Source organism: Argopecten irradians, chromosome 2 (assembly GCF_041381155.1).
Source record: "Argopecten irradians isolate NY chromosome 2, Ai_NY, whole genome shotgun sequence".
Taxonomy (NCBI): domain Eukaryota; kingdom Metazoa; phylum Mollusca; class Bivalvia; order Pectinida; family Pectinidae; genus Argopecten; species Argopecten irradians.
The window spans coordinates 1,325,070-1,469,248 of NC_091135.1; the positions used below are offsets into that span (position 1 = coordinate 1,325,070).

The 144,179-nt window shown below is 36.3% G+C and overlaps 2 protein-coding genes across 2 annotated transcripts; both read left to right on the plus strand.

Annotated features, from left to right (window-relative positions):
• The first annotated feature begins 37,920 nt into the window (after positions 1-37,920).
• On the plus strand, positions 37,921-100,718 carry LOC138314047 (heparan sulfate glucosamine 3-O-sulfotransferase 1-like). The gene is made up of 2 exons (XM_069254248.1): positions 37,921-40,506; positions 98,280-100,718. Exons 1-2 carry the CDS (start codon positions 40,504-40,506, stop codon positions 99,279-99,281), a joined length of 1,005 nt encoding a protein of 334 aa, XP_069110349.1. The 5' UTR covers positions 37,921-40,503; the 3' UTR covers positions 99,282-100,718.
• A 22,941-nt stretch (positions 100,719-123,659) lies between these two features.
• On the plus strand, positions 123,660-126,253 carry LOC138314055 (uncharacterized). Its single transcript, XM_069254254.1, has one exon. It carries the CDS (start codon positions 123,660-123,662, stop codon positions 126,117-126,119), a length of 2,460 nt encoding a protein of 819 aa, XP_069110355.1. The 3' UTR covers positions 126,120-126,253.
• Positions 126,254-144,179: the final 17,926 nt, after the last annotated feature.

Sequence of the window (144,179 nt, forward strand, 5' to 3'; positions counted from 1 at the left end):
AAAAAACTGCCAGAGTGGTACATGGGAACCTATTTCTCCTCCCCCACTATAGTGCTGAGCAAACGGGGAGTGAGACGACTGGTTCGCCCGTTGTAAGTATAATGTGACCGGGTGGGGTGTGTTGCTTGGTGTCTTCAGCGGCATGCTTCAGTGATATAGTACTATAAAAAGGGCAACAGTTCCACTATACAAGAAGACACAACACGAACATACACTACACACCGCATACATGGGAGGCCGTCCTTTCACGACCCTGGCTGTTAATAGGACGTTAAAATAATCAAACAAACAAACAAACTAATATAGTGCTTATATATGTCTTTGTTTCGTTCTGTATCCGAACATGGGCCTCTTGTTCTAAATAATACTAATTTGCATCCACTTTTTTCATTAGTTTTCATTTCAAGTTACATGCGATCAAGCTCAAACTTATCAAGCCTATACGGGATTCCTGGAAAACTTATGTTTATTAGTTTAAATATGTGACACAGATCTAGGAGGACGTTTATGTCTGACATGACATAAAGATGAAATAAAAGGAAAAATGTTTTTGTCCCGTATACGTATTGCCATTTTACTTCACAATGCATTTTAAGCTTTGGAATTCCATGCGTATACTTATACAGAAGAATTTACAACATACATTTCAAAATTGAATGAATTCACAGAAAATAACCTTTCGTGAAATTGATTTTTTAAACAATTGTACACGTCAAGCAATATTGACAAAAAATATTGAATTCAAATACAGAGAAATATATCCGGTTTTATGATAATTCAAAGGCATGGATTTTTCATTTGATTCTTATTTTTCCCCCACAAAACTGTGAAGCAGAAAATTGATTTTAAGATATCATGTTCCAAAAATATATACACATATATATGCGTGTATAACACATTGCATCCAGATTAATCTAATCGGTATATTTCAGAGAATCTATCAACCACGATTATGTTGCAGGACTCACGATGTTTACTAACAAATTTGTCGAGGAATACACTAGCAAAGGGTATTTACGTCACATGGGGAGGAAAATACCGTAACAATTCTCTTAAGTGTTTGTGGCCGGAGTAATTTGAATAATCTACTACACATGGAAATTCGTGTTGAGGCTTTCTCTTTACTCTGACAAGAAGCGGACGGCTTCAGTGCAGTGACTTATGTAGAAATCTATAATAATTGTGGCTGTTGACAGAACGCCGTCTATCTTGTGTACCTTTTTCCATTTTCTATTTAGAATTTGTATACAGAGTAGTGCGTGTGTAATACGTTTATTTCACTGATGAACTATTTGTACTTTCAATGAACAGGCATTGTGCATTTGCATCTTACAGAATTGTTCCCATGCAGTTATTTATTCAGTCATTTTTGTCATCGTGACGTCATAATTGTAAGAGAAAACGACGTTATTTTCGCTCGTAAGCTAATGACGTAACACTTGAAACCTACCAGTTCGAGTAGATAGTCCTGCAATAGGTAAGGACGGGAACAATGTTATTTTGCGGTAGAAGAACTTGCAGCAGTGATTCTGTACAACCTGGCTCACAAATAGAGTTTATGTATATGAACGTAACCAGGACGGACAACCGAGAATGTCAGGAAAGTCAAGATAGAACCGACATCACAGAAATGCTGGATACTAAGACTTGTTCTAACACTACATGTATGAAGAGGAACACTCTCCATTATATCAGAGACAAATTTCAACGGCTTCGAAGGATGTGGCTTTGGATAAAATGTGTACTAATCACTCATAGTTTAATCATTCGTATGATTCACAGAAAAGGAAGGAATAGAGAGTTTTGTTCCAAGTCAAGAGAACAGACAGAAAACTTAATGTTACCAAGTATATTTATGTTTTGTCGAGTCACCTAAAGATAAAACGTTCGAGTATTCTAGTAGAATGCTACCACAAATATAACTTATTGATTAATTAAAATGTAAGTCATTATTGCTCACCATGCTCATTTTTTATGCTAGACCTTTACCATGTTTTGTCACCATAACACCTGAGTGTAGGTGAACTGTGTAAATGTGGCCCAGCGGAAACAATGTAATATTTATAAATATAAACTTAATTTATTTTACATCGATTGAGAAACAAGTTATACAACAAATATAAATCGCTCTCGATGGCCCGGATGTAAGCGCGCGAGTGGTCTTAGTGTGGGAAGAAACCGGAGTATCCGGAGAAAACCCACGTGATCGGGCAGGTGACCCCTGCCCTTTTCACGTCCGTGCCGGGGATCGAACCATGTTATAAATGTTATATTTAATTGTACAGCAATGACAATCCACCAAATAATACTTAATATAATAATAAGTCCACTCCTTAAGCTTCGGTGTCCATCGTATGACGTATGTCTAGAGTTGTTTTAGGTATATTTTGGGTTGGTTTCTAAATGATAAATGTTCCAACTATTTTGATAATCTTTCACGCTTTGCGAAGACTGAATTCACCCATCGATATTGGTAACACATTTTGATATGACGGGCTGGATTGTTTTCGTTATAATGAAGATAAAACTGAATGATTTGGAAATTGATGTGAGAGTCCTTCTGTGAAAGGAAAATATTTTTATTTACATGCCTTTTGAATAAAATTGGGGTTTTGTTTGTTTGTTGTTTTAAGAAAAAAACCTGAAACGTTCATAAGATCAGTCAATCCACACTTGTCAAATACCATACCCATCCTAGCGATCACATATATCGAACTTGAATAATGGGCAGTATTCATTATCAACATATTTTGACATTTATTTTCAGCAACACCACGAAGCTGAACTGTATGCCGCTGTAGTATCATTAGTTCCTTCCAAATGTTTTTTATGTTTATTTCCCATTTTTATAAGAAAAAAAAAAAAAAAAAAAAAAAAAAAAAAACGCCACGTTCTTATTGATTCGTATATTACAGTTAGGTTTAAGAGACAGATGTGACCTGTGGACGTTAATATTAGTTATTACCGAATTATTCTAGGAAGAATAATACAAAGCATGACGGTCGACATCGTTAATTCATCAGAATTTGTATTCCGTTACGATAGGAAGTCAAAAGTGTTGACTGCGTCTCATACATCAAACTATCTTATTAGTTGCACTATACTAGAATACTTGACTTCCATTGATACGGTTCTATCGTTCTATCCTTGAACATGTTCATGGTACGTGTTATCATTTGTTCACTTGTTCTCCCAAGTATAGCCCAAACCGTGACTCAATGAAATTAGTTGATGGCCAATAAGTGCTTGGTTTGAAAAACCGTTACCAGACACGAAAAGGGTCATTTCCATGGCGGTGGTGAACACTAGATAGCGGCTAAAAGTCTCCGCAACACTGGGATATATACCAAAAGGAAACGGATACCGTTAACTCACACCATTTATTGAAATATCTTTCCTAATAGATGAACACAGCCATAACAAATCAGAAATCAACTACATATCACGTTCATATTCTGAAACTTATTTGATACCAAACAAGATGCTATATTTATATGATTTCTTTGCTCTGATAGGACATCGATCGGTTCCGGGTTACAGTATCGCCTTTATACTTCTTCAGTTTCTATTTCGTAATTAACTGACCCCTTACACATCTAATGGCATGTTAACATGAAACCCAACTCCGCGGAACAGAGCAGGTGATCCGAAATGTTTCCGTTGTTGTATAAAATATTAGCTGCAGAGTTAGAGTCCCGCCGAGACATAAGCGTGGTATACCAAGGCCTAGCAATACAGACTTAGACGACGGCAGTTTATGTCTGCTGTAAAACAAGTATGTAGTGCCTAAACATCCTCTTTATTCACTGCTACAATATCAATTTACATAGTTGGTCCCAATTGTTGATCTTCAGAGATAAGCATGGATATTAACAAACAAACTTTTCGCAAATAACTTTTTTGTATATCAAGATTCACTTTATATACATTGATAAACGTATATATATATTTTCTCATACTCATACAAACGAACAAGAGAAGACTGCTCGTTGTACATGGACTGCATTCTGTGTTCAGTTCTGTGTACCCGCGTGTTTCTGAAGTAATGATAACAACTATGAAGCATACACTTGGCTCCAACAATCCTCCTTGTTTAATAATTTGATTGGTGCCGAACTTTCTTACTGTTGATACCGCCAATAATGCATTAAGACGTCACACTTTTGGAACTATTGGTACTGTTCTGTTGTGATTGTTTATGGTTCTCAATAGGTCATTCTACTGGAGATTATATCATAAATTAGTTTTAACCAAACGACGTTGAATGTTAAAACGACAAAATCCATTATCTAATCTCCAATATGTCTTCATTCTAAAAATAGTTTTAAAAATAGGTACTGTTGCATACATATCGGATTTGCCCTCAAAAGTATCCTCTTGCTTCCTTTTTAGCCAATCAGATCGCTCCTTACATTTTGATGTCGTAGAAGCTCTGTCCACTTTCAGTTTTCACCAAATGACTGTAGAGCTGTTTTGTGATATTTTGTGTAACATGTGCAGTATCGTTTCGACGATTGGCCTAGAATTCAAGCATGAGACGTGCGATGTATACGAATGAATTTTGTTTGGTTTGGTTAAAGAGACGTCTTGTGCCTGGTGCGTGTTTTGGGAGACTACGGTATATTCGTGCTGTGTTTTCTTATATAGTGGACCTCTTGCCCTTAGTATAGTGCTATAACACTGAAACATGCCACCGAAGACCAACCAAGTCACCCCACCCGATCACATTATACTGACAACGGGCAAATCAGCCGTCTTACTCCCTGTATGCTGAGCGCAAAGCACCTTTATAGACTTTGGTGTGTCTCGTGCAGGGGACAGAACCTATCTTTAAGGGCATTTCTTGATATACACGATAACAAATAAAAAGTTTATTATGTATAACCAAAAGATTACGTTGATCTAATGGTCAAACAAAATACTTTTTATCTTTAGACTATTAGAGAAAATATAGCGGCCAGACCGGGATCTAACCCTGGACCCTCCGAACACTAGCCGAGTGCTCTACTGACTGAGCTACCTGGTCACCGATGATCGACCCAGTCCAATTCCGCTACATAGGTATTAAAATCTAAATATGGCTTTTTATCACATAATCTGCCTGATATCCAGTAATTTCGACCGTGTAATATTTTTATGTATGTCACTAATGTAATATGACCTGGGGCGATTTTTATTGGGTAGAAATTCATTATGACGTCAGACAGAAACTATAAAGTGACGTCAGGATTAAGAGGACGGCCGGACAAAATGGTGGCCCCTGCAGGATTTTCGGAATACATTTTGACGTGAAATTCTTTGTTATGTAGGTATTTGTAGTTCATTTCATATGAGAATTGATGAAACTCGTCTCGAAGTTATAATATTTGCTTCCCAAGGCTTGCAATAGTAAAAACTTTTTAGACTCGTTTTATAAAATCTCATATGAAATGAACATTCATGTAAGATCCTATACATAAAGTTTATTCGATGCTCTCTTATATAAAATAACAAACAATAGGAACATGTCATACCCCCTTACCCTTACCATCAATAGATATTGGTTCATAGTTCTGTTAATATGTATAATCAGAAAACAAAACATTACATCCTACACTATAGCATTGGAAAACGCCGAAAAAAATAATAAAAAAACCAGCGAAAGACTTCATATAAACCACGCTATCCAGCCAGTTCTGGTGGTACGATCCATCTTTCATGTCGCACGCATTTATTTCAATATTCCTTTTGAACTCGTGCCTCATTATCATCTAACGTGTAAACAACTCGATACAATCCAATAATACGGCGTACGCTTGAGCTTAAAACTGTTCAAGTGAAGCGGTGTAAATGCAAAATGAAAATGATAATATATCCAAAAGTAGGTCGCTACAAAACAAAAAATTGTTGGTTGAATGATTAAGAAACAGGGACGATTGTTTAGAGACTGCCTCCCATCCTCTGTATTAGTCTGTTGAATGGGTTGTATTGTCTGTTGTAACACAGATACGTGTACTTTGCGCTTGCCACACTTTCTGTACATACTGAGCAGACGATTGGAATTAAACATATTCGGGTGTACTAAAACGTTTTTACCTCACAAAAATCACTTTTGTAGGCGGAAACATAATGATAGTGTTAAATGAACTCTCAGTCAAAATGTATTAAGCGTGTCAGCAATCCTTCATAGTATCATATTAAAAACCACATTTCACTTCCTTGATATTGATGTCGAGACTGCTTTTCTCGTTCTTTCGTATAAATGGTCCCGGTCTACATTTATTTTGACATTAAGTAAATACAACTCTGGCCTCTTTTTACGGAGCTTCCTGATTTACATGCCACACACTTATTGTACTTCGTTTTATCGAAACATTATTTCGTTTTTTCGAAATGCTATTCCGTTTTATCGCAGTACTATTTCGTTTTACTATTTCGTTTTAACGAAGTATTATTTCATTTTATCGAAATACCATTTCGTTTTAACGAAATACTACCCCTGTGAAACGATATTCATGACATCATCAATGTTGATGAACTTTCAAGAATATTAGCAGACTGTTGTTCATGAAGAAAAGTTCAGGAATATTTATCAAATGACTCTCATGAAGTCTTCATGAAGTTTTATGAGTCTATGAAACATTCACGATTGTTCTTGATCAATGTGTCAAGAATTATTCATAAAGTTTTATGCATAACTGAACATTTTTCGCAGGGGTTATGTTCTAGTTCATGAAGTTTCATGTTTATTTATAATTTGTTTGTGCAAACTGCTTCGAGTTGTAGTTAATGAATAACTCATGAATTATCACGAATACAAAATTATGATCATTTATGATGGTTTAATATTCATGAATAATATTAAAATATTCATGAACTTTTTTAATGAATTTTCATGAATGGTTTATTCATGAATGTTCATGATTTTATGTATAAAGGAGATTCATGAACTTTCATAAACTTTCTTCGTGAATAATTCATGAATTATGCATGAATGTTCATAAATTATTCATCAACGTCTCGCAGCGAATAACTGGAAAATTGATGAATATTCGTGAAATTAAGTCACGTCAGTGTTGTGTTCATGATTGTCAGGACTGAAATTTTCTATCAAACGAAAGGAAATTCTATTGGAATCAATTCAATTCTTGATGAAACAATATAAAGAAATTTCATTCAATAACATGATAATAGTTTAATATGAAATCACCAACAGTTTACTGTGTTCATTATGTTTTCATAGTGCCACAGATAAGTACAAAGAAAATTTGTGTCCTGGATTATGCATCAATCAATTTCATAATACATTCCACATAAATTAGTATTTGTTCAAATAAACCTATAGTTGTAAAGCATGATAGTTTATATGGATAATTTAATTCAATAACGTTTGACAAAATTTCACAAACCAATATCAATTTAGCAATATCAGTTTGCAACAATTTCACGTTGAAAAAGAACTGCAGATAAATCAAAACTTACTGAAAGTGTTCATCTGTGCTTAAAGAAATCCAGTAGTTGAATAATCTGTTCATTAATGTGCCAAAACTTCCATTTTAAGATGAAAAAATATTTCCCCTTCCACACGCCAGTAGATACAGCAGCCATTTTGGATGGTGACTGTTTTGGCGGGAAACATATATTAAAATCATGTGACTCATGTGGTCAGGTGACTTCCGTGAATATATTCATCAAAATTCATCAAAATAAATGAAATAGCCATCAAGAATAATTCATGAAGTTTTATGCACATTGATCATGAACAATCATAAATGTTTCATGAATTCATAAAACTTCATGAAGAGTTCATGAGAGTCATTTGATGAATATTTATGAACTTTTTTTCATGAACCACAATCTGCTAATATTCTTGAAAGTATATGTATCATTCATTATTATTCATGATGTCAAGACTACCATTTCGCAGGGGTTATGTTCAAGTTCATGAATTTTCATGAATATTCATGACTTGCCTGTGCATACTGCTAGTTCATGAATAACTCATGAATTATCACGAATAAACATTCAGGATCATTCATGATGGTTTTAATTCTTCAAATATTCATTTACGTTTTAGAATTTTCATGAATGAGTTGTTCATGAATGTTCCTGAATTCATATTATATGAATGAAAGTGATTCATGAATATTCATGATTTTTTCCCCTAAATTACTCATTAAGTTTTAAGTTCATGAAGTGCATGAAAATATGCATGAATAATTGAAGAATATGAATGAATATTTATGAATTATTCATAAAATATTCATGAATGTTCATGAATTTTAATACTTAGTTCGTTTTAACATAATTTTATTTTAGATTACCACATTACCATTTTGATGATTTATTTCTATAAGCCCAAATGTTTAGATTATACCCAGAGGGTTGAAGGGGCTCTAGACCCGTATTCATGAAAGTTGCCATGCTCAAACGCACAATATGATAAAGGGTGTCATGTCTAAATGGGCGTGTCTTTAACATTATACCGTGTTTTTGTCTCTTTTATTTCTATTGTATACTTGACTGAGTATGACCTGATAGTGTTTTATATTTATCACACACACAAATTACTTTTATTTGTTTGTGGTATACAAGCTCTCTGATCACTCCACGAGTTTTCATATAAGGCTTTTGACCCTCTTATTTATACCTGATCATACTAAAATGGTTAATTAATAATACTTTGCTATTATTTCTTTTAAACGAACTAAAATGTTTCGATAAAATGAAATATTATTTCACCAACACGAAATAACATTTCAATAAAACGAAATAACATTTCGATGAAACAAAATAATAAATACGTGTGTGGCATGTCAGACAGGGGGCTCCGTACCTTTGCCATTTAAAATTTAAACTTATGGGAGATAATCTAACTTATCGCTTTGATGTACTAGAATAAAGGAAATACTCAGTTTCATCAAATATAACTATAAGGTATACGTATTATGAAATATATCCGTAGGTACGATATGCTTGTATGCGGAATCTACATGTGAACATTATAAACATTTCATGATAACAAATATCTACCCAACGATCAACACTAACGTACTCAAATTTGCTGTCCTCCTCAGAGTAAAGTAAACACTGCATAGATACTTGTAATTGTTAAATGACCTTAGTTGTCGATGGGCCGTAAAACTCAAACAAAAGTTATCATCCTCAGAGTTAACTAAGCACAGCATGAACAATTGTAAATGCTATCACCATCAAAATGAACTAAGCACAGCATGAACAATTGTAAATGCTATCACCATCAAAATGAACTAATCACAGCATGAACAATTGTGAATGCTATCACCATCATAGTTAACTAAACACAGCATGAACAATTGTAAATGCTATTTCCATCAAAGTGAACTAAACACAGCATGAACAATTGTAAATGCTATCACCATCATCGTTAACTAAACACAGCATGAATCATTATAAATGCTATCACCATCATAGTTAACTAAACACAGCATAAACAATTGTAAATGCTTTCATCCTCAGAGTTAACGAAACACAGTATGAACAATTGTAAATGCTATCATCCTCAGAGTTAACGAAACACACTATGAACAATTGTAAATGCTATCATCCTCAGAGTTAACTAAACATAGATATATGTCCATAGAAATGAAATTATAAAAAATAAATTTTTGAATTTTACTGTGAATTTATTTTGTTTTTAACCATGTTGGTGAATGATAAAAGCAATCGCTGCTTTTAAAATCATTCAGAAATTGCTAATGCCTACCTCCTTTTTTCGTATTTCTTTCCGAAATCTGCAAACATGCTGTACAATGAACCTGCAGCATAATAATTATATAGGCCTTCTTCATACCGGTAAAGCAATAATAATTTGGGCATTCCTAGTGAACAGTGGGCCTACCTCAATACGACATCAGAATGGCGGTATATTGAAACATCACAAACAAATGTGACACAAACATCCATCCAACATTTAAAGCATTATCCCATTGATAATCTCTGCATTCTCGCTGGTATAATCATTTAAAGTAGAGTGAGTATTGTTCTATGGTACTAACTCCTCTATTTGTTAGTCAAGAAAACGCTATTATTGTAAAGTTTGACTTTCACCGCGTTATCAACTTTCAAACTGGCGTTGGGGAAGCAAATCGTATTTAAACAATGCATTTCACTTAATTTAAAGTATTAACACTATTAAAGTTAATATAACACGAAGATATACACTGTAGCTAACTAAACATTGCATGAACATGTCACTCACAAGTATAATAAAAGGAAAGGCATGTATTGGGGTTAATTTATACCGACATTGTACCCCGGAAAGTACATGTAACACGTAAATGACGTTAACATACATGACGCGATTGTATCAAGAAAGTACAGGTAGCTTATGACGCATGTGTTAACAGCTTCTATCTCTGTTATTTGTTTAATCAAATATGGACGAAAATCGATAACAACGAACTTAAAACCTTTTTTGTCACACACTGATAACTAGGCTCTAGCATTTTCTTCTCTCTCAGCATTATTACCTGTTCTGGAATTTAAAGTTTCGAAATTGAAAAATAATCTTATGTTGAAATTACATTGTATTTTCAAAAGTTTCTAATTCCGAACAGCAAATTTAATTTTGTAGTGTCGTCTTTTGCACGTTAGAGCTATTCGATTTCAACAATTCAATATTGCAACTGAGCATTGCAATAACTGCGGTTTTACATAGGTAGGCTAAATGTCATATCCTACCCTTAAATGTTAGGTCTGATTTGACTGATACATATTGCACTGTATAGCATAGTACACAAGACAGGCTCAATGTCTGATGTATAAAGACAATGTATACACAGTATAGCATAGTACACAAGACAGGGTCAATGTCTGATGTATAAAGACAATGCATACACAGTATAGCATAGTACACAAGACAGGATCAATGTCTGATGTATAAAGACAATGTATACACAGTATAGCATAGTACACAAGACAGGGTCAATGTCTGATGTATAAAGACAATGTATATACAGTATAGCATAGTACACGAGACAGGGTCAATGTCTGATGAATAAAGGCAATGTATACATGGTATAGCATAGTACATGAGACAGGATCTATGTCTGATGTATAAAGACAATGTATACACCATGTGGCATAGTAAACGAGACAGGACCAATGTCTGATGTATGAGGACAATGTATACACAGTATAGCATAGTACATACGACAGGGTCAATGTCTAATGTATAAAGACAATGTATACACAGTGTAGCATAGTACATTGACAGGGCCAATATCTGATGTATAAAGACAATGTATACACAGTATGGCATAGTACACAAGACAGGGTCAATGTCTGATGTATAAAGACAATGTATACACAGTATAGAATAGTAAACAGGACAGGGTCAATGTCTGATGTATAAAGACAATGTATACACAGTATAGCATAGTACACGAGACAGGTCAAGACAATGTATACACAGTATAGCATAGTACACGAGACAGGGTCAATGTCTGATGAATAAAGACAATGTATACACGGTATAGCATAGTACATGAAACAGGACAAATGTCTGATGTATGAAGACAATGTATACACAGTATAGCATAGTACATACGACAGGGTCAATGTCTGATGTATAAAGACAATGTATACACAGTGTAGCATAGTACACTGACAGGGCCAATATCTGATGTATAAAGACAATGTATACACAGTATGGCATAGTACACAAGACAGGGTCAATGTCTGATGTATAAGGACAATGTATACACGGTATAGCATAGTACACGAGACAGGGTCAATGTCTGATGTATGAAGACAATGTATACACAGTATAGCATAGTACATACGACAGGGTCAATGTCTGATGTATAAAGACAATGTATACACAGTATGGCTGGTACACAAGACAGGGACAATGTTAGATGAATAAAGACAATGCATACACGGTATAGCATAGTAAATGAGACAGGGTCAATGTCTGATGTATAAAGACAATGTATAAACAGTATAGCATAGTACACGAGACAGGGTCAATGTCTGATGTATAAAGACAATGTATACACGGTATAGCATAATACACAAGACAGGGTCAATGTCTGATGTATAGAGACAATGTATACACAGTATAGCATAGTACACGAAACAGGGCCAATGTCTGATGTATAAAGATAATGTATAAACAGTATAGCATGGTCCACAAGACAGGGACAATGTCTGATGTATAAAGACAATGTATACACAGTATAGCATAGTACACAAGACAGGGTCAATGTCTGATGTATAAAGACAATGTATACACAGTATAGAATAGTACACAAGACAGGGTCAATGTCTGATGTATAAAGACAATGTATATACAGTATAGCATAGTACACGAGACAGGGTCAATGTCTGATGAATAAAGGCAATGTATACACGGTATAGCATAGTACATGAGACAGGATCTATGTCTGATGTATAAAGACAATGTATACACCGTGTGGCATAGTAAACGAGACAGGACCAATGTCTGATGTATGAGGACAATGTATACAAAGTATAGCATAGTACATACGACAGGGTCAATGTCTGATGTATAAAGACAATGTATACACAGTGTAGCATAGTACACTGACAGGGCCAATATCTGATGTATAAAGACAATGTATACACAGTATGGCATAGTACACAAGACAGGGTCAATGTCTGATGTATAAAGACAATGTATACACAGTATAGAATAGTACACAAGACAGGGTCAATGTCTGATGTATAAAGACAATGTATACACAGTATAGCATAGTACACGAGACAGGTCAAGACAATGTATACACAGTATAGCATAGTACACGAGACAGGGTCAATGTCTGATGAATAAAGACAATGTATACACGGTATAGCATAGTACATGAGACAGGATCTATGTCTGATGTATAAAGACAATGTATACACCGTGTGGCATAGTAAACGAGACAGGACCAATGTCTGATGTATGAGGACAATGTATACACAGTATAGCATAGTACATACGACAGGGTCAATGTCTGATGTATAAAGACAATGTATACACAGTGTAGCATAGTACACTGACAGGGCCAATATCTGATGTATAAAGACAATGTATACACAGTATGGCATAGTACACAAGACAGGGTCAATGTCTGATGTATAAGGACAATGTATACACGGTATAGCATAGTACACGAGACAGGGTCAATGTCTGATGTATGAAGACAATGTATACACAGTATAGCATAGTACATACGACAGGGTCAATGTCTGATGTATAAAGACAATGTATACACAGTGTAGCATAGTACACTGACAGGGCCAATATCTGATGTATAAAGACAATGCATACACAGTATGGCATAGTACACAAGACAGGGACAATGTTAGATGAATAAAGACAATGCATACACGGTATAGCATAGTAAATGAGACAGGGTCAATGTCTGATGTATAAAGACAATGTATAAACAGTATAGCATAGTACACGAGACAGGGTCAATGTCTGATGTATAAAGATAATGTATAAACAGTATAGCATGGTCCACAAGACAAGGACAATGTCTGATGTATAAAGACAATGTATACACAGTCTAGCATAGTACACAAGACAGGGTCAATGTCTGATGTATAAAGACAATGTATACACCGTATGGCATAGTACACGAAACAGGGCCAATGTCTGATGTATAAAGATAATGTATAAACAGTATAGCATGGTCCACAAGACAGGACCAATGTCTGATGTATAAAGACTATGTATTCACAGTATGGCATAGTACACGAGACAAGGACAATGTCTGATGTATAAAGACAATGTATACACAGTCTAGCATAGTACACAAGACAGGGTCAATGTCTAATGTATAAAGACAATGTATACGCCGTATGGCATAGTACACAAGACAGGGTCAATGTCTGATGTATAAAGACAATGTATACACAGTATAGTATAGTACACAAGACAGCGCCAATGTCGGATGTATAAAGACAATGTATACACAGTGTAGCATAGTACACTGACAGGGCCAATATCTGATGTATGAAGACAATGTATACACAGTATAGCATAGTACATACGACAGGGTCAATGTCTGATGTATAAAGACAATGTATACACAGTGTAGCATAGTACACTGACAGGGCCAATATCTGATGTATAAAGACAATGTATACACAGTATGGCATAGTACACAAGACATGGTCAATGTCTGATGTATAAACACAATGTATACACAGTATGGCATAGTACACAAGACAAGGACAATGTCTGATGTATAAAGACAATGTATACACAGTCTAGCATAGTACACAAGCAAGGGTCAATGTCTGATGTATAAAGACAATGTATACACCGTATGGCATAGTACACGAGACAGGGTCAATGTCTGATGTATAAAGATAATGTATAAACAGTATAGCATAGTACACAAGACAGGGTCAATGTCTGATGTATAAAGACAATGTATACACAGTATGGCATAGTACACGAAACAGGGTCAATGTCTGATGTATAAAGACAATGTATACACAAGCGACATATCAGCTGTCAAAATTTCCTTGGAAATTTCGTAGAATTCAGATTGTTTGGCATGGTAACATTTGTATTTGTTTTTAAAGCTTTAATAAGTATGTTTAACCAAAATTACTAGTAAGATTTAAGAAACTGGTACATTTTTTTTCTAATTGTTAAATGGGAAAGCATTTCGAACGCTATAGAGTTCTTTGATGAAACATGTTTACTCTTTTCATTGCATAATCGCAAGAGGCGCTGCTATTTGGGATTGATATAATCTTTCATCCCCTTTGGGACGACGCAGGTGAATTTCAACCCAAGGTGTAAAGTTCTTTTAAAAGTTGGCATAAAGTGTTTGAAGCTTAAGAAACTTATCCCGAGGGTCGAAATATCCTGTCTCACCCCTTAGAGGGTTAATGTTTTTTCTTTTACTTCTGCACAACTTTGTGTCTCACATGCAAAGATCTCATGTAGCATATAGTTACCTTAGGGTGCGAAACACTCACAGCGGTAAGAGAAAGTGTTTTGCTCTTCTCCTTACATACCATACATGTACTTCTTCCAACCTCGCTAAATCACTTATTTCGGCTTGCAGGTGAGCTCTCGCTCCTGATAGAAAGGCTCTTCTCCTGATCTAGATGTACCTTTATCATGTTAATACCATGGCTAATTTTGTTGTTCATGTTATATTTTCAGTATTCCTTGATTTAAATAATGTTACAATTGTATTTTCTCAGAAGACTCCGGAACCCCAGCTTTTGTCAATGTAAAGTCCGGACACGTTCTAGCAGATTTGATTATTCGATTTGGGTACGTGCTGCCAGTGCCAAATATTCGGTCTCTACTGTCTGTCAGGTGAGGTAAGGAACAGACGGATGGGCATTGGTAACAAAATTACCACTACAGACAATTCGACTCTTCTTTGTAACATTTCCACCAGCTGCTCAATTATCGAACACTTGTAAAAAACAAGCAAAGTAAACATTTGTTCCTGAGGAACGTATACAAAACCAAATAGATATACGATCGATTAACTTCGGCCTTGTATGTTGTACAGCGATGAAAGTAATATATTGTATGTGTGTTATAATTATTGCTTGCTGATACACATGATTGCCTTGAAGTGAGTTAAGAATTAAAATGATGTAAAGAAAACAATATTTATCTAATATCTGATTGGCTAAAACTGTGCCATGAATTACCATTCACCAGGCTAATTTGGCGCGGAAACAAAATTGCCATGAATTTGTTTAGAATATCATTTCATTTATGCGTAAGAATTTTAACAATGTGTGTATGTTAGTACTGTATACAATGTCGGACATAGCATAACAGTTACAAATCGTTTAAGCTGCTTTATAAATACAAATGGTATACGTTATGGAGATAAGCCGAAAAAGGTACAATATGTGGGAGAGAGAACTGTATCGAGGCCCGTCAATGCCGAGATCTGTTCCCTCTCCCACCTTATTGTACAGTTTGAGGCTTATCTCTAACTTAAAACATAGCAAGTCTTTGTGTGCACTTTTTTTTAACTTATATAAGCCAGTTTTTGTCTTTGTCTATGAGCTCAGGTAACTCTACCAATATGCATTCAACCAGGACAAATCAAATGTAGACAATGGCAACATAGAATTTCTTTTGCCTGTGTTATATGTGGTGAATAGCATTCATGAACTAAATGCATGAAGCATGCTTTTGGGTTGGACAACTATCTGTAAATTCATTTTCACCTATTTCTTTCTGAATTTAAGCGACATAAAAAGGGCATGTCTTTCCGATGTCTGATGTGGTAAAGAAATAACATATGAAACTAGACTTGTAATTTGGGCATTTGGTTGGAAGTGTTTAGCTAAAGTAATCGCAGTGATTTCCAGGCCTTTTCGAAACAATCGGTGCAACTCAGAACGTTCATTGAATTCAGAGGATTTAAAAATCTCGACCTCTCTAAGGACAATCTTGCATTTATTGGGAAAATACTAAATCATTATGCCCACATGTATCTTCATACCATGTGCAATTTTATTCAACAAGCCAATGAGATTTAGGTGAAATTCTGAAATAGTGTTGAAACACTATCAAAATAAGTGTAAAACTACAGTGTAGATGATTTGGAAATTTAAAGTCAAAAGTGGTGTACAAAAAACAAGGTTTCAGAAAGCAGGTATTGGAGTTAATGTTGTAGATCAGTGTTGAATGGTGAATTCATCATAAGGAGGAAAACTTGATCTGGGATATATACAGAAATTCCAAGGATGTGTTTAATTCCGCATCAATAGAGGATTAAATTCACTTCATATTCATTGTGTGGGAATATTTCGTGTGTGTTATGTGTTCAACATAATTATGGGATTATGCCCGCAGACATACTCACCCGTATTGTGGCGTAACTCTCCAATAAGTTACCTTTTACTGTCTTATAAGTGACTGTCTTATTAAAACAGTAAAAGGTAACATATAGGACAATTACAGTAATCGTCCGATAATTGGGGAGTTAAAGTACAGACAACAATAGATGTCATCACAACTATGTTTTAACTATAGTGCACATCTTGTGAGAACCACTTTACGATCATCTTAGATATTCTTTTATGATCAAAGTTACTTTAAGATTATACGACTCTTTCATATGTATACATGGCGGATAGGTACCCGATCACATAGTACACGTATGTTTACAACCGCGAAAGATATAGAGACAATATCCAAAACGGAAATAACAAAGAGAAAGAATTTTTTTTTTTATTTTTTTATTTTTCAGAAGTTTTCAAAATGTAAAAGTTACATTAGATATCAGCACACAAATCATTCATAGTCACTCAATATATAACGTCATTCATTAATCAACATATCCCACAGTAGCAAATTATATTTGATTACCATTATCACACTCAGTAAAGTTACAGCTTTGGACACTAACATTATCACTCAGTTCGCATCATCATTACCATGATCATCATCATTGTCAAAATATCCTTACTACATGTATTTTAATAACATGGTCAATAAATTTAAATCTTATATTTTAATATTATAATCAAAGTTATTACATGTCCTCTTAATCTCAAACATAACATTATATATGATATCACCCACAAAGACATCATTAATAGAGAACGATAATTGTATGAGGTAATCACCGTACATTTTACATGTAAGCATCCAAATTGATCTGAATGAGTTTTATTTTTTAAAATATTTTTAATTGATTTGTGTACAAACAAACAGAACAAACACACCAAACCTAATTAGGAGAGAGAGAGAGAGAGAGAGAGAGAGAGAGAGAGAGAGAGAGAGAGAGAGAGAGAGAGAGAGAGAGAGAGAGAGAGAGAAACAAGCAGACAGAGACAGACACACAGACAATCAGACAGACAATCAGACAGACAGACAGACGGACAGACAGACAGAGAAAGAAAGGTGGGGTGTAACTATGAGACATCAAATATTCAACATTGCAAGAAAAGCAAAAGCAAAATTTGATTAATTGTGGCAATAATATTCAAGGTCGGGAAGATAAATAAACAAGAGAATTGAAAAAAAAAAAAAGAAATCTGGGCAAATAATGTATACCTTTTACAATGCTACCAGTTTTTCCCATTTCTTCCAATTCTTATCAAACCATTCTTTAGCAGAATCACCTTTACTTTTCAAAGAGAAAGAATTGATTTTATGCGTTACATGTATTTATCTAAAACATTCTTGACATTTTGAAAAAATGTAGCGGTAAATTTTACTGTTTTGTCACTACGTTCAAACTACTGTGTCATACTTGACGTCACGACTATTGTCGGCATTCCATTCATATATATTGGCGGTGAAAGCTACTCCGTGTCGCCCTCGATCACCATGATCAGACGATGTTTTGGTTCTGGAGCTTGTTTTGTTGTATTAACATATGTTTCACAATTGTTCATATGGGATTAAGCAATACAAGTGTCCGACCTTTGTTGTGATACAGGGTTGTATGTATTTAAACGTGATTCTTATTTAGAAGCGAATCGGCGGACTGTTCTCCCTCAGATGATAGGCTACCATACGTTAATTATTGATGTGGTTTCCATGTTCGACAGCACGTTTGAAATCATAAATTTGTGTTTATCATTCATAGTTATAATCATTCAGCGATTGTGTGTTGTTGTTTTCTTGTCAGTAGTACGGGACATGATTGTCGGTCACTTTTTAACTAACCGTAAACGTATTACGTTCAAAACAGACACAGGGCACACAAAATAGATGCTCCACCGCCGACAGAGCATAAATGATATTCATTATTTGAACAATAATTGGTGTTTAATCGTGTATATGTATGTCTAATTAACGTAAAAAGTAATATAAAATAATTTATTTTACCTTTGGTGCATGCGCAATCAGTACATCATTCCATATAGGATATAGTGCAACGGAATTTTTTCGGGATGCAATTAATTATTTTTTTATATTTTTAACTTTTAAATTTTTAAAATTACAAGCTCAAACTTTTAACGATGGTAATTGCGTAAAGTTAGTAACTTTTGTAACTGAAGAAAAATACTAAATCGTCTGCTGCTGTTTTTGATAGTGAATAAACATCATTTGTCAGCGGTGGAGCATCTTTAATGATTATGTATAATACACCTTGTCGATATACATGTACGTCATATCCTAATAGGATATGATTCACGGTACTGATACATGATAAATATATTATATTAACAGCATTTACATGCCCCTGTGTAACAGGTAGGCCTAGATGACATAATTAGGGATTTCCATTCAGGATGGAAATTCCTATTGTTTTTGTTCTATTTTTTTCTTCTTCTTCTTATTATTACAAGCTAACCGATGCTTACATTATATATAATTGGCGTCTTAGGTAAAATATGTGTTTTCGTTTAAATATCACATACAGTGTATATAACAATAATGACAATAAAAAAGCTAACCGAATTTTATAACATATATATAATATATATAATTCATTTTTCACAAAAAAATAATACGGGCAGCCACTTGAAACGTTATGATATATACACGTGCATATCAAAAGGTCTCCAATACTTTAAAATGACATACGTATCAAATTACTAGTAAACGTTTCTGTCATAATTTGCGTGCCCCGGTGTTTTGGCTGAGGTGATCAAGATTGCATTTTACGGCCTCGGAATAGCAGTTGAAACTGCTTGTTTTACACATGTTCATAGAAATTTAACTGTCGAAAACAGATATATCTAGATTTAATATCCCATGAAAAGTTACATAATATAAGACCACGATCGAGAGCATCGTGACTAGCGATAGGCCAAGTTCGTCTCCTTGCAGGCGGTGTATGGGATTCGCAAATTATTTAGTCTAGGTGAAATAAATGATTATTCTAATTACTGGTTTATGTAAATAATGAATGTACTTGCAATATTTCCAACGTTGGACATTTTCATTTTGGTATAATTAATATCGATGCTGCTATCGTTTTTGCGATGAGATGAGATGAGGAGGTTTTGCAGAGTTATCTCTGTTTTCCCTGTCGACACCAAAATAAAACTTGTATTGTAAGATAGTGACCGGGCATTCTGTTTATCCTGTAACCTTTTCCTTATACATACAGAAGATGGTATTCAAAACGAAAGCAAATTGTCTGTTATTTACACGATTTCGCTTAAAGCGGAATGCTTCTTTGATGATCAATAAAAGTTGCATTCACTAAACCGAATGAGTGTGTACTCCTTTTTACTACCGTGGGAAATATGTAAGCGACGTCATTCCGATGATTGTGACGTCACTGTTTGGCGGGACTGACTGCCGTTTCATTCACTCCTACTAAAAGTGACGTCACTGGAATGTTGGGGTTCAAGTCAACAAATTTAGAAATTGAATCAAACGAAAGAAATTAAACATTTATTTACTGACATCGTAATATTTTCCTATTTCAACTATTACAGGAAATTCTTATTATCCGATATCGGGTTTTGTGCCCGACTAATGTCGATATTACAGCTAAAATGCATTGTTTCTTGATATTATTCGCTCCTTTTGTGGATTTTAAATTCGTAAAATGAACTTAACCCGGGAAGGGCGTCAGAACGCTTGTTTTCAACGTGAATAAACACCGTAGTGATAAAGACCTTCCAAATGAAAATTTGCATCAGGGAAATTGGGACACAAAAAGACGATTTTCTCCAAAAGTAAGTAAGTTACACTACATTAATTTTGCTGGAACACTTAAAAAATCGTTCTGATTTCAGAACAATTGGAATTATGAAGATATCTCTTACAGTATTTTTTTATTATTATTATTATATATAATGTAAGTTAACAATCTAACCGATATTTACATTATATATATCATTGGCTTCTTAGGTAAAATCTGTGTTTTCGTTTAAATATCACATACAGTGTATATAACAATAAAGATAATAAAAAGGCTAACCGAATTTTATAACATATCTGTATAATTCATTTTTCACAAAAAATAATACGGGCAGCCACTTGAAACGTCATGATATACACGTGCATATCAAAAGGTCTCCAATACTTTTAAATGACATACGCATCAATTTACTAGTAAACGTTTCAGTCATAATTTGCGTGCACCTGTGTTTTGGCTGAGGTGACCAAGATTGCATTTTACGGTCTCGGAATAGCAGTTGAGAGTGCTTGTTTTACGCATGTTCATCGAAATTTAACTGTCGAAAACAGATATATCTAGATTTTATATCCGATGAAAAGTTACATAATATAAGACAACGATCCAGAGTATCGTGGGTAGCGATAGGCCAAGGACACCTCCTTGCAGGTGGTGTATGGGATTTGCAAATTATTTAGTCTAGATGAAATAAACGATTATTCTAATTACTGGTTTATTTCATAATAATGAATGTACTTGCAATATTTCCAATGTTGGACATTTTTATATTGCTATAATTAATATCGATGCTGCTTTCGTTTGTGCGATGAGATGAGATGAGGAGGTTTTGCTGAGTCATTTCGGTTTTCCCTGTCGACACAACAAGTGACCGTGTATTTTGTTTTTCCTGCAACTTTGTCATTATACATACAGAAGATGGTATTCAAAACGAAAGCAAATTGCCTGTTATTTACACGATTTCGCTCAAAGCGAAACGCTTCTTTGATGATCAAGAAAAGAATGCATTCACTAAACCGAATGAGTGTACACCTTTTTACTACCGTGGAAATATGTAAGCGACGTCATTCCGGTGATTGTGACGTCAATGTTTGGCGGGACTGACTGCCGTTCCATTCACTCCTACTAAAAGTGACGTCATTGGAATGTTCGGGATCAAGTCATCAAATTTAGAAATTGAATCAAACGAAAGAAATAAACAATTATTTTACTGACATTGTAATATTTTCCTATTGCAACTAGTATTGGAAATTATTATAGGCCAGTATCGAGTTCTGTGCCCGACTAATGTCGATATTAGTGTTGAAAATGCATTGTTTCTTGATATTGTTCCGCTTCCTTTGTTGACTCTAAATTCGTAAAATGAACTTAACCCAGGAAGGGCGTCAGACCTTCCAAGTATGGCAACAGTAAATATTTGCATCAGGGAAATAAGGACACAAAAAGTCGATTTTCTCCAAAAGTAAGTAATTTACACTACATTAATTTTGCTGGAACACTTAAAAATCGTTCTGATTTCAGAACAATTGGAATTATGAAGAAACCTCTTACAGTATTTTTATTATTATTATTATATATAATGTAAGTTAACAATCTAACCGATATTTACATAATATATAATTCTTTTTTCGCAACTTTCAGTCATGTGGACATGACATATATAGCAATTATTTTACATGATGAATAATTTGCGTGCCCCTGTGCTTGGGCTGAGGTGACCAATATTATATTTCACAGTCCCGGAATAACAGTTGAGATGGGTTGTTTTTATCTTGTACACACGTTCCTTCCACATATGCATAATTCTAAATATAACTGTCGAAGACAGATATATCCGGATCAAATTATCGATGAAAAGTTACATAATACATATACGTATAAGACCACGATCGAGTACATTGTGGGTAGCAATAGGCCTAGGACGTCTCCTTGCAGGCGGTGTATGGAATTTTCACATTATTATTTGCCTAGATGATATAAATAATTTGTTTTAATGTCCAGGAGACAGGAGTCATCTCGTCTTTCCGTGTCGACACCAAAATAAAACTAACAGACCTATTCAAGGATATGTCCTGGCCTACTGTAAGATACTCACCGTGTATCCGATGTAAATCCTCAGATATATAATTATATATTTTGTAGTAATAGCTACATGTACATGTAGCCCTCACCAGGTTTTGTGAATAGTTTTAATATGCATGTTTGCATGATACATTAAAAAAAGAAATGGTGAGAGAAAAAAGAAATGCCCGAGGGAAATATTACATCCGATGGTAAATAAACCTTCATATCACACTGCCACCGGTGCCATATATTGTTTATTATACCGATATTTCGCGGTTGTCTAATCTTGACTGAATATAACTGTATATTAAAGTTAAAAATGACGTTTTACGGTTCGTCCGTCATTTTTGTACAATAGGAAGGAGAGATAACTCCATGTGAAAGATGGGCTGTCACCACACGGACACGCGCTCCACGGAAATATGATGTTTTATTTCCCCCTAGGGAAATACGATGTTTTATTTCCCCGAGGGAAATACGATGTTTTATTTCCATGTCACTATGTGATATGACCTGGAGCGATTTTCATTGGCTGAAAATTCATTGTGACGTCAGGCAGAACAAATAAAATGACGTCAGGAAAAATGACATAACGTCAGGATTATGAGGACGGCGGGACAAAATGGCGGTCTCTGATGGATATTCGAAATAAACACATTTTTTATATGATTGAAACATGCTGAATACGATTAAATCATAACAATGACGTTATGTCTTGTCATTCTTATTACATCAATGAGGTTGGAAAAAGTGAGGGACCCCCTCCCCCCATAAAAAATATTTAAAAAAAATGGCCAAAATGACACATTCGTATAAACGCGCATAGATAGAGAACCAGACAACATACAGAGGCAAATACACACATTTTTAAATATGATTGAAACATGCTGAATACGATTAAATCATAATGATGACGTTATATCATGTCATTTTTGTGAAATGACGGGAAAACAATAAAATGTTCAGCTATTTTTCCCTAAAAAATCGATAAATGTTATAATTTTTATCACAAGTAAAACAATCGATGGACAAACCACCTTGTAACAGTCATTTCGAATTGCACTAACCCTTGTGTACTATAAAAAGATAGATCACATCAATGAGGTCGGAAAAAGAGAGGCACCCCCCCCCATAAAAATCTAAAAAAAAATGGCCAAAATGACACATTCGTATATACGCGCATAGATAGAGAACCAGACAACACACAGAGGCAAATAAACACATTTTTAAATATGATTGAATCATGCTGAATACGATTAAATCATAATAATGACGTTATATCTTGTCATTTTTGTGAAATGACGGGAAAACAATAAAATTTTCAGCTTTTTTCCCCTAAAAAATCGATAAATGTCATAATTTACAAGTAAAACAATTAATGGACAAATGACCTTTTAATAGTCATTTCGAATTGCACTAACCCTTGTGTAAACACATGTGTACTATAAAAAGATAGATCGCATGAGTGAGGTGGGAAAAATAGCGGGAACAGTCACAAACTGGGCCGCCACAACGGGATCCTAGGAAAACAGTCAATTAGAATGAGAGGACAGGGACCGTAGGTAAAAGTCATTGAAAGTAGTCTGACCACGCCAAAAGGCAGCAGACATGATGTCCTGGAACCAGGACCCATTATGGAGAGCCAAAGAAGCCGCAAGGGCTCTAACCTCATGGGTCATCTCCTTGCATTTCGCCCCAGATTGATAATTAGACTGCTCATAAACAATCCTGATCACCTGACATATCCATCTGGAGATGTACTGGGAGGAAAAATCCTGCTGACCCTGTTTAAAGGGCAAGAATAGTACATCGCCCCCTTGTTTTATCAAGGGAACACCTAAGCGTCCGACTGGGACAAAGCAGCCGATCATTCTCCTTCGACTCAATAGAGATTGTGAATCTTTACCAAAAAGGCAGAATCAGTGAGTAGGGTAACAGTGCTATATCTGGCCCAACGAAGCACGAAAAGTGAATAGATGGATATCACTACTCATACGGCCTGAGGCAAAAACAAGCAGGAAGTCAAAAGTTAAAACCTTAATGGAGACCGACACCAAAGGCTCTTAAGGAGCTCCTTTTAGTAACACAAGTGATAGATTCCACTGTGGAGCTAACTGCCATACTCTAGGCCTGTCCAGACTGAACCACCTAATCAAGGCAGGAAAGAGTTGGATCTAACTCTGATCTACCATGAGAATACAGTACACTGGAAATAGCCATGTGATAGCCTGCAATAGTACTAGAGGCAAGTTTGCGTTCCCTAAACAAATAGAGATGGGAATCCGCAATTAGCTGGGCCTTGACTTGATCAATCTTCTTGTCGATACACCAATCACAGACAATCTTCCATGAATGTTAGACGGCAGGTGAGGAAGACCTATTGATCGGGCGGTGCGAGCTGACACGTCTTAAGAAAATATTGACTGAGCGAGGCCTCCTGAGAAAGCTTCCACGCTCTTGAATGGATCTTCCGGGACTGAGGCTGGCGCAGGAGATTGGTTCTGAGTGGGAAAATCAGAGGAATATCCACCAACAGAAACGACAAGAGCTCCGGAAACCAGGATTGTCTCGGTCACAGGGGCGCTATCAGAAGGAGGGGAAAATGATGCTCCCGAAACTTCTATTAGAACCCTGCCTACCAGGTTGAATGGAGGGAATGCATAAGCATGTATCCCCTCCCAATCTAGAGATAGAGCGTCCACAGCCCAAGTCATTTGGTCTGGCTCCGGAGAGACAAAAGTGGACAATTAGTGGCGAAGTGGAGAAAATGTCTATATGAGGTCTGTTCCTCACCTAGCAAATGCCCTCGAAGATCGGGAGATTTAGCTGCTTCTCTGTCACAACCGGCTTGCGGCGCCTGGAAAGAGTATCCGCCAGAACATTCAACCTGTCTGGAAGATGCTTGACTAAGAGAGTCAACCGCATTTCCTGACAGAAGAGGAGAACACGAATGACGAGGGCACAAAGGACGTGGGACTTTGCCCCACCCTTTCTCTCTAGATACGCGACAACTGTAGAGTTGTATGTAGTTACACAAACCACCTTTCTAGTTGTAATTGGGGCCGCGATGGCCGATTGGTATGATGTCTCGACATATTACCTTCCACCTCTGGGTAGCTAGCTTGTTCGAATCTACAGGGTCTGTTGCCAAGTATTGACTGCTGGCGGTGTTTTTTCTCCAGGAACTCCGCCTTTCCTCCACCAATAAACCTGGCACATCCTAACATGACCCTGGCTGTTAAAAAATGTAGTTGTTGTTTGGAACTGTCTGAATCATAGATCAGGAAATATGTAATTTATGTAATAATAGTTATGAGATTTTTTCTCTATGAGTAGTGTTGGGAGGGGGGATGTCCACGATTCTTCTGCTAAAAAACATAAAATCCTTTTAGAATACACGTATGTTTACACAAGGGTAAGTGCAATTCGAAATGACTGGTACAAGGTGTTTTGTCCATCAATTGTTTTACTTGCGATGTAATTATGACATTTATCGATATTTTAGGGAAAAAAGCTGAAAATCTCATTGTTTTCCCGTCATTTCACAAAAATGAGAAGACGTAACGTCATTATTATGATTTAATCGTATTCAGCATGTTTCAATCATATTTAAAAATGTGTTTATTTGCCTCTGTGTGTTGACTGGTTCGCTATTTATGCGCGAATATACGAATGTGTCATTTTGACCATTTTTTGATAATTTTTTATGGGGGGAGGGGTTCCTCACTTTTTCCGACCTCATTGATGTGCTCTATCTTTTTTATAGTACACATGTGTTTACACTAGGGTTGGGTCAATTCCAAATGACTGTTACAAGGTGATTTGTCCATCATTTTTTTTACTTGTGATAAAAATTATGACATTTATCGATTTTTTTAGGGAAAAAAAGCTGAAAATTTTATTATTTTCCCGTCATTTCGTAAACATGACAAGACATAATTTCATTATTATGATTTAATCGTATTCAGCATGTTTCAATCATATCAAAAAATGTGTTTATTTGCCTCTGAATGTTGTCTGGTTCTTTATCTATGCGCATATAAGAGAATGTGTCATTATGGCCATTTTTGATACCTGAAATACAAGATGGCTGCCATATGACCCCCATGGGACATTAGTTGTCAATGGCAACAAGCATAAAATGAAACTAGACATCATACCGATCCTAAAAAACCATGTTTCGAAAAACTGGCAGAGGGGTACATGGGTACCTATTTCTTCTTCCCCACTACTATGCAGGAGCAGAAACTACCACTTTTATAGACTTTGGTGGGTCTCGGCCAGAGGACAGAACCCAAAGCCTTTCTCACAGGGGCGAACGCTCAACTCAAGGCCAAATATGAGGCGGTGCAAAGGGAGGCATTAGGAAACATTAAGTCAGTGAGGAAGAAGAGAAAATATAAGATCCTAAATTTAGTTGTCTTTTACGATCATGCAATAGGGGCAGCAGGTACAATTGTAACGCCCTACCTGCAGGGATAAGCACTATATATTTGCCCATCAGGCTCTTAAAGTCAGTAAGTGATGATATCAATTTAACCTTTTAATCTACATTTTGTATGAAGAGCATTTGATTCCATTACATATGTTATGTTTCCAATGACAATTTAGCAAACTATAGTAAATTTGATCCCCTCCCCAGGGGAAAATCTGAGACTCCAGAAATTCACAAATTTAGGAGAAGGGCTTAAAACCTTTCAATCTATGAAGAGTATTTGTTTCCATCAAAAATGTGAATTTAATAGATTTTTTTTTTGAAATTTTAGCCATTTTGACCTTTTCTGGCACCGTCCCTCTGGCCTATAGGAACCTATATGGATGTGATGTTAAGGTGCTATCTCAGACTGATAATTCTAACCATGTTTGATTCATTTCCTATGAGAAATGAGGAAATATTATTCATAAATGAGTTTCAATCCATGAAGAGTTTTTGATTCTACCACATCTGCGAGTGGAGAAGAGGGTTTTTGAAATTATAACCATTTTGAACCCTTTTGGCCCCTCCCACAGCCCCAATTTTGATTGGCCTTATGCCTTTGAAGTTTTGTGCAAAATGTCATTGAATTCGCTTCAGCAGGAGAAAGGTCAAGGTCACGTTCGACCTGGGTAGTCCATTGTGAAGAGATCCTGTGAAAAAAGTGACATTTTCATATGTTAACAAATTTGTGGAAAAATATTTTTTGAATGATAGTGTACATAAGTACACATATTTTTTTTTGAATTGGTGACGAAAATGTGTAGTTTGGATCATGAATGTTAGGACAATAATCTGGTACTCAACCAGTGACCACTGCTCACAGTACATGTACCGAATACCTGGATCTTTACATTGACTTGAATGAGTACGAGAACTTTAGTTTGTATAATATATTTCTGTGGAAATCTTTGATAATATAGCAAGCTCCAGGAAAAATAGCACTGGAGGCAATACTGGTGTTAGGACCAGGGGTAATATTGAGGAAAGACTTGATAAGATTTCGACTTTGTTAACATCACTTATTACAAAGTCTGACTTTGATAACAAGATGAAGAAGCTGAGTGACACTATTCGACAGGAGAGCAGAGAATTGGTAGTTCAGGGGCAGAGTCTTTGAATTAGAAACGGAAAACGAGAAACGCCGCAAGACCATCGGAAATTTGGAAAACTGACTTCTCGTACTCGTCTCAACGACCTAAAACAGCACGGACGAAATCATTTCCTTAGAATCCATGGACTTGAAGATATATCTGATTCTGAATAAGTGGATAAATGTGTAGACAAAATCGTGAAGTTTGTATCGTCAAAACTGGATGTACACATTTATAGTGGGGACATTGTTTTTTGATATAAGGCTAGACCAAGGAATGTAATCGTCAAGTTCATGAATCGCCGGAAAAAGACTGAGATTGCCAGAGTCCGCTTAAAGCTGAAGAAGACGAGATACACCTTATTTGAGGACGTGAAGAAGATCAGCCTGCAGATTTCAAAGGACGCGTACATACTTCAGTGTGTTAAGCATCGCTTTATCACGGACGGTAAACTTTATGCTGTTCTACATTATGGGAAGAAAAGACGATTGTATGTTGGCACACCTCTCACAGATGATTTTCTGATGAAGGACTCAAACTTTGTGTAAATGTGACTAATCGTGCTCTAAATCTCATGATCGGTAACGGACTAGGCACGTTGGTGCCACTAGGATTTATTTAACAATTAAAGGATTGTTAGATTGCATTTATTGGAGATATAAATGCAATCTGGGTGGCAGATAAATAGAATAGCGCCGGTGAGAGCGCTATGAATAATATCTGCCACCCAGATTTCATTTATATCTCAAATAAATGCAATCTAACAATCCTTTAATTGTTATATTTACATTTTATTTTCTAGTTCAAAGTAAAACATTATTCAGATGCGAGTGAACATTTGAATTTCCCGCTTCAGCCTTTTTACCCGAACAACCAAATTCAATGTGATAAAAATTAGACCATATAAAAGAAAATAAAAGATAACAAAATTGCAATGTTTTTCGATAGCTTTTCAGTTTACTTTCAATTATCCAGACATTTAAAAAAAATCACGAGTTTCATAACCAAAATGGTTCATTCAACTACAATGTCAATTTTCCCGCGCAGACTAACATGGTGTCAGTAAACAAGACTCACATCCATTTATATAGATATCGTTACACCAAGTCTAGGCTGCATTTATTGCCTCATAATGCAGATCAAGATAATTATTAGAGTAATGGGAGTCGTAGTGGCAAAATGTAAATATATCCTTGTATTAAAGATATTCAATTTCAAAGTTTGGACAATTTACATGAAACTGCTATTTTGTGGATTTTTTGTCAAACTCTTTTGAATAATATGTAATTGATTTGTGTGTATTGGGTGTGTGGGATTTATTTTTCTTAATTCTGGAAGTCAACTTTTATTATTATTAGCTCATACACATATCACTTGTTATACCGTTCTTATATGAAACAGTCAACAGGTAAAATGTTTTGAAGTTTAAAAAGCCAACAGACTAAGAATAAACATTGTGAAACTGAACAAATATAAGTATTATTTGTAATTTAGCGAACACGATTTTTTTTTAATTAATGTTAAAAACTCTGTAACATGATATTTCTTTCGTAGTAAAAAAATGAAGGTCATTCCATATATGGTAAATAGCCATATTTGGAGAGCGAGACCTTCTACTCAGAGACATCTTGATGACCAACTGAGGTGTGTCGGAGATGTGAGCCATTCTAATAGGCTTACAAACATAATTCAGACATGGAGGTAGGTAAATAAATAATCAGTTTATGTTAGAAGTGTTTGATATTGTTGAATTTACAAATTTACTTGACACACGCGAATTGTAACATTTTCACCGATGTATAACGTGTACTGTTTGCAGTAGAACCTAGTTATGACCATTACTATATCAATGTATTTTATGTTATCCTTTCTCATGTTCTTCATGTTTGTAATCTATCCCCGTTCTACTCTCTTCTCCTTTCTTTTTCTGGGATGGAACAAGTATGCTTTATTTATAGACGTAGTAATGACATCTTTACAGTTTCTATCTGCTAATAATCAAGGCCTAGGGGACAACGTTAAGCATAACAATGTTTATTTTTTTATCTCCAGTCCACTAATAGTAATGTGTTTTGCTTGCAAGATACACAAGATAATACCTTAATTCTTTCAGATCAAATACTAGAGGTGTAGCCATTCTTTTTAGGAACAATTTTGAATTTAAGGTTTACAAGGAAAAGAAAGACGATACTGGTAACTTTTTAGCCTTAGCTATTGAAATTGAGACTTTTGGAAATACACTTATTAACCTGCATGGCCCGAATAATGATGAATCTAATTTTTATGATAAAATTGTCGAAGCTATTGAAGAATTTAATAATCGATATACTATTATGTGTGGAGATTTTAACTAGGTTCTTAACCCTGATATAGACTATGATATACATTACAAAAATATCTATAACCCTAATGCAAGAGAATTTTAGAAATAATAGATAACTTTTCAGTAGTAGATAATTTTAGAGAACAGCACGTAGACATTAAAAGATGTTCGTGGATAAAACCTAATCCATTCAAGCAGACTCGTCTTGATTTTTTTTAATATCTGAAAACTTAATTTCCAGTGCTGATATTTGAAACAGGCTATCGTTCTGATCATTCAATCCTAACTATATGTTCGAAACTTAATGTATTTCTTCCAGGTAGAGGATTTTGGAAATTTGATAATAGTCCATTACAGGAACAAGAATATTTCGATATAGTAAAACATGTATTAGGGAGACGAAACTACAATATTTTCCTCTTGTCTATAACTTAGATAGTATAGATAACATTTTTGACTCTGAGATTGAGTTCATTATTGATGATCAATCATTTTTATAAACACTGCTTATGCAAATTACAGGTAAAACTATAGCATATTCATCGTTAGGAAAAAACAACACAATATAAGGGAAAAAATCTCACCAAAAAAACCTATTTAGGATATTGAAGAAAGAAATGATATAGACATGGTCAAGTTAGAATCCAAAAAGCAAGAACTACTACTTTTTCATAACAGATTGATCTAGCACAATTCATTCATTCACGCTCGTCCCACATAGATATCTATATAAAAAATCTCGTTTGATAACTAAAACGATAACCCATTTATGTCTATATAAATATGGTTACCTTGATATTACTTTTTAATTTGAATTTCTAATTTTGTGTTTAAATGATGTTATAAACATTACTTTTCAATGCTAACTGTACATTTTCATTAGAATATAGAATTGTATGGAGAACCCTGTAATATATGATGAAAACAAACCAGATTTCCCAGCATATCAAGCGTTTCTTCGTGTTATAGACGACCCCTTTGGTACAAACAAAGTGACATGACATACTGGGATAAACTGACTTTATCTAACGGAGGCTTACAGTCTTATGGTCTTTGCTAGCCGGAATGTTGGCAACGTGTGCAGTTTCAAACTGAACATGCAATATCATTATCTCCGAAACTAACAATATAGCACGCGCCTGACAATACAGCGCGTGTGTGTCACGGCAGATCCATGTATGTTAACATATGAGAATAAAAGTCATTCTTAAATACAATTGAATCAATATATACTCTTCAAAAATGGAAATAATCCCCAATTCTTCCAAATTTAATGGATCAATTTGAAAAGCGTTTTGAATAGATTCCAGATATATCAGTATTATATAAGATTCTTATTTGCCTTTCACATTTAACTCACAAACTTACACGAGATTTTTAAGGAACTCTAAACTGACGTGTATCGGTATATCTACAGCAATTTCTATTTCTGGTATTTACGATGGCCGATATTCTTTTTTTGGTACATATATATATATTCAGTGTTGTTACTGTATGCTGTCAATAACATTTTTTTCAAAAAGAATAAAGTTTTGTTTTAAATACGAAAAAAAGTCATGAGTAACGTTGTTTTTTTGTACATAAAGGAAAAAAAACTCGAGCTATATGTACATATTTACGTTCTTTCAAGGTCACTGTCAACAAGATCATTTAAAAATAAAAGATGTTGAGCTTTCCCTAGTTATCAGTAGATGGTCGTGCGGCCGCAATATGCTTTCATTCACTATCACGGATAAAAGGAAGCATGGTAACAAGTAAGTTGTTAATTTTCTATTCTTCAGAAATCACAAAGGATTACTATTATTTGCAGTTTTGCATACTAGTAATGATAATTGTTTTGAAGTAATTATGAAAAAGTTTCTTTTTTAAAAATCACTACTATATTTTATTTAAGAATCATAGTTTAATGGCAATACTGTAAATATCATTTTGTGATTTCTGAAGTATAGAAAATTAGTAACTTAGCTGTTACCCTGCTTTCTTCCATCCGTAATCCTAAATAAATCATATTGCGGCCACTCGACCTCTGCATTCCTTCGCGGGCTGATAACTGGGAAAGGTCAGCACCTTAAATCATATTTAAATGTACTTGTTAGTAACATGACCTTGAATGAAAGAAAATGTGTACATGTAACTTAAGTTTTTTCTTAATGTAGAAAGAAAACTGTTACTCATTGTTTTATTTGTGCTTAAAATACAGTTTTTCTAATTAATACAAGAAAGGGTTATTACCACCCTTTTTGCCGATTACACCACGCTGAGTATAGGTACAAAAAACAGATAGTTATTGCATTTTGTGTACATTCTGCTATCGGCCATCGCATGTTGTTATGCATGACACTAGATACATGTTGTTATTGGATAAGGGAGATAACTCCTATAGCAAAATTATCAATACATCCTACAAAGTTCATATAATTAATTTAGGTTATATAACTTTCTAGAATATTATCATGTATAAACAAATATGTTTGTAAACATGTTGATTAAAAGTAGGGGTCTAGAATGATCTATTTCCAGAAAGTTCTGTGTATTTATTTGTTTACTGTTTTTAGTTAGATATTTCTAGAAGTAGAAGGTTCTCCAATATTCGTGAATTAGGATTTAGCTATATATACTCCAGGTGCCCAAGGCTAATCAGAACTGTAATGAGACCTGTAATGAGACATATCAAGAATTGTACAGTGCCATATTAGATTCTATTGGGAGAGCTATTGTGACTTTATCTGTGGATTATTACAACACTTTGTGTGGATTTATTCATATTGCTTGGAACTTTACAAATCATCTGTGGACATTCATTTTCCTCCTGGATTTGTGATTATTGTTAATTTGAAACCTGGAAGGATCAAGGATTATACCAGGACATTCGCATACAGATAAGTAACACTTTAAATCATCGTATTACTCTTGTACCACCACCAATTACTTTAGATATTGTAAACCATCTCTGTATAATATTGTATATATAATTAAATTGTGTTTTGAATTTAGCTGCTGGTTTCTCATTTCTGTTATTCGTTCATGTAACAGGAATTGGGGGCTCGTCTGGGAAATCGATATTTAATTAGTGAAATCTAACTTTGAAAAATTAATTAAGAAATTTTCAAAATTTGTGTACAAACTTGGAGTTTACATTTAAAACCAACAGCTAGATAAACATGACTACTATGCAGGTAGAAAAGTTTGTTAAAGCGCCATCCCTAGATGTTCTTTTGCAAGTTAGTAAGAAGAATTTACTGTTATTGGGTAAACATTTAGGCATTACTATCAAAACTAATTTTAGGAAATCTGAAATTAGGAATGTAATTATAAGATATTTTGTTGACAATGGCAAATTTGACTCTAGTGCATTAGATAGTATAGAGGAAACAGTCAGTTCAGAAATTCAAATTAGACAAGTGGAACTTGAACATGAAATGAAACTAAGACAAATGGAAATAGACAAAGAATTAAAAGAAAAAGAGAAAGATCAGATGTTAGAGCTAGAGAAGCATAAAATTCAAGCTGAAACTGAACTTAAAATGAAAGAATTAGAGCTAGCTTCTCAAGACAGTTCAAGTAATCTAACTTTTAGGGGTTTACAAGGAAACAGAGGTTTAGATGTCAGTAGAAACATTAGGTTAGTTCCTCCTTTTCAAGAGAATGAAGTTGACAAGTATTTTCTGCATTTTGAGAAAATAGCTGACAGTATGAAATGGCCTGAAGAACTGTAATGAGATCTTCTTCAGAGTGTCTTGATTGGTAAGGCTAGAGACATTTATTCTTCTTTGTCTGTAGATGATATTTCAAATTACCACATAGTCAAGAAAGCTATTTTGAAAGCTTATGAGTTAGTTCTTGAGGCTTACCGCCAGAAATTTCGAAACTCGAGAAAGAAGAGATGAACAAACTCATGAAGAATTTGCCAGAGAAAAAGAACAATTGTTTAATAGGTGGTGTGATTCGAAAGACATTGATTAGGATTTCGGTAAATTGAGGCAATTATTGTTGATAAAGGAGTTTAAACGTTGTGTTCACACAAAAATAAAAACTCATTTAGATGAGAGAAAAGTTGAAACACTCAGTGAAGCAGCTACAATGGCTGATGATTACGCTCTCACCCACAAAGGCTCATTTGTTAAAAACAGTTCTCAAGACAGAAACAGTTCCACAGGTACTAGTAAATTTGGTCAGCCTATGAACCCAACCTTGAGTGGCCCTTCCAACGACAAACCTAAATTAGGTGATAAAACTAAGTCTACTTCTAAAACAGATGATAGGGCAGGTGTGGGGTCTCCTTCTGGTCCTGTTTGTAATTACTGCAAGAAAGTAGGACATGTTATGTCTGAATGTTATTCTCTCCAGCGTAAGGAGCAAAGGCGAAAACAGTCAGTTCCTTCTGTGTTAGCTATGTCAAAGTCTAGTCAGAAACTTGATATTGTGGAAGATTCTAAAGTGTCTGTTGAGATTAAGAGCTCAGAGTCTGATAGTGTCTTTGAGAAGTACTTTCCCTTCATTTCTGAAAGTTTTGTTTCACTTACTAGTGATATCACCAACTTGAAACCTGTGAAAATTTTGAGAGACACTGGGGCTTCTCATTCTTTGATATTAGATGGCGTAGTGCTTTTGTCTGAGGAGACCTCGTGTGGTAGTATTCTTTTGCTTCAAGGTGTAGAGTTAGGTTTTGTTAATGTGCCTCTCCATTCTGTTTATTTAAAGTCAGACTTGGTTACTGGGCCTGTCACCATTGGCGTTAGACCAGAACTTCCCATAGAGGGCGTGTCGCTCATTTTAGGCAATGACTTGGCTGGAGAGAAAGTTAGGGTAGATCCCTTAGTGTCCAGAATCCCTGATAAAACAGGTAATGCTGAGACTGTTCAACAGGAATTTCCTGACATTTTCAATTCTTGTGCTGTAACTCGTTCAATGAGTAAGAAGGTTTCTGATGTTGCAGTAGTTGAGGATCATTATAGTCCAGGGTAAGGTGACACTTTCTTGGCTCATGATATAGAGGATATCGGGGGCAAGTGTGATCTTTTGAGTAATTCTGTAGACTTTGATAGTGATAGAGTTATTCCTTACAAGGATACTTCTTTGGCTGACATGATGAGTAAATCATCTTTGTCTAGAGAGGAGCTTATAGTAGAACAGGAAAAAGATCCTGAAATCTCCTTATTGTGTAATCGGGCTTTGAGTGAGGAAGAGGCGGAGAAAGTCCCGGTTTGTTACTTCCGTAAGTCAGGTGTGTTGATGCGCAAGTGGCGCCCCCCCCCCCCTGATGTGTCTCCCAAAGAAGACTGGAAGGTTGTCAATCAAATAGTTGTCCCACCAAGGTATAGGCAAGATCTTCTGAGTTTGTCTCATAACGTACCTATGGTAGGACATTTAGGTGTGACCAAGACTTATAACAGAATCCTAGATCACTTCTTTTGGCCCAAGTTGAAACGGGATGTGGCTGATTTTTGTAGGTCTTGTCATACTTGTCAGGTGGTAGGGAAACCTAATTAGAAAATCCCTGTGGCACCTCTGCACCCCATTCCAGCATTTGAGGAACCATTTAGTAGAATCATTTTAAACTGTATAGGTCCCCTACCCACAACTAAGTCTGGGAATGAGTATCTTTTAACTATTATGTGTGCTTCCACACGCTTTCCTGAAGCCATTCGACTCAGAAATATTAAAGCCCCTAACATAGTCAAGGCTTTGGTTAAATTCTTTACACTGGTTGGTCTTCAAAAAGCTGTCCAATCGGACCAAGGTTCGAATTTCATGCCTGGTATTTTTCAACAAGTCATGTACCAGCTCCAGATCAAGCAGTATAAGTCTAGTGCTTATCATCCAGAGTCTCAGGGTGCTTTAGAACGTTTTCATCAGACATTGAAGAATATGATGAGATCTTATTGTTTTGAAAACAAAAGAGATTGGGACGAAGGCATACACATGTTGTTGTTTGGCGTTAGATAATCTGTACAAGAATCTCTTGGCTTCAGTCCCTTTGAACTTGTGTTTGGACACACTGTACGTGGTTCTTTGAAAATTTTGAAAGACAAAATTCTGGACGAAGATTCTAAAGTGAATCTCTTAGAGTATGTGTCTAACTTTCAGCAAAGGTTGACAAGGGCATGTGAACTGGCAAAAGAAAATTTGGCCGTTACTCAAACAAAAATGAAAACATGGTATGATAATAAAGATGCCCGTGGAAGAAGTTTTGATCCAGGTGACAAAATTTTGGCTCTATTACCAATACCGAGTCAGCCTTTGCAAGCTAGATATTTTGGACCTTATGTTGTTGAGAAAAAGGTCGATGATGTTAACTACATTGTACAAACTCCAGGGAGTCGCAAGTAAACTCAATTATGTCATGTTAATATGCTTAAGAAATATGTAGATAGAGAAGAGAGCAAGACCTTTCAACCTATCGCTACTTTGGCCTCTGTACCATCACAAAGTGAAAGTACAGCTGATATTTGTAAATTAGACTTAGATGGTGGTGTACAAGATGTAGGTTTAGACTGTGGTGTTAAGAACTCAGATGTGGTGTTAAGAACTCAGATGTGCTCGCGAACTTGGACAAGAAACTATGTCATCTATCAGAAAAGGAACGCAATGAACTGAAAGATTTGATACTTGAGTATAAACATTTGTTTCCGGATACACCAGGCAAAACAGATGCTATCTATCATGACGTAGATGTAGGCGATGCGCCACCTGTCAAGCAACATCCTTACCGTGTCAATCCTTTGAAAGAAGAACATTTAAAGAAAGAAATTCAATACATGTTGGACAATGATATTATTGAACCAAGCAAAAGTGAATGGAGCTCTCCATGTGTTTTGGTACCAAAGCCAGACAAGACGTACCGGTTCTGTACTGACTTCAGAAAAGTAAACTCTGTCAGCAAAACAGACTCTTATCCAATTCCAAGGATTGACTCATGTATTGACAAAGTTGGCAAAGCCAAGTACGTAAGCAAGTTTGACCTGTTGAAAGGATATTGGCAGGTGCCATTATCAGAACGAGCTAAAGAAGTGTCGGCATTTGTAACCTCATAAGGTTTGTACCAGTACAAAGTTATGCCATTTGGTATGAAGAATACCCCGGCAACATTTCAACGTCTTTTCAACAGCGTGATATCAGACCTGGAAGGCTGCGATGGATACATTGATGACGTCATCAACTACCACGACACGTGGGAAGACCATCTACGCGGGATTCGCGAATTCCTGAGAGACTCACTACCATGAAATTGACTGTAAACTTATTGAAATGTGAATTTTGTCATGCAACTGTTGAATTTTTAGGCCATATTGTAGGACAGGGGCAGGTTAAACCTGTTCAGGCCAAAGTAGAATCAATTATCGATTTTCCAACTCCTGGAAGCAAGAGAGAGCTGATGCGATTTCTTGGTATGGCTGGATACTACAGAAAATTTTGCCAAAATTTCTCTGTTATAGCAGCTCCACTTACTGCTTTGTTAAAAAAAATGTCAAATTTGTCTGGTCAGACGAATGTAAGTCTGCCTTTGAGAAATTGAATGCCATACTATCAAACTCACCAGTTCTGACTGCTCCAGATTTTAATAAACAGTTTAAACTGTTTGTTGACGCCAGCGATGTAGGTGCTGGTGCTGTTTTGATGCAAGAAGGTTCTGAATAGATTGACCATCCAATTTGTTATTTCTCGAAAAAGTTTGACAAACACCAGAGAAATTATTCCACCACTGAGAAAGAATGTTTAGCGTTGATTTTGGCCTTGAACCAATTTGATGTATATCTCTGCACTACAGTTGTGCCTGTGTTTGTCTTCATCGACCACAACCCTTTGACATTCATTGGGAAAATGAAAAACAAAAAGCAAAGAATTCTCAGGTGGAGTTTGACTTTGCAAGAGTACAATATTGAAATCAAACATATCAAAGGGAAAGACAATATTCTAGCTGATGCTTTATCAAGGATCTAAATATGACTTGATATGTCAAGAAAGTTTCCTTTTCAAGAAAATTTTCTTTTCTTTAAGGAGGGGTATGTTATGTATGACACTAGATACATGTTGTTATTGGATAAGGGAGATAACTCCTATAGCAAAATTATCAATACATCCTACAAAGTTCATATAATTAATTTAGGTTATAGAACTTTCTAGAATATTATCATGTATAAACAAATATGTTTGTAAACATGTTGATTAAAAGTAGGGATCTAGAATGATTTATTTCCAGAAAGTTCTGTCTGTTTATTTCTAGAAGTAGAAGGTTCTCCAATATTCTTGAATTAGGATTTAGCTATATATATTCCATGTGTCCAAGGCTAATCAGAACTGTAATGAGACCTGTAATGAGGCATATCAAGAATTGTACAGTGCCATATTAGATTCTATTGGGAGAGCTATTGTGACTTTATCTGTGGATTATTACAACACTTTGTGTGGATTTATTCATATTGCCTGGAACTTTACAAATCATCTGTAGACATTCATTTTCCTCCTGGATTTGTGATTATTGTTAATTTGAAACCTGGAAGGATCATACCAGGACATTCGCATACAGATAAGTAACACTTTAAATCATCGTATTACTCTTGTACCACCACCAATTACTTTAGATATTGTAAACCATCTCTGTATAATATTGTATATATAATTAAATTGTGTTTTGAATTTAGCTGGTGGTTTCTCATTTCTGTTATTCGTTCATGTAACAATGTTTACTTATCCACGATGTCTTTTCTTCAGACAAAAAGTTGATATTAAATACTAGTACTTGTCACCAATATAATGATGAAATACTGATATGTGTGTGCTTTGGTGAGAAATAATATACATGTTTTCCAAATTAAAGTTTTAAATGGATATTTTCTTTTCTACGTTACACATCTGGCTGATGACTTATAGTACACGATTGACCACACATTCCATCTGGTATAAATGTAGGTCATACGCCGGACACATGTATATATATACCTAATACACATACATACCAGTGATAGAGACCTCGTAAAAACAAGATGACATTATATGTCTAGTTGAATAAAATTACTCAGTCACCCCTGCGACTTCATGATAAACTGATCCAGTCTTAGGATAAGGTGAGTTCAAAGGTGTGATTGAATTAGGCATTTTTACGTTCGTCGGAATTAATTCATAACGTGCTTCAGGAATTTAGAAAATTGCCAGCTAGCTAACACGGAGATCCAACTGGGAACATCGACCAGGAAGACAACGCATCGTTGTATCGTTGTGCCTTCTAATCACACACAGTAACGGAAAATGTAGGAACACATTGAAGTGGGATGTTTATGGGAATAAAAAATATAACGATATGTGAAAGGCGTTTGGCTGTAATATCCAGACGCTAAAATCATTAACAAGTTTAAAATCATATTTGCTGGAGGTCATGCCGATTGGGGACATTATTGATAATATAGAGGAGATAAAGTCACTGACTAAAGTTGTTTACAGCCCGGCGCACACACTCATTCAGCGCTATGATACTACTACCAGTAGTTTGATAGCCAGATATTCAACCAGATGGCTCGACTCCATGTGGTGTGGATGTGCTTTAAGTAATGGTGGAGGATTCAGAAAAAAAAGTGTAGTGAAGAGGACAGTAGTGTTGTATAGCTGAGACTGAAGATCATGTAGCAGAACTACATCACTGACCGGCTCGGATGGTTACCATTATTAGCTAGCCACCAAACACACATGAACACCAGTACATGTTTAATAGTGCATTGTATGAGTACACCGGTGGCTTTAACAGTATATATAGTACGTATACATGATAATCGGACATAACGGTATCTTGAACGTTGAACAAATAGTTGAGGTAAATCGGGCATTCACTTGTCCTTGACATAAGCCTGCTGTGTTTACCAATATAAAAACTGCAGATCAAGCACACGCTGTTCGTTGTGTGTTTACCAATATTTACTTGGGTGTACACCGGAACTGAGGATCAACAGGATCACACGTTCTAGTGCTGAGGATGTGATGGTAAGTGTGTGTTACTATATTTACCACGTTATCGATCTATTTACTTAAAGGTTATACACAGGTCACTCCAATAGATGATCTACGTACCTGGACACGTACTGTTGAAATGTAATATAAACCTGCCTTTCGTCTTTCTTAGCGATGCTTATATTCCCATTCAGTACATCTAGTTTCACTTTCCTGATAAAAAGTATTATATAAATATTAACTTATTTCAAACAACATATCCTCACTATATAAGATTACCTCTATACTATGATAATACTAGTTTATTAATGATTATACGATCGTTAAGTTGTTCTGTGACACATATTGAATGTGTCACTAGCCATGGTATTTCGCAATACGTAAGATACTACGATGAGATGCAGTACGCCACTGGTGAGTACTACGTCACATATCTAGCACAGATCTTAGTGAAAGATGTATACAAACCAACGTTTTATCTAACACATCTACATTCTACCTTGAATCAATAACATCGTTTGTGGTAAAGTTCATCAGTTACGTGCCACTTTGACATCAGCATTATCAAAGGCCGACGTCTATGGAATCTTAACACCAAAGGAAGATGGGCTAGTCGTCAGATGTATCATACAATGGATAATTATTATCAAGGTTTTCAAAGTTCATATAACCGATATGTTTATGCTTTATAAGCTACAGAACGTGGTCTAATGCTACAGACAAATTAATCACTTCTATGAGACGAAACAATACTAATGCCTTAAAGCATACAAAACCATATATAATAATAATCCACACAAACTTTACGGTTAGTGCAGGACAATACAATATAATGATAAATAGCTCAGCTAACTCTAAATTATAATGTCGTCATACATAATGTAAAACAAATAAACAAATGTATGTAGAAAAAGACATTATGTTGATAAATGACATGGATGCTCCTGCTTGAGGAAAACGTCGTCAGTCCATAAATCAAAGTCAAATCTGATCACAGATGTATCACAACATCCTACTATGTGGTTCCATCACCCTTATTATATCGTTTGTCCGGTTCACCTGTATCGGTGGTTCATAGATAGAAATCCCAGTACGTACGCTGTTCTATTCCCGAAAGTATGGGGATGATGTCACCTTATGTATATATGCTCATTTAGAAACAGTTTGTTATAACATCATGTGTAAGTAGCTTTTCTTCCAAATTCTCTCACACACACACACACACACACACACACACACACACACACACACACACACACACACACACACACACACACACACACACACACACACACACACACACACACACACACACACACACACACACACACACACACATATATATATATGTATATATATATATATAATTTAAACACAGGTTGGTCATATTATGATTTAAAAGTATTTTAAAATATAAATATTGCACTGGGTTTCCATCAACCTCTGCAATTAAAAAAAGAAAGTTCATGACGTTAGAATATGCTTGCCTCGTTTTGTCAACGTACGCGTATAAAATTAAATAAAAAAAATAACATTAAAATGCAGTGCATATCCTCCACAGAAGTGACAACATTACGGTATGTGTTATCGTCAAAATATACAAGACATCTTCCTTCCACATTATTTCACCTTAGAGACAGTATTTCACTAATGAATTATTCAAGAGTTGTGCCGTACACACACTTGAGTAGGACACGTTGTTGGGGGCGACAGATAAAAATGTTGATTATAATTACTAAGGAAGAAGACGTAATTGGTATACGCCTGGTATGTACTGTCTTATTATCGCGTTAGAAAAATGAACCACTTCTAAATAATGACATTTTATGTGCGCATCATATCAATGGCCATAGCTACATTTAATTTGCATTGTATATTTCTTGTATCGTTCTCTAATTCATAACGTCATCATCAATATCGGTTACACTGCAATGTCATCCACACGACAATACACATATATAAAGTATTACAAAATGAGGATGGTCATGAAGATGATTATGATGATGAATGATGATGATGATAACGATTATAATGATGAATTATTATGATGATGTTGAATGATTATTATTATTATGATGATGATGATGATGATGATGATGAAAAGGATGATGATCATGATATTTCATGTTATTATTTTTTGGATTTTTTGTCACTTCTCATTGGTCAAAAACACGCCACGTGATCACCGATAAAAAAGTATATTGCACGATTTTTCCGGAAGTAGTTTATAGAAAAAGTATATTGCACGGTTATTTTTAGATAACGTTATCGTCTACGTTACCAAAACGCTTAGTGTTCTTGCCGCTTTGAAACAAACGCTTTGATGACCTGAGATTGAAGCGTAACCACAAAATGTGACAGACGACATTGATTGTTTCGGTTTCTATCAAAGATGTTGATGACTTCCAGCTGATGACTACAGTTTAAGCTTTTAAAGTTTCAATATAAACACGGTAGGAGAGTAGGAAATAATCGTATAATATTCATTAAGCTTCTGGAGCCATTGAATAGTGAATACGTTTGATATTTATTTTTAAAATTCCACCTAGGATACTTACAACATTAGGCCTAGGCTAATCCTACTGTATGTATACGATTTCTATTTTACGAAACGGAGTACTAAGCATAAGATAATGTATCCTAATGTCAATCTGTATCTGTTAATATATGTTTGACGTCGAAGTGTATTATTTTCAACGGAGAACAAACTGTACATTTAATTGACTGTGTCCTTAAGACATGGAGCTACATGTATAATGGAGTACATGTACATGTATGCAATTTACAAACACGCATGCACCGGGTCCATGTAATAAAAGCTTGAAGTGCATCAATTGATACCGTTTTCATATGTTGTTTTTGAATTATACATGTTACAAAATCATAGAATTGTAACTGTCATCACGTAGTAGAATTTACAATGCGATGCTCATTTAGTTTCACACTCATTTCAAAATGTAAAAAATCCAGAAAAATAATAAAACAATTATAGCATTTTGATTTCGGTCAATACATGGTTATATCGACCACAGAAAAAATATCGACCTCGGACAACGTCCTCGGTCAATATTTTTTCTTTAGTCGATATAATCATGTATCGAACTCATCAAAATGCTTTATTTGTATATTGTTGATGGTGATTATGACAACGATGATGATGATAATGATGATGATGAGTTTAATGATTATGATGTTGAAATTGATTACGATGATGATGATAAAGATGATGTGGATGATTAAGAGGATGACAATGATGATGTAATATAACATTATTATATGAACATATCTTTTTGAAAAATAAAAGATAATACAAAAAAGTATTACATTATGGAATATATATATATATTGAGTACCATTTTATGAAATATATCCTAGATACCCTACTATCAACATAAACGTGACCCTATCTGTAAATCATGAATGTCCGCATTCATTCGAGCAAGATTACTTTTATTTGCGAAATTATGTACTTTTAACTATTAACTGATGTTCTGATTGACATTATAAGACTTGAGATATGAAGTTTTTGTAGGGGTTCTAACAACCTTCAGCTTGAAGTATCCTGTGTTAACTGTTTATATCTGGGTGACAGGAGTAATTAATGAGATATATGTCTCCACATCATAGCCTCAGACCAATAACACATGTACTTATCAAAGTGAGTGCTGTAGCCTTGATGACCAGTCAATCTTATTAAACTGAAAGCTTTGACTACTGGGGAGAGATCAAGTGTTGTCGAGTGGAAGGATTAGCAAAAATGCATAACAATGTTTAAGACAAATATGGCGCTACGTGGGATGAAATTGTGATGTTTTAGATTAGTATCTGATGGCTTTAATATCACAAAGGAAATGATCATAATGAAATTGTTTTGATGTTTTGTTTGTTGAAACAACGATTTTCTCTGATCATACCCCGTTTCCCTTTTGTGACTTATGGTGGAATTATAGGCCAGTACCTTATATAGGTAATAGGTCTTAATGTTTCGTTTGAAATTGTGACTTTGGTGGGTTTGACTTGATGCCACAGAAAACACGTTCGATTCTGTAGCCCATCCTGTTTGGAGAAAGTTCGTCCTTTTATTAAGATTTTCATTGAATAAATACAATCTGTTTTGTGGTTTTACTACGACTATGATCACATTTACATGATCTTTGTGACTATACTTCTGTAGTTACTGTTATAGTTTCTTCATTCAACACTTCGTTTTACAATGTGACCTAAGTGTTTCTTGTTTGTAATTTTACATGTACTGTTTACATAGTGTAATGGAGATTTGACACAGGAAAATATATTTTTTTCCAAACTGATTAAAATACTGATATTTATTCTTTCTATGTCTCACAAAGCTTCCATTTCTTAATGGTTCACGCTATCATGGACATTTGGGTTAAAGCTAAAATTACAACACGAATCTAGGAAGTAAATGTAGCGGAACAAAATGAATTTTAATTTCAGTAAGAACATTCTGTGCTAATTTTACAAAAAAAATCAGTAATTTCGTTTTTGACAGTTTTCCATAAACCTTATATACGGGTATTACCTACTAAATACCTGTGTGATATACCTCAAAATGACTAAGAGGATGACAATTAGACAATACCATATGTTTTATATTAGACTGACGTACATAGTATCAAGGTCATCTTAAATGTCCTCAGAAGATGAACCCTATGGGCCTTTGTCATAGGGATCTGTATGTTTATAACATTTCTAGTTTCGTATTGTTTAAACGTCCTTACGTTGACGTAAATGTTAGATGGATTTCACCGGACCAGCTGCAAATTGGATTCCAGCTTTATTACAGTAGCGGCATTTTTTGTTAGAAAGTAAGATTGTTTTGTCTTACATAATACATCAGCCTATTATTCCATTAAGGACATGAAAGTAGAATCAGAGAGCTTGGTCGGGATTTAATTGTCCCAGCGGTGTAGACAAGATGTCAGTTTTATAATCTTACGGATACTGGAAGCAAATTGAAGCAAATTGAACTGGTTTATAGGCCTCCAATAACATTACACAGCACGAGCAATTTACCAAAGGAGAAATAATCAAATTTTCAGAATTCAATAAACATTCCTAATTTGTGAATATCTCTTATTACATAATACTATTACACAAGTCCATCTCTGCTGATATTTATATGGAGAAGTACAATTTTACCATGGATAGCTAGCGAGGCTCATATTTGTGCGATTTCGTGAAATAATTGTGGAAACATCATCAGTCAAAGTACGAGGAATGTTTCACTGATATAAGTAATTATAGTTTTATTGTTTGAAGTTAAAAACAAAACACAAATTTTTGTACCAGCGAGAGTAACCGACGCTATGCTAATTCATTTGGAACTTTCCGCTATATGACAAATATAAAACATAAGAATTGCTGTGAGACAAAGACAATTACAAGGTATATATGCAGACCCTATGAGCCTCGTGCTTTCGTCGTGTCTCTTTGTTACTTTCCACGTTTCCTTAATTTGCTTTTTGTTGTTGGTGGTTCTTCGATAGTCGCCTTCGAAAACGTATAACCCGACATTAGGTCAGTGTAATAACTGTAGGAAGGGAATCCAATTGTTTAAGAATTCTTTCAGGGCTAGCAACGAGTAAGTGATTATTGTTTTCATTTGATATCAAACATATACATACTACAGTATTTAAAGGGGAAATGCCTGTATTACTTTGATGGATGCTATTCAAACGAAATCATTATGGTTTATGTAACAATTTATTATTCGTTTTACGTCATAACGGTATCGATAATCACTTGTTATTGATATCATTGTAACCAAATAGTAGCTTCATGTGAAGTTTTAATAATGTATCATTTTATATGATAACGGCGACAACGGGCCTTACAATATTTCAAGGTTCAAAGAGATTTTAAACGCACGGAAACAACAAATGGAAGCTATCTATTGATATTAGCTGGTTGGTGTCAAAGGCCCGTGGGTAAATAACGTCATGTATCATGTTACAACACAATACACACACTGCGTAGTTTCTATAAAACATACAGTTCATCTTGTTTACTGTAGGCGGATGATAAAAAAGTTCGGATCAGAATGCTACATTCTTAAATCATTGTTAATAATGTCTTAGCCTGAATAAGTGTTTACTTATAAGTGTTTACTTATCCAGGCTAAGACAGTATTAACATGATGATTTGTACAAATAAATATATAATTTTGAGACTTGCTCAGCTAGGATCGACCTTGGTGTGATTTTAAAGACATTCATCAGTAACAGCCTTTCTTTCTCCACTCAACATGGATCATTTTTGTTTTACCTTCATGGCAAGTAAAATTAACTTCCTAGTCTAAAACGTTCAATTCCACAGATAGGGAATTTATAATTGATGTGAAGTGCTCTTTTCCTTTGACATGACAATTCATTTTGTTTCATGAAGTATTTCTTTGCATTAGATTTCTTACCCTTGACCTTAGTTACTACAAAGTCGTTAATCAACACATCAAATTAGTTTAAATTACTGCAGCAACCATAGTTTCAAGGACACTCAAGAAATGTTTTATTGGGAGAATCTATCCTTAGCTGTCATTACAATAGGCAGTCCTATCTGAAACCGAGAAAAAAACCTCATTTGTCAATGTTTTTATGAGCAATCTAACAATGCAAAACATACTGTTGATACGTAAGAAGATTTTGTGTTAATTGATGCAAAGACCTAATAATACGGCTGGTCAGGTATGACTTACTGTAAAATAACATAATGCTTAAAACGTTTTATATTTTTTTAAACGTTTTAAGTATACATCATCAAGAGAGTTCAAAACGACATCAAACTAGAAATTTAATTTACGCTTCATAAATCTTTTAACTGATGACATCTGCGGTGTTTCTTATGGAAATCACACAACCAAAACGTTATGTTGTAGTTATATCTCGTTTTCTTTGGCTCAATACATTCCGAACAAAATGCATGACTGAATTTCTGCCTTAAGTAGGCGAAATCATTTTAAAACACTGGCGTATATCGTAAGAATGCAGAAAGTCAATAATCTATTGGCCGCTACAGACGTTGCAGCTGAGAGAACCTAGATCTCAGATGTGGTCCTGTGTGGTTAGCGTGGATTCGTCTAATTAAAATAATGGGCATGTGGAGGCATGTTGCAGGTTCTATACGTAGTTAAGGTGTATATGTTGACTAACATTTTATACATGTTTTATACAAGAGATATTGAATTTTAGTTAATAAGAATAGAACGCCATGCCATCATAACAAAGATATTAAAAGTGGAAAATTCCAAGAGATAGGTCAGTTTTTCGTAAGTTCTTTCTTTTATCATAGATAAGAGAAATATGGATGCAACAATCATGATGGAAATACCGCATCTGCTAAGCTAGAATGCAAGCAATCTGTTCTCCCTCTGGAATCGGTTGCTCTTTAAACATGAAACATATTCTGTCTATTGTTAATCCAAGGTCGAATTAGGCCCGATATCAAAGGAATGGATCAGAATATATATCGTGTGTGTGGCCCATGCATCCGCCTGCATCGACTAAAATGGTGTGGAAAACCCTCATATACATATCTGAAATGGCGGTGTCGGCCTCTGACAAACACCTATAGAGAGGTGAAACGTCAATGTAAGATTCTTACATCTCCACCATTGATCAAATAAACCAATGATGTGATTTAACGATGAAATGAGAGATATAAGAAACGGTAACTCACATATTGATAAGAAAAAAAGTAAAAGTCAACATTACTTTATTGGTCGATAGGTTGATGTTTCATGGTGAAATACAATACAAATACTCTTTTTTCGTTACGAAGACCTATTTAATGTCTGTTGGCCAACTCGATTGTCACTGGAGCGTGTACAGTGACGTCAGGGACGCTCACTCTTCCGGACTATTAAACGCTATTCCACTAGTGTCTTTTAGGAATATTCTTTACTTGTCTACTGGAGTGATATATGATAATTGATGTCATATAGAATTAAACAAGGAAATAATAATCTAAAAAAATCAGCAGTCCCCAAGCCCAGAAGCCCAGAAGTCATTAACACCTTTCAAATGTTCATGATTTCTGGTATCAACATAAAGAATTATACATATGTTATTATTTTGGTTTATTAAATCAGTTATATAACCTCAGTCATGTGAACTAAGGTCAATTCTTGTGTCTGTATTAGTCATAATGCATTTGTTACAAGGCACTTCGTTTAACTAAACATTCCATACAATTAGTGTTTCCAATCAATCAACTAAACATTCTATACATTTAGTATTTCCTATCAATCAACTAAACATTCCATACATTTAGTGATGCCTATCAATCACTTTCTCGAGCGCCACATTCAAAATTGACCCAGTGATTGTGAAAACTGGGTATTCTGAAAGCTGTCAGTTAGTCATAGCAAGCATGGAGTACGTCTAGCCATGATAACTACGTGGACTGCATCGAGAATAATACAACAGATGGAATCATTTTAAAAGTCTTTGCGACGTTATCACGATAAAGATGGGACAAATCAGTACTTTTAAAAGAGACTGGACTGAATTGAAGTAACGTGTTCTAAATTGGACTCGGAGCTATGACGTAGCCTTATCGAAATCTCCTCCCCTTGATGATAAAACTTGACATTTCTGCGAGAGAGAAGATGATTGATTATCATTGAAATGATAAAATAATTTTCTATCTCCAACCTTAGAACGGCTTATCGGACTTACATGTTAAAGCTGTTTAAAGATCAATACATAGAGCTAGATGTCCCCCATCTTCTGTCTGACCGACATATGGATGTTTTAATAGTATCATTTAGTAGCAATTGTTTGATGTAATCTATACGAACAGCGGGTGTAGCCACGCTTGCGTCGCTAATGGCTTCTGCGAAATAATATACACTTATACCTATGCAAAATGAAATGATACAAAAACGTAGATGCATACTCTCTGTCTCTGCAGTTTAAGTGTGATGTCTGGTTCTCCATATGTTTGTTGATACCCCGATGTTTTTGAGGATGTGTTACCTAATGGCAGCACTATAATGTAGCATGATTTCCCGCTATTATTACGAGGTTACTGGTCGGTTGATTGACCATGCTAAGGTCAATTAATATAATATATATAGGTATATGATGCAATATTTTAATGCAAAACACACATGCCTGGATACGCATGCAGAGCACATTCAGCCGAGGCAGCCAGTGCATATTACTGGTTATCGGTAGGATGTCCAGAAACTAAAACTAAACCAAACTCTATCATATGTAACACATGTAGGTACCTGGTGTGTATTGGCTTTTGACACGGTCTTAATGTTGACCACTGTAATGAAGGTTCTAGGTTAAATCCTCTGAATCACGCCTTATTATACAATGTATACAACTGTTAAAAATTATTCTTAACATTCAGTATAAAGGAAGAGGATACTGTTGAGTGGCTGACAGTATTCATTAGTGAGATAGCAATGTCAATAGGATAACAGTTCTCCTATCAGATTGGCAACAGGTCCACTATCACATGGGTAATAGTTCCACTATTACATGGGTAACAATTCCGCTATCACATGGGTAACATGTCCACTATCAGATGGTTAACAGTTCTACTATCACATTGGTAACAGTTCCGCTATGAAGAAAAGCTGGAGTACCCGGAGAAAAACCACCGCCCAGCGGTCAGTACCTGGCAACTGTCCCACATGGGATTCGGACTCGCAACCCAGAGGTGGAGGGCTAGTGGTAATATGTCGAGACATCTTAACCACTTGGCCACCGCGGCCCTAAATTGGAAACAAGTCCACCATCACACGGGTAGCAGTTCCACTATCACATGGGTAATAATTCCACTATTACATTGGTAAAAGGTCTACTATCACATTGATAACAATTCCATTATAACATGGGAAACAGCTCTACTATCACATGGGTAACAGGTCCACTATAACATGGGTAACATTTCCACTATAACATGGGTAACAGGTCCACTATCACATGGGTAACAGTTCCAGAATACATAACAATAATATACATGTAATATAATTAAAAACAATAGACGCATGCATCACAGGTAGCTCAATATGGAGAGCACTCTGGCTACTGTTGGGAGGATCCTGGGTTCAAATCCCGACATGGCCGTGCATTTTCCGCTTTTACTAAATAACATCAATGGTTATTTTGACATGCGCTCTTTTGATGAATTTAAAAATATGTGATACTTAAGATATGAAAGCAAGTTTTGATGAACTTTCCACCAAGAGAAAGTACATATCATCAGACCTTTCCACCAAGAGAAAGTACATATCATCAGACATGGACCCGTCTCTAAAATCTTTCTTTTCATTGCTTTTCTTTATAAAATCAATTGAGGTTTCCCATTCGGTTAAGAAATATTGACAAAACTTGGCCTTTTATCTGAAACTGTTAATTTGAAAGACACCTTTTTATATCTATCAAAGAAAATTCATTAAGTGGAGAGAGCTGAATTGGTTCTCATTTCCGCACACGTAAGTCTACCCAAATATCTCGGGAGTTCGGCACATTTACATCTTTAATGTAAGTCTGATAAAGCATTCGGAGGTACATTTTCAATTTAAGTCTGCCCTAACATCATGGAGGCTATCTTTGTTATCAGACGGCCTTGATTAGATTAAAGAACATTGCTTGGGTAAGCAGTCTTTAATCCCTGGATTACGTTCTATGGCGTATAAATAGGATAACTGTATGTGTGCACGAGAGACGTGTACAGTACATGTTGTCTTGTAATTTCAGTCTCGTAATGACGATAAAGAGTTGTAAGTCTAGGATTTAACAATAACGCTACCACACCCAATAGTAAATCCGTTATTCACCACTCGTACAGTAATTTATTGCAATTCAGAAAAAAAATCACTTTATGTTCAAAACTTTACAAGGTTAATCATTTGTCCAAAGTAGATGCTAAAGTTGCCACATTCTTGTTTGCAAATATACTGAAAATATATACAGCTTCTAACAATAAAGGCCACATTTGATATCACCTAAAAGACTGAACTTCTATTTGGCCTGTTTGATTTTACCAATAGTAATATGTTCCGGATATTTTAACTATTGATGAAATGACGGTATACTGTTGTATAAATTTACGAACGAAATTCCTTATCTATATTGTATTATTTGTATTGAGTTGATCACTCGCCCCTGTGATCAAAGCTTTAGGGTCCTGAACGGTATGCGCCGTTATTAATTTGATAATAGTAGTTTTGATCGGTATTGGAGCGACTTGTCAGTACACTGTGTGGGGGTGGAATGTGCGTTTCGGTGTCCCTGACGGCATGCGTCAGTAAGAGTCCCTGACAGCATGCGTCAGTGAGAGTCCCTGACGGCATGCGTCAGTGAGAGTCCCTGACTGCATGTGTCAGTGAGAGTCCCTGACGGCATGCGTCAATGAGAGCCCCTGACGGCATGCGTCAGTGAGAGTCCCTGACGGCATGCGTCACTGAGACAGCACTATAGAAGAGTCCAACTATAACTTAGTACAAGGAGAGACAGCATGAATATGCCGTAGCCTCCAGAACTATTGAATGGGCGTTAGGCCTAATCACCCTAGCAGACGGCCAAACTACTCCAAGATCCTAATTATCATACATTAATTTACATGATACGATGTACCTTAGCATAACAGAAACACTTCATATAGTCGTGAGAATGTAAATTTTTTGTTTGTTTGTTTGATTGATTAACGTTATATTAACAGCTATTGTGCGGTGTTGTTGCGTGTTTGTTGTTCGAGGTGCGTGATTTGGGAGACTGTGGTATATTCATGTTGTCTTCTTGTATAGTGGAACTGTTGCCCATTTTATAGTGCTATATCACTGAAGCATGCCGCCGAAGACACCAAGCAACACACCCATCCCGGTCACATTATACTGACAACGGGTGTACCAGTCGTCCCACTCTCTGTATGCTGAGAACTAAGCAGGAGCAGAAACTACCAACCACTTTTATAGACTTTGGTGTGTCTCGGCCAGGGGACAGAACCCAGAGCCTTCCTCACAGTGGCAAACGCTCAACTCAAGGCCAAACGTGTGGCGTTAGGAAAGATATAGTTGGTTAGGAAGAAGAGAAAAAATAAGATCCTAAATTTAGTCGCCTTTTACGATCATGCAATAGGGGCAGCAGGTACAATTCTAACGCCCTACCTGCAGGGCCAGAATGTAAACAACTGGATCATTTACTGTAGTCATACTTTCTGTTACAACTTAGTTCGCGTCTATATGTTCGGTCGAGAAGTTTATTACGTAAACCAGACCATGTTATAATTGCCAGGGAGAGACATTATTATTACCGCACACGTGTTTTCATTTAGATGATGAATTTCATAAGGCCAGTGTGTTATTTATTGAAATGCGTTATACAAACACCATTTCCGACAACGATTCACTATTTATTCTCGTAAGGTCTAGGTGATTGTGTCTAGAATAAAAAAAACAGGTCAGAGAACATATTGCAGAGCTATTTTAGATGCTGAAATAGTGCCCAATACCAATCAATCATCGGATAAATCGTGCCAGAAAAGTTTAAATTAAATCTACCTTGGATGGTATAACAGGTATATTATCCGGATCATGGTGGTGGCATTAATCATCTGCTGCATGTGTTTTACCCGCTCCTATTACACATGAACATATGAATGAAGCATTAGAACACACAATCATGCCAAGAGTCGAGATAACAAATTATCGTGAAAGTATCAGCTTGTAATTAGCTATGGTTAATGTATATGGAATGGTTTTACAGATAGTGTCACTTATCACCTACATGTTTGTAGCATAGAAATAAGCATAACCCAGTCACAGTTATTATGTTTTATTGGTAGCTGGAAACGTCGGCCAAAGGATGGAAAGTCATAGCCAAATACAACCACATCAAAACGATTGTTGTTAATATCCGTGCAATAAGCTATGAATATAATAATAAGAATTGCTAACGGTTCATTTTGATTATTTCCGCCAGTCAATCATATGTGGTGTTCTCGTGCCCTACGTGGTCAGCGTTCTTGTTTTTTTTCTTTTAAAATATTGTTTCACTTATTTTACTCTTTTTTTCAATTAAGAAGGAAATGCAATGAACTCCAATCAGTCCTCGATTTTAAGGTCCATTCCTATGTAAAACATACCACATTCAGATAGAATGAAATGAATTCTTAATCAATTTAGCAATAGTCATGCAATAGAAATGATTGTGTTGTTGACACACAAGAAACATTACCAGAATAAAATATCGAGGTGTGTCTGAAGAGGAGTCATTAATTAAGCCTTCCGATATAACGGAAACACCCGCCAACACACATAATACTCAACATCTGTGAATGAGTGACGTTTTTCGAAAAGATACAGCCACGTAATTTACATAGAAATTAAATTCACGTAAAAATCAAACGCGGACACGATTCCATTTTGATTTTATGGTACTGTGATAGAAATAGAACTGTAGATTTGATGATGTATGGAACTAGATTTGTATTTAAGAAATCGCGAATTGTCATTTAGACATGTCTTTCACATGCATATTTAATGTAAGTTTTATGAAATGTCACATTAATATGCATGCGAGGGAATGAAAATGCAAACATGCGTTTAGAAAGTATAGTAAATTTTAAACTTTCATTATATTGCACATTTAAACTCCATTCTTCAGTTTCCATTTTCATTTGTAACGTTGAACAACATAGTGAGTGTTAACACAGCACTTGAGCGGTATTTAGACATGTAATATGATATCTACATAACGACAATAACGGCTAAAACTGTCGCCAGAGTAGCAGACTAATACCCCCGCTCGGGTTCTGTGTACCAAATTTTATCAAGATCTCTGAAATAGTTTAGGAAAACTTTGCCGGATAAAGTTGTATCTACATACAAACAGACGGACGGACGGACACCCCTCCCTTTACTTCGTTGCGGGGGAGAAAAGTGTAGAGGGAATGGCAATACATTTAACGTGTGCATTTTTTAATAACATTGAAATCCTTTGAATGAAAAAGAATCACAAGGGCATGTAAATAACATACGGCTGTATTAACACACCAGTCGTCAGCTATCATAGTTAAGTGTGGGAATATTTTGAAGGTATGTAAATCAGGGTTCAGACCATAACAGAATTATCTTCATTTACGTCGTCTTGAACTGCTGGCGAATAATGGAAACCAGCAGGATTGTCATGTGAAATAAAATTTCATTTAGCGTTACGGTAATAGTTTGTTTTGACGATACATAATTTTATACTGTCTAGGGTGATTACACTTACGACAGTTATCGCATTAAAGTTTTGACATTTCGTTCGATATATAGGGCCGCGATGACCAACTTAGTATCACTAGCCAGATTAGCCTTACTCATCTTCACAAAACATTAGCTTTCTTTAATGACTCTGGCTGTAATGAGGAGACGTACATGTACAAAATACACATCGTTCAATAAACTGTTATGAGGAGACGATGTACGTACAAAATACACATCATTCGATAAACTGTTTTACGTTATTTCAACTTTAAATGGAAACACCGCGAATGTATAGACAAAAGAGTTTTAATTCTACTAGTTTCCAGAAAGACGATGATATTTATCAGGTGTATACTGCAACTGTTGTATGATCTGATAACAATTATCTCCGTTGTTTGAGCAGAATCTTAAAACAGTAATTACTATAGTCTTGTTTAGGTCCGTAGGCAGAGCTCATATCCGCAAAATGCTTAAGATAACACGATTGCTAGATATACCTAGAACGAATGAGGCACTTGAACAAGAAGAAACACATTAAGTGCAGTTACCTTGGAATGTTAATGAAGGTATGCGTCCTACCAGCAGAGGAGAATCACATCGTGTAGTAATTTTAAAACTGCGGTGAATAGATAAAAATTACTCAAACCTTAATTATGTTAACAAGGGATATTAATAACACAATTCAGAATTATTGTAGGTTATTTCAATATCGCTTAATACAATAACACAAACTATATAAATACTAAATTTGAATTGTATTACATTGAGAGTGTCTGACAACCGGCTTTGATCTGCCCATGTGAGTAGCGCGGTACGTATCAATATTAATAATTGCCAAGATGTGGGGCGTTTTCCGAAATCTTTAATTCTACCTGATCTAATACCAGACATCACGTCGGAAACACTACCTCCATGTTCTGGATTTGATCAACAAACGTCTGTCTTTGGTGGTATAACAATGTAGACGAGCATTAAAAATTCTAAATAGTCTGTTTAAACAATTCATAAATGATTTTAACTGTTTTTGTACAAATACTTATACAGATATGTATGATGATATAATATTTACCAACATCTTGTCTCACAGTTCAAAATCAACATCGGGCTAGTTGGAGATAGATGTCGGGGATTAGTTTTAATCGTACACTGGTACATTCAGTTCGTATCAATTATCAACATAGGTTATTAGGAAATACTATTCTTGGCCATCAAACACATTTTGGTAATGTCATTCTAGATAATAGCTTTTAATCATGCATAGAGCATAACAAATAGTGTATTTATTCTTTCTACTTTGTCAATATACTTTCGTCGGCATGCTTCAGTGATATAACACTATAAAAAGGGAAACAGTTCCACTATACAAGAAGACACAACACGATAAAACCGCAGTCTCCAAAAACATACACCACACAATTCATACAAATATGACACCGCATACATGGGAGACCGCCCTAACATAGTTAACCAAACAAACAAATTATTGTTAAATGGGTATTCTCTACACCAACGATGATGCATCAATTATAAATTATTTATCATTTGACCAATGGAAATAGTAGGTATTTTTTTGAGAAGGCATACCATTATGGGATGGTAAACAATTTTTCCGTTCAACATTTCTGTGTCTTTGTACTTGACCAATAATGGTGATTTATACATATTTATCAGTATTGTCATCATACGTCTCTCGTGATGAATATCCATGCATATATTTATTCCGTTCTGATATCACTTACCCCAAAGAAAACATAAATATTGATTATCACATTGTAATATAAATGTGTCAACGGAAATACTAACGAAATGACGACTGTCACTTGAAACCGATTGTTGTCGGAGTACTCATGATAAATATATACGACAAAACAAGAACTACAAATAGTGAGTTATCATCGTTGTGACTACTGGTGGCTGTACATGTAGGTTTGTAAGAAAATTAAAAAAACGGTATGTGGATTATATTGCTTTGGATTTTGGTAGAAGATGGAATCGAGAAATAAAACGCTGATGTAGCCTCTATTACGCACACTGTGATAGTAACACGAATTGTAATTTCGTTCCATGTTTCATTCCTAATTCTGGTTTTACTTCCAATTTCGACACCTGCTTTTTCTCAATAACAAGTAATTAGTTTTTTTCCATATATCCTAATAGCTTTTGGAAGTTAGGAGATATTTGAAATTGATCTTGAGGCGGGTATAATGAGTTTATAGATTAAAGAAACGCGTTGTCCATACGTTTGCATGCCTGGCGAAGGACTAACATCGTATCGCCCCTTAGGGGTAATGACTATCCAAGGATTTTATTCATTTTATCGGTAAATAATAAAAACACTAATATTGAAAAGATAGTTTATTACAAGCGAGTTGCAATCTGTAGGATTTTTCCGACCATTCTTAAACACAATTTCCAACTTTGATTTGATCCATAATTTTCCGATAAATTCTGTCATACCATATTTAGGTTTGGAGAGTTCAATTTACTCCATCAATTTATGATATAAAAGGCATTAGCAGACGCAGTTCTAACACCACATTAATGTGTTCCATCGATCGGTGCGACCTTCCGGGAACGTAGTTTAATTAATTTTCTGACTTGGCTCCTAACCCATACACTAATTCTATAGAGGATCCTGGTGTCACTCTATGACGTTCTCACTACGATAATCAGCTACCATATCACGTGATCTCAAACAGGGTTCAACTTCCCACCATTCTAAAGTGTCTGCTGGAACCCAAAGAAGATAGCATTTCAATTTCCACCGTTTCCAACGACTGTGTAAACGCAAAAAGAAGATGTGATCTCCATTTACGATATTTCCGATGTTTTGCGATTCAATCGTTCTGTTACGTCCCCATGCCTTACACATGTTAGTAACGTTTTACAAATTTGAACTCAAGAAGATTTGGTATGAGAAGGACATTCGTATATTTTTATTACTTTTATGACATAAAAATTGATACATGTGCAATTGCCGTTCGGGACCATCATAACATATTTCGCCAATTCAGATTGGAGTTGTGAGACATTGACCTTGGTCGTATTTGTTACGCACGTACATGTATGATTATTTAGATGCATGCTTTACATGTATTTAGTCATTTGTGTAAGCTGGCATTTGTTTTAAGATTATTCAGGGGCACTTTGTGCACAAGCCTTCTATGTATGTACATATGTCTTTACGTGTACTTATAGCATTTACAAAAGTATCCTACCGAAACGTCCATAAATGGAGTGATGCTCTCTACTCAATAAATATCTGTAATTGATACATGGTTCGACATCTGTATAATTCTGAGGTTAAACAGAGGTTACGTGGGGGTATGCCTGAGCAATGCAGTTTTCGTTGTCTTAGTCGTAAAGATGTTCGCATTGTCTTCAGTGGTAATGATCTGAATGAGTCCGCATTGCCTTCAGTGTTAATGATCTGAATGAGTCCGCATTGCCTTCAGTGGAAATGATCTTATTAAATTTGCATTGCCGTCAGTGGTAATGATCTTAATAACCAGTTACATACATACTAATCTGAGATCGTTAAATTATTTGAACAGCAAAAATGACTTGCATAAATGAGTAAACTGTTTCCTCGTCAAAAGGCTGTGTAGTCGAAAATTTGAAGAAGAAATTCTTCCATCAGGACGGTCATATAAAAAAACAGCAGGCATTCCGACGAAAGAACTTATATTTGAAATTGCGAAGACACATCGAATCAATTGTTCCAAAAATATGACATTTATCAAGTAAAGGTTCTGGCTCCTTTTGTGAAAAGTATCATAAATTGATCTTCAACATAAAAAAGCATGGATAAGAAAATATGTACTTATTAAAAAAATATCCTGTTGGTTTTAAAAATAAAGAATGATGTATTGTTTTGAAGGTTAATACATCGTTCTTGCATTGTAATTCCAGAGCGGGTTAAGGTCGACGTCTGGGAATATTGAAACATAACACCAGCTCACCGTGTGTAGAATTTACTGCAATCCTAATGGTTAGGTTTATCTGTCAGATGGAACTATATATTACAGAAAACGGGATTTCACAGAAATTAGTGTTTCTCCGGATCAATTTTGACATGACATTTTACGAGAAAAGAATCTTTATTTGCCAGACAAGAATATATAGCTTTTTAGAGAAGGGGACATGTCAGGGAAGGCGGGAATCAGTGAGTGAACACACATGTACCCGTCATTCAGAATACCCTGAAGAGACAGCCATAGAACCACGTAATCAACACTCCTGGTCCAATCTTCAGGAGATTTTATTTCTAAATCTATATATGATGCCCACCTACATTTGTAAATGTAGGCAAATAAAAAAAGGTTTATGAGAAAGGGAAAATGGGAAGATTATCATATTGTACTTGAAAGTAAATTATCTTCGGCAAAAGATATTATAAAATACATTTATTTCAAGAGGTATTACCCATTACCATTTTAATGACTTTGCTTTATTAGGAAAATCTCTCATATGTACATATGAATGGATATTCTACCCGAGAGAAATAAAATGTAGTAAAACCCGGAACTTTCTGAAGGCTATACAACATTTTGTGATCCCGAAGGTAGAATATCTCTGTCCTTCATATCCACATTTGAAGAACTGTTTTTCTCTCACACGTTGACGTATTTATCAAAATTTTGTAACACGGGGGTAATCGTGTTACATCGGTTTTCAATTCCGTCAGAGTGGTACAATGGTATTTCAATTCCGTTAGAGCAAAATGTTGGCTACATATTCCGTCAGAGCTAGATGTGAGAGATAAGCGACTTTAATTACATATAGAAAGATTACTATTGTGTAATATGTTTCGATTCTTGAGGTATGTCACAACATCACTATTTCGAACACTTTATTAATTGATTTTTGGCGAGTGTGTATATATAACTTCAGATGAATGCATATTTGTATAAGAAATATGTCAATTAATTTAAATTAAGTTTTGGATATATAAAAATGTTCAGAAAAGTGTTTTGTTAACAAAACAATATAAGGATATTATCATTGATCATAATAACAGATCAAAGTCGGCGAAAAAGACAATTTTATGGCAGTTTGCTTTGATCGAATAAACTATTTGGAACAATGATATATTTTCCGTTCACTACTGATACAATTTCCGTTACCTACTGATTGAGACATGATACAATTTCCGTTCATCTTCAATTAAGAAATAAAAAATTTAAAGACCAAGAAAAGCGTTTTATTACTGTTGTAATCGGAAAAAATGTATATAATCTACGAGTGCGAAGCACAACAAGTGAAAAGAACACATTTAAGTTTCCAGCTTACTAGATGAAATATTATGAATATTCTATTTATTACATTGTTTTCTTGCTCTCATCTACAGTATATCGTTTTTATGTTCACCTTATATTTTACTGCGAAAAATACACTATAATTGTCTAATACCTTTTCAATTAGTTATTGAAAAGTATTAATATATGCTGACCAATGAGTTTAATAGACATCGCTGTGCAGGAAGGAGGAGTACCAGGTCATCAGAAAGGCCAAGGAAAGAAAAGGGGAACTGGCTGTTATATGGTTGAACTGGCAAATGCGTATGGTTCACGCCGGAGTAATCTACTAAAGGATTACTATGACAGACTTCAGATGAAACTTACAGTGCAGGATTACACAACAACCTGGCAGCGTCTAGAAGTCTGGAATAGATGTGGCAGTGATCTTATTATCTACGGCTATGAACCTGCTGGTTAATTTTATGGTTTGTTTGTTTGTTTGTTTGATTCATTAACGTCCTATTAACAGTTATGGTCATGTAAGGACGGCCTCCCATGTATGCGGTGTGTTGCGTGTATGTTGTGCGAGGTGCGTGTTTTGGGAGACTGCGGTATATTCATGTAGTGTCTTCTTGTATAGTGGAACTGTTGCCCTTTTTATAGTGCTATATCACTGAAGCATGCCGCCGAAGACACCAAGCAACACACCCCACCCGGTCACATTATACTGACAACGGGCCAACCAGTCGTCCCACTCCCTGTATGCTGAGCGCTAAGCAGGAGTAGAAACTACCACTTTTAAAGACTTTGGTGTGTCTCGGCTAGGGGACAGAACCCAGAGCCTTCCTCACAGGGGCGAACGCTCAACTCAAGGCCAAAAGTGAGGCGGTGCCAAGGGAGGCATTAGGAAAGATAAAGTCAGTAAGGAAGAAGAGAAAAGATAAGATCCTAAATTTAGTCGCCTTTTACGATCATGCAATAGGGGCAGCAGGTACAATTCTAATGCCCTACGATGAGTAGAGGGCCATGGATGAAAGCAGGTATTCGACAGCCTTCAGTTAGAACTTTCATGGACGAGTTGACAGTAAGCACAAAGACAGTAGTCTACAGTAGTAAGGGAGATTGATTAAGTGGAATCTAAGGGAAATTAAGAACATTATCAGCTGGGCTCGAATGGAGATTAAACCCACGAAGTCTAGAAGTTTGGTATCGAAGAAAGGGAATGTTATCAACATACATTTGAGATAAGGAGAAGACATGATTCCAACCGTGTCCAAGAAACCAGCGAAATGCCTTGGTAAATAAATACTACAACGACTCATTGAAAATGGTTTGCAAAGAGGACAGTGAATGAAGTAGAGTCATGTTTGAGGCATGGTGACATCGCGTGAAGTGTGACAGTGGGTAGGCAAGGACTCGGTGTAACAGCTAGAGCAAGATGGGGAACAGCTACGGATGAGAAGAGACAGCTTGTACATAAGGAAGTCCGCCAGATGGAGGAACATACAAGAACGGTTCGGGCAACAAGCATGAAGAGGTAGGCAGTTAGTTAAATTGGGAAAGTACTCGTCCAAAGAAGTTGACATGTAAGGGAGTGGGCTACTTGGTACGGCTGGGAATTGGCAGTTGCGAGCAAATCTGGAATGCCGAATGCAGTTTCCACCAGAGATAACAACTACAAATCAAAGACCAGATATTGTTATATGGTCTTTGTCTACCAAACAGGTAGTGGAGTTGATCGTACCATGGGGAAACTGCGTATGAAAGGAAGCGGGCAAAAATAGCAGGATCTAGTAGCAGACTGTCAGCAGGGACAATGGAAGGTATGATGCCTTCCAGTGGAGGTGGGCTACCGGGTTTTGTAGGACCGTCTACAACGGCCCTGCAAATCATTGGTACCACCTGAGCAGAGAGGAAGAAGTTGGCAGGATGTGTGTGCGGGGAGATAGAAATGGCTCCATTGTGGCTGTGGAGGAAACGAGAGGAGCTGTGGAAAGTGCTAAATATGTAAAACACATTTTGTATGATCATTCCACGGAAACATACCAACTGATTGCAACCATTCTAGATTGGTGGATAGCTGAGTGTTCCCGGGCTGGGACTTAGTCATCCCAGTCACAGTACCTCTGCATATTGTAGTGGACAGTGCTGAAACAATCGAAGAAGGAGGATCCACCTGATGACAGCATGATCCACTTAGGTAATATTGTTATCGTATTTTATTATGGGAAAAAAATAATAAAAAATACCGGTCATTGTGAATTTAATTCATTCTATCATGTGAGGTTGAGTTGCAAAAACGTATTTTATTCAATTTACTATTAATAACATTTTGCTTGCTTCCTTTCACCAGTTCCGTCAAATAAAAACTCTCGATCTGCCAGATTTACTTACGATGCCTAAATGAGTTATCATTCCATGCGGGTAGGTACCGGTTAGTACGTCTTATGTTTGTAATATTGAGAGACCGAAAAATAACTGATAGAGATTGGGAGATAACATAATTTTCGCACACAAACAACCAATGCCTGTCTTCTATGGTATAATTCTTTGATATACAAATTCTGAATATTTTCACAGTAAATACATGTACTGCATTCTGATAAGTCAAAGGCGATTTACAATATCAAAGCTATGTCGCGGTGTTTTAGAGGAGTATACGTGTATTAATGAAAAAGACTAATTACAATCAAGACAACCACAAAACTACTGTAATGCAATAGTTAAATATCATAGTCATTTCGTCTTTATTCCCTTCCTGTCACTAATTACACAAACATAATGATTATCTTGATAATTACTCTAGTTATGATCTATTGAAAATACGAAATACATTTAAAAACACACAGAAAGCAATTTTTACCAACTTTTAAGGATATCGTGATATAATTCCATAAAAACTATCAATAGATATATATATTACCTTAGCTAGACATTAAAAATGTATCTATATCCATGTTACGCCAGTAAAAAGATGATTTCAATCACATATACTTTCTTTTTTTCTCCTTTAAAGTGTCAATGTTTAACTTTTTTTCCACTGACGGAATCTGTAGCCAACATTTTACTCTGACGGAATTAAAAAACCGATGTACCACGATTACCCCCGTGCATGGTATGAGAGAAATAATACATATGGTTCGTGGAAAAATTATATCTTTCCAGGACACAGAATCTTCATACTAATCATAATATAACTATAAACCCGACAGTGTTGCTTACATTATACAGTAGACACGAGTGGTGGACGTGTAGAAGGTGTTGTGGAGCGACACATATGGTCAATAGTATTAAACATCGAAATGACACCGCATGCCACTGTGAAGTTTAAGGGAAATACAAGTCATGCTATTATCATATGATAACATGATTTTTAAGAATAGGGAAATTTAGAAACTAGCGACATCGAATGATCTGGTATAAATAGATTCGGGTCCCAACGTATAGACCTAGATATCATGGTATACTGACCGACCTTATGCACTGGTCTAACGTTATTGTCATAGACAAAATTAATCCCAGTGACTTACGGCCATGTCGTGTCGTGAATCAACACAAAATGACAAAGGTTAAAGTTATATTCCTAATTGTTATTTAATGGTCACGTGATCGAATGTGCGGGAGATCCGAAATATTCTTAAGAATCATAACGTCATTTGTCCTACAGAGTGTCAAACCAAGTCTCCTCATCAGACAGCGCAGACAAGGGATATGGGTTAACGATTTAAACTAAAAATTTAATGTGCGAAATAAAAACATGTTTAAATATAAGTTAAATATAAATGGCAGATGCAGAACAAAAGAAGATTAAGTTTTGTACGCTTATCATCCAGAAGTGACATTATACAACTAATTTATTTCAACCATTTCTCAGAATTATCAATGTTTATAACAAAAACGTTTTATGATATTTCAGAAAATATCAATTCCCACGTCGAATAGTTTCTATACAAATGTACTCTACGACTTTTAGTACAAGTTTGATCTTTGCCATTCAGTGGAAATAAAAAAAAATCTAAGTCAAGGTGGTGACATTTAAAGGTACTAGCCAGCCATCAGTACAGCGTTTAGTGCCGACATAACTTCTCTGTGAAGAAGGGTTGGTTGAAGAGGGTCATATGTGTGAATATCTTAATGGTAGATAAGGTCACTAAGGGATACATCGTATATGTGAATGTCTTATTGGTAGATAAGGTCATGATCACTAAGGGATACATCAATGTAACGTGTGTATGTGTGAATGTCTTATTGAAAGATAAGGTCACTAAGGGATACATCAATGTAACATGTGTATGTGTGAATGTGTATGTTTTGGAAGGTTGTGGTATATTCGTGTAGCGTCTCCATGTGATAGTGAGACTATAGTCTCACCATAGATAATTGGGGCAATAATGTGAACGCATATCAAGTATTCCTATGAGGATGCTTGCACATATCATTAAGTGGCAATATTCTATTGGAATAAATATCAATGTAAAATCAATAACTAGATAAAGATCAAGGAAACAATTTAATTCGGTAATTAATTATACTACATAATTACCTTCTGTAAGAATGGTTCAAGTGTCCGCTCTCTAATATGATATTGGTGATTAAAGATAAGGCAAACTAACCCATGTGCGTAAGTATTTAGACGAGTGGTTTACAGCGATTCCAGAGGATAGGACAGTTGTTAGTATGAGCACATCAGAACGGCTTCCCTTTCGTGCACGTTTATATGTAATTCTATGATTTCTGTGTTACGTTTCAGACGAAGCATGTTCTCGTGTCACAAGATATGTTCTGTGTGATATTTCAATAAGTACTGATGAACCAGTCATGATACTTCCTCATTCGTACTCTGCAATCATACTATGTTAGGCTTGGTTATAACTGTAAACCATTGGCTATATTCAGAAAATGGATACTTATCGACTCCACTGTCTCACTGTGCCGATATATATAGGTGATACCGACTTCACGTCCATGTACGATAGGTGATACCGACTTCACGTCCATGAACGATAGGTGATACTGATATAACGTCCATGAACGATATGTGATACCGACTTCACGTCCATGTACGATAGGTGATACCGACTTCTTCACGTCCATGTACTTCACGTTCATGAACGATAGGTGATACCGACTTCACGTCCATGTAACACCAATTTGTACATTTGACATTTATACACTAGACAATGATGTACCACGCCAATTAACATGACTAGTACTGTCAGACATAATAGGAACTAGGCAGATCAAAACACAAACACGAAACTATTAGGTCATAATAAACCTACCAGATGATTCATCATCGTCCCCAAAAGACTTGAATAGTGATCGTGACGTCGACAAACCATAGACATACAAGGTCAAAGATATGTCTGTAGACCATGTGGTCAGACGGAACTGGACAAATTGCCGACATGTAGTCCGTGATCACTGGACAAACCCCTGGGCTTCAAACAATCGTACGTAATAAATAGCCCAGAACCATCAGACATACCCTTGTAATGTAGTCTCAGGTCACCAGGTTCAGACTGTGTCATGCTGCGGGTCATCCCCAGGGTATTTCGTGGCTATATATATCTTACTTCTGAGCTGTATTATTAACGTCAAAGAGGTTTGTATCAATTTTCATCAGTACTAAACTAGATATTTGACATTCAGCTGTTGTCTGTCCGTCCCAAACTTAGTCGTTACTGTAGATATTTTACATTTAGCTGTTGTCTGTCCGTCCTAGACTAAGTCGTTACTGAAGATATTTTACATCTAAATCGTTACTGTAGATATTTTACATTTAGCTATTGTCTGTCCGTCCCAAACTAAGTCATTACTGTGGATATTTAACATTCAGCTGTTGCCTGTTCGTCCCAAACTTAGTCGTTACTGTAGATATTTAACAGAGCTGTTGTCTGTCCGTCCCAAACAAAGTCGTTGCTATAGATATTTTGCATTTAGCTGTTGTCTGTCCGTCCTAAACTAAGTCGTTACTGTAGATATTTTACATTGAGCTGTTGTCTGTATGTCCCAAACTAAGTCGTTACTATAGATATTTAACGTTCAGATGTTGCCTGTTCGTCCCAAACTTAGTCGTTACTGTAGATATTTAACATTTAGCTGTTGTCTGTCCGTCCCAAACAAAGTCGTTACTATAGATATTTTACATTTAGCTGTTGTCTGTCCGTCCTAGACTAAGTCGTTACTGAAGATATTTTACATCTAAATCGTTACTGTAGATATTTAACATTCAACTGTTGCCTGTTCGTCCCAAATTTAGTCGTTACTGTAGATATTTTACATTTAGCTATTGTCTGTCCGTCGCAAACTAAGTCATTACTGTGGATATTTATCATTCATCTGTTGCCTGTTCGTCCCAAACTTAGTCGTTACTGTAGATATTTAACAAAGCTGTTGTCTGTCCGTCCCAAACAAAGTCGTTGCTATAGATATTTTACATATAGCTGTCGTCTGTCCGTCCTATACTAAGTCGTTACTGAAGATATTTTACATTTAGCTGTTGTCTGTCCGTCCTAAACTAAATCGTTACTGTAGATATTTTACATTTAGCTGTTGTCTGTCCGTCCTAGACTAAATCGTTACTATAGATATTTTACATTTAGCTGTTGTCTGTCCGTCCTATACTAAGTCGTTACTGAAGATATTTTACATTTAGCTGTTGTCTGTCCGTCCTAAACTAAATCGTTACTGTAGATATTTTACATTCAGCTGTTGCCTGTTCGTCCCAAACTTAGTCGTTTTTGTAGATATTTTACATTTAGATGTTGACTGTCCGTCCCAAACAAAGTCGTTACTATAGATATTTTACATTTAGCTGTTGTCTGTCCGTCCTAAACTAAATCGTTACTGAAGATATTTTACATTTAGCTGTTGTCTGTCCGTCCTAAACTAAATCGTTACTGTAGATATTTTACATTTAGCTGTTGTCTGTCCGTCCTAGACTAAATCGTTACTGTAGATATTTTACATTTAGCTGTTGTCTGTCTGTCCTAAACTAAGTCGTTACTGACCGCCTTGAGACATGAAATCCTGTACTATTTTGAACACTATACAATAAACCCACTACCATTTCCTTGTTTTGCATAATAAGTAATGTTTTACTAACTTTGATTAAGTCTGATTAATTCAAAATTTATTAATTTTAGTGAATATTTCCTTCTATTCCAAGGTATGTGCAAAACAAACACAATACAAGAATTCCACGGAAGTGGATGTGTCGCTTGCACAGCAGATTAAAACATCACAAAAAAAATAATTGTTATTTACAGTTGAAAATATTGTTAATAATTACGTGAGGTTATCAAGTCCCGTAACTCTACCAAATATTGACGGATTTTGACCAGTATCAAACCACCAACTCCGAGATCATATTGATATAAAACAATACATAAAGTTTGAAATCGGACAATAAATATTCAAGTTATCGAGTGAAAACCATTGATTTATCTGTTTTGACAATTTTAAAGTGCCGTAACTCTTGTAAATTATTATGGATTTTTACCATTATTGAACTCATCCGAGATCACATTAATGTAAAGCAATATACCAAATTTAGTTTAAATCGGACAATAAATACTAAAGTTACCGCACGCAAACCTTTTCCCGGACGCCGACGCCGACGACGCCGACACCGACACCGACGCCGACGAAATGATACCTAAGTGTCGCCCTTGCGTTGCAGGCGACACAATAAAATCACATAAAACCCAAATGTTGTGATTATAGTTTTGATACACTCCACCTGAACAGAACTCATACATGGTTTACTAAAATATACTTCCAATGCAACACCGTATGGATGATTAATGTAAATGTACTTTGCGTCATTGATTTAAGGGTAAGTCTGAAAACCCAGTTTTATTGCTGACTTAACACGGTTTCAATTTCCATTTCTGCTATCGTTGGTGATTCTATCTCCCAGGAGAGAAGTTAGCCGACGATCAAAATATATGTTTTGTCTATAAATGTCAATATATACATACATTTATTACTAGCTCGTCGTTAAGGCACCGTACAAATGGAAAGCTGATGTCATAGGTTTGACACTCATGGTATTAGTATCACATCGAATTATATTGAGGGAAGAAAGCATTCGGAGTAATGATCTACATCCAGCCACAGATCGTCTGTGTAACTATGATATCTGTCACATAGTGTGATAAATCTACCACTGTAGGGGTAAGGATAAGCTATATACAGTTGTAAATATTGAACATAATTATATTGCTCCACAGAGACTATTGTCATCGGGTTAAGTTATAACCCTCCTTAATTGCCTGTATTACGACTACAACAACTATAAATAGTACAACAGGTTAGACACGTTTCTGTGTAGTTCACAAAAAAGATTGACTTCTAATGAAGCTTTCACCTACTTGCACTTTTTGTGATATGACTTAAAAGCAGGGAGGCTGAATTTGGTTCCAAGTTCCGAGTTCCGTTTAAGTAAAACGGAACTCGGAACCAGTTCCGAATTCCGTTTAAGGATTTTTTTTTTAAATAAAATTTTGAAATTCAGTTTATGTAATTTGAACATATTACAAATGTTCTCTGTTGTGTTTTGTCATGGATAATTTGTGATAGAGCTAGTTTAAATACGTTTTAAATAGCATCTATTTCCGTTTATGTAAAACGGGGTTTTTAATGGACTAATATTGGTAAATCCACTTTAATTTAGTTTTCTATCAACTCCCATTTTCGAGTTCAGATTAAGTAAAACGGAACTCGGAACCAGTTCCAAGTTCCGTTTCAGGAAACTTTTTATCATTTTAGATAAAATCATTCTATATGCCTAAGACATATAATAAAATGTTGCCTGTTGTCTTTTTTCATGGGTTACTAGTGATTTATCCACTTTAATTTAGTTTCCGATCAACTCCTATTTCCGAGTTCCGTTTAAGTAAAACGAAACTCGGAACCAATTCCAAGTTCAGTTGAAGGACTTTTTTATCATTTAAAGTGTACACGGAACGGAAAATAATATTTAGATATGTTATTCTCTTTTATCTCCTAACAAGAATGTTGAAAATCGCATCAAAATCGGCCGCTTCAGTACCGAGATACCGCCATCCGAAATGGTCGATTTTTACCTGTATATCGACTGCTAATCAGGGAATTGGCCGATCACGCTGATTTGGGGAATAACCGGATGTGATGTCACGGGGACAACGGTAGCGAGGTATATGGTAGTGGGGTTATAGCACAAAGGTGGACATATATGTATTCATGAAATGGGGTTGCGAGAATTTTACAAATATATATACAGTATACAGTTAAGATGACGTTTTAATTATATATAAAATAAGAAATATTGCAACTGAAATTAGGCTAAATACATAAGTAGATTAGCGGAAATATGTATAAGTTATATATGTTTCTGGTATAAGCCAGGTGTACCTTGTGTACAAACTTTTAACTAGAAATCTTATGTCTGTTTTAACAGCTTATCAAATTAACAAACTTCGAGAATTTTCAATTTTCATTATGTGATCTAAAAACAGAAGAATTCGAAAAATGATGGTAATATAATTATCCATTTGAATATGTTTCTGTATAAATAATCGAAGTACTAAAAAAACCGTTACAAATCAAGAATTCTGATTTGCATTGATAAAATTAATGATAAATCTCAATGTACAACAGCATGGCCATCAATTGTTGTCAAATTGCAATGGTAAAGAAATTTTTTATATACTTTTTTAGAGTTAATTTTCTATTTCCTTCTACTCAAAACAAATAACATCCGTTATGCAATACAATAATCCAAAAACATTGCAATAACTTATTAATTTGATATTAGTGAACATCATATCATACACATCATGTAAAAATTACCAGTTGGACAACTATAACTTCCAGGTAAAAGTGTTGTATTATAAATGCAAGCACTGTATCATAAGATGACAATTTATTTCATTATTGATAAACAAATAGCAAAGCACAAAGTAGGGTCAACCATGAGTCAATGATTTATAAATATTTCCTTCTCTCTTTCATTCGAGAAAATGGCGAAAACATGTCATTTGTCACTCCAAGATTTTGTTATTATGTGTACGTTGTATTTATCATATCCTTTAAATCCCTTTATGGCAATCTTCAATTTACTCTGACAACATCAATTGGATAGTATCCTATATATAACTTCTTCGTGCATATACATATTATTTCTTTCATTCCTGTATATTTAATTGATATTGATTGAAAGGCTTTTTTTGTATCATTAGCAATGTCCATGAAGCTAGAGCACATCATGAAATTTGCTTCCCTCCAGTTGGTATCCATATTGACTATGAATGCCAACTGAAAGCCTATGCTTATATTAATATTTACAACCTGAACTCACTCAAGGTTATCTGTATTTTACACAATATCATAAACCACCTATATTTCAAATTATTTTGTAAATGTTGAAAATATCTTTTCAAGGTAATAGAAGCTTTTTTTAGGTATTTTATTTCAACATAAGTATGTTAATTTAACACTGTTTGTGTCCGTTTTTATCATAATGGATGGAATTCAGTCTGTTTTATGAAAAATTTAATTCCTATGAAGCTGAAATGTTGACATGCAGTGGTTTTTGAGCTACCCATTAGAGCCCTGGCGTGTTTATCGGAGGACACCACAGTGTCCGACCAGTTGAAATCTGGCTGTTTTTCGATGTTTCTGGATACCTAGTGACATTTATACAGCATGATATATATTGTATCATATACCAAATTAAAGATAAATTATCTGGCTGTCGATTGAGAGTATTCCTATTATCATATCCTATACGGTTGGTTAATAATCATACTTTTTCTGAAATTGGGTAGTGTTATATGGCCAGCCGAGTTATAGACCTTGACCCAGTATTATACTTATACTTATATTAGAAACGAACACCTGTGGTCTGTTAAAATGAGGTGTTCTTTAAGGGTATCAGAACTTTAGTTCTAGATGTAAACAACTATATGCTATAGATGTGAATGTCGGTATTCTTCAGTAACACTTAATTACTATAAACAAATGAACATAAAAAATCTTAATATTAAAGACAAGAAATTTATCTTTTCAAAACTAACAATGGTAAATATTTTATCATTTTATATCCAATGGCTATTAATGTCCTTTGATTCATTTTTAGTGTGTGACAAATACACGAGAAAAAATCTTTGAGTTTAAAAAGTTGAGTTGACATTATGTCCATATTGGGCTCCTATCCGACAAACTACTGAAGAGGAGGATAGATAAATGTATAATAGTGGAACGGATATCCCTCAGTTTTCAATGTCAAACATGTTACTTAATACTGAACACTTGATTGATATAACTTTATCCCAGACACTTTACAGTATATATCTTAATTTATGTATTAAGACAGTAAATAAAATTTGATCGCTTAAAACACACACACTTCAGCTTGTATAATCCATTCATTGAATTATCGAAGTGTTTCATATATGAACATGTACATCACTTACACCGCTGTTTTCAACAAAATAATTGCTTGATAAAATTCCAGTTTCCATATCTTTCTTAATACAAGATCTTTCTGCCAAAAAAATAGCTAGCTAATGATATGCAATATTAACACTCACTTCTTGGACTGTATTAACACCTTATCAAATGAACTTCACACTTGTCCAAGAACAGAGGGTTAACATTCTGTCCATATAACTAAGAGCTAATTATATGCAATATTACCACTCACTTCTTGGACTGTATTAACACCTTATCAAATGGACTACACACTTGTCCAGGAACAGAGGGTTAACAATCTGTCCATATAATTAAGAGCTAATGATATGCAATATTAACACTCACTTCTTGGACTGTATTAGCACCTTATCAAATGGACATGTACTACACACTTGTCCAAGAACAGAGGGTTAACATTCTGTCCATATAATCAAGAGCTAATGATATGCAATATATACCACTCACTTGGAATGTATTAACCCTTTATCAAATGGACTACACACTTGTCCAAGAACAGAGGGTTAAAGTTGTATTTCTGGTAATTTTCACTGTAACGATATATTGCTTAAACATTTGATATTTGAACATGCACATGTAATTTATTGATTAAGCTCCCCAAAAGAATATGTCGGCCTATAAGAGCGCCGAAATCTAGGGATCATATATTCCTGGTTTTGGATACAGCGCCTTCAATCACCGCCATGTTCAGGCTTTTGTCGGCATTCCAAATCGTACCGCGTGACTTGTGTCCACACGTCCTGCACGTGGTGATCCAGGTAACTAGTGTAAGCGCACATGTGTTTGTTTACGTTTTCCTTCTGGCTAATATGAGCAAATCGTGCTTGTTTATGTCCACAGAGCGAGTATTTGAAACATCTAATTCACACATTGCCGTAATTCAATATTGTGTGTATTAAATATTGTAATGTACAAGCATTATTTTCTTTGTAGATCCAGTCTGCTGAGGTCGACCGCATGTTTTGTTTATGAAAAAAAATTGTTGACATTTGGTTTCACAACTCTCGTGTTACTTCGAGATTGTCGCGACGATGTTCGGAAGAGTTCGGAATGATTCGGCATCTTTCGAGCTTATTTTTGACGTGTACACGTTAAAAAGATTTTTTACTTCTATAAATAAAAATACTTCCAGTGCTGCAACTTTATAAAAAGTGGTAAAAATAGAATGTTTAAACCGCGGACAGACGGGGAAAAATGTGTATAACACTTAAACAGTTTTTACTATGACAAAAAGAGCGAAAGTGATAGACCATACAACTTTAACATTCTGTCCATATAACTAAGAGCTAATTATATGCAATATTACCACTCACTTCTTGGACTGTATTAACACCTTATCACATGGACTACACACTTGTCCAGGATCAGAGAATTAATATTCTGTCCATATAATTAAGAGCTAGTGATATGCAATATTACCACTCACTTCTTGGACTATATTAACACCTTAGCAAATGGACTAAGCACTTGTTCTGAAACACAGACCTAGCTTGTATTTAAGTGCTATCATCAAATATTTCAATGACTTGGTTCTTGTCCAAGAATGAAGTGCTAACATTATGTCGACATCTATAACTGCTTATCACAAAGAACACATTACAGTCTTAAGGAACTCATACGATTATATTCATTACACTCATGCGGTATATCACATCATTCGGCCATCCTGAAATAATCGTTGATTTGACCTTAAACGTCCCCCTCCTTTGACAAATTCACTGCATTCATCACTGCTTATTATCGCTACAATTATTATAATTTGTGATTCCTTCCTTACTCTTTTGACAAGATTTTCATCTATTATGACCAAGAACACTGCATACATCTAGCACAGGTTTAGATAATTCATATCCTAAAATTGTTGTACCGCATACATGTCGTACCGAAATCCAAATCATGATGGCAAAAAAAGTTTTGTCATACCAAACTCCAAAATCTTTACGCTTACTAGTTTTCTTGACTCGGCTAATGTGGGTGATTTTATCTTTGGTTCGTTAAATAAGTTAAATAAGTTGTAATAGAAGGTAAAATGTGTAAGTCATCGGTTTCAGACAATTTTCTCCAAACCTTGTAAAATATCTCTCCGATGCAGTACCATATTGATGTTAGTATAACATTTTTACCTTCTTTCGTGATTAATAACCTTCATTAATGAAAAACATTCTATTAGTACATCGCGTGACAGAATACTGGATTATGATTGGCTACACACATGGAAACTATTTGCAATAGTGCCCGGGCAAGCGGGCACTATTGAAGTGGCGCGAAATTGAACGTGAATGTATTGTGACGTCACCATTACATGACGTCATTATAACGTTGCGCTTCGACCAAGACGTCAAGATGGCGGACAGGCTGTTTTGTGCGGGGATGGAAGCAAATCTTGCTTTTCTACAGAAGACTGTTCACTAATGTTCTATATTGATCTACTTTTAATTTTCATGAAGCTGAATCCCGTTTTTATAGAATCCCATATCTCTGCCACAATTTATATGTTGTACTTTTAATGTAACAACGTGGTGTGGAAATGAAGATAGCGTTGCGAGGTAGGCCTATCGCTTGACGTGCTTCTCAAAGTTTGCGATGACATGGAAAACGGTCTCATGTCAGGGTGATGTACTAAACCCATTATGGCCTGGTTGAGAGGGCACTATTGCCTCATAGTATTGTCGAGGGATGGGATAGTGCCCTCGCCTTCAGAGGGCACTATCCCATCCCTCGACAATACTATGAGGCAATAGTGCCCTCTCAACCAGGCCATAAAAGATAAATAAAACATTTTGATACATGATATAGTTCTGGATTCTAAATAAAAATATGGACACAAAAGCAATCTTTCACTTATCATATTTTATTTCATAAGATGCAAAATTTATTTTTTCCCACATTTTTATACTTAATAAAGTCAAAGTTCGTAAACATGTCTTTAGGAACAAAAATACTTTTGTTTCTGCTAAAATGACAGGGAAATTGGGGCTGGTTAAATATGGTTACATTGACACCGTCTTATTTTAATAATCCTTTCTTGAAAATTGCCAAACAAAATCAGAAAAGATACAAAAAATATTAAGTGACAGTCGCTAGGGATGGCAAAAACAGAGGTATTTTTCTAGGCATTATCAGCAAAATATAATTCAATCATAAACACTGTTACCTCATCTGTACTACATTATTGAAACTACCTTTCTATTCACTTTTTATATATAATTCCTTTGCTCTGACTGAAAGGAATATAATTGCTTTTCCTATGATAAACATAAAAAACTCAACGTTTTCAGGAAACTTGTTACATATGCTTAATAGCTCATATACACAATAGCAAATGTCATTTATACTGAATTTTTGTTTTGACGAGTCCCCCTCCCCTACCTTAAAAACCTATTACAACGCATTATTTAACTTTAGTAAAGAGTTTCTATTATAGGTACTAACAGGTACCATAATTATAACAAACATAATAAACAAGATAACGATTACGTTATTACAGACTTTCAGCAAATGTAGACATAATAAATCTATATAAGAAAACATCCATTAAGACCTATTGCGATATGAAATTGGAATGTATTGTAAACTTGTTTATATGAGGGAATGAAAAACTTTTAAAGGTCAGCTTTGAAGCTTAAAACACAGAATAGACTGGTTCCTAGCAAGCTTTAGTGCTATCAATGTAAAGTCTTAATATGCAAAATTATTTTGATTGAAATGCATACTAATATTTTTTTGAATTAAATTATATTTTTTTAATTAAACAAAATAATAAAGATAAACAAGAGCTCCTTGGGCCTCTTGTATATTCTCACAATATTCTGTCCATATAGTTAAGAGCTCATTATATTATGTAAGCAATATTTATATAATTACCACTCGCATCTTTGCCTATATTAACACCTTATCATATGAACTACACACTTGTCCAAGAACAGACGGTTAACATATTGTCCATATAACTAAGAGCCAATGATATGCAATTTTACCACTCACTTCCTGGACTATATTAACACCTTATCAAATGGAATTCACATTTGTCCAAGAAAAGAGGATTAACATTCTGTCCATATAATTAAAAGTTAATGATATGCAATATTGCCTATCACTCTCACTTCTTTGACTGTGTTGAAACATTAATAAATGGACTACACACTTGTCCAGGAACAGAGGGTTAACAATTTGTCCATATAACTACATGTAGGAGCTTATGATATGCAATATTACCACTAACTTCTTGGACTGTATTAACACCTTCTCAAATGGACAATAGCTGCCTTGCAGTCAATCTGACTAGGACATGTTTTCGTTATGTCATCACTTAAGTACTTGGCCAAATATTGATGTATTTCGTTTTCTTCATCTTTGACCATTTCACCCTGTTAGTCGATTTTGACCTTTTATTGATGCTTCCGTCATCAATTTGGAGGATTTCTTCAAATGTATCATATTCCTGGATGATTTCCTCTAGCTCTGCATTCAGGTCATTGCAAGTTCTTTGATCTTGAAGAAGCTCTGAAATAAATAGCACGATTTATAACCCAACATGTCTGACCATTCTCTGCTTGCACTTAACTGTGCAACTCATCAAAAAAGTCAAATTTTTGTTTTTCTGTTTCTGCTTTCTTCAGTCCACTTATAATCACAATCACAAAATCGTGATAAGCCGTCCATAAAATTTAGATATTTCATAACTAATGCTGTGTTTAGATGGCAAGTGTTATCTAACTACAGTAAAAACCTTAATGAGTCGCAGTTGAAGGGACCATGATAAAAAATCCGACTCATTGTTACGTTGACTATTAATGCGATTCGATAACTAGTTTTATGTAAGGGATACAATCTGGACCAAGCAATATGTTTGACATATCAAAATATCTGACTTATACATGGAAGTTCAACTCGACGAAGTTCGACTATAAATTCAATGTTTAGTCAAAGCCTGGTTAAAATTTTACTGCGCAAAAGATGAATTTAACATTAGTTTACAGCAATGCTTAAATGGATAAAACTGTCCAATAGTTAAACTAATTTATGATTTTTCAATATGAGGTTACAAAACAATTTAAAGTATACAGTATTTTAAATCTTAAGAGACTTGTAATTTTGAAGCATATGGATAAATACAAAAATTATGATATCGACAGCTAGAAAAGTATACACTTAAGAAAAAAGATACAAATGGTCATAACCTCTCCAAATAAATAGAAATACAGACACCTTCACCAAGTCACAGGAGACATCAAAATTATATATTCTTACCCAATTGAATTTCTTAAAGGCTCATGTTATACTTCCCAACCAGATTGTGCTTTTGCATCAGCACCAGCTTTGTGATGTCGATTCTCTCTAAAAGTCCAGAGGTCAGTCTATAATATTGGTCATGGACATGCCTAGTATGCCCTAAATAGATACATAACCATTTAATCTTGTTCCTTCAAACTTAACACCTGGAATATAAAGAACACATAAAAAGTCATGTGTCCACAATCAGTTCATTTATAATTTAGACATTCAACAAATGACTTATCACTGACGCTACTATCCTCATCCACATATATATAGTGATGCACTACCTTTAATTTTCTAGCTAATCTCAGCTGACAAAACCATTATCGAGGTACATTAATATAAACATTAGTAACACTGTATGTGACTGCATGCGAGGAATTAATGTGCATATCACGATGTCAATATCAAAAATGTTGAAAATGACAGTAAATTATATGACATATTCTGTTGAATAATGTAGGATTTTATTGTGAAAGATAATGGTCATTAAAGTCAGTTGTGCCATTGTATCACTGTTAAATGATGGGGTTTCGTTACCTGTGCAATAGCTGCAGTCTGTTTCCTCAGGTTTGTTGCTTAAATCCTTTTTGGATACTTCAGCTTAGGTCCAAGTCGTTCTTTGATTCATTCAAACTGTCTCCTACTCTTACAACACCTGAGCCTAGTTCAAAAAATGAAAGCATTATAATAATGGTTTTATGTTCTTGTTCAAATATCACATACAAAGGAACTATATTGTTTGTGTGATTATGGAATTTATAAACAAACTCAATAATTGAACAAAAGGCCCCAAGGCCCATCTGACTATATCTTGACACTAGTCAATTTGCAAAGATTTAAACTCATTTTTCAGGATGGTGAATTAAGCTTCCATTTTAGATTGTAGACAAACAGTGCAATGTTTTTGTAATGTGTAAGAAATATATCTTTGTTTACTAATATGGCGAAAAAATGTAATCTACTGAAAAATGATAGAGTGGGGGTACGTAATTTCGCACACTTTTAGCATTGATTTTAATGAATTTAAAATATTTTCATTCCGAATCAAAAAGACTCAACTTACATCGGTAGGTGTATAAGTGCTTCACAAAACACGAGTATGTAACCGGATATGCATATCACTGCGTATCACTGCGCATGAGAGCTGTTATTAACTTGAGGTTAAACCTGTGGTTGAACGGGTTTAGGGGACGTAATTTCGCACACCCCTCAAATTTTCTTGTTTTTTGAGAAAATGATTTTTTTTTTCAAACATTTCATAGACCAACAACATAATTAACAAAGATTTAGTATATATAGTTCCAATCTTGAAATGACATCAAAGCCCAATTATATTTAGAAATAAAAAAGTGACATCTCGCCGCCATTTTTGTTACAAAAAAATGACAGCTCCCCATTGTAAACAATACAAACGAGGTCAAGAAAATCATAGGGTATCCACAGAAAATATCTGTTTTCCACTTATACTTGATAGATTTTCATACGGTTTTCGTTATATTCTAAAAAGGGATAATTTCTTTACATATTTTTACGTGAGTCAGTTATTTATCACCCAGAATTATTTTACATCAAATGATTTATTTTCTTTAAATTTCTTTACTGAGATGGGCCGTATTATTCCGATTTCGTTTTTTTTCAAAACAAACGTATCCTGAAAAGTTTAGCTAAATATGACAAAATCACAGTGAGAGGCCTCCTTTAGTCACAACATAAACAACAGAGCAAATCTTTCTGACATTTAAAGGAAAATCGCGAAAAATCGTCAGGTGTGCGAAATTACGTACCCTCACTCTACCCGAAATCGTGAGGTATTGTTACCGGTGGGGGCTAAACCATGTAGCCCGCCCCGAGCCCGAGCTTTAAAACCCGAGCCCGAGCTTTGGTTATTTTCGTTTTTCTCCTCCAAAATAGCACGTATTAAAACAATGTTTGGCACAAAGAATCTTTGAGGTATTTGTTATCTATACATATAATTCATATTTCATGAAATCAATGTGAAGTTCATAAATCGACCTTTATGACTTTTCAGGGGGCCAAACCATGTAGCCCGCAATGGAGCGTGACATTTTACGATATCCTCAAATTATTTTAAATCTATGTTTTTTTGAGAATAATTGTTTTAATCCAAACAACAAGTAAACATAGCTGTTATGATAAGTATAAATTTCAACATCAATATCAAATTATTTCATAACGAATTCTGCTTTTTTGTAACCTCGTTGACCTATCTCGCCGATCTCACTGTTTAACCGAGCCGAGCCCGAGCTAAGGGTAGACAACTCTCTGACCCGATTTTTTTAAATTTCTGTACATGTAAAATGCACACGTTATTATTACAATATTGTATAATGTAATTAATGTAATAGCAGTTTATATGTTATATTACTATTTGGATTTTAATTAAATGACATTAAGTACAAAACTTGACTAAATTCAATTGAAAATTAATTAGATTATTAACTTTGTCCGTGTATGAAATAAACATCAGTTATTTATGATATTGCTTATTTGTAATTTCAATAAAATGTTGCTTATTTATTTGGAGGATGTTTTACAATTATTGAGGTTTGATAGTGAAAGCGATTTTTTAAAACTATGTTAGATAAGGTCTCTGAGAAGTGGAGTGAACCATTTGTAGATTATTTCAATTCTAATATCAAGGGAGATGTCATAAATCGACCTTTATCACTTTTCAGAGGGCTAAACCATGTAGCCAGCAATGGAGCTTGACATTTTACGATTTTCTCAAATTATTTTAAATCTATGCTTTTTTGAGAATAATTGTTTTAATCCAAACAACAAGTAAACATAGCTGGTCTGATAAGTATAAATTTCAACATCAATATCAAATTATTTCATAACGAATTCTGCTTTTTTGCAACCTCGTTGACCTATCTCGCCGATCTCACTGTTTAACCGAGCCGAGCCCGAGCTAAGGGTAGACAACTCTCCGTTCCCGAGCTTTTTCTAGTACATGTAGAACATTTAGCCATTCTTCAAGTAAGAATGTTTCCGGGCTCTGCGACGGTGACGCAGTTCTAAAAAGAGTCAATATATTAAAGTTAAAGTGTTTTCTATTCAACTTCATCTATGGAAATTTAATAAAAACCCAAATAAATAGATGCCGTCTCATACAATCTATGTCGAGTTTTAACTCTTCATAACCTTTAAAACCATTGAAACGAAACTCTACTTAGCGATTGCAAAACCCTCACAGTTTCATACACGGACAAAGTTAATTATCTAATTAATTTTCATTTGAATTTAGTCAATTTTTGTACTTAATGTCATTTAATTAAAATTCAAATATTAATATAACATATAAACTGCTATTACATTAATTACATTAAATTATATTGTAATAATAACGTGTGCATTTTACATATACAGTCATTAAAAAAGCTCGGGCCGGAGAGTTGTCTGCCCTTAGCTCGGGCTCGGCTCGGGTAAACAGAGATCGGCGAGACAGGTACTTGTCAACGCAGTTACAAAAAAGGCAGAATTTGTTATGAAATAATTGGATATATATGTTTAAATCTATACCATTATGACCAGCTAGGTTTACTTGGTGTTTGGGTTACGACAATTCTTGTCAAAAAGGCATAATATTTTAATAATTTGGAAAAATCGTAAAATGTCACGCTCCATTGCGGGCTACATGGTTTAGCCCCTTGAAAAGTGATAAAGGTCGATTTATGAAATTCAAATTAATTTCAGGAAACATAACTTTCATAGAAAGATAAAACATAACACAAAGAAATGTTGTGTCAAAAATCGTTTTAATATGTGCAGTCGTTGTGTAGAAAAACGAAAATAACCAAAGCTCGGGCTCGGGTTTTAAAGCTCGGGCTGGGGCGGGCTACATGGTTTAGCCCCCACCATTGTTACCCCTTCATACAAAAAAAACAACAACAAAAAACAGAGTATTCATACTTTTGCGAGCAATTGAATTTTGTAAGAATATGTGAAGACTTTCATATAGACTGATAATTATATCAATTATCACTTATACAAACAATAAACATCCTACTCCGCGAACATAAAGTTAAAAACAGATACTGTATGATTCGCTGATTAAGTCTAGTCTAGCACAGGTTGGTCAGCATTTTGATGACAGACAAATGGACATCTGTTTAAAGTTATGAAATAAAAATAAAGATATATTGGTCCATCTCTGATTTTGGCTGGAAGAATGCACCATTTAGATCGGTAGAAACAAGATCATGAAATGTGCGGTTAAAATTACTATTACACGAGTATAAAATATAGGTACCCTATATACACGCAATTATATTAAAATCACAATATAAGAGGCATAAATAACGTTTAACATAGGCTAAAGATGCACTTACTTGTACGATTAGACTATCCGGGCCACAGCCGCTTCGCATCACCTCCATCTTTGTACTGCTATGCCGGAAGTTCCACTGCGCAGGCGCTAATCGCTTTTCGCGGGAAAACTCATGATCTCGGTTAATTAAACTCTTGTTGACAACGCAGACTTGAATACATAGTACCAAGCATCTAGTTGAACGATACTAGATCGACATATCAACGAACTGTGGGAAAGTAACTCAAGTGGCGAGTCCGTCGGGACGGACAAAATGTTGTTCATTGGAATTAAGACATAATTTGTAGATCGATAGATTTAAACCTAAGGAGTCAGTGGGCAAATTTTGGGAACAGAATTAGGTGTTAACGACTTAATTTTACATTAACCCCTTAGTCTGTCCCTGACGTATAGATTAACCCTTAATTGCCGGATGCTGGCACGGGCGGACGGACGGACGGAACCCATTTGTATATCCCCCGCCAACTTCGTTGGGCGGGGGATAAAAAGGTATCAAACATGAAATAGTGTCTCATTAAATTCAGTGATTTCATTCTGATGTACTGAAAATACAGTGTTTTTTTTTATTCATACATGATTTTCATATGTATTTGAGGAAAAGGCAAAAAAGATGGTTTCAAGGCCATTACATTAATCATAGAAATGATCATGCCGCACAAGTATATATGGATTTCATGATTTTGTTAAGCTAGCGAGATGCAAACAGCATATTTCATTTTGAACATTAGTTTACATAATTTTAGAAGAAATGAAATTGTAGACCATAATTTGACTACATGGATGTATGTACTTGTTTCACTTATAACCATAGATGTAAATGTAATATTTTTTGCAATACTGCCACAAATGCATTCAAAATGATTTTTAGTTTTAATCTATGTTGATAATATGACATTACAATGGTGTAAGATACACCATTCTGTTTTAACAATTACTATTATAGTAAAAAAAAATTCTAATGATAAATATATGACTTATTCATTATAAAAACATTAAGCTGTTAGGCAGAATTCTATTCCCCAGAAAACAGATACTGTGTGTTATATGAAAATTAAGCTTAATTCAAAGCTTTGTGTATCTATCAGCAGTCAAATGTCTTGTGACCGACTTTGATATCGATTATTTCAACAATATTCAACTGATCACAGAAAAAACATATATTTGTTTATTTGATATCAAAATTCTTATAAATAAAAGAAAATATTTTAAAATAAAGAAAGCAAAAGTCTTATATTCATTAAAAAAGTGGGTTTTTTTGTGTACTACATTCTTGTGTTGCTCACTTATGTATGCAAGTAAAACCATGCACACATAATGGCAGCCTTATATTGTCTTTAACCTTAGGTCTGTTTTCAAAAGCATTATTTAATGTACACGGAAAGAAAGTTTGATTGATTTTTAAATACATGTAACTTTTAGTTAGATGGGGAGTCACCAGTGTGTATAGATTGTGTGGACAGCAGTCAGCTGGAAGGTAAGGTACTAGCCTAGCTGTGTATTAGGTGCCATTATACACATGCAGGCACAGGGGGAGTAGGGGGGGGGGAGAGGATTGAGATGTAGTACACAGTGTAGATCAGACAGCATTTAAATTAGAGGAGAGGGGTGAGATGTAGTACACAGTATAGGTCAACGGCATTTAAATTGCTGAGTTGAAAGGTTACTGAAAGTAGTGCCTATTACTCAAGCCATACTGTGTATGGCTTAAGTCAAAAATTCACTAGGCCTATGGATTTCAAGAATCAGCATGACGAATAGAAAATGTATTTCATAGTTCAATACCCGTAAATATCATAGACATAAATTGGGGGCGGGGGGTTAAAAAAATAAAAAAAAAAGAAAATCACTTGAGAGATTGAATTTATGATATATAATTCATATATAGCTGTAATAAGTCTCTCTTCCTTTAAAAGCTACATGTACATGTATACCGACATGTGTTATTTTAACAATCTTCAAAGGTACATTTTTGGTCATATATGTTATCATTGTTGGTATTCAATAATGATAGATATTGACCAAAATTCACTCAGAACTGCATATCCGAAATCTAGCAACTATCAGAAATATCAAAATTCTGACATTGTGCATTACATTTGCATTGCTCTTTCTCGACATGACATTTGTAAATAATTTTGTAGTTTCTGTTATTAAAATACATATACATGTAACCAGAATCATATATACAAGACAAATGTATATGCATGAGTCTTTCTGAAATATATACATCTAGTGATTGATACACTTTATATGTTATGTTGCTTTTTCATGGGTTACTAGTGATTAATCCACTTTAATTTAGTTTTCGATCAACTCCTATTTCCGAGTTCCGTTTAAGTAAAACGAAAATGGAGTTGATCGAAAACTAAATTAAAGTGGATTTACCAATATTAATCCATTAGAATATCCAACAGGCAACATTTCTAATATGTGCAAAGCCCATTGACAACTTTTATCTAAAATGATAGAGAATTTCCTTAAACGGGCGTTTTACATAAACGGATATAGATGTTATTTGAAAACGTATTTAAACTAGCTCTATTACAAATTATCCATGACAAAACACAACAGAGAACATTTGTAATATGTTCAAATTACATAAACTGAATTTTAAAATTTTATTTAAAAAAGAATAATAAAAATAAATCTTAAACGGAACTCGGAACTGGTTCCGAGTTCCGTTTTACTTAAACGGAAGTTCCAAGTTCCGTTAGCTTAAACGGAACTCGGAACTCGGAACCAACTTCAGCCTCCCTAAAAGCATTAATATGAATCATGCACGGCATGGGAAGAGCGAAGCTCTACTTGTGTATTTTATTTTTTATTTCATGTTGAAGACATAATTTAAAAATAAAAGGACGTACTTCAAACTATAGAACTATATGATATACTAATTGTCTAGCATAAACCCAAAGAAACGAACTCAAAGCTTTCTCTGTGTCCATGCAAGGCCTGGAGTGCCGCGTCTGTGAATCCTATGATTTCGCGCCATTTGTTGACGTGATGTGACGTCATGATTCCTTGTGCTCATCTTCGCTTGGGGGATATTTTGACTACATATCATAGCTTTTATTTTTCAAATTGATATTATTATTATTTTAAAAAATAATAAAAAATGTTTCATTTCTCCTGTTATGAATTTGCATTAGTTAAATATATATTTACTTGGGAGAACAGTACCGGAGCAACGCAGGTAAAACCGGAAGTACGAATTTTTTTAGCCATCCATGCCTGCAAGTCATTGATCTCAATATGTACTTTTGCTTATGTACATGTTACCGGAACAGAGCTTCGATTTTCGACGCGCTTCGCGCGTCGAAAGAGCTTCGCTCTTATAAGTATGGTCAGAATGACTGCAAGCAACATCCTGATCTGTGAAAAACAAAGGTATCCTATTAAATTCTCTCTTGTTAAACAATAGCATTTGATGAATTCCTCTTGTGTCGTAGGAATGGTGAAAATAACAGACCTGGAATAATTTTTCACAATATTTCAGATAATAAGATTTGTTCTAGATTATATCAAATACACTATTTCTCAAAACAGACGAATGCATCATACATGTATGTGTATTTCTGAAGGATATTCATAAATAATTTAATTTTGCTTGTTACGAGCATTTCATTGGCTTAAAAATTTACTTTATCAAGCCCATAAGGAAAAAATGGCGTCGCCGTTTGTGACGTTGCTTCTGAATGGCTGAGATGACGGCGTAATGATTTCATAGACAAAGGAGTCCCAAAATGAATTTTGAGTATTGAAGAGATTATCTTTAGTAATTTGAATTATAAGGATTAAGTTGAATAGATTTTTTAAGTTATGGAGATATAACACAAAAATTGGAGTGTACTCTCATCATAAACCGCTTCGGTTCATTTAGAGTACACTCAGATTTTTGTGTTATATCTCCATAACATAAAAAGGCTATTCAAGTTAATCCTTAAATAATACATTGGTTGATATATTATTTTTTCAAACAAATACCCACTAAGGCGCCATATTTGCCGTGTTTACTTAAGTCAGGTTTATAGAACTTGCGGTTTTATTACAATCCGGCGGCCTGACATTGAGCAGCATAGAAACGACAACAATGTGTTTGGTTACCAAGAGATTCAAAAGCTACACATGAATGTTAATTACCAGCAAACAAGGTAACGACATGTCAACTGATGTGAATTATTGTGAACTGCTGTTTAAGGATCACACGTAATGGTACGCGTCACCCTTTGTAAACGAGCTAACTAGAATCGTTACACTAAACTGATAGTTTAAAGCTTTATAGGTTAACACAGGTGCTGACTTTCAGCGAAACACGCAGCACACTTAGAGATAATTACCAAATCCTTCTGAGAATAATTCTTATTACATTTCCCGCGTGAAGGATAGGATCGTGAAATTCTAATGATGTATTGAAAAGTGACTTTCCTCTCAGATAACTATATCAAATTCTGCGACGGATTTACATATGCTGACAGATTTACCAAGAATAAGGGAGTTCCGAATGTACCATTATTGAAATCATTCTTTTAGCAATGGAAACACTATTAGATTAAGAAAATGATCTTCGCCCCTATTTAACCCGGAACCAGCCCGAGCCAAATATATAGTATTATTAAGGTCGAAGTAGAGACATTAAGTCAGTGCGTAGCTATTAAAGGGCCTGATCTGAACTGTAATATAATCTGTAAGTATTACGTGGGTATAATACCGCAGTGTCCCAATTTCAATAGAAATTTACAAACGAAAGGGCAGATAGAAGTTTTTCAACACTATAAGATTTTGTGTATTTCATCTGGTGTCCGTTAGACACCGATGTCAATGATAACCACTAACCTTTTCAAGTATTTGTGACAACATTTCGATACCATACTGTTCGTGAGAAAAGAACGGATCATTTCTAGGAATTACATCGTGTTATACTAAATGGATACAATCAGTACACAAATTGTAGCAGTAATAAATATTTTACTGTAATGTGGACAGTTCTGTTTGCATCGTATTCGGAGCTATGTCGTCCTTCTAAAGTCACAAATTTTATACTTTAGTTAGTTGGTTTTCTAGAGGAATGACGTCATATTAATCTCGTACATGCGGTGTTTAATTTGAGCCTTACGTAAATTGGCACAAATACATGATATTTATATATAGTTATACGGTGCGGACCTTACCACCAGTAATGCAGGCCTTCTGGTATGTAATTATCATTACCCTCGCCTGTTCCATATAAACCACCTATTCAATCTGTATGCTGATAGAGATACAACACGCAATGATCAACAGTCAAAGCAACTTATATCACCATCAGTCGTAGAACAACCATTGGGGTCTGAATTGTCATCTGAAAATGACAAATTTCGGTTACACATAACTTTTTATCATTCGTAATGCCATTCCAATCGGGAAGACAATAATACCCTAAACCGTTAGTATGTAATAGTAAAGTGTTTCGAAGAGAGAGGAGCATGTTGATGCGGTGATAATGACTAAGAGAACAACTATGCATCTTAAATTGTTGTAGTGGAATTTTAATACATGAAAACAATTATCCATGCTTGGTCAATCAGAATAATGCATATAACAACACACTTAATGACTAATTGTATTTTGTCAACATTGAGTGTTCTCTTTCATTGTGGCAGCTTTAATGTAACACGTAGCTGTCAGTACAATATAACACGTAGCTGTCATTACAATATAACACGTAGCTGTCAGTACAATATCTTGTGTTTGGTTTGTCTGTCACGTCAATACAAATCTGATAAACGGATCCCAAGGTCAAGCTTGTTTAACGGCACAGTCTGATTAACGGATCCCAAGGTCAAGCTTGTTTAACGGCACAGTCTGATTAACGGATCCCAAGGTCAAGCTTGTTTAACGGCACAGTCTGATTAACGGATCCCAAGGTCAAGCTTGTTTAACGGCACAGTCTGATTAACGGATCCCAAGGTCAAGTTTGTTTAACGGCACATTCTGATTAACGGATCCCAAGGTCAAGCTTGTTTAACGGCACAGTCTGATTAACGGATCCCAAGGTCAAGCTTGTTTAACGGCACAGTCTGATTAAAGGATCTCAAGGTCAAGCTTGTTTAACGGCACAGTCTGATTAACGGATCCCAAGGTATAGTTTGTTTAACAGCACAGTGATAAACGGATCCCAAGGTCAAGCATATAGGGTCAGAAAGTTTTACAGGGGGCGAGGGCGTAGCCCGAGCCTCCTATACTTTTTACTGACCCTCTGACTAATTTATGGCATCGAGGACCATTGGTTTGTATTTTGTCAAGAATCTGAATCAAACATGAATCATGCTTACGAAGGATACAAACAATCACCTCTTTTAAAATAAGTGGTCTAGGCCTACATATTTATTCACGTATTTCTTTCCGGAATCTGCAAATATACTGTATAAGGAACCTGCAGAATACGTACCGAATAATTCATTTCAACAATTTGTTTGTTTGTTTGTTTTTTTGATTAATTAACGTCCTACATGTCTTAACAACCAGGATAATGTAAGGACGGCCTCCCATGTATGCGTGTATGTATTGCGAGGTGCGTATTTTGGGAGACTGCGGTATCTTCGTGTTATGTCTTCTTGTATAGTGGAACGGTTGCCCTTTTTATAGTGCTATATCACTGAAGCATGCTGCCAAAGACACCAAGCAACGCACCCCACATGGTCACATTATAATGACAACGGGCGAACCAGTCGTCCCACTCCCGGTCTGCTGAGCGCTAAGCAGAAGCAGAAACTACCACTTTTATAGACTTTGGTGTGTCTTGGCCAGGAGACAGAACCCAGAGCCTACCTTACAGAGGCGAGCGCTCAATCAAAGGCCAAACGTCAATAATAATTTGACATTCCTAGTGCACAGTAAGTTAGGCCTACCTCAATACGGCTTTAGAGTTACTGTATATTGAAAACATCACAAACAAAAGGGACACAAGCATCCATCCAACATTTAAGGCACAATATTATTGATAATTTGAAAGTTATGTCGATAAATTGGTTGTAGAGTGAGGATTGATCTATAGGTACGAACCCCTCCATTTGTTTATAATCACAGTCGAGAAAACGCTTGAATTGTTACGTTTGACTTTCACCGCGTCATCAACTTTCAAACTGACGTAGGAGAAGCAACTCGTATTTAAAAAATGCAGTTAATCTTATTTGAAGTATGAAAACGATTCGAGTTAATTTTACACAAAAAATAACAAGTTATAAATATTTTTACGATAATGAAATGGTATATTTACTCCAGTATTTATGTAGTTTTGCAATGTAGCAGTTTTGATTATGAGTTACTAAGAATGTGGCTCGCTATTCATGTTCCGTAAATTATACAAACCGCTACCAATGGCGGCGGCGAACATCAAAAACGACTAACTGTATCTTTGCCGTACTAATAATTTGATAAATCAGATTGAAAAAAAAGCACCGGGTATCGGCCTGATCAGTGATATTAATTATATTGATGATATCAAGCAAGCAACACAAGCTGTTATAACCCCTATTGTCCGGCGAAGGGCCGTCGCGAGACAGCTACACTTTTGTAGGTGTGACAGCATGCCGCGGGGTATCAGCGAATATCTGATCTGAACAGGTAATTTTTTATTCGAATCATCGAGTGTCAGTTACCTATGATTCTATAACAAATGGTCCACGAAAGTTCGATACATCGATAACTTCGATTCATAAAACTTCGATTCATATATTCGATGTCCATTATATTACGTAATAGGATTATCATATTAGTCCACTGGTTATCTTCAGATTGTCTCAGTCTAATTTAACACCTATAGATAAGCGACATCTGTCAATCACAATTCTAGAATTTCATTGTCTGTATATGTATTTAACCATGCTATGTATTATTTCATGTTAATTAGGTCCCAGACTTTGTACGGAACACATCGGGTACATTCTGGACATTCCAGAATAGCCCTCCGTCAAGTCCAATGTATCATTATTAAATTCTAAAGTTAAAATTCAACATTCTTTTACGTCATCTTTCGGAATCATTCGGAATCACACGGACTGGAACCCAACCAAGGCTGTGTTCGTCATACTTTGGATCTAACCAGAGTAACGTTTGTGTATGACAGTAACTGTCAGGATGACGAACGCCGCATGTTGATGCGGTGATAAATTCGTCCCAAATCATGTATTGTGGTATCCTGCGAATGGATGTTACTGTTTCCGGTGTGGAAATTTTGGACATTTTTCTCGGATGTGTTTTCGTCGGACCGGATATCGTACTGAAAACATCAGTACTACAGGATCGTCTCCCTGGACCAGACAGTGTCCCAATTCCTTTGCACGTCCTGTTTCTGCTCCGAAAAAAATCTTCGGACAGAGAGTCTGATCGTCCGACATCGCCAAGGAAAAAGACCAAGTCCACATCTAAACGGCGGCGAGATTCCGAACGACTCAGGAATTACCGAGAGATCAAAAAGGTACAGAAATCATTTCCTTTTTATGAACTTTCTAACATTGAGCTGACAGCCGTTTCGAAAACTGATATGAAACAGGACAATTTAAAATGTGTCACAAAAAAGAACAAAAGACTAGTATCTACAGTAGAGATTCTACAACGACAATGTAACAATTTTCAATCTGAAATCACAACTCTTAAGGACTGTGTCTCCGATCTTCAGAACGCCCAAGACAACATAGCATCAGAATGGGAAAAACAGTGTATAACCCTTAAGATTGAACATCAGAACACAATAAGGGAATTGCACTCCAGAAATATTTTCATCGAGGACTTGCAGGCATCGCTTTTTAACCAAATGTTCTTCAAATGGATTGCCCCGTGAACCAACAGCACCAGTACCCCTACATTTTAACCATGGACCGTACAAAAATAAACGAAGCCGAAGAGGGAGATTTAAATAACTCTCTGAGACGAGGACGTCTCATTTTTCGTAGCCGGAGGGAATGATCACAAGAAAAATTTGTGATAAAAAGCGTAGTGCTAAAATTGACTTTGAACTGTTCAAAATACGTTTACTCATAAGACTCTTTGTTAAATATATTTCTAAGACATCACAATAGCTAGTATTCCTATTGTTAATATTAACAATGTATATAATTAGAGTCCGGAAGTCCAGCTTTACTGTACATGTCAACATTGATCAATTATGTTGGATAGGTATAACAACTCAGCTAACCTGTCCATTATATTACGTAATATGATTATCATCTTAGACCACTGGTTATCTTCAGATTGCCTCAGTCTAATTTAACACCTATAGATAAGCGACATCTGTCAATCACAATTCTAGAATTTCATTGTCTGTGTGGAAGTAGGGTATTTTTGTATATACATGTGTGCAAGGAAATATGCCTAGGCGAGTGTAAATGTCGAGAGTGCAGTGAGTGATTTCGTGTGTGATTGGTTATATATATCTATATGTTGAATGGAAGGGATGTATCAGTGTCTGAAAGCCTATAATTACATACAGGGTGTCCCAAAAACATGTCCCCACTTTGACGGGTAATACATTTTGCAATACTACACTTTTTTTGAAAATTCAAAATGATTTCGAAAGCAGGAGTATCCAAATTTAACTTAATTGGGTACAGATGTACAGATTACATCGTCATTATGCGTGATGACGTCATAATAGAAATGATAATCTAGTACCATGAAGATTTAGGCTCAAGTTATTAAAATCTACAATGCGGTCAGAAAATCCCCTACTTTAGTAAATGAAATTTTATGAAAATGTCACCCAGGTATGCTGTCTATCTCCAGGAAGTAGATTTACATAATTGTGAGGTGGTGAGGAATTTCAGGGACAGAATTCATCGTGTCATCGAAAAGAAGGGCGAACACCTCGCGCCCATTCTTTAACTGAAAGTTATTGATTTTCTGAACAAATCTCAAAATTAGCGAAATATGACTTTCTCACAATTTTCAATGTAAGTTTTAACAAAAAGATATTTGTCCGGGTTGTTATATATCATTGTACAGAACAGATCACTACCTTTCTAATGGTAAATAGATCAAATTCCTCCGTCTATCAAAACAGTTTTTATTAAGCGTCAAACTCGGGACATGTTTTTTGGGACACCCTGTATATAATTACCCCGTTTTATGTTATTGTTTGCGTGTAAATTGATTAGACTCCGCTGGGACTTGTCGTCTGTCACTGGTGTCGTCCATGTTGTTAACTGTACGTGTACATGGGTGGAATGAAAGCTGCGTGCTGATTGGTCGAGTGGCAGACTGTCTGGCATTGGCTACCGTATTTACTATAATTATACGGTAGCGCACGTGTGTTCGACAGGCAGACGAGTAGCTCGCGCTGTGTCTGTTTCGTCGTTAGGTGGCTGTCATATAGTACAGGTGGGTGTCTGATGTGGTGTCATGTATGTTTGTCTATAAAACTATGTTTGTCTTGGGCGAAGCCAGGTAGCTGACCCACTGTGTTATATATTGTATGGTCTATCTGTGTGTCGTCCCAGCGGCGGGGCATTGTTATTATCTATGAATAAAAGTTGAGAAACTTATACGTGCATTGTTTATTTATGTTTCACATGGAAACCCAGGCTAGAACCTGGGTAGACGAGGTCACTCCTCCTACAAATGGTGTTGTGACCAGGATTCTGGGCAACCTCCATGTGTTTCACACGTGTTTGTGTTTACGGTTTAAATTCTGTCCTATATGTTGCATGTTATTCGTTTCATGTCTTGTCTCGTAACATACGTGGATACTTTGGACTGGAATGATTAGTAGCTGAATAGCTGTATAAAACGTTGGTAGCTGAAAAGCTGTATAAAAGCGTTTATTGTGTTAATATTGTATATTTAATATGCAGTACGGAAGTACTAACCCTTCTCAAGCGCCAGAAACCATTGGTGTTGGCGCTATATCTAAAAACCCGGCATTGACTTACTCTACAGGTGTTACTGATATGATAGCGGAAGACATTCTAACTATAGAAATGGCAATAATACGTTCCCCGTTATTAATGAGGGTGGTATGTTGGCTACAAGTGGTGTTGGTTGTGGGCGTGCCATGTTGTCTCGGGCGGGTGTTACTATTCCGACTTATGGAGGTCAAAGTTCACATGAGGCCCCGATTAGGCATACTATTAGTGCGAGTACTACACACGTGGGTTCACAACCGCTATTAACGCCTAGTATGTTAAAACAGGTTTCTTTTGCGGAAGGTTTAAAACCTGAAATGTATTCTACACCAATTTCAAGTAGTTATAGTGCTACAAATAATGATTATCAGGGTAGTAGCCAGTTATTTTCTGATCACCATATAGCTAGTTGTCCTACATTTGCTTTGACAATGTCCACTACAGGTTATACACCTACCTTCTCAGTCATTTTCATTGAGAAGGGAAGAGAAAGAGCCCCAGACATATGATGGCTCTACAAGTTTTCGTGATTTCTTGATTCATTTCGAGCAGATTTCTGCATTGAATTGTTGGTCAGATCTAGAGAAAGCACAGCAAATTACAATGTGTCTGCGCGGTGCTGCCCAGAGAATTTTGTCAGAGTTACAGGCTAGTGACAAGACTAATTTTGTGGCAGTAAAGTTAGTCCTATGTAAAAGGTTTGATCCCCAAGGGAGGGAGGCGGCCTACAAGTCAGAATTTCGAAACAGGAAAAGGAGAGATGGGGAAAGTTTAGAGAGTTTTGGGGAAATTATCAGATTAGCAGCCCGGAAAGCATACCCTAATAAACAAACAGATTTGTTGGAGGGTGATCTAGTGGATCAATTTATATATGGTTTGAATGACTGTGAGTTAGGCAGACATGTTCAATTTTCTCACCCCGCTACACTTGACCAAGCAGTAAGTGCTGCCATAGAATTTGAGTCTTTCAAGGCTAGGCAATTTAAACAAATTCCTGTTAGGAAACCAAGGGATTTAAATCCAGAGGCACCTGTTTTTGTTTAGGCAGTTCAAAAAGAGCCCAGTGCAGTAGATGCTACATCTGAGTCCGAACTGGGTACATTAATTTTGGAGCAATTTCAAAAGTTAAACAAAAAGTTAGATTCAAGAAAGAAAACTTTAACAATAAAATCAGTGAGAGGTTACCTCTTTCTCAGATAAAATGCTTCGTTTGTGGGGAATTGGGACATCGCTCATATGACTGTCCAGGTAAGAAAGACTCAAGATCAGGTCAGGGAAACTAGACAGAGCTGGTCTCGGGGCCAGAGAATCAGCTTCCAAATGTGAAGGGCCCATCGTTGTGTTAAACACTGTTCAACCCAGCTTGTTTGCAAGTGTGGGGATAAGTGGTTCTAATCTTAGTTTATTAGTCGACTCAGGATCTTCTGTGACTATATTGGATGTGGATGTGTATAATAAATTACAGGGAAGGCAAAAGCCTGAGTTGAGAAGCTCTAATTTAAAGCTGACAACAGCTTCAGGCAGTAGCCTCATAGTTTTTGGGAAGGCAGATTTTGTGTTTAAGTTAGGGAGTCGTAGTTTCACTCAGGAAACAGTGGTGGCGACACTCCAAGGTTTTCAGGGTATTTTAGGGATAAATTTCCTATCGAGGCATGATGAGACTTTGAGTTTTGGTGATAATACTCTGAGGTTAGGAGGTCATAAGATTAAATTAAACTCCCAGTCTGTCAGTCAGTGTGCTCACATTAGAGCGTCAGTGTGTATTCCTAAGAATTCTGAGTGCTATTTTGCAGGTTATGTAGATGGAAGGATAGATAGTAATCTAGGTATTATTGAACCTACAAAGTTGGTGTCTAACCAGGGTCTGTTGTTGGCCAAAACGTTGATAGCCCCTCATAAGGGAAGGGAAGTCACTCTGTCTGTTCTCAATCTTACATCAAATGATATAAAGATGCAGGGTAATACTTTCATAGGCAGTTTACATTCTGTAGACCAAGTACATGAGATTAGGGAGGATAGTCCTGTAGATAAAACCCAGTTACCGCCTCATCTTCAAGGTTTTTTAGATAGGACGTCTGATAAGTTAACCCCAGTTCAAAAGTCAGAAGTTAAGGACCTATTACAGGAATATCAAGACATTTTTGCTGGTCCTGATGTTACCTTAGGGAATACTAAACTGGTAGAACAGACTATAGACACTCAGGGAGCTCTCCCTATAAAGATACCTCCTAGAAGGATATCACCTGCTCAAAAAGAGGTAGTGGAGAAGGAATTAGATAGTATGTTAGAAAAAGGTGTTATTAAACCAAGTTCTAGTCCATGGTCTGCTCCAGTTGTTTTGTGCTCTAAAAAAGACGGGTCAATCCGGTTTTGTATAGACTATCGAAAGTTAAACTCGGTTACTAGAAAGGATGCTTACCCGCTTCCTAAGATAGATGAAGCAATAGAAACATTGTCGGGCATGAAGTGGTTTTCCACATTGGATTTAGCTAGTGGATACTGGCAATGTAGCATGGACGAAAATAGTAAAGCAAAAACAGCTTTTGCCACTCATAAAGGTCTTTATGAATTTGATGTTATGCCATTTGGTCTTTGTAACGCCCCTGCTACTTTTTCGCGGTTAATGCAGTTAGTTCTGGGTGGGTTACAATGGTCCAAGTGTCTTTGCTATCTTGATGATGTGATATGTTTTGGTGCCTCGTTCGAGTCGGCTATGTCCAGTCTGCGATGTGTTTTTGAGTGCTTGCGCACCGCAAATCTTAAATTAAAAGGGAAGAAGTGTACCCTATTTCATACTCAAGTTTCCTACCTCGGACATATTGTGTCAGAAGCTGGTATAAGCTGTGACCCGGAGAAGGTGAAAGCGGTCAAAGACTGGCCACAACCTGAGTCCTCCGCAGATATTAGAAGTTTCTTAGGCTTGGCAGGTTATTATAGGAAGTTTATCCCAAATTTTTCAGACATAGCAGCGCCCCTAACCAATTTAACCAGGAAGGGGAAGGTGTTTAAGTGGAATGACGATTGCCAAAGTTCTTTTGAAAAACTGAAAAATCTATTAGTTTCAAGTCCAATTTTGTCCTACCCGAAAAATGTGGGTACATTTATATTAGATTGTGATGCCAGTAATTTTGGAATGGGATGTGTTCTCAGTCAGATTCAGGATAATGAGGAGAAGGTCATCGCATATGGCAGTAAAACACTGAGTAGGGCGCAACAAAATTATTGTACAACTCGTAGGGAGTTACTTTCTGTGGTAACCTTCTTAAAGCATTTCAGACACTATATTGGGGGCATGCATTTTGTCATACGTACTGACCACGCAGCTCTCATATGGTTGAAAAAATTCAAGGAGCCTGAGGGTTTATTGGCTAGGTGGATAAGCATAGTTGATATGTTTGACATTGAAATCCAACATAGGCCAGGTCGCCAGCATGGAAAGGCTGATGGATTATCCCGGAGACCTAAAAAATGCTGTGGTAGACAGGAATGTCCCGATTGTAAGACTACTAATGTTAATGTTGTCTCCTCCTTAGTAGACGAAGCCAGCATGTCTGAGGAGGAGGGAGAACAAATATTTACTAACTGGTTAGACTCTTGGGGTATCGAAAAGCTTAGAGCTGAACAAAATAGTGATCCCCATATAGCCAGGTTCAAGCAGCTTAAAGCTGATAGAACCACTAAACCGAAAAGAGATGAAATGAGTGGGTTAGCCTACGAGGTACGGATTTACTGTCAAATGTGGGATAGGATTTCCTTATTAGGAAATGGGTTGTTGTATGTACAGGATGTTGGGCCAGATGGTAATATTCTTTACAGAGTACTTGCCCCTGTCAGCCTTAGAGATCAAATTCTGTACCAGCTCCATGATAGTCAAACTGCAGGTCATTTGGGGAGAGATAAAACCTTGTCCCAGATAAAGAAGAGATATTATTGGCCTGGCTTGTCAGATGATGTAGCAAGGTGGTGCAGAAAATGTAACATTTGTGCACGTCGTAAACCTGGACCGGGTATGGGAAAAGCCCCTCTACACCCAACCATAGATCAAGTCTCTCGTCCTTTAGACAGGATTTCTATTGATATACTAAGTGGCATACCTGTAACGGCTAATGGTAATTGTTGTATAATGGTAGTGTGAGATTACTTTTCCAAATGGGTTGAAGCATATGCCGTACCCAATCATACCGCCATAACAGTAGCAGACAAGCTGTGTTCAGAGTTTATCAGTAGGTTCGGAGTTCCGTTTCAAATACTAACCGATAGGGGAGCAGAATTTGAAGGAAATCTATTTACACATCTGTGTCGAAAGTTAGGGGTAGAAAAGAAAAACTCGTGTGCTTTTAGACCAGCCCAAAATGGCCTAGTTGAGAGGTTCAATAGAACCATGATTCAGATGCTGAGTACATTTGTAAACACAGAGTATGACGATTGGGATGATCATCTCCCATATGTTTTAATGGCCTATAGAGCTACAGCTCAGAAAAGCACAGGTTGTAGCCCAAATTTGGTAATGTTGGGAAGGGAGACAACTTGTCCTCTGGACATTGTAATGGGAGTTCCCTCCCCTGAACAGCACCCTGTTTGCCCCAACTTATATGTTAACTGGCTCCGACGTAGCATGTGTAGTACTTTCGACTTTGTTGCTAGACACCTAAAGGTATCAGCCGACAGGCAGAAAAATAATTACGACCAGGGGTTAAAACCGCGGTAGTATCAAGTGGGTGATTATGTTTGGAGATGGTACCCATCTGCCTTGTCCTGTAAATTGGGGAAGGGTTGGGCTGGACCCTATATAGTAGTGGAAGTCAAATCATCCCTTACATATGTAATACAGCTCAAGCCCGGTGCTCGTTTATAAGGCTTAAATTGAATTCTTTCGTTTGGTTCCGACAGGCATTTGGAACAGCCACTTGAAGTGGCGGAAATTCCCGCCAATTTATCAATGAACATACAAATAAAATGAGTTCCGTCTGATGAAGCATATATCTGGGGTTTTCCCGGTATGAAATTATAAATTGTTTTATTTATCTGTTGTTAAAACACCATGGTGCAAAGCAGTTTAGTTTTAATCTTTTGCTTCGTATGATTACACACGCTTACACAATTCATAGCGTGGCTGGACATTTAACGTAGTTGTGACGCGGCGTCCGATTCAAACTGCCTGTGTCAAGGAGGTGTGACAAACAGAGATTCTTCAATTTTGTTATCACTTGAGTTCTACTTAATCAGTTCACGTTTGAAATTACTTGAATACATGGATGTTTAAAAGGTTACATGTCATTATTTCCGGATTTCGGAGATTTTCAAATGTATCGGACGTCGTTTCGAGGAACATGTACAAATACAGGTACATTGTAGGCCCACTACTGTAAACGTTTACCGCTCTCAAAATGTTAGCTTATATTTATATTGTTGTTTCAAACACTTCAATAAATATTAGGGATACCTATTACAAGTATTGTAAAGCTCCAACTGTAGGATTCCGTTTCATTGATATTTTGAAACACGCAAACGTACATTGTGTATGTAAGGCCTACTCTCGCCGATTCACGATAGATAATCAGACTTGTCTGTCCCCCCGAGATGAACAAAAATGTATTGTCGTGCTAGATCGTTTTGGTTAAACTTGTTCAACTCAAAGAACGATGATGTCCAGACATATCTTATCCATTTGCGTACAACCAAAGATGTTAAAAATACAAATAGGATGTAAATCTACATGTTGTAGCGAACAACACAGACTTGCCGACATACAACATGTAAACATTGCGACGTCATCCGAACTAATCATCAATAATTAGCGCACACTCATGTCGTCCTGCCGATTCTGATTGTCTGACTTCTGAGCACATGTTTTCAAAAATGTCTTTTACGCATAATAACTAGTCTAAAACTATAAGACCAACTTTGACATTTCATTTATTTCTACATAATATTCCTTAAGAAAGTTTATTAGTCTTTAAATAACGTAATTTCAATGTATTAACAAACGTTCACATAGGATAATAAGGTTCACTAGCAACGTTCATCAAGAAATCCAGAAATGTTTTCAAGAATATAGTGCGAGGATACAATGTAAGACAATTGTTCATTGACGTGGAAAATTAACAAATTACTGTGGTAGAAATAGAAGAGTCAGCTTACGTGAAAGACTCTTAATGGGAATTTAATTCTCTTCTGCTTTAATGTGATTTCCATATAAATTAAAAGTCGGCATGCAATTATGATTTTTTAAACATTATTCGAACTACAAAATACTCTTTTTCAATATGTTTATGATGTGATCGGGAACGTAATCGTTGCTAATTCAAATTTAAAACCATTATTTAATCTTATATTTTTACTAATTCTTTCAGATTTATGCTAAATTGGGATCGATGGTGGACACCACGCACGTGCCTTTATTAGCAGACGAGGCGTCGTCTAAGTCGCAGGTCACATGTTGTCACAGAAAGGTCACGCGCTTAAAAGTGATTGGAATTGGTGTAGTATGTACCCTAACGGTACTCTTTATAATGAAGGCTTGTATCTCGTTGAGATGGACGGACAGGACGTGTAATTTCCCGTCATCCAGTTACGAGACGAATATAAACCGGAAACGCCGACTACCTCAGAGTATCATTATCGGAGTGAGAAAGGCGGGAACGGGTGCATTACGTCATTTCCTAGATTTACACCCGGATGTTATAACTGCAAGCAAAGAACCTAACTTTTTCAGCTTTCGATATGAAAACGGTTTCGACTGGTACAAAAGGTTAATGCCATATTCATCCGAAGGGCAGATGACCATTGAGAAATCTAGTAATAATTTCCACAATGAACAAGCTCCTGGAAGAACTTATGACTTCAACAGCACAATAAAATTAATCGTGGTTGTTCGCGAACCAGTGGAGAGAGCGATTTCTGACTATACACAACGGGTCATAAATAATAGGAGTCGCCACAATTTCGAGGATGCTGTGTTTAATCATCGGACAGGGGAGATAAATCGGGATTATATATGCATCAGACCGTCACTCTACCACACGAATCTAAAACGTTGGCTCAAGTACTTCCCACTGAGCCAGATACACATTGTAGACGGCGAAAATATGAAACGGAAACCATATGATGAAATATATAAAGTAGAGGAGTTTTTAGGCCTTTCACATCAGGTGAGAAAAGAACAGTTCGTGTTTAATGCCACGAAAGGTTTCTTTTGTTTCCGGACGAGTTCTGTGGTGGAGTGTCTGAGAGAAAACAAGGGAAGACAACACATAGTTATTAGTCAGGATATCAAAGACAGACTAAAGCGACATTTTCAACCGTTAAATGAGCTTTTCTTTAAACAGATTGGGCAGCGATTCGATTGGTCATAACATCAGCCTCACTTTAGACATACAAATTTTGTAGATTACATATAAATAATCACTCCTTAAAACATCCATCTACGAAATATCACCAAAATGACCATTGGTGTTGTCTAGGAACCACGTTCGTCTATTTGCCTTAACTATTAAATATATAACACTGTTATTTGAAGGATATATGTTCACGTTGTTATTACGTTTCTGTTTTGTTTACGATATGTTTTGTATTAGATACAAGCTCTTGACTGAACCAGAATCCACACTTATTATTTATCTCATAACAACAAGGACCTCCAAACCATCCGCTCAGATGTTACCAGAATCATACAACAACTCAGTTAATCGCATGCATTGCACGTCTTATAATGCTATTGGCTTCCTTCTGCAAATCGTCACATTTTCCACCGGGAATGCGACCGATAAAACCAGATGAAGACACAATCTGTACTTGGTAAAAAGGAACAGTCCTCTTTTGACACCTTAAAAATGTTCCTTTAAACTTTGATACATGAAACCTGCCGAGCCACAACTGTAACTGTTGTTTTGTTTTCGAGAACAATCAAATCATTCTTTCTCTTATAATGGTGTGTTAACAAGTTGATATATAATCAGAAAATATTGACTTTAAATACATGTCCGCGAATGTCCGCATGCATATTGTAATGCACAGATATATGTAAATATGCAATAGAACTGATATCAACTTCATTATCATTAGGAATATGTACATATTAAAAATGACATAGATTCTGAGTTATAATTTCGTTCCGTTTCGAGCAGTTTCCAGAAGCGGAACGAAAACGTCTCGGAGTCGGTGGTTTTAAGTATAGTTAAGCATATATATATATATGGTAATTTACATGTTATACATGTTAATATACATGTTATACATGTATGTAAATTTAATGCATTATATATTTTGAAGTAATCATGTACTATGTACATTTGTATGCTAAATGCAGCACATTACATATATGTAACCTTTGAAATAAAGGTATGTCATAATAAGTCATAGATGCCAGATAATCGCATAAAATGTAGACATTTGTTATATGAAAAGTTAATATCAAATTTTATTGATATCAATCAGTAATATATAGGTTATGATATTTTAATGATATTATTAGTTTGTTTAATGTTTAACAATAGAACAGGTGTTCAGTCTCACTATAGCAGTTATTGTCAAACTAAGAATTTAGTCAACGCTGCCCTTTAAAATGAAAACAAAATAAATAAAACCCACACAATTAGGTTTATATTGCCATTCATATATCAAAAAAGTTTTAATTATGCTTTGTCTAAGGAATGTATGAATCGTCATGATTGTAATGTATGATGTTTTATGTGAGAATGTATTTATAACCAGTGAGTGTGTGAGCGTACAGCCACATTGTCTGTCTGATAATTGTCACATCAACATAATAAAACACAAAATATGTACAATAACATTGTTGTCTTGTCAATACGTATACGAATATCACAAGCTTTCCCCATGGAAATGTGTTACTCTTTATATCAAGTAAATATCTAGCTTATTACTCCAGACGACTTCAGACTTGAGGTAGTGAAAGTTAATGTATTTATGACGATTTATAAAAAGTACGGGGACAAGCATAACATCAGTCTAGCTAAGGTCAAGTTAATTATGCTTCAAACAATACATCACGGAGGATCCAAAAGGCATACAGTATTGAGTGTTGTCCTGATGAATTGTATCTTAACTGTAGGATGGGTGAACCATTATGTTGCCTTTCTATTAAATAGTTACAAATCAACTATATTATGACATATATATAGAAATCACCCTCTTTCGAAAGAAACATTTACCTTGTAATTCAGTTGTGGTACGAAATTATAAATAAATATACAGAACATTTGTAATTAAATCGTCATTAAGATTACTAAATGACCTATTGTAATTTACTTGCTTTAAACTTAAATGCATTTTTAGAAAACAAAAAAGGGTTAGTCTATGTTGAATCTTTTCAGATTTACCAAGTGTTAATAGGGATAGGTAAATAGAACTTGACGTGCTGTTGGAATTCAAAAGAAACCTTCTGGTTATCTAGATCCGACTTACATATTCTTAATCTACTCATGTATATATTTGAGGATCCAATTACCAAAATTCGTATATTTCAATACACTTCTAAATAAATGTCAAAAAGCATCACCCGTTGGCTTCACCTTTGCCTTGTAACCACTGGGAGGATGTAATTTTAAGCAATGCTGTTCAAACAGAAATGCTGAGTACGTGACAAACTAATATTACTAGACGAGGATTTACTTGTGACGGTAGACAGTAGATTACACGACCTTACGTCTATGCAAGGTTTAGTTGTATTGATTGAACGCAATACAAAACACACCAGATTCGTAGCATATTTTAAAAATTGAATAGCACAGCACATTATTGTTTTCGTTTTAGAGAATATATGCTATGTAGTTAAGAATAGTAACGAAAATTGGAAGAGACGACAGTTTGAAAAAAAAAGCAATGCAGTTACAAAAAAAGAAATACATGCCTTCTGTTTATTCTTGGTAACCACAGTATTAGCTGTAACATTTCAAAATAATATACATCATATGTATCGTTAGAATAGCAAATAGTTATATTGAACAGCCAAATCACACCGGACATTTCGTGACATATGTATGTAGGTGTCCATGACAGGAGTAAGCAATAAAGCTCGAAAAAGGAATACCAATTTATTTGGATACTACATCCAAATTTTAAGATCAAACGCTAAGACTTTAGGAAGAAAACATCAGTTAGGATGAAGAGAACAAAATCCAATCTCGAATTTAGTCGCCTTGTATGATGAGGGTAGTATTTTTAACGTCCTGTATGGTATTTGCATCAATCTCCTTTAACAGCCTGTTTGTTTTGTTCTGACGCAAAAGACACGATTCTTATGAGCAATATCTCCTTTTTTTAGTGACGATATTATACAATTATCGACCTATTTTCAGGTGGATACGGTGAGTTATCAACCCGAGTAAGTGATATATCCCGAGGCCGGAGGCCGAGGGTTATATCATTTTCGAGAATTGATAACTCATCGTATCCACCTGAAAATAGGTCGATAACTGTTTTATTACATGACACTTACATGATATTAAGCCGGCTCTTCAAAAAGACTTTTAAAACTACAAAAAACAAGATGATATTTGCAAACTTTCTGTTTACAAAAGCAATTACATGTAGTATATGGTAAATATCCAAATGCTTCTTGCTAACGGTTTAGACTGGTAGAACTGGAATATTGTATCAACTGCAGCTCGTCTGGCATTCTTGAACGTTTTCCATAAATTGAAGTTTGCAGTTGTCACCGTTGATCGCAGTAAACTTGCTGCCTTCCGCCATATATGTTGCCGACTATAATATTGACGTCACAATAGATTATCCCGACGTCATTGAATGAGGGAACTCCTGTTACGCTATATTTGGGTACGACTTGACGTCAAAAGTGATTATGACGTCACATTTCAAGGGAGTTTTCCTCGATCTATTTTTGACACAGGTTACTGGACTCGCAAGAGGTATCTGGACTGAGTCCAGTAACCTCGCGTGCTTTTTGCCGCCGATTTCGGGGTTGATATCGCAGTTGATGAATACTTCTGAGAAACGTATTGGCCAATTAAAATACAGCAAAAGCACCAGTCATATAATAAAACATAATAAGTGCTAGATGTTGACAAAGATTCATTCCAAAGTGAAATATTCATAGAAATATATGGCGTTCGAATAATTACGAAAATGTACTTACTTAAATAAGGTTTAATTACTGTTTTATTTCGGATATCGTGTTATAGTATATGTTGTTGTTGTCCGATGACTTAACATATTTTATAATGACAAACACCAAATTTACACACGATTGCAAAGAATATACTACACCAATAGTTGGTTAACTGGGCTATACGTTTTATAAATAGCTATGGTGATTAAGGACGTTCCTCCCCTGATGTGCTATGTATTTATACAAAGGCAGACTGTGGTATTTTCGTGTTGTCTCCCTTAACAATAGTGGAAACTCTTGTTATAGTGTAACCTCACTGAAGCATACCGCCAGAAACACAAGAGAGTAGACACCAACTGACGATGGGCCAACAACCGATCACATTATACTTACGACGGGCCAACAACCGATCACATTATACTGACGACGGGCCAACAACGATCACATTATACCAACAACCGATCACATTATACTTACGACGGGCCAACAACCGATCACATTATACTGACGACGGGCCAACAACGATCACATTATACTGACGACCGGCCAACAACCGATCACATCATACTGACGACGGGCCAACAACCGATCATATTATACTGAAGACGGGCCAACAACGATCACATTATACTGACGACCGGCCAACAACCGATCACATTATATTGATTATATTGACGACTGGTCAACAACCGATCACATTATACTGACGACGGGCCAACAACGATCACATCATACTGTCAATAGGTACACACACCAACCGATCACATTATACTGACGACGGGCCAACAACGATCACATTATTCTGACGACGGGTCAACAACCGATCACATTATACTGACGACGGGCCAACAACCGATCACATTATACTGACGACGGGCCAACAACCGATCACATTATGCTGACGACGGGCCAACAACCGATCAAATTTTACTGACGACGGGCCAACAGCCGATCACATTATACTGACGACGGGCCAACAACCGATCACATTATACTGACGACGGGCCAACAACCGATCACATTATATTGATTATATTGACGACTGGTCAACAACCGATCACATTATACTGACGACGGGCCAACAACGATCACATCATACTGTCAATAGGTACACACACCAACCGATCACATTATACTGACGACGGGCCAACAACGATCACATTATTCTGACGACGGGTCAACAACCGATCACATTATACTGACGACGGGCCAACAACCGATCACATTATACTGACGACGGGCCAACAACCGATCACATTATACTGACGACGGGCCAATAAGTCGTTCCACTCACTTTTTAATGAACGGTAAGCAGGGACAGAATTAACACTTTTACGAACTATGGTGTGTGTCAGCCAGACAGAACTCAAAGCCTACCTCACATGGCTCTGCCTCCAGGCCGATATACATGTACATTATTAAAAGAGACTTTTAGATACACTTTGAAATCCATGGATTGCTTCTTAGTAAGACTACAGGCATTGAATGCAAGGATCAAATATCCGTCTCTGAAAAAAAACCTCGACACAAATTTCCTCCGTTTTTATATAATTGAACGTGAATTGAAATAAAACAATGAGATGACTCATAACTAAGAATAAAAATGAAATGAGAAAAATATAAACATATATTTAACATTATAATAATGCACATTTTAACATGTGTTTTAATTTTAATGTCTTAAAACTGACTTTCTATTGCCAGCCTTAAATTCAACGGATTACTAAAATCCAACATACCCATGAACTTAGAACATAACTCAATCAAAATGTCAAACTGTGCCTTAGAGAAAATCGTCGATGGTCAAACTTAAGTTGATATTGCTTGAAGAGAAATAACATGAGAAATCAAATCTTTCTGTTAGTGATGATTCTAAACACCTATGCAGCTGCTCCAGCCTTATAGTCTCATTTTAATCACTAGGGGCAATATTAAATATCCAAGTTTGATTTTTTTCATTTTCGACAAATTATTGTCGGAGTAAACGTTTGGTCGATTCTTACAGCAGGTAGTGATGTTATAATCTGAAATGTTACTAGTGGCTACAATAACGGTTATAGCCAGTCTAAATTTATGTTCTGTCACTTTTAGTTTGATTTTCTTTGTAATGTCAATTGCCATCTGCGATTGTAAAAAACTCTCGAGAAACTACAAGTCGTTCAGCGATACGATCGCTTACACAGTAACCCATCCCGTGTTAAAGACCTCAGATAACTGTAGGTACATAACTTTGACATGTATTGTTTTACAACCATAGTGTGGGTCTTAGAAATATGTTGAGTAACTCAAACATTAAGAAATCTGATTTGTTCAAATGAAATATCTGACATGGGATCAGAAATAGTCCTTATGCATAATCGCCACTTGTGTTGAGCTGTAGCGTAAATCGTTACAGTGTTTGGTAAGGTAACACAGCTAGAACTTTTCAGATTGCTAGATTCTAATAGTACTTTATGTATTGATAATCTTGAACAACCAGTAAAAAATAAATGTGACGTTTTGATTACTAGTACGATATGTACATTCTCACCATCATCAGACAATATACTTCATCGTGTAGTCATGGTTCCAAAGACAGCTCCAGATAACCACATATCGTGTTCAACACTATAGGCTAATCATCAAACTGAAATTAGGGTAATGAAAACAGACTTTGCATATTCTTTTAAAAATTAAATTATATTATCAATATGTACTCATGTTAGCGTGATAGGTTATGAAACAAACAGCACATACGGCATCAATATGGGTACACGTGCACATTAAGCATACGTTTGTAGTTATACTCTGTGTGACATGGTGTTTTTAACATTTAATAATTAGGTTTACATGGTAGTCATAATTACACATGCATCACAGCGTCCAACTACATGTCATTCTTGCAACTTTGCATACTATATCCAGCATGCATTGTCAAAGAAATCAATCATATAATTATGTTTAAGACATTATACTGGTGCGAGTTTCTGTGGAGCTCAAAGAAACCCCGAAGTCATTGTCTTGATTTAAGAAATAACATTTGAACAATGACGTTCATTATTTGAGGTGCAAAATACGAAATGTGGTTGGTATCCAATACGTTAACTATCTCAGAGTGTCCTCGAAGTACGTTTTAATCGATAACTAGGTCTGTAACTTTTGCTTCCCCACGGACATGTTCATTAGCGACATGTATAAATGAGCTCCGTATTCAGAGCTTTCGAAAATCTTTGACTTTGTAATTTACTCGCAATATAGAGCTATCCAAACTAGATAAATTGGGCGTACATCGATCTATCTCGGAATGCAAGAGATAGTAACATGAACTGAACAATGTTGATTATAAAAGAGATTAATTGCACATCGGACATACCTAAACGAATATTAAAGTAGGATGTGATTAAAAACCTATCGTATTTTTTTTAAAGAATAGTCTAATCTCTTACCGCATTAAATCATATTTCCAGTACAACCACGTGACACAGAGCGGTTAGTAATAGATGCTTGGTTTTACCCTTGAGAATGCTTCATTTGACTTCAAAGATTTCTTACTGCTACGATAAAGATCTTGAATGCTTCATTAGCAGGTGTTATTATAGAAAAATCGTATCGTAATAATAACAAAAGCTCTCACAATTCTCGTGAATATTTGATTGAAAAATACATCAGATCTTGCCGTTTCGTTTGTTACGCGGAACATATGTTCTTACCCGGTTATTGTTACTCTATCTAAATCTCGCGGGAGAAATCGATCATCACATTCGCTGTTATCAGTATATTGATAAGACACTTGAAACCAAAATTTGGTCCGTCACCTTTTTATGGTAAGCAGAATATCATTTGATATGGCTTTTAAATATGATAGCAATATACCGTCTTATCAATACTAAACACGATATGGTATTATCTGTGCATTTATTCCCTCCACACGACCGGTGATTTATGGCAAGTAGATAAAGATACATTATCTTTAGACAAATAGGTGTCAATTACATTATCAAATATACATATTGAAATACCTTCAGGACATATGTGTTATTGTCTATATCATTAAAGTAAATAGTATTTGAAACAGTAGCCTCTAGCTCAATTTTAAATAAATAACATCCAGACATTTTTTTTCTATTATGCTTTTTCTCTCTAAAAAGACAATCCGTTTTAATAATTTTATATCAGATAGTAGCATCCGCATGCGAGTCTACTTATACAACTATTTAATAGTCTACTAATATTTTGCTGATTTATCCATCAATAGTGTAGCACCGTGTTGCGCATTATAAATAAACACCATTGAAGGTACGCTATTGCCCATCCTCGATACTCCAGGGGTTCCGATCACATACGATCTCTACACCCCTGGACTATCTCATAGTAAAACTGAAGGCAGTTCAGAAGAAAATATCTGACCAATCACAGGCCTGCAAAGATTTCCTTTGAAGACTACAGAGAGAGCGACGCCCAACTTCAAAGCCACACAGTCAACCACAGTGTGCCGTTATACGGTTCTTTTGATGTACATCAAAGGACTAAATTACCTGTTCTTTCCAGTTGCCTCCAGTTTTACTATGAGTAGTCCAGGGGTGTAGAGATTGTATGTGATCGGAACCCCTGGAGTATCGAGGATGGCTATTGCCATGCGGTCTCTTTATTACATAACTTGTGCTACGCATGCGTTAACATATTGCATAACGGTATGCGCACTTAACACTTTGAGGAGAAGAACATTCAGATTTTTCAGATGACTCTGCCTAAACTAATCCGCCTGTGCCCACAGGTGGTTCCAGTTCCGGTACCATATCCGGTTCCTTTTGTGTTTCCGATAGTGGTAAAGAACTTTCATCAAACTTCTTCAAGTAAGTAACATTCCGTTTATAACCAGAGTCTAGTAAGCGATAACGGAGTTATCGTTCTTGAATGGAGCAATAACGGAGTTATTGTTCTTGAACGAAATGTTTACACGGCTAATTTAACGTATCAACACGCTTATAACCGCGATTTGAGTAATAAGGAAACGATGTGGATAGATTTGCTGATATTTTGCATGCTGATAAATCTTCGCGTGATCTATCGATTTGTAAACATCATTTTGATAATTAAGAAAATTCTTTAAAGAGTCGGAATTTCGGGTCAAACAGGCAAAAATCGTCATTTTCATCGTTATTTTTGTTTAGTTCGACCTAGCGAACAAACGCTCACAGTTGACAAACTGAGATTCTATACCTTAAAAATTTAAGTAATTCTGAACAAAACGGTATCTTTGGTTTTTGAAAATATTATGAAGACGGTCTTGGAAATTGGTGGTATTTCGCAGGGTCCCAGTAAATTTCCACAACAGAGGAGATTTCGGGACTTGTGGGCCGCCTTTCTTCAGGGACCATTCACAAATTGATCGTATTTATGAAAATTCTGTTTTTTTTTTAAATATATGATTACTTAAATTTATAAAACGTTTTATAAGTCTTGTTATGATATTCAAATATTTGTTGGCGATTGCGTGTATGGTGGAAATGGGTGGCGTTTGGAGCGTTCAACCGCTCAAAGGAATGCTATACGACTAGCGCCACCTGGTAGAAGGAATGTGCATGGTAACGTTGTGTCACTTGTGCATCCGGTTTGAACCGGTTAGGATTGATGTTAAAAACCGCCTCGCTTTTCAAGTTACAATCGGCAATATCAGGTAAGTAGGCCTAGCTATGTATTTTACTTGTTACAGCTATCGCTATCAGCGGATGTTACTATTCACCGTGTGGTAATGACACCGGAACTAGGTACCCCCTGAAGCGAGAGTGAGAAAATCATGATTTGAACAGAGCTAAGATTGTCGCTTTTATCCGCATTTTGAGATGTTTTGGGATACTGACTTTAGTACATGTGTTTTCGAATATATCACCCACACAACGATATATAAATGGTTTTCAAAAAGTGTCTCAAAAAAACTTGATAGACGTAAACATGCCACCACACCAAGGGAGGTACCGACGTAAATCGCCTGTCGTTAGAACAGATGCTTGAAAAGAATTTTTCATCGACCATAAATACATATTTTAGTACTATATTACTCTATTATGATATATAAGAGTAGATTCAAAAGAAAAATACTTCTCAGTCCGTTTCATGTCCAAAGACTCGTCCAAATCGCAATGGTGTACGGATCATAGCAAATGCTTATCTCGGGGGGTGTACTTCACATAGTTACTATTATATATCTTTTCGGTTATGGGATGGTGAAAACTAAAATGATTACTTTTTAAGACTTAAGATAATGCATCTTATGTATCATCATTACATTCTAAGTGTTACTTACAGTTTACAGTCATGCATAAAATTGTGGTTTGTACTTTGTTTCTAAAAATCAGTGAATTGCAACAAAAAGACACATACAAAACGCACTAATTTCGTACCCACTCACTAATAAGGTTATCGTGTGTGAATCAATTTATATTGATACTTGAGTGATACTGATGATGAGAGTTGTTTACCTACTAGGAAGAATCCCGATTTAGGTGGGAACGAATTTGGAACTAGGCTGTTAAACCTCTGTAAATCATCTGGTCTAAGAATTTTGAATGGTAGAGATCCAGATAATCTATCGTGTGATTTTACTTTCTGTGGGGCAAACGGTATGAGTGTGATTGATTATGTTTTATTACCATTTAACCTGTTTAATATTATCAATAAGTTTATGGTTTGTGAATTTGTTGAATTTTCTGATCATGCTCCATTACATATTGAAATTCGTTGTGAAATCTTTTCTTTTGACACTGATGGGGATGATGTCGAACATAGACCCGTTTTTAAATGGAAGGAAGAGTATCAATATCAATTTATTGAATCATTAAGACTTAACTTAGACTCTGTGAAAAAGTCAGTATTAATTAGTAACGAAGTAAACCAAGATTCTATTGATACATGTGTAAGCAATTTTTCAGATGTCCTGCTTGGTATTATGCAACCATTTTTTCAAATCAATCCACAGTATAGTAATTCTAGCAAACCCCCTGTAAACCCACATACTAGTACTCTTTCTAGTTCCAACGATAAACCTTGGTTTAATGACTGTTTAAAATCCCTACGTAAGCAATATCTGACTGCATTGAAAGCGTTTAATTCCAATAAGTGTTCCTCAACACACACCAATCTCATACGTAAGAAAAGAGAGTATAAGTCTACGGAGCGTAAATATAAAAGGCAATATCTAAGTGCCGAAGGTGATATGTTAGAATATATGAGGAAACATAACCCAAGGTCTTTTTATAAGAAATTTGGACATAAAAAGACTGTTTCACCATTACTTAGTTCTAACCAATTGTATAACCATTTTAAAAAATTGTCTTCTGCCAATCAAGCTACTAATCAAGTTCCACATAATGACATAATTGTTGATAATGATGTTATATTCGAGGAGTTAGATGCCCGTATTTCATCCCGGGAAATTGCTGATGCTATACATAAAATAAAATGTGGTAAGTCACATGGACCTGATGGCATTTTAAATGAATGTTTTAAATATTGTGAGGAATTACTTATTCCAACTCTCTCAATATTATTCAATAACATCCTTAACAGTGGTTGTTTTCCTTCTAATTGGTCATCCGCTATGATCATACCTGTATATAAAAAGGGGGATCGTAATGACCCTAATAACTTTAGGGGTATTAGTTTAATTAGTTGTCTTTGTAAACTTTTCACTTCTGTATTAAATAAACGTATTTTAGATGTATGTATCAAATATGACATTTTAACTGATGCGCAATTTGGTTTTCGACCAGAAGTTAGTACTATAGACGCAATTTTTGCTTTGCACTCAATTATATCTAAAACTTTGTCATAGTAAACGATTTTTGCTATCTTGGTGTAAAGCTGAAGTATAATAATAAATTTAATCAAATTCAAAAACATTTATCTGACCAAGGTCGTAAAGCCATGTTTGCACTTTTTTCTATGTGTTCTAATTTATATTTAAATTTTGAAACCTTGTTACGTTTATTTGACACGTATGTTTCTAGCATCTTGCATTATGCTTGCGAGGTGTGGGGATCATCGAAAGGGTGTGATATAGAAAAAATTCACTTGTCATTTTGTAAGAAGATCCTAAAAGTTAAGAGATCAACGTGTAACGCCATGGTATATTTTGAATTAGGCCGGTATCCATTAGAATGTTTAAGGAAGTACAGAATGATAAAGTATTGGCTTAAATTAATGGTCTCAAATAACTGTATTTTGAATTCCGCTCTTTTATATTTAAGTGATAGCAACACTGGTGATTGTTTCAACTGGATAAACCATGTTAAACATTGTCTTTTTTCTATTGGTTTTGGTAATGTATGGAATCATCACTATCTGTATAACCATAAACATATATTATGTTTGATAAAGCAACGACTATTTGACCAAAGTCAGCAACATTTGAGAGGCTTATTGGATTCCTCATCAAAATGTATATTATATAAGCATATTGTGAATCATTTTACTATACAATACTATTTGACCAAATATATACCTCCGAAATACCTAATTGTCTTATCTAAACACGTGTATCTGCTCATAATTTGGCCATCGAAACAGGCAGATATACCGATACTGCTAGAGAACAAAGATTGTGCCCTGGTTGCAATTTATTTACAGTTAGTACAGTTATTTTAATGTTGTATACTTAACCTGTAAGTTATGTAGCCTTTATATAATACACATTTTGATTTCAATGTATAGTACATTTGTAACTTGTCTATGATATTGTACTAATTACTATGTGATTGTATATATATGTATATGTGCGTATTTTGCACAATTCCAATAAGTTGTAAACTTAAGGAAAATAAAGAAAGAAAGAAAGGGTAACGATACCGCTGTCGAATTACCTCGCTCATGTTGACTTGTTGATATTCAATATCCACGAATTTGTCGAGATGATAAATTTGCGTTTGACTACTACGTTATATATATTTTTTGATATCTGATCCATTGTCAAGGTTAGAAATGACGATGATGATGATGATGGATGATAGTTGTGATGATGATGAAGTGATAGCGATACTGAATGTGAAGAAGAATGAAAGTATAAAGCTATTTGTAGTATATTGCACATGAAAAAGAAATAAAAAATAAATTATCAAAAATAAAAAATAAAAAGTTTAAAAATAGCTCAACGTGAAGCCGGAAGAATTATTTCTGGTTTACTTACGGATTAAAGTCTCAAAGAAAGAGACTTTAATCCTTATATTTACAGTCTTAACCATTATTTTCATAACTCAAAATTTACACTTAATAGTGTTTATAGCATTTATAAGGCTAAAATTGGATTATATCGTTTGGTTCCGACAGGCATTTGGAACAACCACTCCAAGTGGCGGAAATTCCCGCCAATATATCAATGAACATACCGTCTGATGAAGCATATATCTGGGGTTTTCCCGGTATGAAACTATAAATTGTTTTATCTATCTGTTGTTAAAACACCATGGTGCAAAGCAATTTGCTTTTAATCTTTTGCTTCGTACACGCTTACACAATTCAAAACGTGGCAGGATATTTAATTAGTTGTGACGCGGCGTCCGATTCAAACCGCCTGTGTCAAGGAGGTGTGACAAACAGAGAGTTTCTTCAATTTTGTGATCACTGGAGATCTACTTAATCAGTTCACGTTTGAATTTACTTGAATACACGGATGTTTACATAGTTCTATGTCATTATTTCTAGATTTTGGAGATTTTCAAATGTTACGGACGTCGTTTCGTGGAACATGTACAAACACAGGTAGGCCTACTGTAAACGTTTACCACTCTCAAAATGTTAGCTTATATCTATATTGTTGTTTCAAACATTTCAATAAATATTAGAGATATCTATTACAAGTATTGTAAAGCTACAATTGTAGGATTCCGTTTCATTGCTATTTCGAAACACCCAAACGTACATTGTGTATGTAAGGCCTAGTAAATAACGTACAAGACTTGTCTGTCCCCCGAGGTGAACAAAAATGCATTGTCGTGCTAGGTCGTTTTGGTTAAACTTATCCAACTCAAAGACTGATGTTGTTCTGACATATTTTATCCATTTGCGTACAACGAAAGATGTTAAAAATACAAACAGGATGTAGATCTACATGTTGTAGCGAACAACACAGACTCACCGACACACAACATGTAAACATATTGCGACGTCATCGGAATGTGCAAAACTGTACATTGTACAACATTGTTTAGGCCTATTTATCATACACATGGATACATTGCTCAAAGAGGTACGGTAGTAACATAAACAATGTAACTTTTCTACATTTGTATTTACACACGTATGTTATGGTCTAATTACATTGTTGGCTAAATGTATTTCATCGCTTAGCTGTGAGTTGGAAAAAAGACTATCTTCTTTTCATGTCTTAACTTTATTCACTCATTTATTAGAGAGCTCCACATAAGGGGAGACAACACATATGAACTAAAAACTCTGAACAGCAGACAAAGGGAGACAGCATATCACGATACAATAACATTTACACACGTGGATGGTTCTACAAATAAATATATATATCATATATATAACATCCCCCCGCAAAACAAAAAATGGTCCCCAATTTTTCAAATAAACCATCCATATGTGTACTACAATAATCAAAGAATTTGATATTAATTGGATTTATGCACAGCATAAAGTAATTTATATAAACTATTTTTTCATCTATTATTATGTTTCTCCGGTTCATCAGTATAAAATTATGTTCCGTATCTGGGATTTATCTCCCTTACTTAGTAGTCACGTGACCTTGATTTATCACGTGACTCTCGATGAAAAAAATTTCACACACTTCGAAACGACCTGGGAAAGAAATTGGAAATACTACAGATATTTTACTACCAAAAGGCAATCCAGAATAGCCGTAACATCTGGTGAGATCCCAGGGGTGTGTTTAAAGGGAAATTTCCCTTATATTGCCGATGTAAGTAGCATTATTTCCAAATTTTTGGATTGTCGCTTCGAGGAGCGAGCTATATTTAGCACAGCCCTTTGTTTGTAAACAAACTGTTGAGTGAACACTTTTACAGAGCTCTGCTTAATCATGGTAGTGACGGCAATGTTGTTAGGACATTCTTTTATACGAAGGATCAATGATTTTGTTCAAAGTTCGACAGACATTCGAGTAAATAGGAATTTTAATTTGAGTCCAAGTGAAGTGACGGTTCAGTGTCTGGGCTACGGGGGGGCTCGTATTGATAGTATTCGGAGGAGGACCCTGCCGTTAGTGGAATCTCGTCGACCGGATATAGTAATTCTACAAACGGCATCGAATGATTTATGTGATCAATCTAAGTCAGTCGAGGACATTTTCCGGCAAATGATTGATCTATTGTTAGTCCTTAGGTATAAATTCGCAGTGCGCCATGTTATAGTGATGCAGGTGTTACATCGCCTCCCCCCTTCCAGACCCATTCGATATGCTGTCGACACAGTGTCGTTTAACGCGAGAGCAGAAGAACTTAACCGTCGACTGGATAGTTATGTGAAAGGCATGGACGGGGTTAAGTTTTATAAACTGACAGGTTTTTGGTCAAAAGATAGTCAAATGAAAGTGTATGACTCGGATGGTGTCCACCTCAACTCAGAAGGGAATAAGAAGTATTACAATAATCTGAGAGGTGCCTTGGTATCAGCATTGAAACAGCTGTAGCCTAGTAGTAATTAAGGTGGGTTATGGTCGCATATATATATAAAGTTTTATACATTAGTATGTCACTCACTCACCGTAATTGACTTACATGGATATAATATGTCAGGTGGGTCAGTTTATATCTTGACCGGTACCCCATTATTATTTATGTGATACAAATGCATTACGTAATTAATTGCTTTTGTTACCAAACTGAAAATAGATGTTATTATAAGCCGCCATTTCAAGCCGGTGTTTGGTTATCTGTTTGATGCATGTATTTGACAATTGACATTATCACCTTGTATATATATATATATATATACATACCTGTTTTGATATATGTATGGTGGTTATATGTTGACCTATAAAGGTCAGATTGTGGTCGTGTATTTGTAAGTGTCTTACATTTCTGTAAAGGCTGTGGTATATCGGAAATACAAATTGTTTCATACGTATACTGATTATATATCCTACACAGCACTTTCAGGCCACATATAAATATCATTCATGTATCATATAGTGGTACAATTTTAGTGCATATAACTTGTTGACCGAGTGGTCAGATTATGGTCGTGTATTTGTAACGGTGTTACATTTCTGTAAGGTGCTGTTCATGCTGTTTGTTTAGCACGGGTACAATTTACCAGTTGTTTATACTGATAATACAAATGTATCTATATATACAGCACCTTCAGGCCATACATTACCATCATAGGTGTTTATACTAGTTGACCGAGTGGTCAATTTATGGTCGTGTATTTGTAACAATACTTAGTAGTGTTACATTTCTGTAAAGTGCTGTTGTTTCAGAATGTATGATTATAATAAGTATGTGGCTTTGCACATGTACAGGTATTTATGCAGCACTTTCAGGCCATATTTCATTGACATGCTTATATTTTATGTGCATGCATATATAAATATTGCTATTTGACCTGCAGGTCAGATTATGGTCGTGTATTTGTAACAATTTTTCAAACATGTTGCAAAGCTGTAAGTTGCTGTGTTAAATTATCAATTACCAATTTATTGCAAAATTTGTGCAAATATCATATAATATATATCATTTAGCCAGCACTTTCAGGCCATATCAGTCATAACACACATATATATGTGTGTATTGATTAATTCATCATTTATTTGTAACAGTATTTGTGTTACAGTTCTGGCAGGTGCTTAAATACATCATATTATCATATAATCATATATATCAACCAAAGGTTATGCATGGTTGGTCATGAAAATGGATTAATATATACATAGCACCTGTTCAGCCATTCAGACTCATTTGATAATGTATGGCGGTGTTTAATTTGAATTGGCTAACACGTTGTTATATAGTATTGTATTGGAATGAGTGATGAAACGATCTAGTTGTGGGCAAAGGGAAAATAACTCTAAATCACATTTGGAACTTTGGAACTCTTTTGTTGTAAAATATAGAAAGTTAAGAAGAATAAAAGGAATCCAAAATGAACGGACGTGTTTTATTCCCCAAACATATGAAGCAACACACAACATGGTGGAGAATCCGAATTTAATAGATGTTACTTGCAGTACTCCTAACAGTATGTTTACTTCAGGCTGTGACCCCATTTCGCACCTCGACACACCAATTCGATGGAGTGACTATGCTGACGGGATCACGGAGAACAACGTTAACCGCTATCACGCCATGGCGGGAAACGGAATGAACGGTGCTGTGACAAATACTGAAATGCCATGCCCTGATGACCAACCAAATATGAATATGCTACCTCGTCCATATTTCTCACAGACTCCCGACGGGAACCCGGGGTACAGTTTACCACAGACAGATTTCCCTCAACCAGACGGTAATTATAATGTTCACGTTCCCGCCCATAATTCATCACGTGGCCATGGAGTCGGTCCGACATTTATCATTCGAGACGTCGTCCCTGATAAACATTTAAAATTTTCCGGATTCATGAATGAAGATGGAGAGAAGTTTTTGCGTGAGTTTCACAGTTATCTCACACTCTCTGGCCTAGTTGATAACCATGAACAAATTATAGCGTGCTTTCATTTGAAGCTACAAGGCCCTGCCTTGGTCTGGTTTGACACGCTCACTAGTAATTGGAGACTGTCATGGCCCCAGATTGAGGCCAGCTTTCGCCAAGAGTACTGTGGAGACAATCCAGCCCTCATTGCTGAGGAGGCCAACTGGCATCATTTGAAACTTCATCCCTCAGAAGCAATTGAGGAGTATCATGCAGTTGTTGTGAGGAAAGGCTTGCGTTTACAGAAAAGTGAACGTGATATGACTTTTAAATTCATTGAAGGCTTACCGTCTCAACTTCGGTTTTTTGTACGAGCTGGCCTAGGACGGGTATCAACTCTTCGCGACGCCCTTCATTCAGCCAAGATTGGAGAGAGTCATGGTTATCGCCAAGACTTTAATGTCTCGCACAATGTCGTTCAACCATCTATCAGTGCTCTTAAGAAGAATGATGCCGAAGATGCCACAGTGACAGCCCTTAATCAGATCTGTGAACGCCTAGACAAGCTGGAAAAGTTACAGAAAAAGACCAAAGACTCCAAACCCAGAGGTCAACGTCCGAAGACCGACGAGGAGAACAGGACGTGCTTCAAATGTCAAGGTCAGGGGCATATCAAACCTAATTGTAATTGGGTCGGCATTGGACAAGTTTCCCCATCGCTTCTTTGTGAATTGTGTAAACAGAACGGACACAGCGCAAAGTGTTGTCGGTTATCTGTGTCTACTACCACAGATATCAATGTTTGTCAACTGTGTAGCGAGACAGGCCATACTGCATTGAAGTGTCCGCAGTTAAACAGTCTCGGCCTGGGACTGACGCGCACCTCTCAGGCCTCTGTGTAGAGGAAATGAACCCAAAGACAGTCCAGATGATTGATACCTCGCGATCGGTGACTGGTAGAGTTCAGCGCGAACTAACGTCTTCTAGTGATACGGACAGTACTGAGCAGCTGCCAAAGATTACAACAGACAATCGCTTTATGTATCTGAATATATATGCAGGTTGTTTACCAGTTACAGCTCTGCTTGATTCAGGCAGTGAAATTAATGTCATATCTAAGCAATTGTTTGATGCTTTACCTCAATCTGCCATTTCAAATTTTTCACGGAGTCAAATGAAAATTGTTGTAGCTAGTAACAGTACTGTTAAATTTTTTGGCACAGCTAGTGTTAACCTCAGTCATAGTGTAGCCAGTATGAGCTCAGGTAAGCCATACAGTGTATTTGTATATATTTTAGATGAAGCATCGCACCCTATGATACTTGGTGTTGAATATTTACGTTCACACAACATTGTTCTAGATTTCAGTGCAGGTGCTAGTTTTCATGGCAAGAAAAATACTACAAAGATTTTATGTACTCATTCTTTTGTTGTTGAACCAAACTCAGAATGTGTAGTTAGTGGGAAACTTTCAAGTGATATCCAGATTGGTATGCAAGGGATTTGTGAAAGTCATCCTCAACTACGGTTTAAGGGTTTATTAGTATGTAAATCTGTAGCAACATGTTCTCCTGATCATTTAGTACAGATTAAGATTTTGAACCCAACCAATGACAGTATCCATGTAAATAAGAAGTCTGTACTGTCATATTTTCGATTATGTGATAACACTGTAGATATTGTTTCTTTTTCATGTAATCAAATCCAGGAATTTTTGTCTCCAAACATTACATCACATAGTAGTGAATTTTGTGATCATGACATGTACACTAGTAGCACTACATGTAGTAGTGATGAGGGAGTTACTTCCCCTGACCACAGTCCAGATTTCCAGAAATTTAGTGAGTACTTTGAACTAAATTCAGAGTTATCATCTGATGAGAAGACTAGGTTACTTCAATGTTTGTACACTCACAAAGATGTTTTTATGACGGATGAAAATCCAGGTTTAGGTCTTACCAATCTTGTTAAACATAAGATTATGTTAAAACCTGATGCTGTCTCAAAACATCAGCGTCCTTACAGGTTACCTCCTGACAAAAAGGAAGTGTTAAGACACCAATTAGATGAGTTGTTAGAACAAGGTATTATTGCTGCAGTCAGTGAGGAAGAGGAAGTACCTATAACAAGTCCAATTGTTTTAGTGTCTAAACGCTCTAAGCCTAAATCTGTAGGTGACTCACCCATAACTAGAGAGCTTAGTCTCTCCTCATACAGGTTCTGTTGTGATTTCAGGTATCTTAACACACAAACGCAAGATTTCAGATACACGATACCTGATTTACAAGACCTGACTGAATCCTTCTCGGAGCGCACCCCTAATTTTATAACACTTTTGGATTTGCGCTCAGGATTTTTCCAAATGCCTATTTCTGAGGATTCTTGTAAATATACTGCTTTTAATACTTGTTATGGTACTTTCAAATTTCTCAGACTTCCAATGGGTCTCCGTACAGCCCCAAATACTTTCCAACTTTTAATGGATAAAGTACTCAAAGGTTTGACATTTGTTTCAGTATTATGTTATTTAGATGATATATGTATAATATCTGAGACATTTGAACAACATTTATCTGATGTAAATGAGGTACTGAATCGTTTGAAACAGGCAGGCTTAAAACTCGGACCACAGAAATGCGCGTTCGGACAGAGTTCCTGTGTTTTCCTAGGACATTCGATATCCAAGGACGGTATAAAACCACCGGCTGGAAAGATCGAGATCATCAAACAATTCCCATTACCTACTACACGTAAGCAATTACAGCGTGCTTTAGGATTATTCAACTGGTTCAGAAAATTTATCAAAAAATTTAGTGCTATAGCTGGACCCTTATACAAACTGCTCAAGAAAGGCACACCATTTGTATGGACACAGGAACATAGTGAGTGTTTCCAGATATTGAAAGATAGTTTGGTAAACTCGAACATTTTAGCTTTTCCGCGATACAATTTGGAATTCCGCATCTCAGTAGATACCAGCAGCAAGGATATTGGCTACATGTTGTACCAACGTTACGAGGATGGATCTGACCATATTGTTCGTTTTGGGTCTAAAGGACTTACACGTTATCAACAATCTTATGGTCCAACCAAACTTGAACTACTCGGAGTTGTTACAAGTGTATTGGACTGTGCATCATACGTACGAGGTCGCCATTTCGTAATTGAATGTGATCATGAAGCACTACGCGCATTGTATCAAAAACAACTCAAGGGTGCAATTTACGAGCGCTGGTTAGCAATGTTACAACCATTTGACTTTGATATCATCTACAAACCTGCATCAGAAATGGTAGTCCCCGATGCTCTCTCTCGTAATACAGAGTTTCCAGAAATGCTTGGATCCAGCCCTGATGAAGATGACCTACTTTGACAATGTTGAGGAAAATCCTACCACGGTACGAGTTATTTCGCCGAACTCTACGGTTATCAACACATTTAGTAATGTCAATCATGTACGTGTCGAGCATAAACAGGACAGTTTATCAGTATATGATGCTGACACAGAAGACAATATTGAAGATCATGTTAGTCATAGAGTCAAACAGTCGAACAAGCGCCGTCTACATGTACAAACACGCAACCCAGTCAGTGTTACATACCGCAAGTCTACATATAAATCTGACATGTTGGAAGATGAGAAAGGCGATAATTGTGTTGTTATCGCTAATGACACACGCAAGTCTTGTGATATTAGTGCTCACCTTACTCCAGAACATTTTGATGCCAAAAACGATGATAGTCAAGCTACGTATGCAGGAAATCCATCGGTAGATGTTAAAACCTGTGAACGAACTTGTAAACCGGAAGTTAAATCGGATATTCTAACATCAAACAAGGACAGCTTGATACCAACATCTAGCAACAAGAATGACAATTTTGGTCAGACAAGGCACAAGGGAGACAATCCTTGACGGACAACAAGCGACAACTATGTGTGTGATACTAATTGCTCTCAAAGCAGTAGTGATTCACAGATTTTTGTTAATGTTAAGGACAACACATGTATATCAAATGGTACTGATTACTCAACAATAAGAGACAATATCATTACTTCAGATGACCGTGATCAGTTAGACTTTCACAATGTACCAACACATATACAGAGTACCGATGAGAGCAATGATGGACAAACACACAGCTCAAGCGACACTACAACAGATGAGGAATTTGTTGAAACATATCTTAATCAACTAGATATACCTGACATGTCTATAGATAGCATCATAGCTAAACAGAAGCAAGACCATGAACTTTTTCCTATAATCAACTATCTGTCCAAAGGGAAGTTACCCAAATCTCAACGCAAATCGAGACTTGTCCTACGACAGCAAGCTGACTATGCTCTCATTCATGGAATTCTTTTCCATTCGCATGTGGCTAGAGCGAAGCGGACACAGACTCTATCTCATTATCAACTTGTTGTACCCAAGTCATTGATACCTACAGTTCTTCAACTGTTTCATGATTCACCGCTCGCAGGACATAGTGGTATACAGGATACTGTGGATAGACTCAAAGAACATTATTTTTTCTCACGCCTAGCAACAGTTGTATCAGATTATGTGAAATCCTGCCATGAGTGTCAAGCCAGGAAAATAACCAAAGTACATAGACAAAATAAAATCATGGCATATCCGACACCTTCGGAACCTTTTTCTGTATGGGAAATATACTTATATGGACCACTTCCACGTACTACAAAGGGAAACCTTTATGTCTTGACAGCAGTGGATTTATTCTCAAAATTTATTGTGTCAATACCTATCCCTGCCAAGGATGCTGTAACGGTGTCAGAAGCACTCTTTACACTCTTCACAACCTATGGTGTCTGTGATACATTGATCAGCGACCAAGGTACAGAGTTCACTGCTAAAGTTACATCAGCACTCTGTGATCTACTTGATATACCCCAACAGTTTACTCCCAGCTTCATACACCATTGTCTAGGAGCTTGTGAGAGGACTCATAACACCCTTGGAGTTCGCCTTACTCCCTACATGAATGATGAGTGTAATAATTGGGACACAGTTTTACCTGCTGTTACATTTTCTATGAACAACTCTGTACACAACAGCACAGGATTTTCACCATTTGAGGTTATTTTTGCCCAGCGACCAAAGTTTCCTCTAGTTAATCATACGAAGGATCTGAAATCTCTTCCAGTGGACATGAGAGATTACGTCGCTCAAAAGCAACAAGTCTTAAATGACATTCGTACTGATCTACATGCAAATATACAGAAAACCCAACATCATATGTTGACAGCTACCAATCAGGGTAAAGACCTTATAGATCTCAAGCCAGGAGATTATGTTTACATAACTAATGAATACACAGGACCTGCAAAGAAACTTCATCATCATTATGATGGTCCTTATGTCATTGATGAACACGTCAGTGGCCACATGGTCACACTAACTGACCCTACAGGAAAGAAATCTTTTCCTCAACCTATTCATGTTGACCGTTTGAAGATTGCTCATTTACGACAACCATCACCGTCAAATTTCTTCACAGTTACCTCCAAACGGACCTTTCAAACTACAGGTACCCAAACTCTGACTGTAATGTTTGACAAGGGAGATAATCGACAGAGTAATTCCCCTTTGATGTCTTCATCTAACCAGGATGATCCGCTAGTAAAGGAATCCTCTGCTCTGCTGCCACGACGACAATTACCTAAACCTCCTGTTCAATCCCATCGTCCACAGAGACAGATACGGAAACCTCTGCGGTACAGAGATTCTGATCACATTGACCCAGACATTGTTTTTGCCACCCAAGATCCTACCACTTCTAAGGTCAAAGTGAAAAAAGTGCTTGCTCAACGACAAACTGCAGCTGGTATTCAATATCCTGTTCATGCGGTTGGAGAGCCAGCTCAGTTAGCAACTTGGTGTCCTGCCTCAAGTTTGAACACTAAAGCTCTACAGTTAATCGCTAAATGCCCACCTAAATGTGTTTAGTTATTTGTATTAACTACTTTATAAACCAAGCCTGATTCATTGTAAGTGAAATGAACATTCTTTAGTATAATCCTAGGCTTGTTTCATATCCAATTTCATAGTTGAATTTGAAATTGACCAGTATTTCAACAAGTTTCTTTGTATTGTTTTGAATATAATGACTCATGTTTATATTTCAAAATATTTTTATGCCAACATCACATAGGAGTATTTTGTATACTTGTAATAATTTTCACATTTCTTGATATTGTGTGACTTTGTATGCAAAGACATGTGCGTTTTATCGTGACCTCTTATGAAAATTGCCAATGTTCTTATTAAGGTATCATGTTCCCTTGATTTTTCAATAATGTTGTACCTATGGCTACAATGAGTTATAACATACGACCATTTTATATCAACATGTACACATTTTTGAGTGAGAAATCTTATGGTCTATCAACTCTAAGTGAATACTGAATATTGAATTATAATGTATGTTAAATGTACCTCATATGATTAGCCTGGTAAACTTTGACCAAACTGAATGATACCATATTAATTGATGTTCACTGTATTTCATATACACTACTGTTTGAATTATGTTTTCCTTCTTTAATACTTTTGGGTCAATTTAATGCTTCAGTAGCATTACCTTGTTTAAAACTTACTCATTACTCCAATTTCATGTATATTTTTTTTTTACAAAACCAAATTTACCAATTGTAATAATCCCCCCATACTATTTAGTAATATACTGTTCAATGTATTTTAAATGCAACTGTTTGCATTTCTTATATTAACTGAATTTCATGTAATTTTTCTCTTTAGTGTCCATGCACTGAATCTTTTCATCACTCATGGTAAAATTTTTGATACATTGGGCAAAAATTTTATTTTAAGGGGCGGCATGTTATATAGTATTGTATTGGAATGAGTGATGAAACGATCTAGTTGTGGGCAAAGGGGAAATAACTCTAAATCACATTTGGAACTTTGGAACTCTTTTGTTGTAAAAGATAGAAAATTAAGAAGAATAAAAGGAATCCAAAATGAACGGACGTGTTTTATTCCCCAAACATATGAAGCAAAACACAACAACGTGATTGATGTTACAGATGGTCAGAAAGAGCAAGGACAGTGGACAGGTAGAAAAGACAGCACAAAGTCAACCTGTACCCAAAAAACGGACGACAGCAGTACCACCTGCCAGGTCCAGTGTACGTGTCCCAGGTATGCCAACTCTAGCTAGTGCTGGACAGAGGCCTGCAAGAAATAGGTCTGTAGCAGCAGCGACAGGATCGGCCAGCCAAGAAAGGCTGCAGGTATCCGCAAGATATGGTCATCACGATGGTGACCATGAGGCGGGTCAACTAATGGACCAGCCGGTACCATTATCCAATGAGGAGCGGCAGGCTGAAATGGTAAATAATATCACACAGCAAGTTCTGTCCAGGTTGGATGCCAGAGGTAGATCACGGTCTCGGAACCACAAACGAAAGCGGACGCGTAGAGAGTCACCATCTTTTTCACCATCAGGTACAGAATCTGACAATGACATTAGTAGTGGTAGCAGTAATAGTGATATTACTAGTAGTAGCAGTGACTATGAAAGTTCTGAGGATGATCTCGCTACCCCATCTTCTGCTCGCCTTTCTTGCCCAATATCCAGTCAAGTTGATGTTAAATTGAAAAACAAAATTTGGCAAAATAAATATGTTAACTTTGCTAAATGGCTGCCTCAAACGAGAGCTTCGCAGTTCGACTCCATTAGCTTTCAGGCTACTGGTCACTCACATTTCAAAGTGACCAAATCAAAACCTAAAAATGTTATAAGCAACATTGAGCAATGGACAACAGCATTTTTGAGGTTTGTGGCTATTTATTCAGAGAAATACCCTAAAGAAACCCCTCATGTCATTAAACATGGTGAGTTGGTCAGAGATTTGGCGAGCAGGAGAACGGGAATGGCTTGGTTGGATTATGACCAACATGTTAGACGTGATATTGAGGTAAGATCTATTCCTTGGGGAGAATTCCATACAGAGTATTGGGCAATGGCAAACACCCCCAGGTCGTATCCTAGTACCGACCAGCCCTTTCGAGGTAACTCAAAGGGATTTCGTGCAAGACATAAATCCAGAATACCAACTGGACAATGTTATGCCTTCCATAAAAAAGGCAAATGTCTCAAGCAATCTTGTGCATACCAGCATTCTTGCTTCCAGTGTGGTCAGTCCCATTCCGTCCTCAATTGTTCAAAGAGAGCAAACAACTCCAAGTCCCAAACAAAAACCAGTTCGGCGCAAAGTAGTATGCAGTCGACTGGTACTGAAGTTGTTACACCAGTCAAAGCAAATATCTTGATCAGGTTTTTGACAGGCTATGATGAGGATCTAAAGAAGTATTTGAGTAATGGTTTTTTAAAAGGTTTTCGTATAAACTTTGAAGGCCCACACCAATTTAGAGTAAGTCGAAATCTGATATCAGCCTTTCAACATCCTGATATATTACAGGAGAAACTAAACATAGAAATTATGGCAGGGAGAATAGCGGGTCCCTTTCACAACCCACCGTTTAACTTGTTACAATGTTCTCCCATTGGCTTGGTTCCAAAAAAGGAACCTGGTGAATTTCATATGATTCAACATTTGTCTTTTCCTGAAGGGCTATCTATCAATGACCATATTCCAGATGAATTTTGTTCAGTGTCTTATCATACAGTCGATGATGCTGTTAGCATCATTAAAAAACTTGGTCAAGGTTGTTTGCTAGCAAAAACTGATATAGCGTCAGCTTTTCGTATTGTCCCTATCCACCCATGTGACCATCAGTTGCTGGGTATATTTTTTCAGGGTCAGTATTATTATGATAAGTGTTTGCCAATGGGCTGTTCAATTTCATGTTCAATTTTTGAGAAAATTAGTACAGCCTTGCAGTGGATTGCTTGTACAAAGTTTGGGATACCGAACATGCTTCATGTTCTTGATGATTTTTTGTTTGTAGGTCCATCAGACTCAGGTATATGTTCTGTAAGTTTGTCACAGTTTATAAATATGTGTTCTGTGTTGGGCATCCCCATAAAATCAGAGAAAACCGAGGGCCCTTCAACTGTTTTGACATTTCTAGGGATAGAGTTAGACACTATGAAAATGCAAGCAAGATTACCACAAGAGAAAGTTGACAAAATTAAGTTGGCCCTTCATTCAATCAAACACAGGAAAAAGGTGTCTTTAAGGGAATTACAATCTTTAATTGGCTTGTTGAATTATGCCTGTTGTGTTGTTGTCCCTGGCCGCGCTTTCCTAGGTAGATTGATTAACCTCACTAAAGGCAAGTCAAGACCTCATCATTACATTAGACTGAATAAGCAAGCCCGTTTAGATATTCAGGCATGGATTTTATTCATTGAGTCATTTAATGGAAAATCTATCTTTTTAGATGATGTGTGGCAGAATTCATCCAAGCTCCATTTGTATACAGATGCATCGGGCAAGTTAGGTTTTGTTAAATACCATTTCTACATACTTGGCAGGGTTAGCACATGGTCAGAAAATGCAAGGATATGATGATCCATTACAGTGTTTCCTGATTAAAAAAGTGCTAAAAGGTGTATACAATTTGTCAGGTAGTCCAGACGTACGCCTCCCTATTACACCTGCTATCCTGAAGAAACTTATGATTGCTCTTTGCCATACAGCACCTAACCGGTTCGACCAGTACATGTTGAAAGCAATGTTTTCATTAAGTTTCTTTGCATTTTTGAGAGTGGGGGAAATAACATCTAAATCTCCACATTGTAAAAATAAAAATCTTTTACAGGTTTCGAATCTGTGTTTAGAGAAAACACATAAAAAGCCTCAGCATATGTCTCTAACATTTCATAATTTCAAACACCACACCTCACAGAAGCCTATTGAGTTGTACATTACTGCTCAAACATGTAAAAGCATATGTCCTGTTCGAGCTATGTCAAAGTACATGAAACTCAGAAATAACTGTGCTGGTGGTCCATTATTTACAATGGATGGATCTCTTCCAGTGTCCCAGGCTTTCTACATCACACAATTGAACCAGGCTCTGTCATTTGCGAGCCTCAACACATCTAATTATAAGTCTCATAGTTTTCGCATTGGTGCAGCAACAACTGCCTTTCAATGCAACATACCTGAAGATCATATCAGGTTGATGGGTAGATGGAGATCAGATGCTGTCAAAAGATACTTTAGAATATCTGTATTTGATGGCATGCAAATTAACATCTGAAATATCTAATAAGAAGCATTTACCAGAGGACTTTTACTTTTCTTGTATAAAAGCCATGGTCATCGTACTACATACTTTTTATTGCTCTATATTCTTCTAATTCGTAGTTTGGTTTGCCATTGCCCAACACTCTGTTATGTACTCTATGACATATATCCATAAATGTATATAGGTTGTGCCAAATATTGGTGGACAGTGACTGTCTGAGGTGGCACTGTCATATATTAAACTGTGTTTATATAATTATGTACAAGTACTAGAGTGATACTCAATTAGTTGATACAGTGACTGTCTGAGGCGACACTGTGATAAATTTGAACTGTGTTTTATGTACTAGAGTGACAATCAGTTAGTTGATACAGTGACTGTCTGAGGCGGCACTGTGATACATGTGAACTGTGTTTTATGTACTTGAGTGACAATCAATTAGTTGATACAGTGACTGTCTGAGGCGGCACTGTGATACATGTGAACTGTGTTTTATGTACTAGAGTGACAATCAAGTTGATACAGTGACTGTCTGAAACGGCACTGTGATAAATGTGAACTGTGTTTTATGTACTAGAGTGATAATCAAGTTGATACAGTGACTGTCTGAGGCGGCACTTTGATACATGTGAACTGTGTTTTATGTACTTGAGTGACAATCAATTAGTTGATACAGTGACTGTCTGAGGCGGCACTGTGATACATGTGAACTGTGTTTTATGTACTAGAGTGACAATCAAGTTGATACAGTGACTGTCTGAGGCGGCACTGTGATAAATGTGAACTGTGTTTTATGTACTAGAGTGATAATCAAGTTGATACAGTGACTGTCTTAGACGGCATTGTGATACATGTGAAATGTTTAACTATATATATATATATATATACTAAAGTGACAATTATTTTGATAAACAGTGGCTGCCTGAGGCAGCACTGTGATACATGTGAACTGTGTACATGTTTAACTTTCTACTAGCTGAAGATTGACAATCAATTTTGATGAACAGTGACTGTCTGAGGCGGCACTGTGATACATGTGACCTGTGTTTAACTATCTAGGGCACTGTACATGTGATATATCTGTTAATATATTGAACATTGTTCTACAACACTTCAGTGAAAATCATTTTGATAAACAGTGTCTATCTTGAGACAGTACTAAGGTACATGTTTTTATGTTCAACTCTTTTTTAATTGCATTCATTTACAGTTACACTCATTTTAATTAACAGTAGCATATTGATTTGCTGTTTATAGCAACAGTGAACATATTTATGCAATATTATACACCAAACTCAGACCTGTGTTGAGGAGGTACTCCTGAATTGTTTGTTAATTCGCGTTGATAGTTAAGTGTATGCAAACATATAAAACGTTAATATGTGTAAAGCAAGCTATGTTAATTTTCCATTACAAGGTGGATGGTCAATATTCAAAATTCAATTTCAAGAAAAAGTTATGCAGATACAGTATTTATGTTAAAGAATTCAATGTTTAAAACCTGTATTAGTCAATTTTATACCATTGCAAATAGCTTTTTATTCTTTGATATACCCACATAAATCTCACTGGCTGGGGGGCACTTGATATTAAATACTCATTATTTAATTTCAAGTTTATGGCGTTTTTTATTTGTAAGCTACCCCCATCTTTTTTGGCATGTAAAACAAGTTTATCACTGGCATTTAATAAATGCTCAATTTCGACATATACACAGTCTTTGTTGTTTTGTGACCAAAAAACATAGCAGTGAATTTTGTGGGTAAAGTTATTCAGCTGGTAAAACAAAATACGATGATATAATTGGATTTATGCACAGCATAAAGTAATTTATATAAACTATTTTTTCATCTATTATTATGTTTCTCCGGTTCATCAGTATAAAATTATGTTCCGTATCTGGGATTTATCTCCCTTACTTAGTAGTCACGTGACCTTGATTTATCACGTGACTCTCGATGAAAAATTTTTCACACACTTTGAAACGACCTGGGAAAGAAATTGGAAATACCCACCTCCTCCCCTTCTGTAATTTCCTCCAGACAAGTGTGATAGAAGATTTTATATAATTTGTTTGCATCAGAATTAAAATTTCATACTATTCTTTCTGCTCAATTTCGACATATACACAGTCTTTGTTGTTTTGTGACCAAAAAACATAGCAGTGAATTTTGTAGGTAAAGTTATTCAGCTGGCAATTCACTTGGTAATTAAAGGTATTCTCAATCTGTAACAGATGTCAATTTATATGTGAATAGGGTAACACACTGGAATATCCATCACTGCACATTCTATATGATATTTTGGAAATTACTGTTTCATGATGTATCTAAATATTTGACTGATAAACTATTCGTGTAGTATGTCCGTCGCTGACCGATACTTTACATTTGCTGGATTTTCCTGTCAGAAAGGAATACAGGTCCTTGGAATCTATGGAACATATTTCTTCAGATTTACATTGCGGTGTGGCAGCTATCGATGTCCTCTGGCGCAACCTTTCCTGGAATTTTCCCTCAGGTAGTGATCTCTGATGAGGTAGCTCTCGACAATGAGGTTGTGTGTCACTCTTGGAACTCACACTAGCTGGAGCTTGGAGGGCTGAAGTTGGTTGCGAGTTCCTAGTTCCTAGTTCCGTTTAAGCTTATACGGAACTAGGAACCAGACCCGAGTTCCGTTTAACTTAAACGGAACTAGGAACCAGACCCGAGTTCCGTTTAAGCTTATACGGAACTAGGAACCAGACCCAAGTTCCGTTTAACAAAAGTACTGGCCAACGAGCCGAGTTCCGTTTATTAGGATTTCTACCTCTAATTGAATGTTCAATTACATATTATATATCGGAATCGAACTCTAAGCTTTCAGCAGCGATACGACACAGAATTAATCTCTATAACACAGATTTTCTTAAACGGATCTGACACCTAGACCTCAGTTCCGTTTAACTTAAACGGAACCAGGAACCAGACCCGAGTTCCGTTTAAGCTTATACGGAACTAGGAACCAGACCCGAGTTCCGTTTAACAAAAGTACTGGCCAACGAGCCCCGTTCCGTTTATTAGGATTTATACCTCTAATTGAATGTTCAATTTCATATTATAAATCGGAATCGAACTCTGAGCTTTCAGCAGCGATACGACACAGAATTAATCTCTATAACACAGATTTCCTTAAACGGATCTGACACCTAGACCTCAGTTCCGTTTAACTTAAACGGAACCAGGAACCAGACCCGAGTTCCGTTTAAGCTTATACGGAACTAGGAACCAGACACGATTTCCGTTTAACAAAAGTACTGGCCAACGAGCCGAGTTCCGTTTATTAGGATTTCTACCTCTTATTGAATGTTCAATTACATATTATATATCGGAATCGAACTCTGAGCTTTCAGCAGCGATACGACACAGAATTAATCTCTATAACACAGATTTCCTTAAACGGATCTGACACCTAGACCTCAGTTCCGTTTAACTTAAACGGAACCAGGAACCAGACCCGAGTTCCGTTTAAGCTTATACGGAACTAGGAACCAGACCCGAGTTCCGTTTAACAAAAGTACTGGCCAACGAGCCGAGTTCCGTTTATTAGGATTTCTACCTCTAATTGAATGTTCAATTACATATTATATATCGGAATCGAACTCTGAGCTTTCAGCAGCGATACGACACAGAATTAATCTCTATAACACAGATTTTCTTAAACGGATCTGACACCTAGACCTCAGTTCCGTTTAACTTAAACGGAACCAGGAACCAGACCCGAGTTCCGTTTAAGCTTATACGGAACTAGGAACCAGACCCGAGTTCCGTTTAACAAAAGTACTGGCCAACGAGCCGAGTTCCGTTTATTAGGATTTCTACCTCTAATTGAATGTTCAATTACATATTATATATCGGAATCGAACTCTGAGCTTTCAGCAGCGATACGACACAGAATTAATCTCTATAACACAGATTTTCTTAAACGGATCTGACACCTAGACCTCAGTTCCGTTTAACTTAAACGGAACCAGGAACCAGACCCGAGTTCCGTTTAAGCTTATACGGAACTAGGAACCAGACCCGAGTTCCGTTTAAGCTTTAACTGAACTAGGAACCAGACCTGAGTTCCGTATAACCCCACGCTTGTATAAACATTTGTAAAGCTCATCTGACCTGAAGGGCCTGATATCGAATATAATAATATATGATATCTTATATAATTCGATCAAATTCTGGATGGACCTTGCTTCTTCAATAAATTTTAAATTGGCTTGCCATATTTACAGATATCTTTATCTCATCCCCATGGTAAAAGGATTTTATTTTTAATTTTAAATCTAACAATGTTTCATCGAAATATTTAGATTCCCAGATTATTTTTCTCCATTTATTTTTATTTTTATGTGAAGGAGTATTTCAAATTAATATTTTTCTGATATTTTAATATCTTGTTAAATTGATGTGCATTTTATCGAACTGCAAGCATAAACCAAAACTGCCTTCGAAATATACATGTATATTGTACCTATTGATCTTGGTTAAGAATATCCTTCCGTGAGTCAACAAAATAGATCACGAAGAATCACCTGTTTTATGAAGTAATTGTCAAAAAAAACTCTTACAGTTGGAAATAGCAAAACAGGCTCCACGATTTGCTTAATTTAAATCTCCATCATATAATGATGCTTTCAATATCATATGATTATGAGTGCAAATCAATAGTGGTAGAGAGTCAGTCCCAGCATTTTTACAATTTGGAATTCCTTTAAGGATGCTACCATCGCAATATGAGTACTATCCCATACTTAATTTCAGAGAAAAAGTCGTTTATATGGAAATAAACAAATTGACCCCTTTTGGCCCCGCCCCTCAGGCCCAAGGGGATAAGCCACACCCTTTTTATAATTTTGTATCCTCGCCCCATACAGATACTACCTTTGCAATATGAGTTGTTATATATCGTGCTTAGTTTTAGAGAAGAAGTCTTTTATAAGGAAATTAGAGTTTTTTTTCAATGTTAAGCCACTTTCATGATATAATACTTACTATAACTTTATAATTCAAATTCACTACATACACCAATTTTTATAGCCCTGAAAACATTATATTTGAGAATCCCGTCTCCCTACTGTACCCTTATTTCGTACTCGACGAGAGTATATAGAATGATGTCCCTTCCTAAACACCTCTATGTAGCCACGAGGCCAAATGACTGAGGATGAAAGGGAGGGAGGACAGAAGAGTGGAACCCCATAAAGTCATTGTTAGTTTTACATCATGTAAATTGGTTTTACATTGAAAAACCTCAATTTCTTTACAGTAATACGCTACTGTAACTTTAGTATGCGAATTTGTCTTTCTTACCGTAATGGCGAGTCCGAAGCCAGGCAGCCCAGTCAAATGGTAAATGTAGGGGACAGGCCCCAGGCAGAGAATATAAAACAGGGTTGAATGAACAAAGGTAAAAACGGATATACCTCTCCGTGGAAAGAGGTGCACCATTGTGAAACCTGCTCGCATAAGGTTAAAAGACCATAAATGCATTTAATGTATACTGAGGAGGAACAGTCACAGACTGAGTCATCGAAACTGGGCCCAAGGAAAACAGTCCATCAGAGTGGAAGGACAGAGACCGGAGGTGAAAGTAGACTGACCACGCCAAACGGCAGAAGACATTGATGTCCTGGTACAAGGACCTATTGCGGAGAGCCAAAGAAGTCGCAAGGGCTCTAACCTCATGAGCCCTCACCGTGCATTCCGCATGAGATTGATCATTAGACGGCTCATAAGCAATCTTGATCACCTGACATATCAATGTGGAGATGGACTGGAAGGAGATATCCTGCTGACCCTGTTTTAAGGTCCCGACAGGAACAAAGCATCTGATAATTCTCCCCAGACTCAATAGAGACTGACAGGAAAGGGATTCTAATGGAATGGGGCGAAAAACCTGGTTCCCAATTCTTTGCCCAAATTTCAGGATCAGTGAGAAAGGGTAACGGCAGAGCTAGCTCTTGCCCATGAAATACGCGAAGAGCGAAAAGACAATGCATAAATATCACTTCTCATGTGGCCTGAGGCAACAGCAAGCAGAAAGACAGTCTTAAAAGTTAAAAACTTTATGAAGTCCGATCCTAAAGGCCCATTAGAAGCCGAAGCCCCCATTTATGACTCTAAAACGAGTTCTAGGTTCCACTGTGGAGCTAACTACTGTACGTTAGGCCTGTCCAGATTGAACCCCCGAATAATGAAAAACAAAGAAATGAAGATCCTACCTCTGGTTTACCACGGAAAGAAAGTACACTGGCAATAGCTGTGTGATAGCCTGCAATAGTACATGATTGTGCTCCCTAAACAAGACAGAGAAGGAAACTCGCAATCAGCTGGGCAGAGGCCATGACCGGATCAATCTTCCTGACGCCAAACAAAGAAGATTTTCCAGCGTGACTGGAAGGCGGCAGAGGAGAAAAACCTAATTGATCGGGCGATGCGAGCTGACATATCCGAAGAAAAGCCTGTCTGAGCTAGGACTCCTGAAATCACGTCCAAGCGTGAAGGTAACGTCTGGGGCCGATGCTAACGAAAGACATTTGTTTTTGGTGAGAGAACGAGGACGAGCCACCAGAAACGACAAGAGCTCCGAAAACCAGGGTTGACGCGGCAACAGTGGCGCTATCGGAAAGAAGGAGCAATAATGCTCCGGAAACTTCTGTAGAACCCTGCGTCTATGGCCCAAGCCATTTGGTTTGCCACGGAGAGACAAAGGTTGACAACTGATTATTGAGAAAAGAGGCAAAAAGGTCGAGGGATATAGATGCCGTTCTGTCATAACCAGCTGGCGTCGCCTGGAGATTATCCGCCAGAACATTTGCGCTTCCTGGAAGATGCTTGACTAAAATTGTTAACTGCATTTCCTTATAGATAGGAATAATACGGAAATACTGATAGCGAGGGCACAAAGGACGTGAGCTGGTGTCCCTTTCTCTCGAGATAAGCGACCACTGTAGAGTTGTCCGTAGCCATTCAAACTGCATTGGAATGCAGAATCTTCTAAAATGTCTGCAGAGAAAACAGAAGAGTCCATCATCTTCTGCATGTTCCCCATACCACTCCATCGACTGGCAATGGATGTCGAGGTAAGCCCCTAACACTTTCATGAACGCATCCGTGAACATGTTAACGGTGGGAGCTGGCATGGACGACAACGAAACCCCCTGAAATACATTTGTAATTGCCTTTCAGAGTACACCACCGAGCAAACCCCATGAGTTGAGATAACACAGAATATTTAGATACCAACGAGGGGCCAGCCGTTGAAGGTCAGAGGAATATCTCTGGCCTTCTCGAATTTCTTCAAAGTTGGAATGACAATACCATGAACCGCGTGGAAACGGTTTCCCAAGAAGACAATGTTTTAAGAAGGGGAACCTCATACTCTTTAAGGAACTAAGCCAACTCTAAGCAAAAGTTTCATGACCAGACGGGTGTTCCGATCCAAAGATTCCCGAACTAGATGGGTCATTAGGAATTCGTCGACATAGTTGTGAACATGTCTTCCCTAGAGTGCAGAAATCACACTACAACCAGCAGCAGTTGATGGGACACCAAGCTCCAAACCTCTTGCGGATCAGAATTATTCTGGAATAGAAGCCAAGTGTGTATTCCATAATAGGCACCTCCTCGACCGCGCCCTTTAAAAGCATGGTCCTTAGTTCCTCCCGGATGGAAACTGCCATCTCCGGATCCCCCGAAGGAGGGAAAAAATACATACTTTGACACAAAGTGCGGATGCCGCAAGTATGGAATGCCAAACCGCTCCTTCACTACAGAAAAGGCTCAAGGGTCCTGGGTGATATCCTTCCATTGACTCTAGAAAGAAGGTGGACTGACGATCTCCTACAGGAAGATGAAAACGAGGAATATCGAGACCTTCACAGATGGAGAATTGTTGCCTTACCCAAGCCCTAATTTACGAGAGGAGGACTTAAATCTGAGACTGGCTGAATTCTCAAGAACAGACCTTTCGTATGGAACGAGCAAGGACGGAGAGACGAATCAGGAACTTTTCGTCTTGTCCCAATGATTTGTACTCTTCCTACCCTTCCCAATGTTACCATTGAAATAAGGCTTTGACTTCGGTCGCATATAACAGTGGGAGCAGAATTTCTAGCTTTCTTTTTTGGTGGTACTGACCTCTGTGAGGTAATGGCCTTCAACGTCTGAATTCTCTTCAAAAAAGGCAGAAGGGACCACGTCTGACATTGACGAGTAATGACACCTTCAAAGAAGCCAATCCTCTCAATGTCCTGTTCAGGGCAGAAGTTTTCAAGTTTATATATGACATTCTGGATGGAGAGACGCAACAGCCTCTCCTTCGTGTGGTGCTCCTTGGAGCCGAACACTACCTGGTTCATTGACCAAGTTTCCAGAGTTCAACACTCAAGCTTAGCAGGCAAAGAGGACGGCAGTCTATCGTGTATTGCATAACCAGGGGCTTGAACCTTTGACCAAAACTGAGGTGCAACAGGGCTAACTTAAGCGTGCGAGATGAGGAAAAATTCTTCTTCATAACTCGAGTTAAGATATGAATGCCATTGACCACTTTTCCTTGTTAGATAAACACCCGTCATATTGTCCAATGAAAATGTCCAGTTAAACATCTTATTACACGTGGGAATCATAATAAACGAACTCATTGGTCAGTAAAAGCACGTGAACTGAATATGGAATTTGATTGCGTTGGGTTAAAAGGAACTCGGGTCTAATTCCTAGATTCGTATGATCTTAAACGGAACTCGGGCATGGTTTTTCGACTCCGTTTCTACGCTATATTGAGTTTTTCTGTGATTATATGTTCCTAAAGGTTCCGAAGACGATTACTGTTAAATACTAGAACACTGACAAGTCAAAATAGGCCCCGCTCAAGGTGCTTTGCGATTAGGAAAAGTAATATCTTAACAATGAAATGTACAATTGAAGCTCTGATTTCGAAATGATTGATGACAGTATATATTACAAGATATCTTAGAGGATTCTTGGCGCGTACCAAAGAATGATGTATGTCTGACGAAAGAGGAATATTTTCTCTGCTTTTTAAACAATAAATATTAAAATCCAAGATGACTGCCTCTTGGCCATCTTGTTGATTTTGTTTGATTGAGTGGTATGGCCCATTTGGGGCTATCTTGTTGATAGATCGGTTCAAAAATGCCTTATACGCAACTAGGAACCTAGGGGAAACCAACCTCTGAAATTTCAGACAGATCCCTTTGGTGCTTAATAGAGATAAATATCTTCAACTACCAAAATCAAAATTGTTTCTCTGTCGGCCATCATATTGACCGATTGGCCCAAAAATGTAATATGCAGAACAAGGGCACTAAGGTAACCTACATCTGCAATTTAAGACTTCTTGGTAACAAAAAAAAAAGAACTAAAAAAGGACAGGCGGACGGACGGACGGACGTACAGACGGACGGACAGATAGACCGACAACCTAATTACTATAAGGCACCCGTATTGCGATACGGGGCACTATTAAGCATCAGGATATTCATTAAAGTCTTTAAAGGCAATGTATAGGCCAACATCGGCTTAAACAGAACTAGGAACTGGTTCCTAGATCCGCATAATATTAAACAGAACAGAACAGGTCTCCTTGTCGACTTCGTGTAAAGAAATCTACACTGAAATGATTTTTACTTTGATTACATGGTCCTGAAATTTCAAAGACAATTCCTGTAAAAATATATCTAAAAAAAGTCACATCTATGCAAGCGTCGGCTCTAAACTGACCTCGAGTCTGGTTCCTAGTTCCGATCAAATAAACGGAACTCGAATATGGTTCCTAGTTCTGTTTGAGCTTAAATAGAACCCGGGTCTGGGTCCTAGTTCCGTTTAAGTTAAACGGAACCAGGGTCTAGGTGTCAAACCCGTTGAAGAAATTCTATGTTGTATTATTCATGGAAGCTTTAAGTTCGCTTCCTGTATTACAATGGTAATTAAACATCTTATTAGAGGTAGAAATTCTAATAAATGGAGCTCGGCTGGTTGACCAGTATTTGTGTTAAACGGAACTCGGGTCTGGTTCCTAGTTCCGATTTAGTTAAACGAAACTGGGGTCTAGGTGTCAAACCCGCTGAAGAAATTCTGTGATATAGAATAATTAAGTGTTGTATTATTCATGGAAGCTTTACGTTCGATTTCAGAATTATAATGGTAATTAAACATCTTATTACAGGTAGAAATTTTGATAAACGGAATCCGGCTGGTTGACCAGTATTTGTGTTAAACGGAGCTAGGGTCTGGTTCCTAGTTCCGTTTAAGTTAAACGGAACTGGAGTCTAGGTGTCAGATCCGTTTAAGGAAACTTGTGTTAAGGAGATTAATTCTGTGCTGTATTATTAATGGAAGCTCTAAGTTCGATTCCTGTATATAATAGGTAATTGAACATGCAGTTAGAGATAGGAATCCTAATAAACGGAACTCTGCTCGTTGGCCAGTATGTATGTTAAACGGACCTCGGGTCTGGTTCCTAGTTCCGTTTAAGTTAAACGGAACTCGGGTCTGGTTCCTAGTTCCGTTTAAGTTAAACGGAACTCGGGTCTGGTTCCTAGTTCCGTTTAAGTTAAACGGAACTCGGGTCTGGTTCCTAGTTCCGTTTATTAAACGGAACTGGAGTCTAGGTGTCAGATCCGTTTAAGGAAACTTGTGTTAAGGAGATTAATTCTGTGCTGTATTATTCATGGAAGCTCTAAGTTCGATTCCTGTATATAATAGGTAATTGAACATGCAGTTAGAGATAGAAATCCTAATAAACGGAACTCCGCTCGTTGGCCAGTATGTATGTTAAACGGAACTCGGGTCTGGTTCCTAGTTCCGTTTAAGCTTAAACGGAACTCGGGTCTGGTTCCTAGTTCCGTTTAAGTTAAACGGAACTCGGGTCTGGTTCCTAGTTCCGTTTTTAACGGAACTGGAGTCTAGGTGTCAGATCCGTTTAAGGAAACTTGTGTTAAGGAGATTAATTCTGTGCTGTATTATTCATGGAAGCTCTAAGTTCGATTCCTGTATATAATAGGTAATTGAACATGCAGTTAGAGATAGAAATCCTAATAAACGGAACTCCGCTCGTTGGCCAGTATGTATGTTAAAACTCGGGTCTGGTTCCTATTTCCGTTTAAGTTAAACGGAACTCGGGTCTGGTTCCTAGTTCCGTTTAAGTTAAACGGAACTCGGGTCTGGTTCCTTGTTCGTTAAGTTAAACGGATCGGGTCTGGTTCCTAGTTCCGTTTATTAAACGGAACTGGAGTCTAGGTGTCAGATCCGTTTAAGGAAACTTGTGTTAAGGAGATTAATTCTGTGCTGTAGTATTCATAGAAGCTCTAAGTTCGATTCCTGTATATAATAGGTAATTGAACATGCAGTTAGAGATAGGAATCCTAATAAACGGAACTCCGCTCGTTGGCCAGTATGTTTGTTAAACGGAACTCGGGTCTGGTTCCTAGTTCCGTATAAGCTTAAACGGAACTCGGGTCTGGTTCCTAGTTCCGTTTAAGTTAAACGGAACTGGAGTCTAGGTGTCAGATCCGTTTAAGGAAACTTGTGTTAAGGAGATTAATTCTGTGCTGTATTATTCATGGAAGCTCTAAGTTCGATTCCTGTATATAATAGGTAATTGAACATGCAGTTAGAGATAGGAATCCTAATAAACGGAACTCCGCTCGTTGGCCAGTATGTATGTTAAACGGAACTCGGGTCTGGTTCCTAGTTCCGTTTAAGTTAAACGGAACTGGAGTCTAGGTGTCAGATCCGTTTAAGGAAACTTGTGTTAAGGAGATTAATTCTGTGCTGTATTATTCATGGAAGCTCTAAGTTCGATTCCTGTATATAATAGGTAATTGAACATGCAGTTAGAGATAGAAATCCTAATAAACGGAACTCCGCTCGTTGGCCAGTATGTATGTTAAACGGAACTCGGGTCTGGTTCCTATTTCCGTTTAAGTTAAACGGAACTCGGGTCTGGTTCCTAGTTCCGTTTAAGTTAAACGGAACTGGAGTCTAGGTGTCAGATCCGTTTAAGGAAACTTGTGTTAAGGAGATTAATTCTGTGCTGTATTATCAATGGAAGCTCTAAGTTCGATTCCTGTATATAATAGGTAATTGAACATGCAGTTAGAGATAGGAATCCTAATAAACGGAACTCCGCTCGTTGGCCAGTATGTATGTTAAACGGAACTCGGGTCTGGTTCCTAGTTCCGTTTAAGTTAAACGGAACTGGAGTCTAGGTGTCAGATCCGTTTAAGGAAACTTGTGTTAAGGAGATTAATTCTGTGCTGTATTATTCATGGAAGCTCTAAGTTCGATTCCTGTCTATAATAGGCAATTGAACATGCAGTTAGAGATAGAAATCCTAATAAACGGAACTCCGCTCGTTGGCCAGTATGTATGTTAAACGGAACTCAGGTCTGGTTCCTAGTTCCGTTTAAGTTAAACGGAACTCGGGTCTGGTTCCTAGTTCCGTTTAAGTTAAACGGAACTCGGGTCTGGTTCCTAGTTCCGTTTATTAAACGGAACTAGGAACTAGGAACTCGCAACCAACTTCAGCCCTCCCTGGAGCTTTTACCTTAACTAAGTCCACAGCATTACACTGAGTCGGTACAGAAGGGTTAATTTTCACAGCTGGCTTAACTGTCTGTGTCATCACTGAAGACTTGAACTTCTGTGGTATCACATCAGCTGATGATTCCTGTTTACATGTGTTTACAGTACAACTGTCAGAACTAACAGTAGCACTTTCCATACATTTCTTTAAATGTGTGTTTCTCCACTTCTCGGCTCTCTGTCTATCATGCCGTTTCTGAGATGGGGATTTGGAGTGTTTAGGTTTCTTTAAATTCCGACGTTCTTTAAATGTACCTGTCACTTGTTTTGTAGAGGATTTTGAATGACATCGCTGTTTTTCGGGTTTTTCCCATGTGATATTGAGAGTTACTTCCCCTAGTTCATTATCATGGAGCGAAAACGAGCATTTCAAATTTGGAAAGTCCAAATCAAAGGTCTCTAAAATCCTCAGTACATTAGTAGGAATCATTATGAATTCAAGTGTTCAGATAAAATATTCAAATGTTAATAGTGAATCACCATTGCATAAACTAAAGCATCTTCATATCTGCCATTTCCACGCCACGTGGTCGACCCGTGGGCGGCCACACACAAAACGATTACTGCACAACAGTCACATATTTGGATCAAACACCTACTTCAAATGTTAGTAAAACGAGTCCGAGTTAGGATTCTCCACCATGTTATGGTCTAATAACATTGTTGGCTAAATGTAATGTCGTCGCTTGGCTGTGAGGTAGAAAAAAGACCATCTTCTTTTCATGTCTTTCATAACTTTATTCACTCATTTATTTGGAGAGCTCCACATAAGGGGAGACAACACATATGAACTAAAAACTCTGAACAGCAGACAAAGGGAGACAACATATCACGATACAATAACATTTACACACGTGGATGGTTCTACAAATAAATATATATATCATATATATAACACGTACATGTATATGTGTTCATACCTATTTTTGATGCATGTACAAATTCATCGAACGTACGTTCGGTACTGAAAACACCAAAAGTTTCTGATTTGGACCATCATAAATTCATCCGCGCGGCTCCAAATTGCGCGTGACATACTCAATATATCGAGGAATAAAGTTGAGTAGCCTTTGGTTGAAATCAACGGGGTTTATATACTATCAATTTACCACTGACTGTAAATATTCTCATATGTATCTGTTTTAGCTTTATATTCGGAAACGTTTGGTTTTATTGGTTTAACTTCCTATTAACAGCCAGGATGATGTATGGACGTGTCAGCTACTCAGCTTTGTTGGTGGAGGAGAGCCGGAATACTTAGAGAAAAACCACCGGCCAGCCGTCAGTAACTGGCAATTGCCCCACATGGGATTCGAACCCGTATCCCAGAGGTGGAGGGTATATGGTAATATGTCGGGACATCATAACCACTTGGCCACCCCAAACGGGCCATGAGGCACTTTATAAGAGACGCAAATGTAGAAAACGAACAGTTTAGTCAACAAAATCGAGGATTATTTAGCACCAAATTTTCTCCATTCACTACTTCCTCCAAAAGTCGCTGATACTAATAACTATGCTTTAAAGGCCCACTATATATACCTTTCCTGAGCAAAATTTAAAGGTTAAAAAAAAAAAAAAAAAAAAAAAGAAGATTAATAACGTAAGAAAATACATATCATAAAGGCATTAGATGAGGTAACAATACCAAACATATGCAAGATTCCCTGCGTAATATATGATAACTGTGGAGATTCATTTCGATGTTTTGCCATCTGGCGCAATAATATTCAACTATCGCGCGGTATTGAGGACAACGGCGGGAAACATAAGACGACCCGCGTTATGAAAATATCATTTATTTATTTTAATCAAAATTTTCAGAAGATGGTGATGATTGTAGTATCAACGTAAGTTATTAACTTTTGCGACTCTTCAAAATTATCAATCTCGTTTTACATTCCCATTTTAAAAATTGAAAGCTGTTTCGGAAAGGTAGTGGGCCTTTATTAAGTAACAGCGATTATAAACCTAGTCACAGACTTTCTCTAACTAAATCTTCTTTTATACATTCTTCTCTCTGCAATTATGTTGAATGGCTTGGATGAAGCTACTAGATCATCACCTTCGTTAGCAATTTAAAAAAAATATATATCATGTAATTCTGATGAAAAGATCAAGCCTATTACAATTTTTTGTGACAGAATTACAAATATTGTATACAAGATAAGAAATCGATGTAGCCACTGAAACTTGTTTCGTGTACTTCGCCAACAGCCCAAATTGTATCTGTGGTCATAAGTGTAGAGTGTTTATCATTTTTTTCTTCCAATGTAATAAATATGTGAATTGCAGAATTATTTTATTATATAACTTAATAAACTTGAATATTGATATACATTTGAAAGTTAAACTACGTGGCAGCGAGCTTTATATTGATCATATAAACCACAGTATTTTCAGACACGTGCATTAATCTATAAAGTCCAGCAAAAGATTTTGTAATATATTTAAATTTAACTTTTCCATTATTATATTACAGTTTTATAAAAATGTAAATTTTGTATTTTAATGTTATTAATATTGTCTATGTCTATTGTCTCCTGTTTCGTCATTGTATATTACGCAGAAGGCTTTTCAAAATCGTAAAAAACTTGCGATCCCGTTGTCTTTTGAATTGACAATAAAATATGTTAAAACTGAAAAAATCAGGTTTCTCAACATTCCTATTTTTAACTATCCAGATGGTGACGCGTCTATAGATGTACGTATTTTCACAACGGAGATGACGTCGTTGTGATATATTTCCATTAAAAGGACGAAATCCAAAGATGCAAAATAATTTTCCAAATATGAATTTATTAAATATAACTTCCTAGAAGTCGGTAGGCGATTCCCGGAGTATCCGAAAATCGACCCGTGCCGTCCGAGCTCTAGACCCTATTTACATGTAACTCATCACAAAGCATAACACATAGGATTATATAACAATAACAAAAACACGGAAGATAAACAGATGGCATTTAGAATTCAAGTGTCAGTGGTGAATTAATTGTCCAATGTCCTAGGGATACGATACAATACAATACAATACAATACAATATTTTATTTATTAGAGTGTCACACATTTTTACAACAGGGTAAAAAACAGCCATGATAAATAATTTACCAATTAGAATAAAAATGCCCAGCCAGATCTGACTTACGAGACACTTAAAAGAATATATATATATTTAAAAAGTATCAAATTATCCAGTTAAAAAATTCGTCACGATCGTAAAATGGTGCCTGTTCTATCGTATATCGGTAAGGAGATACCTGATCAGTATCATTATATAGGTTGGGATTCTTAAAAGCATGTACTAGTACATATTATTATTAAACAAAATCAAAACATAATCTTCGTCTGTACATGTTATATAATGTGGCCGCTAACGTGGATTGAAGGTTCGTATTCTGCATAAGAAATTGTAATTTAAGAGAAGAATCAAGGTTTGTGAAGTTTGGTAAATAAAAAGATGCTTTGTTGTATAGAGAAAGTTTCAAATCTGAGTAAAAGTCACAATCTATCAGAAAATGAGTCTCATCTTCTATAGAGCCTGAATTGCACAAAGTACATTTTCTCTCCTGTAAAGGTATAACAGGATGAGAATACCGTCCCGTCTCTACTTTAAGTTTCAAGTTCCCACAGCGAAATTTGGCTAAGGTTTGTCGATGTTTATAGTTCATTATTAACGTCACATATGGTTCCGGAGCAAGATTATTTTTATACGTTCGGTAGGTCCTAAGCTTATTTCTGTTGTCTTGACCGGAGTCGTTCCACATTTGTCTATACCAGTTAGTTACATCCTCCTGTTTGAATACTAGTTTTGCATTATTGAGACCTGATATATAACAAGGGGTAGGTTCTAATAGAGAGTTCAAGTTCCGTATATTTAACATGGATTCCACTCGTTTATCCCAGCTTCTTCCTCGAGAGAGTGACCAGATATGAATTGTTTTTATGAGACGCCGGGGTTCACAGCACTTGAGTTTTAGCCAAAGCCTACATACTTCTATTTTCTGTTTCGTTGCACACGAGTTCCACCCAAGGTCGCCTCTTGTCGCCACGTTTGAAGCATTTTTTCCGGAGCCAAGGAAGTAGCGCCCGGCCTTGTTTTGCACGGTTTGAACAAAACGGTAAGAGTTAATTCCCCATATACCGGCACAGTAGAAAAGTACGGGCTCCACTAACGATTCATAAAGGTTCTTAAAAACACCAAACGACATGCCACCCGCGAATCTAAATTTGCTGTATAGTGCGCCGAGTGCTCGACTTGCTGATTTCGCTAGTTCCTTGACAGTAAGCTCCATGTCTAAGTGTTCCGTAAACCATATACCCAAGTATTTATAGCGATCGGTAGTCTGGATATTAAGATCGCCACATGTGAACTGGAAATTCGATTTTGGTACACTTTTGTTTCTAAAGTGAATAACGTTGGTTTTTTCGACGTTGACCGTAAGACGCCACTTCCAACACCAATTATGCAAACAATTCATCATCCGTTGTAAGGAGGGCTCATCCGGCGCCAATAACGCCACGTCGTCAGCGTAAAGAAGAATAGAGATCATGCTATCACCAATCGTGACTCCACATCGAAGGTTATTGATTTCCTCTGCAAGGTCGTTGATGTATATGGCGAATAAACTCGGCGAAATATTGCAACCTTGTTTTACGCCGTTGTTGACGTTAAACCAATCGGTGACGTGATTGTTCAGCCGTACCGCACATCGCGACTGTGAATAGAGAGATTT

Bases quoted from the DNA above. Each gene is read 5' to 3' on its own strand.
- LOC138314055 (XM_069254254.1), top strand. From the start codon at position 123,660: ATGTTACAGATGGTCAGAAAGAGCAAGGACAGTGGACAGGTAGAAAAG.